The sequence below is a fragment of the Staurois parvus genome, unplaced genomic scaffold, assembly GCF_062004578.1.
Source record: "Staurois parvus isolate SC_StPar_1 unplaced genomic scaffold, SC_StPar_1.0 ptg000134l, whole genome shotgun sequence".
Taxonomy (NCBI): domain Eukaryota; kingdom Metazoa; phylum Chordata; class Amphibia; order Anura; family Ranidae; genus Staurois; species Staurois parvus.
In genome coordinates, this window is record NW_028317930.1 from 1,512,961 (window position 1) to 1,657,139 (window position 144,179).

Below are 144,179 nucleotides of genomic sequence, written 5' to 3' on the forward strand. Positions count from 1 at the left end.
ATGGAGCTCCAGTTACCCAGGAATGATCAGGCGACACTCTCTGGTTGCAGTTGGAATTCACTCTGAGACCAGGTCCAACCCCAGGCTCTTGTTTTATTAAAGCACATACACGCCCCCACACACGAGGGTCAGGTCAATCCCCTCCCACAGAACAATGCAATGGGGAGTGTCTATACACAGAATGTACATCCTGATTGGAGCATAGCCTTTCCTTTTATCTATACTGGAAACCAGTTCTCCCCTCCCCCTTTGCCATGGTGAGCTCTCTGTGGAGAGCAGGCTTCCCATCCTATTAGCTCCTAGCAGTATGTACATTCCTCGTACAAGTATCCCCTAGATTAAACAGTGTCAGTCTGTATCTGAATGGGCCTGATACGATCTTTATTAAAACACATCCATCCAGATACAGTTCAGGTCGGTAATGGCTTGTAAGATATACATGAGCCTACACACGGAGTTTGCACTGCTTGGCGCCTTGCGGTACGAAGTCCATGTGGTACTATGCTGCTGATATGTGGATACAGGCCCATGGCCTACCGCCGGCGGCATTCGCATCGAATGCCGTGGTGGTATACACGCCGGTCTATAAGCGCAGATCTGCCGTCTCGTCCATTACCGAGCTGAGTACTGTAATACATACATTGTAAATGCGCATGGCCCAATTGCAGCCTTCAGAGCTTTAATTAAGCCACACGAGAGACATATGAATAACACTAATATATGACACATTTAAAGTTCAACCTGTAAATACAAAATTTCCATGACATTCCCTCCTGTTTTATCATATTCTCCTCGTGTCCCTTCTTGATCTTCTTCAGCTTGATGGGTTTAGTCTTAAAACCTCAAAGAGTTGGTCTTAGACCAGAGTTCCTGTAGTTGTCCCTGAGAATAAAGCTCCACGGGGTACCTGAAACAACAAGACCTGACGCAGACTCAACGCAAACAGGCTTGATTGAAGCGATGATCCTCAAGAAAGTTGGAACCTTCACTACAGGAAGGCTCTTGCAAAAACTACAAACAGACTTGTGGTATGAATAAGGCTTGTGATCCCACGGTGGTCCGGGGAGATCCAGCAGCAGAATCTCAAATTGCCCCTGTAGATGGGGCCACACAAGGCTGGTCTCGACCCAGACGGTTTTCCAAAACGCAGACACAAACAATGATGAGGCTTGAAGCTTGCTTGGAGGTCTTGGAGAACATGGTCTTCAGGGAGATAAATTAGAGGGAAGCCAGGACGTAACCTGCAGAGAAGGTGGTTGGTTGGTGAGGTCTTCCTCCGATCAGTGGTTGGAGTGGGATCCCAGGAGCGGGCATGGAGATGTGGTCGTCTGCCCGAGCTTGGTTTACACGGTCGATGAGGCAACAGGAACATCTCACCGCGGCATATAAGAGGCAGAGGAAAAAAAGAAGCATCAGGACATACACTCCCACTTCCTTCAACCAAGATCCGATGGAGAACAGGAAATCGTCCAATCCTCCCAAACCCTTGAACGGATTCCAACCCTCACTAGCTATAGCTCTAGCTTTTCCCTGTAGTTCACTAACTTTGTCCATATTGGCCTGGACCTTGTCATCGGTATCTTCTATCCAAGTACAACAATCCTCTCCGATGAACTCACAGAACCCCCCTTTGGTGGCTAAAAGGTAATCAAGGGCCATCTTCTCCTGAAGCACTAAAATTCCCATCTGCCGTTGTTCTTGGGCAATTTCTCTGACAGCCTCTACGGTCTCGTTAAAAATACTATCCATGATGACAGAAAAATTGTTCAGGCGCTTCATAAGTTCTATTCCCCAACCTGTCCATGAGGGGAACCAAGCCCATGCCTGGTCGCCTTCAGAGAACAGCTCCCTGCGAACTCTCCCTGCCATCCTTACCTTCTTGTGGACCATCAACTCTTCATGATCCATCACTACATAGGATGCGGGGACTAGCTTTATGAGGGCACACAAACCTTTTGTGTTCTGGGGAAATGTTCTATAGGCTGCCGAACCACACAGAAAATAGTATGGACCTGCCAGAGCAGAGCAGGAGGAGTTCCTCGTTTGGCCTCTGGCACTGAGCAACAGTTGCACAGACTGGGGGATTGCTCCCTCAGTCTGCACATCACATCCGTCCTTCCAACAAACATGGTCTGGTCGGTCAGTGTGATTACTCAGAAGGGAAGTCTGGTTAGTCAGATTGACAGTTATACCTCCCTCACAGGTGGTAGTCCCAACAAACTTGTTACCTGTGCCAAAGCTGATGTTAAAGCACACCTGAGGGCTGCCTAGCTGTCCAGTTACCCATAATGGGCTGGTGAGGGCCCTACAGGAGCTAGAGCTAATATTGGTGCTGAAACTGATGTTACCTGCTAAAAATGTGTCATTAAGTTCTACAGACAAATGTCTACATGGGGGCTGAGCAGGGGTCCCTTGCTTTTTCATGCCGACGCGGATGTCATATAGGGCATGAACAGCGGCCATTGCGGACATGTGATGACTGGGTGGGGGCTTAGAGCATACCCAACAGTTGGTTTTGTTGGCGGTTCTGGCTAGTCGCAGATGCATTTTAAATGAAAGGTTGGGGTATCTGCCGTCTTTTCCTCCGTTCACACACATGTAAGACATACAAATAACAAGAATAAGGAAAATGACACCCCTCATTCTCTGGTGTAGCTGAAAAGCTTCTTGCAGTGGCTTGCGTGCACCCAGTTGTCTCATCCCTCGAGCTTGAGTGAAGTAGGTGTCGTCAGCTGGACTTGGTATGGTCCGGTAAATCGTGGCTCGAGTCCGGTTCTTTGATGTTTCTTTAGGACGACCCAATCATCTGGCTCAATAGAAAGAACACCTGTTATTGCATTTGGATCGGGGAGCGATTCGCTAACCCGATGGTGTATCTTCTGCAGCTCCCCTGGCAGAGATTGCACATAACCTGTAAGCTGTGAATGCAAAGACGACAACTGTTGAGGAAAGTACAACCCTGTTTTGGGAGGTCCCCCAAACAACACCTCATAGGGTGACAGCCCATGTGGTTGCCGAGGGGCATTCCGGATGGAATAGAGGGCAATGGGGAGACACTCAGGCCAAGGTTTTTGGGTATCGGCCAGGATTTTGGAGATCCTGTTTTTAAGGATTCCGTTGAGACGTTCAACCTTACCGCTACTCTCGGGGTGATACGGGGTGTGTAGCCCTTGGTTAATGTGAAGGGCTTTACATACCTCTGCAAAGATCTGTCCAGTGAAGTGTGACCCCCCTATCGGACTCGATGGTTTCAAGTAGACCCCAGCGGCACACAACCTCAGACAGGATTTTCTTCGCTGTGGTACTAGCGTTGGCACACGTAAGGGGCCACGCAACTCCCATGCCCTGGCCAGTGCCCACAGCTCAGCTTCCTGAGCCAACATATGTGCGTTCAAAGAGCCCTTTTCCACAACTAGTGTGTGGCTTACCGTCTTGGGTGTAGTACCTGGACCCATCGACAAAAAGATTTTTCGCTTCCAGTAGTGGCGCTTCCTTCACCGGGCTGATCGCCGCTGACTCCAGTTCCATCATAGAAATGCAGTCGTGTCCTTTGGTAGAAAGGTTAGTAGTGGACAAAGAAGACATGTTAGCAGAAGAGGTGTTAGTATCGTTAGTCGGGTTGCAAAATTCAGCACTGTCGTTGCTGTCCCCCCCCCCTTCTCATCTTCCAACACAGGAAGAAGAGAAGCTGGGTTAAAAATAGTGCATCGTTTGATGGTGAGGTTAGTAGGGGTTAGGAGGGCTTTCCTCTGAGAGGGGTATCTTGCCTTGGATGTCCTGTTTTTGCAAGACCATTCTTGCTGCACTGGTGTCGGTGAGGCAAGGGAGGGGATGTTTTAATTCCTCTAGAAAAGATGGACCTGGGCCGACACCGATTTGTCAACTTCCTATGAGAATTCATAGGAGTTACTTACCATGGTGGTGACAGGGGCGGAGGACTCATCAGGAATGAACTGCCACCGACCTTTAGGTAATTGGGGACAGCTCCTCCTCATGTGCCCCATTTGGTGGCATTGAAAACACCTGGGAGGGGGCCTATCCTTCCTGTGACCCAGATCCCTTGGTTTTTCGTGTGGGGTCTGGGACATAAGAACTTTGGCCTTGTCCTGTTTTCTCCTATCCATTTCCCTCTCTATTGCCGCAAGAGTGGAAAGGATAGCAGGGATAGACATCTCATTATATTCGGGTCGGGCCAGAACCAGCCTTTCCTGAATTTTAGTATCGATGCCTTCCAAAAATTTGGCCCGCAACAGTCACCTTTACCCCTTCAGTTGGAGCATCAGGTCCAACTTCCAGATCCGCATCTAGTGCCGTCTGCTTGAGACGGCGCCAGAAGCAGGCGCTTTCCTCATTAGGACCCTGGGTGAGCTTCATCATGTCCGTAGTAGAGGTAGCACCATACATTTCTGGAAGCTTTGCCTTTAGCTGTGCACAAAACTATTTGCCCCCTGAAGTCATCTCCTCATGAGTGATTATAGAGCACCCTGCAATCACTGCACTGGCCGCTTCCATGCCCACCTTTGCCCGCAGGATCTGCGCACAATCTGACCCGCTCATACCATAGCTGAACTGGTTTTGTCCAAACATTCGAGCAAATCCTCTCGGATTGACTCGATAGTCCGGGAGCTCAGCCAGAATAGTGTGGAACTCTGCAGGGGTGAAGGGGACATGCCAAACTACCCGTTCCACTAAAGTCCGCTCCCCCTGTGCATTGAGAGGACCTTCAAATTGCTGCACCCTGACTGGATAGGCCTCGGTCCGGGAAGAGTGCAAGGGCTGGCCCAGCTTCATCGGTGGGCTTAGATTAACCACCTCACTTACTGCACCTTCAGGTTTGAGGTCCCTCAGATCAGGGTATAGCTTTGGGGCAGGGGTCTGATCAGTGGCTCGTAGCGCTTTGATGCAATCCGCCCTGTTTCTTAACCGGGTGTCTATTCCCCTTGATTCGCAGATAGTCTGCAAATCGGTTGTTGAGAAGACTTCGTAGTTGGAAACAGAAGGAGCTGGGGTGAAGCAGGGAGAAGGGAGAGGTAGAGGTAGAGGGTGAGGCATAGATATAGAAGACATGAAAGGTATGTCAAGAATGACGTCATTAGCAGGAGAGACAGGTGCAGTTATACTTCTCTCACCCACTGTTGGTTGTTCGGGAACCCCAGCAGACCCTGATCCTGCCTGCCTTAGTAGAGTCAGCCCTGAAAGAGCTTCCTCCACCTTTGACACTGGATCCTCCTGTTTTATTCCCTCTGGAGGCCAGGTATACATCACCTGGTTCTTCCGGACAGACACCAGTTTCTGTATGCCCTGCTTCCCTAATCGGATTGACCTATGAAGCCATAGCTGTGCGATCTCTACTTCTGACGCCTGCATCCGTGGTTCAAATTCAGAGATGAATTTTTCCCACCTCCATGCGTCAAATGTACCTTCCTGGGGAATTTCCCATCTGGTACCCTTCGACCATTTATTCCACCTTTTGAGGGGTTCTGTAGACTTCCCCCACAAACTCACCTTCATCAGTTGTGCAGCTGTCCTCACCCTGAAGAGGGCTGTTTCCCCCTCTCTCTTCATGGACTGACTATTGCCCATCGTGACTAGTCACTGGTATATATCCCAAGTCCGGGTACCCGTTTACCCCCTGGAGCACTCGGTGGGATCCTACCGAGAGGCCTGATTCCACCACTTTCCCAGCACAGCGTAATTTATGTGATACTTATCAATCACCCGAAGCGCATCAAGTGGCGGTCAGACTGAGAGCACACCTCCCACTTCCACAGCGCAATTTATGTGATCCTGACCACCCAAAGTGTTTGTGGTAACCAGGCTAAGCGTTACACTTCCCTGGACCGCCCACTCGCACAGCGCAATTTATGTGGTTCTCATCACCCACTGTGTTTGGCAGGCCACACCGCACAATGATGAAAGTGGCTTTTCTCTCCCTGCACACAGTAGCTAACACAAGTCAAACCAAAAGGAGGGGTTCTTGGATGTTACTTAGGGGGTCACTGGTTGCCCGAAAGCCTGCTAACTGACCTTTAGGAAAATTGTGTAAAGAAAAAAACTTCCCTAATACACACAGAAAACCCCTTTTCAACTTGAAAAACCTTTAAAAAGGACAAAGTGGAGCCTTATGGAAAACACGGGACGTTTCGCAGTAAAACAATTACACAGAGGTGAACCGAAAAACTGCTCCAAAAATAACCCCTGTTGCTAACGCGAAAATCACTCCTACCAGCGCCGCTAAACGATTCACGTTACACACGCGATCTTCGCTGCAACCACCTAAAAGCGTTTACACAAAAACTCTGCTGGACGCGAAACACGCAACGCAGCAGCTTTAAAACAAACCCGCTTTACAATAAGGAACTACTTTTAACAAGAAAAACATTATCACTATACAAGAAATCTATGTGCAAAAACCCAGACTTCACCACGCTCACTAAATGTGGAACACGTGGGGGAGAAACTCGCTTAACACACTTTAAATTGGCTGGCAATACGCAAATTTAAAGCTAAAAGCAAACAACTTTTGGAATAAAAACACAAAATGGGTCAAATGCATATAGAAAACTGCATGCACATTGCATAGAGATTACTGCACATGTGGTAGTCAACAAAATGGCCACCAGAGAAAGCACATGGCAGTCAGTAAAATGGCCACCATCAGAGAAAGCACATGGCAGACACTAGAATGGACACCACCAGAGAAAACACATGGCAGACACTAGCCTCAAAATTGCCTCTAACCTCTTACATAAAACAGACTTTTGGACAAAACATACTCTGGACAATTACACAACAATATACAGTACACATACAACACAATTTGGCACAATCACAGAACAGACATAGAAAAACCAACATATTACACTAACATGCGCGTGTAACAGAAAGGACCCACTGCTGCATGCTTGCTGGGAGCAGTAGTACCGACAAAACACTGCACAGACTATATACACACAAAGGTCTTACAACAGTTAACAATTAACCTAAACCTTTCAGCATTGTAATAATTACCTCATGTGGAGGGGGTTAGAGCAATTACCACAGTACCTACAACCCGCAAATACTTACCTAAACTATGCAAAGACTTTTACCCACTAAAACATATACCCGTTTAATGTTTGGTTGAAAGATTTTTAAACTTGACCAAATCCAGCCAACTAAACCCACCCCTCTGCTGCTCTCAGCAGAGAAAAACCCTTGTCTTTCACCCACAAATCAAGATTTTAGAACAACTAGGTCCTTGCTAAGCGGAATTCACGTTAGCTAACAGAGAGCGAAATTAGCCACACGAACGAGCAAAAAGCGTTCCTCTTAACGGTAGAGAGACCTGAAATGTGCCGGCATACTTTTTGCTAGTTCATGATAGCTCATTCCCCCCTCGTACTCGGTTAGCTATTGAAGAATTCGCGTTAGGATCAAACTGTCTTGGAAATTCGCTTTGAACTAATTTTTCCTTACCGTGAGTACTCGCAGTTGGATGCGCAGAAATCCCCCATAAAGCTGTGCGAATCTCGCTTACCGCGACTGCAGCTTAGCTCCATGATTCCTGCGCCTCCAACTGGGTTAGCTATCTTGAGATGTGGGGAAATGGAGCTCCAGTTACCCAGGAATGATCAGGCGACACTCTCTGGTTGCAGTTGGAATTCACTCTGAGACCAGGTCCAACCCCAGGCTCTTGTTTTATTAAAGCACATACACGCCCCCACACACGAGGGTCAGGTCAATCCCCTCCCACAGAACAATGCAATGGGGAGTGTCTATACACAGAATGTACATCCTGATTGGAGCATAGCCTTTCCTTTTATCTATACTGGAAACCAGTTCTCCCCTCCCCCTTTGCCATGGTGAGCTCTCTGTGGAGAGCAGGCTTCCCATCCTATTAGCTCCTAGCAGTATGTACATTCCTCGTACAAGCATCCCCTAGATTAAACAGTGTCAGTCTGTATCTGAATGGGCCCGATACGATCTTTATTAAAACACATCCATCCAGATACACTTCAGGTCGGTAATGGCTTGTAAGATTTACATGAGCCTACACACGGAGTTCGCACTGCTTGGCGCCTTGCGGTACAAAGTCCATGTGGTACTATGCTGCTGATATAAATAAAAATTATAAACTTTTCTCTTTATCTAACAGTCAAACATCACAATCAAAAATTAAACCAACAAATGTCCAAAACAAATAAACCCCACAGGTGTAAACAATTGTCCAAAACCGTCTTTTTTTCTTTCTTTTCTTCCAACAACAAGTCTCTTTCTCAATACCCGCAAATCCTGATGGCAATATACCTCAAAAAACAAAAACTTAACATAGTGTCATACCTTAAATAATAAATACACACGTGCCACTAAATGTGCAACATGCAAAAAAAAAAAAAAATATATATATATGTGTGTTCACTCTGTGTACTAATATCTACACACAAGCAAATATTCCTTTGTGTACCAAAAATATACAAGTGAAAACACTCACACAACGTGTCTATTACACAAACTGTGAAAAAACAACATGTAACAATGCAGGAGTGTATCACCACACTCTATATTCATCAGTGAACACCTTTAAACCCAAACCAACACTCTCCAACTCGTGTACTGATGGATAATTACCCTATAAGAAAAATGACAGGGCATAACACAAATCCGGGTTGACTTCTTGTCATTAGGGTCACATCCAGCCTCAGGGTTTATCTTCCATTTTCCTCATAAGAAAATCAGCCATTACAATAGTGAATCCAAAGATTTGAACTGTTTTATTTCGGATTTTTAATTTTAATATATATTTTATTAATATTTTAGATGTAATATTTTAGATTTAATTTGTTATTATATTTATCTTATAGGAAATTATTATAAAAAAAAAGTATTGAGCGGAGTTTGTATGGATTCACGAATAACATGTGGATATATGGAGGTAATATAATATAAGATTATAATTTTATAATTATGATGATAATGTAATGATGGGAATGATGATGTGTATTTGAGATTTTTTGATTGATTTTAAATTTATTTTAGAGTATTATTAGAGATTTAAAAAGAAATTATTATGCGTTAAGATATGTGTCTGGATGTATGGGTAAAGATGGTAGAGGTATATTTATTTTTGATGATGTATTTAAATATTGGTAGTATAATTACATTGGGATTTGATAGAAAATATGAGAGATTTAAGGTAATTAATCAGTATAGGGGTTGTTCTATTTATTGACTAGTAGAGGGAGTATTGTGTATTCGTTAGGGGGATGTTATATATGGATATGTATATAAACACAGGGAGATATATACACTGAATTTTAATGACATTTATAGGAATGTTTTAGACTGGAAGGTAGGGAAAATATATGAGTAAGGAGTATATATATGTATATCTGTATAGTATGCTAAGATGTAGTTATTTGTATGCTGATATTTTAAATTTTATTTTATATATATGGGATATTGTATAGTATGCTTTGTATTGTGGATGATAATACAGAGGTACAGGATTTGGATGAGATTGATAAACGGCTATGAGATGAAGTAAGGTGCAATGTGGACAGGTATGGGCGGCGTTTTCCAGCTTCCAAGATGGCGGTTTTGAAGTGCCTTCAGTGTAGGAAGGGCGGTATATAAGGAGTCGATGCATAGACGTCCTTACCCTTCTGAAAAAGTCATAGGAAGTGACGAAACGCGTCAGGAACACGTGACGTCAGACGCATCGACGTTGACCGGAAGTGCGATCGCGGCCATCTTGGAAGTGGGAACATGTGGCCAGTGTTCCCTAACTTGCCTACACTTGTATTCCTGTGAGGAGGAGCTGCTTCATCCAAATTTATATGTAAGTTGCTATAATAAAGGATGTTATCTTTGGATTCACTATTGTAATGGCTGATTTTCTTATGAGGAAAATGGAAGATAAACCCTGAGACTGGATGTGACCCTAATGACAAGAAGTCAACCCGGATTTGTGTTATGCCCTGTCATTTTTCTTATAGGGTAATTATCCATCAGTACACGAGTTGGAGAGTGTTGGTTTGGGTTTAAAGGTGTTCACTGATGAATATAGAGTGTGGTGATACACTCCTGCATTGTTATATGTTGTTTTTTCACAGTTTGTGTAATAGACACGTTGTGTGAGTGTTTTCACTTGTATATTTTTGGTACACAAAGGAATATTTGCTTGTGTGTAGATATTAGTACACAGAGTGAACACATATATATATATATATATATATATATATTTTTTTTTTTTTTGCATGTTGCACATTTAGTGGCACGTGTGTATTTATTATTTAAGGTATGACACTATGTTAAGTTTTTGTTTTTTGAGGTATATTGCCATCAGGATTTGCGGGTATTGAGAAAGAGACTTGTTGTTGGAAGAAAAGAAAGAAAAAAAGACGGTTTTGGACAATTGTTTACACCTGTGGGGTTTATTTGTTTTGGACATTTGTTGGTTTAATTTTTGATTGTGATGTTTGACTGTTAGATAAAGAGAAAAGTTTATAATTTTTATTTGTTCAGCCTTCAAGGGTGGAGGTGGATTACTTTTCTGGGATATTACACGGGATTTTGTGCTGTGTATTTTAATATATGTGTATCAATACCAGGGGGTATTTGTAGGGTCAGCACTTGTTTTTGGGGTTGATTACTATTATTATAATAATTGTAAAAATTAATATTTTGGTTTTTCGGTGTAGATCACATTATGGAGGTTTTTAATTTTTTGGATAATAGAAAGATTAACGTAGAAGAAATATTTTCAACAACTAATATTGAAAAAAATGATAATTTGGAATTTTTGATGAAAAAAGCGAAATATAGTATGGAGAAAAAAAATACAATTATGGTGGGATATCCTGACTTTTGAAAAATATTTGGCAGAGGGTATTATCCCAAGGAGGTTGAGATGGGACCTGGGACCTAATGATGGTTTAAATGAAGATGAGGATTCCATAAAGGAATGGATGGGTTTTTTCCATAAATGTGAAAATCAGTTGTTAAATTTATTATTGGATAGGAAAAGAAGAAAGTTGGCAATGGTAGAGTCAAAAATATCGGATATAAAAATGAAGGTGGAAGTTTTTAAAGATAAAAAAGAGTATAATGAGTTATTGAAAGTGGTACATGAACATTTGAATAAGAAAGATTTGGAAATTAAGAGAAAGAAGCAGAAAAAATTCAACAGAGATATGGAGGATTATAGGAATAATAAGATTTACAAATGGCAAGAGATTGTAGCTAATAATTGTCAGTCTAATGAGTCATCACCAGTGAGATCATTGAGTGAAGAGGGGAGAGGGGATCAGGTGATGCAGAAGTCTGTTCCCCCTAATATGTTGAAAAAGGCGCCTGTCTTTCAGAAAAAACCGGGGCAGTCAAGAACACCCCAAAGGAATAATGGAAATGGATATGGGAAAGTCCATAGTCCATCATCTCAGACATATAATGTTCCAGTTTACAATAGATTTCAGCCATTAGAAGGCTGGAAAAATAATCATGGAAATGGATATTCGAATAACCCTAGAGGAAACAGAGGGAGAGGAGGTTTTCAAAGGAATTTTTTCAGAGGAATTATAGAGGTCGCCCCCCAGGTCCACAGCAAATGGTTCCATACTATCCATATCAATGGGAAAGGGAACCAAGGGAGCCATCCCCTTACAGGAGAGATTGGGAGGGCAGACCAGTCCCAAGAATAGAGGAAGGGGGAGGAATCCCGTATCAGAGAATAGAAAATCTTACACAAGAGATGGGAAACGAAAACAAAAGGAAAAGGCAGGAAACATAGGGGAAGGTATTTATAATATCAGTTCCAAGGTTTTAACAGATAATGAAATTAAGGTTCTTGACAAAGGTTTGAAGTTCGCCCCTTAAGGTAATTTGAATAAATTTGATGCCTATATTGACATTCATAAATATATTAGAAAACTTAATATCAAGAAATATTTTACATCCCTACCAGGACCCACTACCCTGACAAATATAAATAGTGGATCAACTTTTGTTCACAGTAATCTCAAGAACAAGTCCACATTTAATCCGGTCAATTCGAAGAACCAAAATATAGAGGTTTTTAAGCAAATGGTGATTGAGGACCTCCATGGACTAGAAATATCTAAGGTTAAGGAAGAAAAATTGATTTTTCAGGGCTTGAATGCTGTGAAAAAAGAAAAGAATGTAGTAATTAGACCGGCAGATAAGGGGGGAGGGGTGGTGGTGATGGATAGAAAACAATATGAAGAAGAGATGGAACGTATTTTGAGTGATTCAGACACATATGTTAAGATTTTAAAAAATCCGATTTTTTTTATATAAAAAACAGTTAAAAAAATTAGTAAATCAAGCTAAAGAGAATAAAATTTTAAATGAGAAAGAAGTGTTATATTTAATTCCTTCACATTGTAGAACCCCGTTTATTTATTTTTTACCTAAGATACACAAAAGCTTGACGAAACCCCCGGGAAGGCCAATTATAAATGGCATTGGGTCTATACATTCAAGAATTGGGGAATATGCAGATTTTTATCTACAACAAATTGTGAAGGGAATGCCGTCGTATTTAAAGGACAGTCGTGATGTGATAGATCTATTGGAGGGAATGGAGATCTCACAGAATACCCTTTTTGTGACAATAGATATCAATTCCCTTTACACTAATATTAGACACCAAGATGGGATTGAGGCTGTCAAATGGGGTCTGAAGAAATTTTCAGACTTGCATTTGAAACAGAGGAAGTTCATTATTCAATTGCTCGAATTTAGTATGAGCAAGAACTTTTTTTGGTATAAAGGGGAATTTTATGAACAGAGAAGGGGTGTGGCGATGGGCGCCAAGTTTGCCCCGAGTGTGGCAAATATCCTTTTAGCCAAATGGGAAGATAAGGACATTTTTGGTAAGCAATGGGAAGGCCTGAGAATCTGGAGAAGATATATTGATGATATTTTAATTATTTGGGAGGGTACTGAAGAGAATTTACAGATTTTTTTAGATTTCATTAAAAATAATGAATATGGGCTTGGACTTACATGCAATATTGATAAGGTATCGGCCAATTTTTTAGACTTGAATATTTTTAAATATGAAAACAGAATTTGTTTTAAAACTTTTTTTAAAGAAACTGACAGGAATAGATTTATTCCTACTACGAGCTGTCATCATCCCCAATGGATTCGTGGAATCCCTATCGGACAATTTACAAGAATAATGAGGAACTGTTCCAAATTAGAGGACTATATTATACAATCGGAATTGATAAAGCAAAGATTCATAATGAAAGGTTACAACCCAATGGAGTTAGAGAAAGCTAGATTTAAAGTCAATAAAAATTATATAGGGGAAACTAAGATAAAGGCTAAAATTAAGACGAAAGAGGATAAAAATAGAGCTGAATTTGCCTTTATTTCAAAATTTAACTGTCAGTATAAAGAAGTAGAGGGTATTTTTAAAAGATATTGGCCTATTCTGAAAAAAGATCAAACACTGAGTAATGTGTTACCGACGCAACCCCAGTTTGTTTACAGAAAAAGTGCTAATCTTAGAACCCTACTAGTTAAGGGGGTTATTTCACCCCCTAAAAAAAATACAAGGATGTTTGACCTACAGGGGTTTTATCCTTGTAAAAAATGCAAAATGTGTAGAGTGACAGGTATTAAGGAGAGAAAAATCTTGAGTTGTAAATCGGTTCACACAGGAGAAGAATTCAATCTAAAAAAATTTATCACATGTAACACAAAGTATGTAACGTATGTGTTAGAATGTCCTTGTCCATTACAATATGTAGGAAGAACTAAAAGAAATTTAGGTACCAGATTAAAAGAACATGTGGTCAATATAATTAAAGGAAAAAAGGACCATAATGTATCACGACATTTTAAGGAATTTCATAACTCTGACCCTAGGGGAATAAAGTTTTGTGGTATAGATACGGTGGACTCCCATTGGAGGGGAAGTAATAGGGTAAAAGGCATTTCCCAAAATGAAACCTATTGGATTTTTAAATTAAATACTTTGAAGCCTAATGGTTTAAATATTGAATTGGATTTGAACTGTTTTATTTCGGATTTTTAATTTTAATATATATTTTATTAATATTTTAGATGTAATATTTTAGATTTAATTTGTTATTATATTTATCTTATAGGAAATTATTATAAAAAATTCTTTAAGTATTGAGAGGAGTTTGTATGGATTCATGAATAACATGTGGATATATGGAGGTAATATAACATAAGATTATAATTTTATAATTATGATGATAATGTAATGATGGGAATGATGATGTGTATTTGAGATTTTTTGATTTTTTTAATTTATTTTAGAGTATTATTAGAGATTTAAAAAGAAATTATTATGCGTTAAGATATGTGTCTGGATGTATGGGTAAAGATGGTAGAGGTATATACATTTTTGATGATGTATTTAAATATTGGTAGTATAATTACATTGGGATTTGATAGAAAATATGAGAGATTTAAGGTAATTAATCAGTATAGGGGTTGTTCTATTTATTGACCAGTAGAGGGAGTATTGTGTATCCGTTAGGGGGATGTTATATATGGATATACACATAGGGAGATACAGTTGCAAGAAAAAGTATGTGAACCCCTTGGGATTACATGGAGTTTTGCATGAATTGGGCATAAAATGTGCTCTGAACGTCATCTAAGTCACAACAATAGAACACAGTCTGCTGAACATAATACTACACAAACATTAGATGTTGCCATGGTTTAACTGCACATAACATGTAAACATTCACAGTGCAGGGAGGAAAAAGTATGTGAGGCCCTAGCTTAATGACTTCTCCCAGAGCTAATTGGAGCCAGGAGTGAGCCAACCTTGACTCCAATCAGTGTGATGATATTGGATGTGTTGCTGACAGCTGTCCTGCCCTTAAAAAACACACACCTGTTTTGGGTTTACTGGTTTCAAGAAGCACTGTCTGATGTGAACCAAGCCTTGCAGAAAAGAGCTCTCAGAAGACCTACGATCAAAAATTGTTGACTTGCATGAAGCTGGAAAGGGTTACAAAAGTATCTCCAAAAGCCTTGATGTTCATGTGTCCACGGTAAGACAGACTGTCTACAAATGGAGAAAGTTTAGCACTGTTGCTACTCTCGCTAGGCACGGTCGTCCTGTAAAAATGACTGCAAGATCACAGCGCAGAATGCTGCATGAGGTAAAGAAGAATCCCAGAGTGTCAGCTAAAGACCTACAGAAATCTCTGGCACATGCTAACATTTTTGTTGACACATCTACAATACGGAAAACATTAAACAAGAATGGAGCACATGGGAGGACACCAAAGAGGAAGGCATTGCTGTCCAAAAAGAATATTGCAGCACGTTTTAAGTTTGCAAAAGAGCACCTGGATGTTCCACAGCACTACTGGCAAAATATACTGTGGACAGATGAAACAAAGATTGAGTTGTTTGGGAAGAACACACAACACTATGTGTGGAGAAAAAAAGGCACAGCACACCAACATCAAAACCTCATCCCCACTGTAAAACATGGCGGAGGGAGCATCATGGTTTGGGGCTGCTTTGCTGCCTCAGGGCCTGGACGGATTGTTGTCATTGATGGGAAAATGAATTCCAGAGTTTATCAAGACATTTTGCAGGAAAACAAACGACCATCTGTCCGCCAACTGAAGCTCCGCAGAGGATGGGTGATGCAACAGGACAATGAAACAAAGCATACAAGTAATTTAACAAAACAATGGCTGCAACAGCACAGAATACGCCCAGTCAGAGTCCTGACCTCAACCTGATTGAAATGCTGTGGCATGACCTTAAGAGAGCGATTCACACCAGACATCCCAAGAATATTGCTACACTAAAACAGTTTTGTGAAGAGGAGTGGTCCAAAATGACTCCAGATCGTTGTGCAGGTCTGATCTGCAACTACAGGAAACGTTTGGTTGAGGTTATTGCTGCCAAAGGAGGGTCAACCAGTTATTAAGTCCAGAGGTTCACATACTTTTTCCTCCCTGCACTGTGAATGTTTACATGTTGTGTGCAATTAAACCATGGCAACATCTAATGTTTGTGTAGTATTATGTTCAGCAGACTGTGTTCTTCTATTGTTGTGACTTAGATGACGTTCAGAGCACATTTTATGCCCAATTCATGCAAAACTCCACGTAATCCCAAGGGGTTCACATACTTTTTCTTGCAACTGTATATACACTGAATTTTAATGACATTTATAGGAATGTTTTAGACTGGAAGGTAGAGAAAATATATGAGTAAGGAGTATATATAAGTATATCTGTATAGTATGCTAAGATGTAGTTATTTGTATGCTGATATTTTAAATTTTATTTTATATATATGGGATATTGTATAGTATGCTTTGTATTGTGGATGATAATACAGAGGTACAGGATTTGGATGAGACTGATAACCGGCTATGAGATGAAGGTGCAATGTGGACAGGTATGGGCGGCGTTTTCCAGCTTCCAAGATGGCGGTTTTGAAGTGCCTTCAGTGTAGGAAGGGCGGTATATAAGGAGTCGATGCATAGACGTCCTTACCCTTCTGAAAAAGTCATAGGAAGTGACGAAACTCGTCGGGGACACGTGACGTCAGACACATCGACGTTGACCGGAAGTGCGATCGCGGCCATCTTGGAAGTGGGAACATGTGGCCAGTGTTCCCTAACTTGCCTACACTTGTATTCCTGTGAGGAGGAGCTGCTTCATCCAAATTTATATGTAAGTTGCTATAATAAAGGATGTTATCTTTGGATTCACTATTGTAATGGCTGATTTTCTTATGAGGAAAATGGAAGATAAACCCTGAGACTGGATGTGACCCTAATGACAAGAAGTCAACCCGGATTTGTGTTATGCCCTGTCATTTTTCTTATAGGGTAATTATCCATCAGTACACGAGTTGGAGAGTGTTGGTTTGGGTTTAAAGGTGTTCACTGATGAATATAGAGTGTGGTGATACACTCCTGCATTGTTATATGTTGTTTTTTCACAGTTTGTGTAATAGACACGTTGTGTGAGTGTTTTCACTTGTATATTTTTGGTACACAAAGGAATATTTGCTTGTGTGTAGATATTAGTACACAGAGTGAACACATATATATATATATATATTTTATTTTTTTGCATGTTGCACATTTAGTGGCACGTGTGTATTTATTATTTAAGGTATGACACTATGTTAAGTTTTTGTTTTTTGAGGTATATTGCCATCAGGATTTGCGGGTATTGAGAAAGAGACTTGTTGGAAGAAAAGAAAGAAAAAAAGACGGTTTTGGACAATTGTTTACACCTGTGGGGTTTATTTGTTTTGGACATTTGTTGGTTTAATTTTTGATTGTGATGTTTGACTGTTAGATAAAGAGAAAAGTTTATAATTTTTATATAAGAGAGAGGGGGAAGAAGGGGGAGAGAGAGAGAAAGGGAAGAGATAGAGGGAAGAGAGAAAGGGGAAACAGAGAGAGAGGTAGAGGGGGAAGAGAGAGAGGGAGAGAAAGAGGGAAGAGGGGGAGGGGGAAGAGAGAGAGAATGAAGAGAGAGATGGGAGTATAGAGAGAGAAAAAAGAGAGAGGGGGGTAGAGAGAGGGAAAAGAGAGAGAGGGGGAAGAGAGAGTGAGGAGAGGGGGGGGAGAGAAGAGAGAAATAGGGAGGGGGAAGAGAGGGAGGGAGAGAAAGAGGGAAGAGGGGGAGGAGAGAGAGGGAGAGGGGGAAGGGAGAGAGAATGAAGAGAGAGATGGAGGTATAGAGAGAGAAGGAAGACAGAGGGGGGAAATAGAGAGAGGGAAAAGAGAGAGAGGGGGAAGAGAGAGTGAGGAGAGAGGGGGAGAGAGAGGCGGGGAGAGAGAGAGAGGTGGAAAAGAGAGGGGATAGAAGAGAGGGGGGGAGAGGGAGGGAGAGAGAGAGGCAGAGAGAAGGAGAGAGAGCTAGAGGGAAGAGAGAAGAGAGAGAGGACAAAAAGGGAGGGAAGAGAGAGGGAGAGGGAGGAGAGAGAGGGAGGAGGAGGAGAGAGAGAGGGGGAGAGACAGAAAGGAGAGAGGGAAGAGAGGGGGGAGAGAGGGGGAAGAGAGAGAGGGAAGAGAGGAAAGAGAGAGAGAGGGATAAAAAGAGGGAAGCGAGAGGGGGAGAGAGAGCAAAAGAAGAGATAGGGAAGAGAGAAAGGGGGGAGGAAAGAGAGGGAGAGAGGGGGGAACAGAGAGAGAGGAAAAAGAAAGAGGGGGTATATAGAGAGAAGGAAGAGAAAGAGGGGAGGAAAGAAGGGGAATAGAGAGAGGGAAGAGAGAGAGGGCGAGAAAGAGGGAGGAGAAGGAGGGGAGAGAGGAGAGAGGAGAGAGAGGGGGGAGGAGGGAAGAGAGAAAGGGGAAACAGAGAGAGAGGGAGTGAGGGAAGATGGGGGGAGAGAGAGGGGGGAGAAAGAGGGAAGAGATAGAGGGAGATAAAGAGGGAAGAGAAAGGGAGAGAGAGAGGGAAAAGAGAGAGGGAAGAGAGGAGGGAGAGAGAGAGGACGGGAGAGAGGAAGACAGAGAGGGGAAGAGAGAGGGGGAAAAGAGAGGGAGAAAGAGAGAGAGGGAGCGAGGGAAGAGGGGGGGAGAAGGAAAAGAGGGGGGGGGGCAGAGCAAAGGGAGAGAGGGGGGAAGAGAGAGAGAATGAAGAGCGAGAGATGGGGTATAGAGAGAGAAGGAAGAGAGAGATTGAGATGGAGGAAGAGAGAAGGGAAATAGAGAGAGGGAGGATAGAGAGGAGGAAGAGAGAGATAGGGGAAAGAGAGAGGGAAAGAGAGGGGGGGTGAGGGAGAAGGAAGGAAGAGAGAGAGAGAGAGAGAGAGGGGGGGAGAAATAGGGAGTGAGGGGGAAGAGATAGGCAGGGAGAGAGGGGGAGAGAGAGAAGAGAGAGAGGGAAGAGAGTGAGAAGGAGAGAGGGGGGGAAGAGAGAGAGAGGGGGAGAGGGAGAAGGAAGAGAGAGGGGGGGAGAAATAGGGAGAGAGTGAGGGGGAAGAGAGAGGTGGGGAGAGAGGGGAGGGAAAAGAGAGGGGGAAGAGAGAGGGGGAAGAGAGAGAGAGTGGAAGAGAGAGAAGAGAGAGGGGGAAGAGAGTGATACGGAGAGAGGGGGGAAGAGAGAGAGAGAGGGAAAGAGAGGGGGATGAGAGAAGGACAGAGAGGGAAGAGAGAGAGGAGAGAGGGGAAGATGGAACAGAGAGAGAAAGAAAGAGAAGAGAGAGAGGGAAGAGAAGGGGAGAGAGGAAGAGAGAGAGGGGGGTAGAGGAAGAAGGAGAGAGGAGGGAGAGGGAAGAGAGAGATAGGGGAGAGAGGGGGAAGATAGAGGGAAAAGAGAGGGAAGGGGGGAGAGGGAAGAGAGAGAGAGGTGAGAGAGAGAGTAGAGAGAGGGGGGAGAAGAAAGAGAGAGAGGATAAGAGAGAGGGGGTAAGAGAGAGGGGGAAGAGAGAGAGAGAGAGCGAGAGAAGAGAAAGGGGAAAGAGAGAGGGAGAGAGAGAGGGAGAGAGAGGGGGGAGAGGAAAGAGAGAAAGGGGAAAGAGGGAACATGGGGGGGAAGAAGAGAGAGATGGAGAGAAAGAGGGAAGAGAGGGAAGAGAGGGAAGAGAGAGAGAGTAGGGGCGAAGAGAAAGAGAGGGAGAGGGGGGAGAGGGAATAGAGTGAATGGGGTATAGAGAGAAAAGGAAGAGAGAGAGGGGGAAGAGAGGGGGGGGAGAGAGGGGGAAAGAGGGAGGAGGGAAGAGAGAGAGGGAGAGCGAGAAAGGAGAGGGGGGGAAGAAAAAGGAGAGGGGAAAGAGGAGAGGGGGGGAAGAGAGAGATGGGGAAGGGAGAGAGAGGGGTTGGGAGAGGGGGAAAAGAGAGAGGGTGGAGAGAGAAGGAGAGAGAGGGAGAGGGAAGAGAGAGGGGAGGGAGGGAAAAGAGAGGGAAGAGAGAGGAGGAGGGAGAGAGAGGGAAGAGTCTGACAGGCGTCACTTTGAGTGGGGGGCCTGTGGAACACAGCTCACTTTAGAGAGGTGGGGAGAAGACCCCTGTCCCAGCTCATGTCCTTCTTGTGTGTAAGTCACCCTGTGATTGTTAGGGGTGGCGGGTGAAATGTCCTGCTATTGTGTAGACATGTATAGGTGGGGGTTGTTCATTGTTCACTGCCATGTGGTTGTCCCATTGTTCCATTGTGTCTTGCTTGGGAGAAAACTATTATGGGATGTATGTGTTTGTGTATTAGCTTGGTGGGGGGGTGTCTGCTGTGTGTCTCCTTACTAAATGTATTGCCCCGCCCTGTGTATATATCTTGTATCTGTGGTAAAATAAAGCAGTCTATTTCCTAGTTTCCTTCCAAGACTGGTGTGTCTTGTCTTGTTTGGTCAGCAGTGGTGTCCGTGGATCTGTGTTTGGACAGGGAAGCGGGAGGCTAACGGAAATACCCTAGTGCAGTCGGGGTCTGGTTCCATTACATTGGTGGCAAGCGGAGGGATTATGCTTCCAAACTGTGAACACATCCAAACCACCACCGGGATTCAAGATCAGGAAAGGAGACGTCAGTCACCCCAGTGGAGATATGGACCTGGCATCAGAGTTCCTATGGCTGCTGCGGACCGTTCTTGCAACATACTCCAGGACTGTGTCTACAGAGGAGTACCTGGAGCTCAGGCAGCGGATTTGAGAGGTGCTTTGGAGAGGAGCCCTCCAGGATGCTGGTATGAACAAGGGCAAGTGCTATCCAACCCCTGGGGAATAGGCCAGGGACCATCAGAAGTTATGGATGCCATTCCTGGGAGAACGACCCCAGGAGCAATCGGTGACTGAGCTGGACAGGCTGGTCCAGCTGGAGATAAAGCTGGACAACCGATATCGGGCTCTGCAATGGTACGCAGAACAGGAATATTTAGGGGTGACAACAGAATGCTCTCCTGAGGGATATGACTTTGGTGGCCCTGGATTGCTGTGGAAGAGCCTGTCATGGAAATTTCGTATTGTTGGTTGAACTTTAAATGTGTCATATATGATTGTTATTCATATGTCTCTCGTGTGGCTTAATTAAAGCTCTGAAGGCTGCAATTGGGCCATGCGCATGTACAATGTATGTATTACAGTACTCAGCTCGGTAATGGATGAGATGGCAGATCTGCGCTTATAGACCGGCGTGTATACCACCACGGCATTCGATGCGAATGCCGCTGGCGGTAGGCCGCGGGCCTGTATCCACATATCAGCAGCATAGTACAACATGGACTCCGTGCCGCAAGGCGCCAAGCAGTATGAACTCCGCATGTAGGCTTATGCATATCTTACAAGCCATTACCAACCTGAAACTGTATCTGGATGGATGTGTTTTAATAAAGATCGTATCGGGCCCATCCAGATACAGACACTGTTTAACCTAGGGAATGCTTGTACAGAGAATTTACAGACCACTAGGAGCTAGGACAGGAAATATGCTCTCCATAGGGGGCTCATGGGGGGAAGGGGAGGAAGTCTGCTGACCTCAGAGGGCTCATGGGGGAGGACCAGTGATAGATAAAAGGAAAGGCTATGCTCCAATCGGAATGTACATCCTGTGTATAGGCACTCCCCATTGTTCTGTGGGAGGGGATTGACCTTATTCATGTGGGGGGCGTGTATGTGTTTGTAATAAAACCAGAGGGTGAGAATGAAAACTTCCTCTATGTGAATTCCAACAGCAACCTGAGAGTGTCGTGTGATTATTCCAGGTAACGGAGCTCCAATTCCCCACATCTCAACAGAGCTAACCCAGTTGGGGGCGCAGGAATCTTGGGGCTAAGCTGCAGTCGTGGTAAGCGAGATTCGCACAGCTTTATGGGGGATTTCTGCGCATCCAACTGCGAGTACTCACGGTAAGGAGAAATTCGTTAAAGCGAATTTCCAAGACAAGCCTTACAGATCTTTTTGTGTTTGACAATAAAGGAGAACCTACCCTTGAGGACCTGCGAGAAGACAGAGAGGCTATGTCCGGTCTCAGAGCTTGAACCAGATATGGAATACCTGCTGATGAAAGAACAGGATCTGGAAAGCGCATACAGACAACTGCTAAAACATGTTAAGCAGCATGCCCAAGAATCAGCAGTGGAAATTACAGAGACTGGGGATTTGATTGACTTTTCTGCTGAGGACGAACCAGCCGGAGAGCCTCCAGGAGAAGAGCTGGCAACCGGGCCAAACATTGCTGAGCTCTACCCTGTACCAACAACAGCTTCAGTCTCCCTGAGAGAAGAGGCAGCTGGCCTTTCTCCTACACCACTGACAGGCACATGGGATTTCTTGCCAGCAACAGCTATGGAGGTGAAAGAAACTTCTCCAGCTAAAGCGCTGACAACCGGACAGAGGGTCCAGGACCTCTGCCGCACACCTGTGGTAGTTTCAGAGGCCCAGGTGGAGAAAGGAGAGGAGGTTGTTGTCCTCCCTCCCCCACAGTCAGCCAGAGTGGAGGAAAATGTCTTCCCTCCCAAGCCAGGATTTGTGCACCAAGGTGACAGTGACAGAGGAATTCCATCCCAGCAGCAGATCCACAGTCTGGGAGTGGAGGAAGCCAGCCTCCCTCCCCTACGGTTAGCCGGAGCAAATGTGGGGTCCCCAGCAGAAGTGCTGGCAACAGGACAGAGCGTCGCTGGCTGCAGAGCAACTACAGTCACCACCTGGATACCCCAGGGATGCTGGGCAGTCGGCCCAGATCCCCCACAGCATGATGGAGTTGGCCCAGCCACCCTGTCTTGTCTTGGAAATTCGCTTTTAACAAATTTCTCCTTACCGTGAGTACTTGTAGTTGGATGCGCAGCAATCCCCCATAAAGCTGTGCGAATTTCGCTTACCACGACTGCAGCTAAACTCCATGATTCCTGCAACTCCAACTGGGTTAGCTATCCCGAGATGTGGGGAAATGGAGCTCCAGTTACCTAGGAATGATCACACAACACTCTCAGGTTGCTGTTGGAATTCACATAGAGAAAGTTTTCATTCTCAGCCTCTGGTTTTATTACAAACACCCCCACGCAGGGGGGGGGGGGGTGTCAGGTCAATCCCCTCCCACAGAACAATGCAGTGGGGAGTGTCTATACACAGAATGTACATCCTGATTGGAGCATAGCCTTTCCTTTTATCTATACTGGAAACCAGTTCTCCCCTCCCCCTTTCCCATGGTGAGCTCTCTGTGGAGAGCAGGCTTCCCATCATTTACATGCTATTAGCTCCTACTAGTATGTCCATTCTCTGTACAAGCATCCCCTAGATTAAACAGTGTCAGTCTGTATCTGAATGGGCCCGATACGATCTTTATTAAAACAAATCCATCCAGATACAGTTCAGGTCGGTAATGGCTTGTAAGCTATACATGAGCCTACACACGGAGTTCGCACTGCTTGGCGCCTTGCGGTACGAAGTCCATGTGGTACTATGCTGCTGATATGTGGATACAGGCCCGTGGCCTACCGCCGGCGGCATTCGCATCGAATGCCGTGGTGGTATACACGCCGGTCTATAAGCACAGATCTTCCATCTCATCCATTACCAAGCTGAGTACTGTATTACATACATCGCAAAATGCGCATGGCCCAATTGCAGCCTTCAGAGCTTTAATTAAGCCACACGAGAGACATATGAATAACACTAATATATGACACATTTAAAGTTCAACCTGTAAATACAAAATTTCCATGACAGTCTTCTCTCCAGCGGCTGAGAGGACTTCAGGGAGAAAGACCAGCCCTTACTTCTCCCCAGCGGCGGGTATGTTCTACGAGAGAGGCAGAGGTTGGCTGGGTAAGTAATGCTATGTTTGGGACAATTTGTTTGGGGTACTGTGTGCGTGCTGGCATTGGGGGACTGGAAGTACAACTGTCTTGGAAATTCGCTTTAACGAATTTCTCCTTACCGTGAGTACTCGCAGTTGGATGCGCAGAAATCCCCCATAAAGCTGTGCGAATCTCGCTTACCACAACTGCAGCTAAACTACACGATTCCTGCCCATCCAACTGGGTTAGCTTCTGTTGAAATGTGGGAAATTGGAGCTCCGTTACCCTAGAATGATCAGGTGACACTCTCAGGATGATGTTTGAATTCACATAGCGACTGGCTTCAGACTCAGCCCCCCGGTTTTATTACAAGCACATACACGCCCCCCACATGAATAAGGTTAATCCCCTCCCACAGAACAATGCAATGGGGAGTGCCTAGACACAGGATGTACATTCCGATTGGAGCATAGCTTTTCCTATTATCTATCACTGGTCCTCCCCCATGAGCCCTCTGAGGTCAGCAGACTTCCTCCCCTTCCTCCCCTGAGCCTTCTGAGGTCAGCAGACTTCCTCCCCTTCCCCCCATGAGCCCTCTATGGAGAGCATATTTCCTCCCCTTCTCCTAGCAGTATGTTCATTCTCTGTACAAGCATCCCTTAGAAACACCAGTCTGTACCTGGATGGGCCCGATATGATCTATATTAAAACACATCCATCCAGATACAGTTCAGGTCAGTAATGGGTTGTATGATATGCATAAGCCTACACGCGGAGTTCACACCGCTTGGCGCCTTGCGTTATGAAGTCCATGTGGTACTATGCTGCTGATATGTGGATACAGGCCCGCGGCCTACCGCCGACGGCATTCGCATCGAATGCCGTGGTGGTATACACGCCGGTCTATAAGCGCAGATCTGCCATCTCATCCATTACCGAGCTGAGTACTGTAATACATACATTGTACATGCGCATGGCCCAATTGCAGCCTTCAGAGCTTTAATTAAGCCACACGAGAGACATATGAATAACACAAATATATGACACATTTAAAGTTCAACCAACAATACAAAATTTCCATGACATTCCCTCCTGTTTTATCATATTCTCCTCGTGTCCCTTCTTGATCTTTTTCAGCTTGATGGGTGTAGTCTCAAAACCTCAAAGAGTTGGTCTTAGACCAGAGTTCCTGTAGTTGTCCCTGAGAATAAAGCTCCACGGGGTACCTGAAACAACAAGACCTGACGCAGACTCGATGCAAACAGGCTTGATTGAAGCAATGATCCACAAGAGCGTTGGAACCTTTACTACAGGAAGACTCTTGCAAAAACCACAAACAGACTTGTGGTATGAATAAGGCTTGTGATCCCATGGTGGTCTGGGGAGATCCAGCAGCAGATTCTCAAATTGCCCCTGCAGACGGGGCCACACAAGGCTGGTCTCGTCCCAGACAGTTTTCTAAATCACAGACACAAACCATGATGAGGCTTGAAGCTTGCTTGGAGATCTTGGAGAATGTGGTCTTCAGGCAGATAAATTAGAGGGAAGCCAGGACGTAATCTGCAGAGAAGGTGGCTGGTTGGTGAGGTCTTCCTCCGATCAGTGGTTGGAGTGGGATCCCAGGAGCGGGTATGGAGATGTGGTCGTCTGCCCGAGCTTGGCTTACACGGTCGATGAGGCAACAGGAACATCTCACCGCGGCATATAAGAGGCAGAGGAAAAAGAGAAGCATCAGGATATACACTCCCACTTCCTTCAACCAAGATCCGATGGAGAACAGGAAATCTCCCAATCCTCCTAAACCCTTGAACGGATTCCAACCCTCACTAGCTATAGCTCTAGCTTTTCCCTGTAGTTCACTAGCTTTGTCCATATGGGCCTGGACCTTGTCATCGGTGTCTTCTATCCAAGTACAACAATCCTCTCCGATAAACTCACAGAACCCCCCTTTGGTGGCTAAAAGTTAATCAAGGGCCATCTTCTCCTGAAGCACTAAAATTCCCATCTGCCGTTGTTCTTGGGCAATTTCTCTGACAGCCTCTACGGTCTCGTTAAACATACTATCCACGATGACAGAAAAATTGTTCAGGCGCTTCATAAGTTCTATTCCCCAACCTGTCCATGAGGGGAACCAAGCCCATGCCTGGTCGCCCTCAGAGAACAGTTCCCTGCGAACTCTCCCTGCCATCCTTACCTTCTTGTGGACCATCAACTCTTCATGATCCATCACTACATAGGATGCGGGGACTAGCTTTATGAGGGCACACAAACCTTTCGCGTTCTGGGGAAATGTTCTATAGGCTGCCGAACCACACAGAAAATAATATGGACCTGTCAGAGCAGAGCAGGAGGAGTTCCTCGTTCGGCCTCTGGCACTGAGCAACAGTTGCACAGACTGGGGGATTGCTCCCTCAGTCTGCACATCACATCCGTCCTTCCAACAAATGTGGTCTGGTCGGTCAGTGTGGTTACTCAGAAGGGAAGTCTGGTTAGTCAGATTGACAGTTATACCTCCTCACAGGTGGTAGTCCCAACAAACTTGTTACCTGTGCCAAAGCTGATGTTAAAGCACACCTGAGGGCTGCCTAGCTGTCCAGTTACCCATAATGGACTGGTGAGGGCCCTACAGGGGCTAGAGCTAATATTGGTGCTAAAACTGATGTTACCTGCTAAAAATGTGTCATTAAGTTCTACCGACAAATGTCTACGTGGGGGCTGACCAGGGGTCCCTTGCTTTTTCATGCCGATGCGGATGTCATATAGGGCATGAACAGCGGCCATTGCGGACATGTGATGACTGGGTGGGGGCTTAGAGCATACCCAACAGTTGGTTTTGTTGGCGGTTCTGGCTAAACGCAGATGCATTTTAAATAAAAGGTTGGGGTATCTGCCGTCTTTTCCTCCGTTCACACACATGTAAGACATACAAACAAAAAGATAAAGGAAAATGACACCCCTCATTCTCTGGTGTAGCTGAAAAGCTTCTTGCAGTGGCTTGCGTGCACCCAGTTGTCTCATCCCTCAAGTTTGAGTGAGGTAGGTGTCGTCAGCTGGACTTGGTATGGTCCGGTGAACCGTGGCTCGAGTCCGGTTCTTTGATGTTTCTTTAGGACGACCCAATCACCTGGCTCAATAGAAAGAACACCTGTTATTGCATTTGGATCCGGGAGCGATTTTCAAACCCGGTGGTGTATCTTCTGCAGCTCCCGTTGCAGAGATTGCACGTAACCTGTAAGCTGTGAATGCAAAGACGACAACTGTTGAGGAAAGTACAACCCTGTTTTGGGAGGTCCCCCAAACAACACCTCGTAGGGTGACAGCCCATGTGGTTGCCGAGGGGCATTCCGGATGGAATAGAGGGCAATGGGGGGACACTCAGGCCAAGGTTTTTGGATATCGGCCATGATGTTGGAGATCCTGTTTTTAAGGATTCCGTTAAGACGTTCAACCTTACCGCTACTCTCGGGGTGATACGGGTTGTGTCGCCGCTGACTCCAGTTCCACCAAAGAAATGCAGTCGAGTCCTTTGGAAGAAAGGTTAGTAGTGGACAAAGAAGACATGTTAGCAGAAGAGGTGTTAGTATTGTTAGTCGTGTTGCAAAATTCAGCACTGTCGTTGCTGTCCTCCCCCCCCTTCTCATCTTCCGACACAGGAAGAAGAGAAGCTGGGTTAAGAATAGTGCATCGTTTGATAGTGAGGTTAGTAGGGGTTAGGAGGGCTTTCCCCTGAGAGGGGTACCTTGCCTTGGATGTCCTGTTTTCGCAAAACGGTTCTTGCTGCACTGGTGTTGGTGAGGCAAGGGAGGGGATATTTTAATTCCTCTAGAAAAAGATGGACCTGGGCCGACAACGATTTGTCAACTTCCTATGAGGATTCATAGGAGTTACTTACCATGGTGGTCACAGGGGCGGAGGACTCATCAGGAATGAACTGCCACCGACCTTTAGGTAATTGGGGACAGCTCCTCCTCATGTGCCCCGTTTGGTGGCACTGGAAGCACCTGGGTGGGGGCCTATCCTTCCTGTGACCCAGATCCCTTGGTTTTTCGTGTGGGGTCTGGGACATAAGAACTTTGGCCTTGTCCTGTTTTCTTCTATCCATTTCCCTCTCTATTGCCGCAAGAGTGGAAAGGATAGCAGGGATAGACATCTCATTATATTCGGATCGGGCCAGAACCAGCCTTTCCCGAATTTTGATATTGATGCCTTCCAAAAATTTGGCCCGCAACAGAATGTGCGTTGCGGTCACCTTTACCCCTTCAGTTGGAGCATCAGGTCCAACTTCCAGATCCGCATCCAGTGCCGTCTGCTTGAGACGGCGCCAGAAGCAGGCGCTTTCCTCATTAGGACCCTGGGTGAGCTTCATCATGTCCGTAGCAGAGGTAGCACCATACATTTCTGGAAGCTTTGCCTTTAGCTGTGCACAAAACTCTTTGCCCCCTGAAGTCATCTCCTCATGAGTGGTTATAGAGCACCCTGCAATCACTGCACTGGCCACTTCCATGCCCACCTTTGCCCGCAGGATCTGCGCACAATCTGACCCGCTCATACCATAGCTGAACTGGTTTTGTCCAATCATTCGAGCAAATCCTCTCGGATTGACTCGATAGTCCGGGAGCTCAGCCAGAATAGTGCGGATCTCTGCCGGGGTGAAGGGGACATGCCAAACTACCCGTTCCCCTAAAGTCCGTTCCCCCTGTGCATTGGGATGACCTTCAAATTGCTGCACCCTGATAGGCCTTGGTCCGGGAAGAGTGCAAGGGCTGGCACAGCTTCATCGGTGGGCTTAGATTAACCACCTTGCTTACTGCACCTTCAAGTTTGAGGTCCCTCAGATCAGGGTATAGCTGGGAGGCAGGGGTCTGATCAGTGGCTCTTAGCGCTTTGATGCAATCCGCCCTGTTTCTTAACCAGGTGTCTATTCCCCTTGATTCACAGATAGTCTGCAAATCGGTTGTTGAGAAGACTTCGTAGTTGGAAACAGAAGGAGCTGGGGTGAAGCAGGGAGAAGGGAGAGGTAGAGGTAGAGGCTGAGGCATAGATACAGAAGACACGGAAGGTACGTCAAGAGTGACGTCACTAGCAGAAGAGACAGGTGCAGTTATACTTATCTCAGCCACTGTTGGTTGTTCGTGAACCCCAGCAGACCCTGATCCTGCCTGCCTTAGTAGAGTCAGCCCTGAAAGAGCTTCCTCCACCTCTGACACCGGATCCTCCTGTTTTATTCCCTCTGGAGGCCAGGTATACATCACCTGGTTCTTCCGGACAGACACCAGTTTATGTATGCCCTGCTTCCCTAATTGGATTGACCTGTGAAGCCATAGCTGTGCGATCTCTAGTTCTGATGCCTGCATCCATGGTTCAAATTCAGAGATGAATTTTTCCCACCTCCATGCGTCAAATGTACCTTTCTGGGGAATTTCCCATCTGGTACCCTTCGACCATTTATTCCACCTTTTGAGGGGTTCTGTAGACTTCCCCCCCAAACTCACCTTCATCAGTTGTGCAGCTGTCCTTACCCTGAAGAGGGCTGGTTCCCCCCTCTCTCTTCATGGACTGACTACTGCCCATCGTGACTAGTCACTGGTATATATCCCGCGTCCGGGTACCTGTTTACCCCCTGGAGCACTCGGTGGGATCCTACCGAGAGGCCTGATTCCACCACTTTCCCAGCACAGCGTAATTTATGTGATACTTATCGATCACCCGAAGCGCATCAAGTGGCGGTCAGACTGAGAGCACACCTCCCACTCCCACAGCGCAATTTATGTGATCCTGACCACCCGAAGTGTTTGTGGTAACCAGGCTAAGCGTTACACTTCCCTGGACCGCCCACTCGCACAGCGCAATTTATGTGATTCTCATCACCCACTGTGTTTGGCAGGCCACACCGCACAAATGATGAAAGTGGCTTTTCTTTCCCTGCACACAGTAGCTAACACAAGTCAAAACAAAAAGAGGGGTTCTTGGATGTTACTTAGGGGTCACTGGTTGGCCGGAAACCTGCTAACTGACCTTTAGGAAAAATTGTGTAAAGAAAAAAAACTTCTCTAATACACAGAAAAAAAACCCTTTTCAACTAGAAAAACCGTTAAAAAAAAAAGGACAAAGTGGAACCTTATGGAAAACACGGGACGTTTCTCAGTAAAACAATTACACAGAGGTAAACCGAAAAACTGCACCAAAAATAACCTTGTTGCTGATGCAAAAATCACTCCTACCAGCGCCACTAAACGATCCACGTTACACACGCAATCTTCGCTGCAACCACCTAAAACCATTTACACAAAAAGTCTGCTGGACGCGAAACACGTGACGCAGCAGCTTAAAACAAACCGGCTTTACAATAAGGAACTACTTTTAACAAGAAAAACACAAGAAAAATATAATCACTATACAAAAAATCTATGTGCAAAAACCCAAACTTCACCACGCTCACTAAATGTGGAACACTTGAGGGAAAAACTCGCTTAACACACTTTAAATTGGCCGGCAATACGCAAATTCAAAGCATATAAGCTGCATACACATTGCATAGAGATCATTGCAACTCAAAGCAAAACTTGGAAAAAGGAATGGTGGAGAAGCCACATGGCAGTCACAACTGGTTGCCAAACAAAGGAGCACATGTGGTTAGTCAAGAAAATGGCCCCCCACAGAGAAGCACATGGCAGTCAAGAAAATGGCCCCCCACAGAGAAGCACATGGCAGTCAAGAAAATGGCTCCCCACAGAGAAGCACATGGCAGTCAAGAAAATGGCCCCCACAGAGAAGCACATGACAGACATTAGCCTCAAAATTGCCTCTAACCTCTTACATAAAACAGACTTTTGGACAGAACATACACTGGACAATTACACAGCAATATACAGCACACATACAACACAATTTGGTATAATCACAGAACAGACATAAAACACCAACATATCACACTAACATGCACATGTAACAGAAAGGACCCCCTGCTGCATGCTTGCTGGGAGCAGTAGTACCGACAAAACACTGCACAGACTACATACACACAAAGATCTTACAACAGTTAACAATTAACCTAAACCTTTCAGCACTGTAATAATTACCTCACGTGGAGGGGGGTAGAGCAATTACCACAGTACCTACAACCCGCAAATACTTACCTAACACTATGCTACAACTTTTACCCGCTAAAACATATACCCGTTTAATTTTTGGTTGGAAGATTTTTAAACTTGACCAAATCCAGCCAACCAAACCCACCCCTCTGCTGCTCTCAGCAGAGAAAAAACCCTCGTCTTTCACTCACAAATCAAGATTTTAGGACAAAACTAGGTCCTTGCTAAGCGGAAATCATGTTAGCTAACAGAGAGCGAAATCAGCCACACGAACACGCAAAAAGCGATCCTCTTAAAGGCAGAGAGACCTGAAATGTGCCGGCATACTTTTTGCTAGTTCATGATGTCTCATTCCCCCCTCGTACTCGGTTAGCTATACCAGAATTCGCGTTAGTATCCACTGGCTCGCCAAACTGTCTTGGAAATTCGCTTTAACGAATTTCTCCTTACCGTGAGTACTCGCAGTTGGATGCGCAGAAATCCCCCATAAAGCTGTGCGAATCTCGCTTACCACGACTGCAGCTAAACTACACGATTCATGCCCATCCAACTGGGTTAGCTTCTGTTGAAATGTGAGGAATTGGAGCTCCGTTACCCTAGAATGATCAGGCGACACTCTCAGGATGATGTTTGAATTCACATAGCGACTGGCTTCAGACTCAGCCCCCGGTTTTATTACAAGCACATACACGCCCCCCACATGAATAAGGTTAATCCCCTCCCATAGAACAATGCAATGGGGAGTGCCTATACACAGGATGTACATTCCGATTGGAGCTTAGCCTTTCCTATTATCTATCACTGGTCCTCCCCCATGAGCCCTCTGAGGTCAGCAGACTTCCTCCCCTTCCTCCCCTGAGCCTTCTGAGGTCAGCAGACTTCTTCCCCTTCCCCCCATGAGCCCTCTATGGAGAGCATATTTCCTCCCCTTCTCCTAGCAGTATGTTCATTCTCTGTACAAGCATCCCCTAGAAACACCAGTCTGTACCTGGATGGGCCCGATACGATCTTTATTAAAACACATCCATCCAGATACAGTTCAGGTCGGTAATGGGTTGTAAGATATGCATAAGCCTACACGCGGAGTTCACACCGCTTGGCGCCTTGCGTTATGAAGTCCATGTGGTACTATGCTGCTGATATGTGGATACAGGCCCGCGGCCTACCACTGACGGCATTCGCATCGAATGCCGTGGTGGTATACACGCCGGTCTATAAGCGCAGATCTGCCATCTCATCCATTACCGAGCTTTCAGAGCTTTAATTAAGCCACAGGAGAGACATATGAATAACACAAATATATGACACATTTAATGTTCAACCAACAATACAAAATTTCCATGACACACCCGTCAGGGGCTTACTCCTGTGTTAGTCTCCTGCTGAAAGAGGAGATATGTGACAGGAGTCACTTTTGGTGGGGGCCCATGGAACACAGCTCACTTTAGAGAGGTGGGGAGACCCCTGTTTCACCTCCCCATATCCCTCTTATGTGTAAGTCACCCTGTGCCTGTTAGGGGTGCAGGGTGAAATGTCCTGCTATTGTGTAGACATGTATAGGTGGGGGTTGTTCATTGTTCACTGCCATGTGGTTGTCCCATTATTCTATTGTGTGTCTTGCTTGGGAGCAAACTATTATAGGATGTATGTGTTTGTGTATTGGCTTGGTGGGGGGGAGTCTGCTGTGTCTCTTGTTACTAAATATATTGCCTTGCCCTGTGTATATATCTTGTATCTGTGTTAAAATAAAGCAGTCTATTTCCTAGTTTCCTTCCAAGACTGGTGTGTCTTGTCTTGTTTGGTAAGCGGTGGTGTCCGTGGATCTGTGTTCAGACAGGGAAGTAATGGAAATACCCTAGTGCAGTCGGGCTCTGGTTCTGTTACAGAGAAAGAGGGAAGAGAGAGAGTGGGAGAGAGGAGGGAGAGGGAAGAGAGAGAGGAGGAGAGGGAAGAAAGAGAGGGAGAGAGAAAGAGAGGAAGAGAGATAGGGGGAAGAGAGGGGGGAGAGAGGGAAGAGAGCAAGGAGAGAGCGAGGGGGTGTAATGGAACTGGACCTCGACTGCACTAGGGTATTTCCATTAGACTCCCACTTCCCTTTGCAAACACAGATACACGGACACCACCGCTGTCCATACAAGACGAGACAGCACCAGACTTGTCTTAAAACAGCAAGTGGACTGCTTTATTTTAACATAGATACAAGATATATACACAAGACGGGGAAATACACCCAGTAACAGGAAACACATCAGCGGGACGTCCCATCAGGGGGAAGGGCTGCCGGAAACACCCCCCCACCAAGCCAGTACAAACACATATATCTCATAATAGTTTGCAATAGAACAATGGGATACACCACATGGCAGTAGACAATACACAAACCCATACATCCCATAATAGTTTGCTCCCAAGCAAGACACACAATAGAACAATGGGACAACACGTGGCATTAAACAATGAACCACCCCCACACCCCACCTATACATGTCTACTCAATAGCAGGACATTTCACCCTGTGCCCCTAACAGGCACAGGGTGTGTGGCGGAACCGTTCCACCTGGGCTTCCTTGTGAGGAGCGATGCGTCTCAGGCAATGGTCCCCTTTTCTGGCAAGTCTTCCAGCGCTCTGCCAAGGCAGGTATTAGAGCTCAAAATCAATCCTTCCCAGATATCCCAAACCACGAGTCGAAACTTTGTGAAATGAATGAACCTTTATTGAACACAACTCAGTATATACAGCTTCACCCCCACCAGTCTGACACCGGGTTTTCCCCACCCATAACAAAACCCTACAACACAACAATACAGTATGAACTCTATAGAAGTAAAAGACTACAAGTTCAAATTACCCTAAACAAACAGTGTAGAATGCCTGTCTACATAACAACTGCTAAACATATACAGCTTTACAAAGGGGAGAAAACTGAAACAGAAAGGACAAAATGTTATCACAAAGGGACGGTTTGTCACAAGGCTCCCCCGTTTCGTAACACCCTCCAGACCCAGTGAGACCTTTAAACGGGTCCGATTGGGGCTGGTCGGTTCAGAGGGTTACTTCTCCAACTCGGCTTGCCGGGACAACCCATCGTATTGGCGTTTTGCTTCCCCGGTCGGTACTGGATGGTAAAGTTATAGGGTTGGAGGGCCAAGCTCCACTGCAGCAGACAACCATTGTCCCCAGTGACCCGGTTTAGCCATACCAGGGGGTTGTGATAGGTGAGTACGGTGAAGAAGCACCAGTACAGGTAGGGCTGCAATTTCTTGAGGGCCCATACCAAGGCAAGACACTCTTTCTCCACAGCAGCGTAGGCCACCTCCCGGGGTAACAACTTTCTACTTAGGTAGGCCACTGGATGGTCGTTCCCGTTGTCCCTGATTTGGCTCAGAACAGCACCCAATCCAAAGGTGGAGGCATCTGTGTGGACGCAAAACCGTTTGGAAGGGTCAGGGGCAGCCAAAACGGGAGCATGGATCAGATCATGTTTGAGCTTTTGGAAAGCCGTTTCACACTCTGGGGACCACACAACCTGTCGGCGCAGATTCTTCCGGGTCAGATCCGTTAGGGGTTTAGCAATGGCGCTGTAGTTGGGGATGAATTTACGGTAGTACCCTGCAGTGTCTAGGAAGGCAAGGACCTGGGTCTTGGTTCGGGGAGTGGGCCAATTTGCTACCGCTTCCACCTTTGCCTGTGCCAGTCGTTGCTTCCCACATCCTACCCGATGTCCTAAATATTGGACCTCGGACACCCCAACATGGCATTTGTCAGGTTGGATGGTCAGCCCTGCTTGCCCGATGCGATCAAGCACTTCCCTGAGGTGTCAGAGGTGATCCTCCCAACTATCACTGTAAATAGCTACAGTTGTGTTCAAAATAACAGCAGTCAGACATCACTAACCTGATCAATCACTGTTTTTGGTAGAAATTATATTTCTACATGGCAAATAATTTACTAGCAGGTGTAGTAGAGTAATATAAATCCAACAGACCCAACAGTCATGACATGCATGCTGCTGATTCTGTGTAATTGAATCACTAATTGAAAGGGGCATTGTGACGGGAGTGACTTTTGGGGTTGGGGGGACCTCTGTATCATCCTCCCAAATTCTTATGTTTAAGTGACCCTGTGCCTGTTAGGGTACAGGGTGTGTATGTGAATGTCTATTGTGTATTGGTGTGTTGTCCTTTTGTTCTCGGCTACATGGCTGTCTATTGTCCTTTTACCATGTGCTGCCCCATTGTTCTGTGTCTTGGTTGGATGGGGAGGGGTGATGATGTGTTTCCTGTTCCTGGTTGTGTTTCCCTGCCCTGTGTATATAACTTGTGTGTGTAAAATAAAGCAGTTGACCTCCTGTTTTAAGAAGAGTCGGGTGCTGTCTATTTCCTGAGGGATTTCAAGGGCGTGGTCCGTGGATTTGTGTTCGGACAGGGAAACTGCGGTATAACGGAATATACCCAAGTGTGGTCTGGGATCCGGTTCCGTTACAGGCATGTTCAAAATAATAGCAGTGTGTTCTATTAGTGAGGTCATTCATTCTTTGAAAAACAGGTGGCAATTATTGCCCTTATTTAAGGAAAGAAGGCAGCAAATGTTGTAGCAAGCGTACACATTTAGGTGGACGCGATTCAACCATTTTGGCTTCAACCTCTATCTTGGCAAAGGGGTTAACCATCCTGACAAACATATTTCCCCCTCCTTCTGCCCCTTCCCTCTCTGAGAGGCACAGTGACATTTGGCCAGTCTGTGTGTGTGTGTTAGTGTCACAGGAGGCCAGAGCCCAGCAGGGGACTAGGAGCTATAAAGTCCCCAAGGGAGCCGAAACCTTGCTGTCCAAAGAACCTGTAAAATGTAACACCTCGTATAAGATAAGGCAAGCTTGCCCTGGAGTTCAAAGAACATTCCAAGGAAACATGACCAGATAACCTTTGTTAAAATCCATTTTTCCCTTATGTCTCATATCTTGGAATATGAGAAACCTACATAAACACCACACATATCGTCAGATTGGCCACGAGAAGACGAACAGTTTGGTAGGTCACTCGCCTTGTCACGAATACAAAGGAAAGCAGAAAAGTAGATCTCGTGAACCGTTCAGTGTATAATTTCATAATTCATATCTAATCAATCCTCAGACGTGTCTGCATAATAATCTACCCGCGGGTGGAATGTCACTTGTGCAGATGGAAAGTTATGGGCCAAAATATGAGTTAGGAGAGATTTTGGCTCTAGTTTAGGTCCACGCCCAGACGATCCCTCCCTACACGGGGTATTGGTCCTTGACTTCAGAGACACCCCCTGCTTGGGAACTACAAAAATGGTCTGTCAGGCCTAAAAAAGTGAAGTTGAAGACATCTCACATTTTAACATCAGTACCACCTGGGGAGACCCGTGCCCTTTCTCTTTGAAACTTGATCTGCTAACCCAGGACTTTGGCAAGTACCTTAACCCTTTAACCTCCTTTCTATTATCTCTTTGCTGTGCTATTGTTCTCTGTATATTTATATATATACCTTAGTTACATCTTTTTCTGTAAATATTTTTATTACACCCGTTTGACCTTTTAGTAATAAATCTTTCCTTGTGAAAGTGTTGAACTGTTTCTATAGCTCTGTATTGCAATTTACGAATTCCTGCCCCTAAAGAGAATGCTACTGTGTTTGTTTAACCCTCTGTATAACCGTGTTATACAGACAATTACCTCAACCATTATAGTGTTATAACTGATATCGCAGAGTTTCCTCTTTCTCTGTACAAAAAGGAGGTGGTGGCATTGTGAAGGGTTATTTTCGTAATTAACCTGACCCAGTAACAATCGCTCAGGCTGCCGGTACATCGATTGTGGTCCAATTAGCTGGACATCGTAGGGCAGGGTGCAGCATTGTTACGCACGTGATCGCGATTTTAGATTGGCTAGTCCTTCGGTCATGAGTTTGGTGAGAAGGGCTGGGGTCTGACACCGTGTCCATCACATATATTAGTGACAGCGATCGTGGGATCATCACATATTGGTGGCAGCGATCCTGCGTTCATGATAGTTGTACATGCTGGCTTCAGTGCATTTCTCTCTGAAATTCTGAGGAAAATGGGTCGTTCCAGACATTGTTCAGAAGAACAGCGTACCTTGATTAAAAAGTTGATTGGAGAGGGGAAAGGATATAAAGAAGTGCAGAAAATGATAGGCTGCTCAGCTAAAATGATCGCAAATGCTTTAAAATGGCAACCAAAACCTGAAAGAAAGAAAAAAAACGACCATTCGAATGGATAGAAGAATAGCCAAAATGGCAAGGACTCAACCAACAATCAGCTCCAGGAAGATCAAAGAAGGTCTAAAGTTACCTGTGAGTACTGTTACAATTAGAAGACGCCTATGTGAAGCCAAGCTATCTGCAAGAAGCCCCCGCAAAGTCCCACTGTTGAAAAAAAGACGTGCTGAAGAGGTTACAATTTGCCAAAGAGCACATTGACTGGCCTAAAGAGAAATGGCGCAACATTTTGTGGACTGATGAAAGTAAGATTGTTCTTTTTGGGTCTAGTGGCAGGAGACAGTTTGTCAGACAACCCCCAAACACTGAATTCAAGCCAAAGTACACTGTGGAGACAGTGAAGCATGGTTGCGCAAGCATCATGATATGGGGATATTTCTCATACTACGGTGTTGGGCCTATTTATCGCATACCAGGGATCATGGATATAATATATTAATATATATAGGGATCATGGATACGTTTCAATACATCAGAATACTTGAAGAGGTCATGCTGCCTTATGCTGAAGAGGAAATGCCCTTGAGACGACCCCAAACACACCAGTAAACGTGCAACATCTTGGTTCCAGAACAACAAGATTGACGTTATGGAGTGGCCAGCCCGATCCCCGGATCTTAATCCAATAGAAAACTTGTGGGGTGACATCAAAAATGCAGTTTCTGAGGCAAAACCAAGAAATAGAGAACTGTGGAATGTAGTCCAATCATCCTGGGCTGCAACACAGATGTACAGCAGTTCTCAGAAATAACTAAATATTAATTAAGTGATTCAAAGGAAAGCAAAATCTTCAAACATTTTTCAGTTTATATAGTGAATGTTTGAGTTTGTAAAGAATACAAACACTGATTTTTTTTGAACAGTCTAATATTCACTTTTCTTCAATTTGTTTAGAGGAACAACACAAATTTGATATATTTTTCTTCATGTTTTGATTTGGAATAGAATGTGTAGTGTTCCCAATGCATTTGTGTGTATGGAAATAAAAGCTATGAGAAGGATTTTGAGCTTTATTCACTTTTTTCAAAACACTGCTTTTATTTTGATCACAACTGTATATCGTCTAGATAGGCGCAGGAGAAGTCCTGCTTATCTACCATTCTCTGAAAGGTAGCTGGGGCGTTTTCCATCCCAAACGGCATGACCCTGGACTGGTACAAGCTGAACGGGGTGATGAATGCTGACTTTGGTACCATGTCCGCATCCAGCAGAATCTGCCAGTACCCCTTGCAGAGATCGATAGTGGTAAGAAAATTACCTCTGGCCATCCAGTTCAGCAGCTCGTCTATCCGGGGCATGGGGTATGCATCGGTCACGGTCCGGTCATTGAGCCTGCGGTAGTCCACACAGAACCGGACGGTTCCATATATATATTCCATATAGTGGCCCCCTAGTCCAGATGAACCCTTGTAGTAGGAATCCGGTAGACATGGTCATCTGCTACACATATGGCAACAGACCGCCCAGTCTTGGCCCAGTCAGGTACCAGTTGGGGTTGGACTAGGGTGAGTGTGGCCCCAGTGTCCCATAATCCTTGGGCCCGACGGCCATTAACATGGACAACCTGTTGGTGATGTCGGCGATTTTCTGGGGTGGAAGCCTGGAGAGGGTTAGCCTCGTGAAAGACCCCGATGTCCTCATCCTCAGTTGTAAAATTCCTCCATGAAGAGGCGGTGTCACTGGGGTGGTCCTGTAGGGAGTAAGCAGAGGCTCGGCCATAGGGAGTGGTGGGTCAGTTGGAAGTGCCCCGAGGGGGTTGGCTGGTCTGGGGCCTTGGTGGATTCCGGGGGCAATGAATGTGGATATGCCCTGTTTGGTTGCAGCCAAAACAGCGTGGGCCAGACCGCTTTGGGTCAGAAGATGTGGGTGGTCTGAGGCATTCTCGGGTGACCGGAGTGGGCACCACTGGTTGTGGACGAGGTGCAGGGGGAATGGCGGGCTCAGTTAGCCTCCTGTTGTCCAGGTACTCATCAGCCCAGCGACTAGCGTCGGCTAAGATTAGGGAGTTGCTGTCCCGGACCCAATGTCTAACATCCCCTGGAGGTCCATTCTCAAACTGCTGCTCATCCTCAGTTGTAAAATTCCTCCATGAAGAGGCGGTGTCACTGGGGTGGTCCTGTAGGGAGTAAGCAGAGGCTCGGCCATAGGGAGTGGTGGGTCAGTTGGAAGTGCCCCGAGGGGGTTGGCTGGTCTGGGGCCTTGGTGGATTCCGGGGGCAATGAATGTGGATATGCCCTGTTTGGTTGCAGCCAAAACAGCGTGGGCCAGACCGCTTTGGGTCAGAAGATGTGGGTGGTCTGAGGCATTCTCGGGTGACCGGAGTGGGCACCACTGGTTGTGGACGAGGTGCAGGGGGAATGGCGGGCTCAGTTAGCCTCCTGTTGTCCAGGTACTCATCAGCCCAGCGACTAGCGTCGGCTAAGATTAGGGAGTTGCTGTCCCGGACCCAATGTCTAACATCCCCTGGAGGTCCATTCTCAAACTGCTGCAGTAACAGCAGTTGCAACAGTTCCTCCAGCTTGGTGATCTGACACCCTCAGACCCAGCTGCGGGCAGCGTGTTGTAACTGATGTCCCCATTCAATGAAGGTGTCCTGGGGTATCTTCTTGAGTACCCGGAACTTTAAGCGGTACACCTCTGGAGTGAGAGCATAGCGTGCCAGCAAGTGTTCCTTAACATAATCATAATCCAAGCAGTAGCTGTCGGGTACAGCCCTGAATGCATCTGCAGCTGGCTTCTGGAGGTCCCATACATTCATCTGGCTAAGCAGGGACATCTCCATGAAAAAGATGGGGTCCCGGTTGGTGGTTTGGACTTTCTCCGCAATGAGGAAAGATCCCACCGCTGCCAACCAGTTGTGGCGGAACCGTTCCACCTGGGCTTCCTTGCCAGGAGCGATGCGTCTCAGCCAATGGTCTCCTTTTCCAGCGAGTCTTCCAGCGCTCTGCCAAGGCAGGTATTAGTGCTCAAAAACAATCCTTCCCTGATATCCCAAACCATGAGTCGAAACTTTGTGTAGGGTGAAATGAATGAATCTTTATTGAACACAACTCCAGTATATACCGTTTCACCCCCACCCCCACCAGACAGTCTGGCACTGGGTTTTCCCCACCCACAACAAAACCCTACAACACAACAATACAGTATGAACTCTATAGAAGTGAAAGACTACAAGTTCAAATTACTCTAAACAAACAGTGTAGAATGTCTGTCTACATAACAGCTGCTAAACATATACAGCTTTACAAAGGGGAGAAAACTGAAACAGAAAGGGCAAAATGTTATCACAAAGGGACAGTTAGTCAAAGGGTGACTTACACATAATTAGAGATGAGCGAATCGAACTTGGCGAAGTGGAATTCGTTTCGAATATTAGGAATAGGAATTAGCAGACTTCGGATGCGCGAATCGAAATTTTTCCAAAAATGGCGGCGACATGTGCGGCGACGGAGCGGGGATCTCTGGGAAGGCGCGCAGACAAGGCGCGCTGACCCATAATGCATTCATTCATGACATGTGATCGCATTAGCCAATCAGCAGCCAGCCAGCCAGCACTGTGTAATGGTGGAGCTATAAATTGCGGCCATCTTACAATTCTCCATTTGCCTCTGGTCATTCAAGAGAGACAGATCTCTCTGTATTAGGGACACAGAATCGTTACTTAGGGACACAGAACCGTTACTTAGGGACACAGAACCGTTACTTAGGGACACACAATCGTTACTTAGGGACACAGAACCGTTACTTAGGGACACAGAACCGTTACTTAGGGACACAGAACCGTTATTTAGGGACACACAATCGTTACTTAGGGACACAGAACCGTTACTTAGGGACACAGAACCATTACTTAGGGACACAGAATTGTTACTCAGGGACAGACACAGAATTGTTACTCAGGGACAGACACAGAATTGTTACTCAGGGACAGACACAGAATTGTTACTGAGGGACACAGAATTGTTACTGAGGGACACAGAATTGTTACTGAGGGACACAGAATTGTTACTCAGGGACAGACACAGAATTGTTACTCAGGGACAGACACAGAATTGTTACTCAGGGACAGACACAGAATTGTTACTCAGGGAAAGACACAGAATTGTTACTGAGGGAAACAGAATTGTTACTGAGGGACACAGAATTGTTACTGAGGGACAGACACAGAATTGTTACTCAGGGACAGACACAGAATTGTTACTCAGGGACAGACACAGAATTGTTACTCAGGGACAGACACAGAATTGTTACTGAGGGACAGACACAGAATTGTTACTGAGGGACACAGAATTGTTACTGAGGGACACAGAATTGTTACTCAGGGACACAGAATTGTTACGCAGGGACAGACACAGAATTGTTACTCAGGGACAGACACAGAATTGTTACTCAGGGACAGACACAGAATTGTTACTGAGGGACACAGAATTGTTACTGAGGGACACAGAATTGTTACTGAGGGACACAGAATTGTTACTCAGGGACACAGAATTGTTACTCAGGGACAGACACAGAATTGTTACTGAGGGACACAGAATTGTTACTGAGGGACACAGAATTGTTACTCAGGGACAGACACAGAATTTTTACTGAGGGACACAGAATTGTTACTGAGGGACACAGAATCGTTACTCAGGGACACAGAATCGTTACTCAGGGACACAGAATTGTTACTCAGGGACACAGAATTGTTAATGAGGGACACAGAATTGTTACTGAGGGACACAGAATTGTTACTGAGGGACACAGAATTGTTACTCAGGGACAGACACAGAATTGTTACTGAGGGACATAGAATTGTTACTGAGGGACACAGAATTGTTACTCAGGGACAGACACAGAATTGTTACTGAGGGACACAGAATTGTTACTGAGGGACACAGAATTGTTACTCGGGGACAGAACAGAATTGTTACTGAGGGACACAGAATTGTTACTGAGGGACACAGAATCGTTACTCAGGGACACAGAATTGTTACTCAGGGACACAGAATTGTTAATGAGGGACACAGAATTGTTACTGAGGGACACAGAAGTGTTACTGAGGGACACAGAATTGTTACTCAGGGACACAGAATTGTTACTCAGGGACAGACACAGAATTGTTAATGAGGGACAGACACAGAATTGTTACTGAGGGACACAGAATTGTTACTGAGGGACACAGAATTGTTACTGAGGGACACAGAATTGTTACTCAGGGACACAGAATTGTTACTCAGGGACACAGAATTGTTACTCAGGGACAGACACAGAATTGTTACTGAGGGACACAGAATTGTTACTGAGGGACACAGAATTGTTACTGAGGGACACAGAATTGTTACTCAGGGACAGACACAGAATTGTTACTGAGGGACACAGAATTGTTACTGAGGGACACAGAATCGTTACTCAGGGACACAGAATTGTTACTCAGGGACACAGAATTGTTACTCAGGGACAGACACAGAATTGTTACTGAGGGACACAGAATTGTTACTGAGGGACACAGAATTGTTACTCAGGGACAGACACAGAATTGTTACTGAGGGACACAGAATTGTTACTGAGGGACACAGAATTGTTACTGAGGGACACAGAATTGTTACTCAGGGACACAGAATTGTTACTCAGGGACAGACACAGAATTGTTACTGAGGGACACAGAATTGTTACTGAGGGACACAGAATTGTTACTCAGGGACAGACACAGAATTGTTACTGAGGGACACAGAATTGTTACTGAGGGACACAGAATTGTTACTGAGGGACACAGAATTGTTACTCAGGGACACAGAATTGTTACTGAGGGACACAGAATTGTTACTCAGGGACACAGAATTGTTACTCAGGGAAAGACACAGAATTGTTACTGAGGGACACAGAATTGTTACTGAGGGACACAGAATTGTTACTCAGGGACAGACACAGAATTGTTACTGAGGGACACAGAATTGTTACTGAGGGACACAGAATTGTTACTCAGGGACACAGAATTGTTACTCGGGGACACAGAATTGTTACTCAGGGACAGACACAGAATTGTTACTGAGGGACACAGAATTGTTACTGGGGGACACAGAATTGTTACTGAGGGACACAGAATTGTTACTCAGGGACACAGAATTGTTACTCAGGGACAGACACAGAATTGTTACTGAGGGCCACAGAATTGTTACTCAGGGACAGACACAGAATTGTTACTGAGGGACACAGAATTGTTACTGAGGGACACAGAATTGTTACTGAGGGACACAGAATTGTTACTCAGGGACAGACACAGAATTGTTACTGAGGGACACAGAATTGTTACTGAGGGACACAGAATTGTTACTGAGGGACACAGAATTGTCACTCAGGGACAGACACAGAATTGTTACTGAGGGACACAGAATTGTTACTGAGGGACACAGAATTGTTACTGAGGGACACAGAATTGTTACTCGGGGACAGACACAGAATTGTTACTGAGGGACACAGAATTGTTACTGAGGGACACAGAATCGTTACTCAGGGACACAGAATTGTTACTCAGGGACACAGAACTGTTAATGAGGGACACAGAATTGTTACTGAGGGACACAGAATTGTTACTCAGGGACACAGAATTGTTACTCAGGGACAGACACAGAATTGTTACTGTGGGACAGACACAGAATTGTTACTGAGGGACACAGAATTGTTACTGAGGGACACAGAATTGTTACTGAGGGACACAGAATTGTTACTCAGGGACAGACACAGAATTGTTACTGAGGGACACAGAATTGTTACTGAGGGACACAGAATTGTTACTGAGGGACACAGAATTGTTACTCAGGGACAGACACAGAATTGTTACTGAGGGACACAGAATTGTTACTGAGGGACACAGAATCGTTACTCAGGCACACAGAATTGTTACTCAGGGACACAGAATTGTTACTCAGGGACAGACACAGAATTGTTACTGAGGGACACAGAATTGTTACTGAGGGACACAGAATTGTTACTCAGGGACAGACACAGAATTGTTACTGAGGGACACAGAATTGTTACTGAGGGACACAGAATTGTTACTCAGGGACACAGAATTGTTACTCAGGGACAGACACAGAATTGTTACTGAGGGACACAGAATTGTTACTGAGGGACACAGAATTGTTACTCAGGGACAGACACAGAATTGTTACTGAGGGACACAGAATTGTTACTGAGGGACACAGAATTGTTACTGAGGGACACAGAATTGTTACTCAGGGACAGACACAGAATTGTTACTGAGGGACACAGAATTGTTACTGAGGGACACAGAATTGTTACTCAGGGACAGACACAGAATTGTTACTCAGGGACACAGAATTGTTACTCGGGGACACAGAATTGTTACTCAGGGACAGACACAGAATTGTTACTGAGGGACACAGAATTGTTACTGGGGGACACAGAATTGTTACTGAGGGACACAGAATTGTTACTCAGGGACACAGAATTGTTACTCAGGGACAGACACAGAATTGTTACTGAGGGACACAGAATTGTTACTCAGGGACAGACACAGAATTGTTACTGAGGGACACAGAATTGTTACTCAGGGACAGACACAGAATTGTTACTGAGGGACACAGAATTGTTACTGAGGGACACAGAATTGTTACTCAGGGACAGACACAGAATTGTTACTGAGGGACACAGAATTGTTACTGAGGGACACAGAATTGTTACTGAGGGACACAGAATTGTTACTCAGGGACAGACACAGAATTGTTACTGAGGGACACAGAATTGTTACTCAGGGACAGACACAGAATTGTTACTGAGAGACACAGAATTGTTACTGAGGGACACAGAACTGTTACTGAGGGACACAGAATTGTTACTCAGGGACACAGAATTGTTACTGAGGGACACAGAATTGTTACTGAGGGACATAGAATTGTTACTCAGGGACACAGAATTGTTACTCAGGGACAGACACAGAATTGTTACTGAGGGACACAGAATTGTTACTCAGGGACACAGAATCGTTGAATTAAAGAGTATGTCAGACAACATGCAGAGGAGTGGCAGAGGAGGCAATGTTTTAGGAGCGAGCAGACGTGGCAGCAGAGGAAGGGGTCGAGGCAGCACTAGTCGCAGCCAGAGACCAGTGCTCCCGGTGTCATCCAGCGGTCATGTCTCCACCGACAACCCTGCCATCATCGATTGGTTGGCTCGGTCGTCTTCCTCTTCCCAGGTCACCTCTGACACCTACAGCCAACGGTCGGTGGGTACGTCAGACACAACCGTTAGTTGGCATGGCCCGGGAGCAAGCCCACTGAAATCACGTGTCCTCTACCTGCCCCTGTCCTTTAGTGTTCCCTCACCAAGCGAAGTATCGCATGCTGTGGGCTCAGCCCCACTGTACAGTGAGGAAGAGCTAACAGAGGGCGGTCAGGAACAGGGGGAGACATCCGCCTCTTCAGCAGCCAGGCGAAGAAGTACTGGCGAGGAGAGTGGCTCGGTAGCCGGTCTAGAGACAGGTCTGTCTCCTGACCCACACGCAGCCGAGGGGGCTAGTAGTGAGGCGGAGACCCTAATTGATGATGATGAGGCTGATCGCACTTGGCAGCCTCGTCATCATCAGGCTATTGCTTCCGCATCATCAGGAGAAGAGGGTGCCAGCTTGGCAGCGAGCAAAACAGTCAGTGGGTTGCCCAGGAGGCAGCAGGGTCGCAGCAGTGTCAGTGGAGGCAAACGGCCACGGAGTAGAGCACCAGCTCCACTGCAGCCTACCACCACGGCCAGTAGTGGTGCCGGTGTGCACGGAGGAAGTAGCAGTCAGCCAGTGAGGAGTAGCGGGGGCAAAGTTTCCTACTCGGCGGTGTGGCAATTTTTCGTCAAGCCGCCCGAGGAAGTAAACGTAGCCGTATGTCGACTATGTGGCCAGAAAGTCAAGCGTGGCCAGGGGGCCCATGTTGGGACTACAGCGTTGCGGCAGCATATGCAGCATCGCCATTTGGTGGCCTGGGAAAACCGTGATAAAGATACGGCGGTTCTGCCTGCCCCAGCCCCCGCTCCATCACCCGCTCCGTAACTTGCTCCGTCACCCGACGTCAATCGCCCTCTATCAGCCAGTCAAGGCTCCAACACCTCTGCTGAGGGGAGTTGTCGCTCGTTGGCATCTTCCGCTCGTTCAGATGCTCCTTCTCCTGCTACTCCTCTTCACGGATTCCGTCAGCAGTCTTTCTTGGAATCCGTTTCCAAGAGACAACAGTTTGCGAGCACGCACCCGACGGTGCAGAAGCTGAACGTCCTCCTGTCCAAGTTGCTGGTGCTGCAGTCCCTCCCTTTCCACGTGGTGGACTCAGCACCTTTCCGAGAAATGATGGCTTGTGCCGCGCCGCGGTGGAGAGTGCCAAGCCGGCATTTCTACGCCAAAAAGGCAGTGCCAGCCCTGCATTCACATGTAGAAGAGATGGTGGGCCAGTCTTTGAGCATGTCGGTCTCTGCCAAAGTGCACGGCAGCGCCGACGTGTGGAGCTGTAACTACGGTCAGGGACAGTACATGTCATTTACGGCCCACTGGGTGAACGTGGTGCCGGCACAGCCGCACCAGCAACTTGGACAGGTCACGCCGCTTTTGCCTCCACGTTTGCACGTCCTTGGTCCGGCAAAGATGTCCGCCTCTACCACCTCTTCTTCCGCCGTGTCCTCAGCCGCCACCCCCGTGCCAAGTCCCATTACCCGACCGACATATCACATGTGCAGGGCGCAACGGTGTCACGCTGTGCTGCACCTGGTATGCCTTGGCGAACGTAGTCACACAGGGGAGGAACTTCTGAGTGTAATGAACAGAGAAATCGACAGATGGCTGTCTCCGCGCAAACTGAAAATCGGAACCATGTTGACCGACAACGGAAAGAACATGGTGTCTGCTCTGCGTCAAGGAAGGTTGTGCCATGCGCCATGCATGGCTCACGTGTTCAATCTGGTTGTCAAGCGGTTCCTAAAATCCACCATCCCACTGCAAGACATCCTTAAAATGTCACATAAACTTTGCATGCATTTCAGCCATTCCTACACCGCAAAGCACACCCTCCTTGAGCTGCAGCGGCAGAACGGAATTCCACAGCATCGCCTGATCTGCGACGTTGCAACAAGGTGGAATTCAACCCTACACATGTTAGACCGCCTTTACGAACAGCGAAAGGCCATCACCGATTTCCTGATGTTACAAGCGGATAAAGGTACTCCCCTGTGTAACTTCGATGTCAGCCATTGGCAGCTCATGCGTGACACCTGCCGCTTGCTCAGGCCCTTTGAGGAGGCCACGCTATTCGTGAGTCGGCAGGACTATGGGATGAACAACGTCATTCCTCTGTTGCACGTCCTGGAACAAATGCTGTTAACAATGGCTGGTCAGGGTGCGGTAGACGTGGCGCACAGATCTCAACGCCACATGACCCCTGTGGGGGCAGGACAGGAAGAAGAGGAGGAGGTAGAGGAGGACATTGGTGCTCAGGAATTATTGAGTGAAATGGGTGGTTTTTCCACTCAGCGGACAGGAGTGGAGGAGCAGGAGCATCTGGTAGAGGAGGAGGAGGAGGAGACAGAGGACCCAGACGCACCGTGGCAGTATGCTGTGGAGATGGAGGCAGGGAGTCCCTCGCATTCCTTGGCACAAATGGCCCATAGCATGCTCAGTTGCTTGCGTAGCGACAGCCGAATAATAACCATCAGACAGAGGGATGACTTTTGGCTGTCCACCTTGTTGGACCCTCGCTACCGTTCAAAAATGGTGGCCTTTTTCACACCTGCTGAGAGGGAGGCCAAAATAAAGTACTATAAAAACCACCTATGTAGTCAGTTGGTCTCTGCCTTTCTGCGCCAACGTCCATCCTCAGACACTGTGGGCCCTGTGTGCTCGCGTTCCGCTGCCATGGCAGCAGGGGAGGGGTGGGGTGGTAGGAGCAGTGGCAGCTCCACCAGCAGCGGCTGCCTCAGTCTGCAGTCGATGATGAGTAGCTTTCTTCACCAGCGCAGTGAGGAAACTACTAACCAGCCGCAGCAGCAGCAGCATCAGGTGGACCTGGAGCAGGACCTCAAACAACAGGCTTGGGCCTACTTGGACAGCACCCTGCCAACCGAGGTAGACAATCCCCTTGACTACTGGGCAACGAAACTTGACCTTTGGCCCCAACTAGCTGAATTTGCCCTTGAAAGGCTGTCATGCCCGGCCAGTAGCGTGGCATCGGAGCGCGTGTTTAGTGCGGCAGGAGGTATTGTAACTCCGCGGAGGACACGACTGTCCACCCAAAGTGTGGAGAGACTCACGTTTGTGAAAATGAATCAGGCGTGGATTAGTCTGGATTTCAAACCACCAGTTCCTGACACAACTGACTAAATCCGCCATGAATCATGCCCCAAACATGTGCCACTTTCAGGTCTCCTCACACTGCTGGTGGGTTCCATTTTGTCATAGGGTGCTGGCAGATTACGGACCTCCCATTGCTGCTGCCAGGCCCGTAATCTGCCATGGGCCCCTGTACCGCCTCCTCATGCTGCTGCCAGGTCCAGAGTGTGTCATGGGTCCCTGTACGGCCTCCCATTGCTGCTGTCTCCATCGCCACACTCTGCCATGTGCCACTTTCAGGTCTCCTCACACTGCTGGTGGGTTCCATTTTGTCATAGGGTGCTGGCAGATTACGGGCCTCCCATTGCTGCTGCCAGGCCCGTAATCTGCCATGGGCCCCCGTACCGCCTCCTCATGCTGCTGCCAGGTCCAGAGTGTCTCATGGGTCCCTGTACGGCCTCCCATTGCTGCTGTCTCCATCGCCACACTCTGCCATGTGCCACTTTCAGGTCTCCTCACACTGCTGATGGGTTCCATTTTGTCATAGGGTGCTGTATGGCCTCCCATTGCTGCTGCCAGGCCCGTAATCTGCCATGGGCCCCCGTACCGACTCCTCATGCTGCTGCCAGGCCCGTAATCTGTCATGGGCCCCTGTACCACCTCCTCATGCTGCTGCCAGGTCCAGAGTGTGTCATGGGTCCCTGTACGGCCTCCCATTGCTGCTGTCTCCATCGCCACACTCTGCCATGTGCCACTTTCAGGTCTCCTCACACTGCTGGTGGGTTCCATTTTTGTCATAGGGTGCTGTATGGCCTCCCATTGCTGCTGCCTCCACCGCCACACTGTGGCTCCACACTCTGGTTTTGGCCCCGTGACTGCCCAAATGAGTGAAGTGTGCGGTGATTCTAAGATCGACGGCACTCATCTGCATGTCATACTGACTGACAGTATTATTTCTCTTCCCCAGCAGACTCCAAGGGAATTTAAATTAAAGGTACAGTGTTCTGTACTAATATAAAGGCTCTCTGAAGCCTAGAAACACCCTTTTATAAGTTAAATTCGCAGCGAATATATTCGCCTCGAATCGAATTTATTCCTCGAATTCGCCGAATCGAATTTTTGAATACTTCGCTCATCTCTACACATAATAGGGATATGGAGAGCTGAGACAGGGGTCTCCCCACCTCTCCAAAGGGGGCTGTGTTCCGTGCTCCCCCCCATCCAAAGTGACTCCCGTCATAAGGAGAGGGGGATAGAGAGGGAAGAGAGAGAGAAGAGAGAGAGGGGAGAGAGAGAGGGGGCAGAGAGGGAAAAGGGTTAGAGGGAGAGAGGTGGGGAGGGAGAGAGAGGGGGGAATATAGAGAGAAGCAAGAGAGAGGAGGACAAGAGAGGGGGAAAGAGAGAAAGAGAGAGAGAGAGAGTGAGAGAGAGAGGAAGAGAGAGGGGGAAGAGAGAGAGGGAAGACAGAGAAAAGATAGAAAGAGGGGAGAGAGGGAAGAGAAAGGGAGGGAAGTGAGGGGGAAAGGGAGAGAAAAGGGAGAGAGGGAAGAGAGAGAGAGAGGGAGGGGGAAGAGAGAGAGAGAGACGGATGAGAGGGGGGGGGATGGAAGAGAGGGGGGAGAGAGAAGATAGAAAGGAGAGAGAGAGAGAGAAGAGTGAGGGAGAGAGAGGGGAGAGGGGGATAGAGAGGGAAGAGAGAGTGATAGGGAATAGAGAGAGAGGGAGGAGAGGGGGAGAGAGTGAAAAGAGTTAGAGGGAGAAAGGTGGGCAGAGAGAAAGAGGGGGGAGGGGGGAATAGAGAGAGAAGGAAGAGAGAGAGGGGGAAGAGAGGGAAGAGAGAGATAGAGAGATTGAGAGGGGGAAGAGAGAGAGAGGGGGGAAGAGAGAGAGGGGGGAAGTGTCAGGGCAGGGCTGTGGAACGGACAGGTAGGCCTAGTGGCAGGGTAACGCACTGGCTGACGACAACCACCACCAACAGACTGAAGTCCCTCAGGGCGCGGAGTCTAAGTCCCAGGCTGCCCTTCACCAGGGCCCCTGATGGTGGGGATGGACTTGACGCAACCAGGGACCAGGTCGCGGCCCCCGAGACACCCCAGCTGCGGTAATGGCCGCCGCCAATGGCGTGTAGCTGGTGAGAATGACAATAGCGTAGTCAGACAAGCCGGGTCAATAACAACGGGACAAAACAGTACAGAACAGTAGACAGAGAATCACAGGTCACGGGCCGGGTTCAGCAACGGAAGGTCAGATCAAAGGGAAACACAGAGAATGGTCTTAGTCACAAGCCGAGTCAGAATACCAGAAGAGTCACGAGCGTATACACAGAGCTGTAGCAAGACAAAGACACAAGACACAAGTGCAAAGAGCATGTGCAGATCCCAGGCTTATATGTACTCAGCCACACCCCTCTGGGGGATGGACCTCAGAGACCTGAAGGCATAAAAGATTCCCATCATGCTCAGCAGAAATCCAAGATGGATGCTAGCACATGGAGTAACATAACCTCTGGGAAAAGGTAGGACCTTGACAGTACCTCCTCCTCAAGGGCCCCTCCCCCTCCGCGGCTCAACAAAAGGTTTCTGAGGAAAGCGGGTATGAAACGCGCGGAGGAGGGCAGGAGCATGGACATCCTCGGAAGGAACCCAGGAACGCTCCTCGGGACCATAACCACGCCAATGAACCAGGAACTGTAATCGGCCGCGCACCAATCGAGAGTCCAGGATCCGGCTCACCTCATACTCCTCATGACCGTCAACCCGAATGGGACGGGGCCGAGGCAGAGAGGTAGTAAAGCGATTGCAGATCAGAGGTTTCAACAGTGATACATGAAAGATATTGGAGATCCGCATCCCAGGTGGAAGGGCAAGGGCATAGGCCACCGGATTCACCTTGCGGAGAATGCGAAAAGGACCGACAAAACGGGGAGCTAGTTTGGGTGTGGGCACCCGAAGATTGAGGTTACGAGTAGACAACCACACCCGATCGCCGACCTGGTAAGAAGGAGCGGGCAACCGTCTGCGATCAGCCTGGAACTTCTGACGCTGAGCCGAGTCCCTCAAAGCCCTCTGGATCTGCCCCCATGAAGAACGTAGGGCAGCAAGATGGTTCTCCACAGCCGGAATGTCCTGTGGTGAGAACCTCTCAGGTAATACCGCGGGTTGGTACCCATAGTTGGCCATGAAGGGGGACATCCCGGAGGAGGAGTTGACCGCTGAGTTCCTGGCAAACTCTGCCCAAGGCAGGAGATCGACCCAATCGTCCTGATGGTCCGAGATATAACACCGAAGGAATTGTTCTAAGGCCTGATTGGAACGCTCCGCAGCCCCATTGGACTGCGGGTGGTAGGCTGAAGAAAAGGAGAGAGTAATGCCCAACTGGGAGCAGAAGGCGCGCCAGAATCTGGACACGAACTGACTCCCGCGGTCCGAGACAATCACCTTGGGCAACCCATGCAGGCGAAAAATCTCCCTGGAAAAGACCGTGGCCAGTTCTTGCGCTGTTGGTAATTTCCTGAGTGGAATACAATGGCACATTTTGGAAAAACGATCGACGACCATGAGGATGACCGTATGGCCCCGAGACACAGGGAGGTCTACAATAAAGTCCATGCCCAGGTGTGACCAAGGACGCTCCCCATTGGGAATGGGTTGCAGAAGACCCATTGGAAGATGCCGTGGAGATTTATTCTGGGCACAGATCGAACATGCCGCTACATAAGAGGCGATGTCGGCACGGAGAGTTGGCCACCAGAACAACCGAGAGACGACCCAAGACAACTGGTTTCTCCCCGGATGCCCGGCAGTTTTGGAGTTATGGTAGGTACGCAGCAGACGGGTGCGCAACCCCTCGGGTACAAAACATCTACCCTCCGGTCTCTCGGGAGGAGCGTCAGTTTGAGCCGCCAAAATCTGCTCCCCAAGGGGAGAAGTCAGACTGGTACGAATGGCAGCCAGGATATGATCTGGAGGTATGACCGAGGTTGGCTCAGAGTCCTCCCTGGACAACTCAGAGTATTGCCGCGATAATGCATCAGCCCTGACATTCTTGGAACCAGGCAAATAGGAGACCACATAGTTGAACCGCGACAAGAACAAGGCCCATCTGGCCTGACGGGGTGTCAATCTTTTGGCCTCCGAAAGGTAAGTCAGGTTCTTATGATCGGTAAGAATGAGGACCGGAACTGCGGAGCCCTCGAGCAGGTGCCTCCATTCCTTGAAAGCCAGAATGATTGCCAACAACTCCCTATCTCCAATCTGGTAGTTGCACTCTGCAGAGGAAAGCTTCCTGGAGTAGAACCCACAGGGAAGTAGGGGTCCATCGGGCGACCGACGTTGAGACAGGAGAGCGCCTACTCCCGTCTCGGATGCATCAACCTCAAGGACGAAGGGCAATCCAGGATTGGGATGAGACAGTATCGGAGCCGAAGTGAAGGCGGATTTCAGAGCCTCAAAAGCTACGATGGCCTCGGATGGCCACTCGTGAGGATTGCTGCCCTTCTTGGTTAGGTCTGAGAGAGGTTTTGCCAGCGTGGAGAAGTTCCTGATGAACTTCCGATAGTAGTTGGCAAAACCCAAAAAGCGCTGAATGGGCCGAAGACCATTGGGACGAGGCCACTGCAGAACTGCCGAAACCTTCTGAGGGTCCATGGAGAATCCCTCCGCAGAAATGATGTAGCCTAAAAAGGCAACTTGGGATCGATGGAATTCGCACTTCTCAAGTTTACAAAAAAGTTCGTTCTCACGTAATCGTTGCAGCACCTGCTTGACATCCTGGATATGGGACTCCATGGAGGCAGAGTAAACCAGGATGTCATCCAAGTAAACTACCACGCACTGCTGCAACAAGTCACGAAGGACATCATTTATGAATTCCTGAAACACTGCGGGCGCGTTACACAACCCGAAGGGCATCACCAGGTATTCGTAGTGCCCGGTTCTGGTGTTAAACGCGGTCTTCCACTCATCCCCCTGTTTGATCCGTACGAGGTTGTACGCCGCCCTAAGGTCAAGTTTGGTAAAGACTGTTGCCCCCTTAAGGCGGTCGAACAACTCAGTAATCAAGGGAATCAGGTATGCATTCTTAGTGGTGATTCGATTGAGACCATTATAATCGATGCAAGGCCTCAATTCACCACCCTCCTTCTTTACAAAGAAAAAGCCCGCTCCTGCTGGGGAAGTAGACTTACGAATGTGCCCCCGGGAAAGTGCATCCGCAACGTACTCCTCCGTGGCCTTATTCTCCGCAACCGAGAGAGGATACACCCTGCCACGCGGAGGAGTGGCACCGGGTTGCAAGGATATGGCGCAGTCGTAAGGACGATGAGCAGGTAAGGCACCAGCGCGTACCTTATCAAACACGTCCTGGTACTCCCCATAATCAGTGGGCAACGCAGAGTCTGAGGAGGCACACAACAACTTAACCGGCCCACGGATGCACCCGGCCCCACACTGTGGAGACCACGAGAGAATCTCGGCAGTTTGCCAATTGAAGGTTGGATTGTGCATCTGGAGCCAGGGATACCCCAAAACCACCGAATAGTGCGGAGAAGAAATCACCTGGAAACAGGCCAACTCCCTGTGAACAGCCCCAATAGCTACTTCAACTGGCATAGTCTCGTGGGTAACTTGCGGTGGTTGCAGGGGCCTGCCATCTATCGCCTCGAGAACCAATGGGGTAACTCGAGCCTGCAGGGGAATGGAGTGCTGGGCAGCAAACGAGCTGTCCATAAACAACCCGCCGGCCCCAGAATCTACCAACGCCTGGGCCGTCACCGAGCCCTCCGCCCAAGAGAGGACAACGGTGATCAGTGGCTTATCTCTGCGGAACGCCGGGGACGAGGAGACTCCACCCAAGATCTGTCCCCGACAGGATCTCAGGTGCGAGCGTTTCCCGGACGGACCGGACAGGACTGCCGTAAGTGCCCACCAAGACCACAGTACAGGCAGCGACCCTCCCGACGCCGAGCGGCCCGCTCTCCCTCGGAAAGGCGAGCAAACCCCAGCTGCATGGGCTCACCACCAGACAATCTATCCCCAGGAGGCGTGGGAGGAGAGGGAGGAATGGGTGGGATAGAAAACGCAGGTGCCAGTCGATTGGAAGGCCTCCGCAGGCGTTCCTTGAGTGAAGGCCTCTCCCTGAGCCTGGTATCAATCAGGATCAGGAAGGAAATTAGTGCTTCCAGCTCCACAGGCAATTCCTTGGCTGCTATCTCGTCCTTCAATGCATCAGAAAGACCCTGAGAAAACGCAGCCACCAGAGCCTCATTGTTCCAACCCACCTCTGCTGCCAGGGTACGAAACTCTATGGCGTACTCGGCCACGGTCCGTGAACCCTGATGCATAGACATGAGCAGCTTGGCAGCCGAGGCGGAGCGAGCCGGTACATCGAATACCCTACGGAAGGCATCGACAAAACCGGAAAACTCGTGAATCACTGGGTCATTCCTCTCCCATAAGGGATTCGCCCAGGCCAAGGCCTTGTCTGAGAGTAGTGAGATGAGGAAACCCACCTTTGACCTCTCAGTCGGAAAAGCGTAGGGGATTAATTCAAAGTAAATCCCCACCTGGTTAAGGAACCCACGACACTGACTCGGCTCACCCCCAAAGCGCTGTGGAAGAGGGGCTGAACCGGTCATACCTCTGGACACCGCGGGTGCCGCATCAGCCGCGGCGGTAGGCACAGCAAGCGGAACAGCAGCGGGAGCGACCACCGGCCTAATAACACCAGGAGTAAGGTGCGCGGTGCGTGCCAGCAGAGTTTGCAACGCCTGAGCGAACTGATCCAACAGGAGATCCTGTTGATCCAGTCTGGCGACCAACATTGGAAGTGAAGGCGTACCTGCACCGTCAGGATTCATGGCACTTGTGTAATGTCAGGGCAGGGCTGTGGAACAGACAGGTAGGCCTAGTGGCAGGGTAACGCACTGGCTGACGACAACCACCACCAACAGACTGAAGTCCCTCAGGGCGCGGAGTCTAAGTCCCAGGCTGCCCTTCACCAGGGCCCCTGATGGTGGGGATGGACTTGACGCAACCAGGGACCAGGTCGCGGCCCCCGAGACACCCCAGCTGCGGTAATGGCCGCCGCCAATGGCGTGTAGCTGGTGAGAATGACAATAGCGTAGTCAGACAAGCCGGGTCAATAACAACGGGACAAAACAGTACAGAACAGTAGACAGAGAATCACAGGTCACGGGCCGGGTTCAGCAACGGAAGGTCAGATCAAAGGGAAACACAGAGAATGGTCTTAGTCACAAGCCGAGTCAGAATACCAGAAGAGTCACGAGCGTATACACAGAGCTGTAGCAAGACAAAGACACAAGACACAAGTGCAAAGAGCATGTGCAGATCCCAGGCTTATATGTACTCAGCCACACCCCTCTGGGGGATGGACCTCAGAGACCTGAAGGCATAAAAGATTCCCATCATGCTCAGCAGAAATCCAAGATGGATGCTAGCACATGGAGTAACATAACCTCTGGGAAAAGGTAGGACCTTGACAGGAAGAGAGAGAGAAGCAAGAGAGAGGAGGACGAGAGAGGAGGACAAGAGAGGGGGAAAGAGAGGGAAGAGAGAAAGAGAGAGAGAGGAAGAGAGAGGGTGAAGAGAGAGAGAGAGGGAAGACAGAAAAAAGATAGAAAGAGAGGAGAGAGGGAAGAGAAAGAGAGGGAAGTAAGGGGGAAATGGAGAGAAAGGGGAGAGAGAGAGAAGAGAGAGGGGGGAGAGAGAGAGGGGGAGAAGAGAGAGGGGGGAAGAGAGAGAGGGGGGGGAGATGGACGAGAGGGGAGAGAGAGAGAGGGAAGATAGAAAGAAGAGAGAGAAGATAGAAAGGAGAGAGAGAGAGAAGAGTGAGGGAGAGAGGGAGGGGGTAGAGAGAGAAGGAAGAGAGAGAGGGGTAAGAGAGGATGAGAGAGGGGGGAAGAGAGAGAGAGATTGAGAGGGGGGAAGAGAGAGAGGGGGAAGAGAGGGGGGAGGGAGGGGGGGAGAAAGAGAGAGAGGGGGAAGGGAGAGAGAAGAAGAGGGGGGGGAGAGAGGAAGGAGGGGGAGAGAAGAGAGTGAAAAGAGTTAGAGGGAAAAAGGTGGGCAGAGAGAAAGAGGGGGGAGAGGGGGGAATAGAGAGAGAAGGAAGAGAGAGAGGGGTAAGAGAGGATGAGAGAGGGGGGAAGAGAGAGAGAGATTGAGAGGGGGGAAGAGAGAGAGGGGGAAGAGAGGGGGGAGGGAGGGGGGGAGAAAGAGAGAGAGGGGGAAGGGAGAGAGAAGAAGAGGGGGGGGGGGAGAGAGGAAGGAGAGAGAGAGAAGAGAGGGAAGAGAGAGAGAGGGGGGGAGAGATAGAGAGGGGAAGAGATAGAGAGGGAAGAGAGAGAGGGGGAAAGGGAGAGGGAGGAAAGAAGGAGGAGAGAGCGAGAGGGAAGAGAGAGAGAGAGATGGAGAGAGAAAGAGGGAGAGAGAGGGGAGGGAGATGGAGAGAAAGAGGGAGGAGAGAGAGGGAAGAGGGAGAGAGGGAAGAGAGAGGGGGGGGAGATGAGAGAGAGAGGGGTGGGGAGGGGGAGAGAGAGGGAGAGACAGGGAAGAGAGAGGGAATGGAAGAGAGAGAGGAGAAGAGAGAGGGTGGAATAGAGGGGGGAGAGAGAGGGGAAGAGAGAGGGAAGAGAGAAAGGAGAAAGAGAGAGGGGGAGCGAGGAAAGAGACAGTGGGAGAGAGAGAAGGGGAAGAGAGGGAGAAAGAGAGAGGGAGAGGGGGATAGAGAGGGAAGAGAGATAGGGAAGAGAGAGAGGGAGGAGAGAGGGGAGAGAGAGGGGGAGAGAGGGAAGAGAGAGAGGGGGTGTAACGGAACCGGACCTCGACTGCACTAGGGTATTTCCATTAGCCTCCCGCTTCCCTGTCCTAACACAGATCCACAGACACCACCGCTGGCCATACAAGAGGAGACAGCACCAGACTTGGAAGGAAACCAGGAGATATATTGTTTTATTTTAACATAGATACAAGACATATACACATTCAAGGGAACAACCCACCTCCCTGCATATGGACTCAGGGCGGGGCAAACCAAATCTAGCAGCCAGAGACACATCAGCAGACAACCCCATCAGGGGGAAGGGCTGCCGGAAACACCCCCCACCAAGCCAATACACATATACACATACATCCCATAATAGTTTGCTCCCAAGCAAGGCACACAATAGAACAATAGGATGCACCACATGGCAGTAAAAGATGACCAACCCCCACCTATACATGTCTACACAATATCAGGACATTCCACCCTGTGCACCTAAGAGGCACAGGGTGACTTACACATAATAGGGATATGGGGAGCTGAGACAGGGGTCCCCCCATCCCCAAAAGTCACTCCAGTCACATATCTCCCCTTTCGGCAGGAGACTAACACAGGAGTAAACCCCTGACGGGTGGACTCTGAAGTTAGTCTGTACTTCCAGTCCCCCAATGCTAGCACCCACACATTACTCCAAACAAATGTTCCCACACAAAGCATTACTCACCCAGCGAACCTCTGCCTCTCTCGTAGAACATACCCGCCGCTGGGGAGAAGTATGGACCGGTCCTTCTCTCTGAAGTTCTCTCAGCCGCTGGAGAGAAGACAGGGTGGCTGGGCCGAATCCATCATGCTATGGGGGATCTGGGCCGACTGCCCAGCATCCCTGGGGTATCCAGGTGGTGACTGTAGTTGCTAGGCAGAGGCCAGCGGCACTCTGTCCTGTTGCCAGCACTTCTGCTGGGAACCCCACATCTGCTCCGGATAACCGTGGAGAAGGGAGATCGGCTTCCTCCACTCCCAGACTGTGGATCTGCTGCTGGGATGGCATTCCTCTGTCACTGTCCCCCTGGTGCACAGATCCTAACTTGGGAGGGAAGACAGTTTCCTCCACTCTGGCTGACTGTGGGGGAGGGAGGACAACAACCTCCTCTCTCTTCTCCCCTTGGGCCTCTGAAATGACTACAGGTGTGGAGCAGAGGACAACAACGCCATGCTCTGATGCCAGCTCTTCTGCTGGAGGCTCACCGGCTGGTTCCTCCTCAGCAGAAAAGTCAATCAAATCCCAAATCTCTGGAACTGGTGTCTGGGGATAGGGGTTCACCATCTCCTGTCCGTAGAACTCAGAAGAGGTTACCAGTGCTGGGCAGAGTTCAGTAATGTTTGGCCCTGTTGCCAGCTCTTCTGCTGGAGGCTCAGCAGGTTGTTTTTCCTCAGCAGAGAAGTCTATCAAATCCCCAGTCTCTGGAATTTCCACTGCTGATTCTTGGGCATGCTGCTGAACATGTTCTAGCAGTTGCCTGTATGCACTTTCCAGATGCTGTTCTTTCCTCAGCAGATATTCCAGATCTGGTTCAAGCTCTGAGACCCCTGTGAGACCAAACATAGCCTCTCTGTCTTCTCACAGGTCCTCAAGGGTAGGTTCTCCTTCATTGCCAAACACAAAAAGATCTGTAAGGCTCTCCCACAGCAATCCAGGGCCACCAAAGTCATATCCCTCCAGAGAGCACTCTGTTGAGACCCCTAAATATTTCTGCTTTGCGTAACATTGCAGAGCCCGATATCTGTTGTCCAGCTCTATATCCAGCTGGATCAGTCTGTCCAACTCAGTCACCCATTGCTCCTGGAGTTGCTCTCCCAGAAATGGCATCCGTAACTTCCGATGATCCCTGGCCCATTCCCCTGGGGTTGGATAGCACTTGCCCTTGTACATACAAGCAACCTGAAGGGTTCCACTCCATAGTAGCACCCGAATCTGCTGCCTGAGCTCCAGGTACTCATCCGCAGACACAGTCCTGGGGTATTTTTCAAGAACGATCTGCATATGGACACAGGGCGGGGCAAACCAAATCTAGCAACCAGAGACACATCAGTACTAGGGTATTTCCATTAGCCTCCCGCTTCCCTGTCCTAACACAGATCCACAGACACCACCGCTGGCCATACAAGAGGAGACAGCACCAGACTTGGAAGGAAACCAGGAGATATATTGTTTTATTTTAACATAGATACAAGACATATACACATTCAAGGGAACAACCCACCTCCCTGCATATGGACTCAGGGCGGGGAAAACCAAATCTAGCAGCCAGAGACACATCAGCAGACAACCCCATCAGGGGGAAGGGCTGCCAGAAACACACCCCCACCAAGCCAATACACATAGACACATACATCCCATAATAGTTTGCTCCCAAGCAAGACACACGATAGAACAATGGCATGCACCACATGGCAGTAAAAGATGACCAACCCCCACCTATACATGTCTACACAATATCAGGACATTCCACCCTGCCACCCAGGACATTCCACCTTTTACTGCCATGTGGTGCATGTGACTTACACATAATAGGGATATGCGGAGCTGGGACAGGGATCTCCCCCACCCCCCAAAGTCACTCCCATCACAGGGGAGAGAGAGAGGGTAGAGAGAGAGGGCGAATAGAGAGAGAAGGAAGAGAGAGGAGGATGAGAGAGGGGGAGAGAGGGAAGAGAGAAAGAGGGAAGAGAGAGAGGGAGGAGAGAAAAGGGAGGAGAGAGGGAAGATAGAGAAAAGATAGAGCAAGGGGAGAGAGGGAAGTGAAAGAGAGGGGAATGAGGGGAAAGGGAGAGAGAGGGGAGAGAGAGAAGGGAGAAGAGAGAGAGAGATGGAAGAGAGGGGGGCAAAAGAGAGGGGAAAGAGAGAGAGGGAAGAGAGTGAGAGAGGGAAGAGAGAAAGGGAGAGAGAAAGAGAGGAAGAGAGAGAGGGAAAGAAAGGGGAAGGAGAGATAGAGAGAGGGGGGGGGGTAGAGAGGGAAGAGAGAGATAGGGAAGAGAGAAAGAGAGAGGGGGAGAGAGAGAAAAAAGAGTTAGAGGGAGAGAGAAGAGAGAGAGGAGGGAATAGAGAGAGAAAGAAGAGAGAGGGGGAAGAGAGAGGAGGACAAGAGAGGGAGGAGAGATAGGAGAGAGAGAGGGAAGAGAGATGGAAGAGAGGGTGGAGGGAGAGAGAGGGAAGGGAGAAAGAGGGAAGAGAGAGGGAAGAGAGGGTGGAGGGAGAGAGGGGGAAGGGAGAAAGAGGGAAGAGAGAGGGGGGAAGAAAGATGGAGAAGAGAGAGGGGGGAAGAGAGAGAGGGAGAAGAGAGAGGGGAGGGAAGAGAGAGAGAGAGAGAGAAAAGAAAGAAACGGGAAGAAAGAGAGAGGGGAGAGGGAGATGGGGGAAGAGAGAGAGGAGGGAAGAGAGAGAGAAAAGAGAGAAGGAAGAGAGAGAAGGAAGAGAGGTGAGGGAGAGAGAGGGTGGAGGGAATAGAGGGGGGGAGAGAGGGGGTGGGGGAGAAGAGAGGGAGGGAGGAGAGAGAGGGAAGAGAGAGAGGATAGAGAGGGGGAAGAAAGAGAGAAAGGGAAGCGAGAGAGAGAGAGAGAGAGAGAGGGGGGGGTAAGAGAGAGAGGGAGGGGGAACAGAGAGAGAGAGGGAGGAGAGAGAGAGGTAAGAGAAAGAAAGGGAAGGGGGGAGAGAGAGAAAAGAGAGAAAGATGGGTGAACGGAGACAAGTGGAAGAGAGAGGGGGACAAGAGAGATGGGGACGAGAGAGGGGGAGAGAGAGGGAGAGAGAGAGAGAGAGGGGGTGAGAGAGAGATGGGGGAGAGGGGAGATAAAGGGAAGAGAGAGAAATGGAGGAGAGAGAGGGGGGAGAGAGAGGGAAGATAGAGAAAGAGGGTAGAGAGGGAAGAAAGAGAGAAAGGGAAGAGAGAGAGGGGGGCGAGGGGAGAGAGAGAGGGGGAGAGAAGAGAGAGGGGGAAAAGAGAGAAGGGAGAGAGCGAGAGAGAGGCGAGGGAGAGAGAGAGGGGGGGGAGAAAAAAGAGTTAGAGGGAGAGAGAGTGGGAAGAAAGAAGGGGGAATAGAGAGAGAAAGAAGAGGGGGGGGAGAGAGGAGGAAAAGAGAGGAGAGGGAGAGAGGGGGGAAAGAGAGAGAAGAGGGGTGGAGGGAAAGAGAGGAGAGGGAGAACGAGGGGAGAGGGGGGGAGAAAGAGAGGGAGAAGAGAGAGAGGAGGGAAGAGAGAGGGGGAAGAGAGAGGGGGGGAGAGAGAGGGGAGGGAAGAGAGAGAGAGAAAGGTAAGAAAGAGAGAGGGGAGGGAGAGAAGGGGGAGGGGGAAGAGAGAGGAGGGAAGAGAGAGAGAGAAGGAAAGAGAGAAGGAAGAGAGGTGAGAGAGAGATAGGGGGGAGAGGGAGAAAAGGGAAGAGAGAGAGAGGGGGGGGGAGATGAAAGATAGAGGGAGGATAGAGAGAGGGAAGAAAGATAGAAAGGGGAGAGAGAGAGAGAGAGGGGGGGAGATAGATAGGGGAGAAAGAGATAAAGGGAAGTGAGAGGGAGGAGAGTGTGAGAGAGGGAAGAGAGGATAGAGAGAGGGAAGAGAGGGGGGGAGCGAGGGAAGAGAGAGAGAGGGGGAAGAGAGAGAGGGAGAGAGGAAGGGGGGGAGAGAGGGAAGAGAGGGAGGAGAGAGAGAGGGAGAGAGGTAAGAGAGGGAATTGAGGGGGGAGAGAGGAAAAAGAGAGAGATGGGGGAAGAGAGACAGATGGAAGAGAGAGGGGGACAAGAGAGAGGGGGAAGAGAGAGAGGGAGAGAGAGAGAGGTGAGAGAGGGGGGGGGGAAAGGAAGAGAGAGAGAGAGATATGGAGGAGGGAGAGAGGGAAGAGGGAGAGCGAAGAAAGAGAGAGAGAGAGAGAGAGGATAGAGAGGGAGAAGAAAGAGAGAAAGGGAAGAGAGGGGGAGAGAGAGGGAAAAGAGAGGGGAGAGAGAGGGGGGGGGTGAGGGAAGAGAGAGGGAGGAGAATGAGAGAGGAAAAGAGAGGGGGGAAGAGAGAGAGGGAGAGATGGAAGAGAGAGGGGGACAAGAGAGAGGGAGGAAGAAAGAGGGGGAAGAGAGAGAGAGAGAGGAAAAGAGAGGGGGGAAGAGAGGGAAGAGAGAAAGGGAAGAGAGAGAGAAGTGAGGGGGAGAGAGGGAGAGAAAGAAAGGGAAGAAAGAGAGAAAGGGATTAGAGAGAGAGGGAGGAGAGAGTGTGTGACAGGAGTGACTTTTGGGGGTGGGGGACCCCTGTCTCAGCTTCCCATTATGTGTAAGTCACCCTGTGCCTGTTAGGGGTATAGGGTGAAATGTTCTAATATTGGTGTGGGGGTTGTTCATTGTTCTCTGCCATGCGGCTGCATCCCATTGTTCTAGCAAACTATTATGGGATGTAATGTTTGTGTATTGGTGTGGGGGTTGTTCATTGTTTAATGCCAAGTGGTTGTCCCATTGTTCTACTATATGTCTTGCTTGAGAGCAAACTTTTATGGGATGTATGGGTTTGTGTATTGTCTATTGCCAGGTGGTGTATCCCATTGTTCTATTGTGTGTCTTGCTTGAGATGGGATGTAATGTTTCTGGCAGCCCTTCCCCCTGATGGGACAGCCTGCTGATGTGTTTCCTGTTACTGAGTGTATTTCTCCGCACTGTGTATATATCTTGTATCTATGTTAAAATAAAGCAGTCCATTTCCTGTTTTAATACGAGTCTGGTATGTCTCGTCCTGTTTGGTCAGCGATGGTGTCTGTGGTCGGTGTTCGGACAGGGAAGCTGGAGTCTAACGGAAATAAGTGCAGTTGGGGTTCGGTCCCATTACATTGGTGGCAAGCGGTGGGATTGTGCTTCCAAGCTGTGAACATGTCCAAACCACCACCGGGATTCAAGATCAGGAAAGGAGATGTCGGTCACCCCAGTGGAGATATGGACCTGGCATCAGAGAGAGAGAGAGAGAGAGAGAGAGTGTGTCACGTACCTGATAGGAGACTGAAGTGACAAGGTCGGCCTCACTTGTGTCATTAGCCCTGCCCCACTGTAAGTGGAACAGAGGGTGTCTAGGGACCAGGGGGACAAGAGAGCCAGTAGATGTTTGCAGCTCTTGTGGTTGGTGACCCTGGAAGACTGATGAACCTCCAATTCAGGCACAGTAGTAATATGCAGAGCTGGTATGGTAGATTGCCAGGTGTGCACCAGAGCAAGGCAGGAAGCTGGGATGGGAGACAGGAGCAGTGTCAAAGGAATAGCAAGGGTCATCAATGGGCGGACAGCGAGGTACCAAATCAGAAGCAAGCCAAAGTCAGGAGCAGAGCCGAAGTCAGGAAACAGTATCAAGTAGGAGAGTAATCAGAGTCGGGTCAGCAACAAGGAAATCACACAGGAAATGAGCAGGGAACGGGGAACAGCTGAAGACCAGTCAGCACTCAGCACAGGCAGGGGCACCTTTTAAATAGTCCGTCTGGCGCCAATCTAAGCTGTGCGTGGGCACGTGCGTGATCGCGCATTTCTGTGTGCATGTGCACATCTATTCGCCAGCCGTCTCACGGGAATTCCCTTACATTGACCCCCCTTAGGGGCAGCCTCCAGATGCCTACTAAAGCTTGTTTTTCAGGATGAAGATGAAGGTAAGCCTTCACTAACTGTGGAGCATGGACATTAGCAGATGGTTCCCAGGAATTATCCTCTGGACCGTAGCCTTTCCATTTGATGAGGAACTGGGTCTGACCACCCCTCTTTCTACAATCCAGGTTAGCCTCCACCTTGTATTCTTCATTACCTTCAACCAGCAGTGGAGCAGGAGTCTCCGGATCTCGATTTGGAAATACACTTTACTGGTTTTAACAGGGAGATATGGAATACAGGATGAATCTTCATATTCTTTGGTAGTATTAATTCAAAAGCCACTGGTTAATTTTTCTCTTAATTGTAAATGGTCCCAGTTACATTGGACCAAGCTTCTTTGAAGGACAGTTCAATTTTAGGTTTGTGGTAGATAACCAGACTTTATCTCCTGGTTTCAGATTTAGGTTGCCCCTTATTTTTCTGTCAAAAACATTTTTGTTACTTGCTTGAGCCTCTAAAATAGTTTTTTGTAGTATTTGGCCATTCCTACAGAGGAAATCCATACTTTCTTGTACTGCCGGGACAGCGGGTTCCACCAGTAATTCAGGAAGGAAGGAAGGGTGATATCCATAGTTGGAGTAAAAAGGGGACTGCTTGGTAGCAGAGTGGATGGAGTTGCTGTATGAAAATTCAGCTAATGGAAGGAGACACACCCAGTCATCCTGTGAATAAGATGAGAAACATTGTAGGTATTGTTCCAGAGTCTGATTTGTCCTCTCCATTTGTCCATTTGTTTGCGGATGATACGCAGAAGAGAAGCGAAGTTCGATCTCTAGTGCCTCACACAGAGCTTTCCAGAACTTAGAAGTGAACTGTACTCCCCGATCGGACACGATATTGATAGGAACACCATGTAATCTTATTATTTCTCTGATAAAAGCAGAAGCAGTCTCAGCGGCAGAAGGAGTCCCTTTCAAGGGAATGAAGTGAGCCATCTTTGACAGACGATCAATCACAACAAAAATAGTGGTGAACCCTTCAGATGGGGGAAGCTCTACAATAAAATCCAGAGAAATCATACTACATGGCTTTTCGGGTACTTGCAGAGATTCCAACAGGCCCCAGGTTTTGGCTTTATTAGACTTGTTTCGGAGACATACTGAGCAAGATCTAATATAGTTCTTACAATCCTTCATTAAGTTTGGCCACCAGAAGGAACGGGAGACCAAATTTGAGGTCTTGTGGATCCCGAAGTGACCCGCTAAAGGATGATCATGACATCTTTTAAGGATGAGAGTTCTGAGTTGTTCTGGTATGTAAATTTGTTCCTTGTGAAGGTACAGACCGTCTCTTAGCTGAAGATTAGAGATGAGCGAATCGAAGTATCCGAAGTGGAATTCGAGTCGAATATCGGAAAAATTTCGATTCGTGCCGAATCCGAAAAACAGCCTAATTCGGACGCGCGAATCGAAATTTTTCCGAAAATGGCGGCTGACATGTGCGGCGACGGAGCGGGGATGTCGGGGAAGGCGCGCAGACAAGGCGCGCTGCCCCATAATGCATTCCTCAACGACATGTGATCGCATCAGCCAATCAGCAGCCAGCCAGCCAGCACTGTGTAATGGTCGAGGTATATATAGCGGCCATTTTGGAAATCTTCATTTGCCTGCAGTCATTGAACAGAGGCAGACCGCTCTGTACTAGGGACAGGGACAGAGTTAGGGCCACAGAAACGAGAATTGGGGACAGAGAGAAGTTACTTAGGGATAGAGAACCATTACTCAGGGACACAGTCTTGTTAATGAGGGCCACAGAATCGTTATTTAGGGACAAAGAAACGCTAGTTAGGGCCACAGAATTCATACTCAGGGACAGACAGAATTTTCACTCAGTGCCAGAGAATTGTTACTTAGGGCCACAGAAACGTTATTAGGGCCACAGAATTTTTACTCAGGGACAGACAGAATTGTTACTGAGTGCCAGAGAATTGTTACTCAGGGACAGACAGAATTGTTACTGAGTGCCAGAGAATTCTTACTCAGGGCCACAGAATTCATTCTCAGGGACAGACAGAATTGTTACTCAGGGACAGACAGAATTGTTACTGAGTGCCAGAGAATTGTTACTCAGGGACAGACAGAATTGTTACTGAGTGCCAGAGAATTGTTACTCAGGGACAGACAGAATTGTTACTGAGTGCCAGAGAATTGTTACTCAGGGACAGACAGAATTGTTACTGAGTGCCAGAGAATTGTTACTCGCACAGACACAAAATTGTTATTGCACAGACACAGAATTGTTACTCGCACAGACAGAATTGTTACTCAGGGCCACAGAATTCATACTCAGGGACAGACAGAATTGTTACTGAGTGCCAGAGAATTGTTACTCAGGGACAGACAGAATTGTTACTGAGTGCCAGAGAATTGTTACTCAGGGACAGACAGAATTGTTACTGAGTGCCAGAGAATTGTTACTCAGGGACAGACAGAATTGTTACTGAGTGCCAGAGAATTGTTACTCGCACAGACACAAAATTGTTACTTGCACAGACACAGAATTGTTACTCGCACAGACACAGAATTGTTACTCAGGGCCACAGAATTCATACTCAGGGACAGACAGAATTGTTACTGAGTGCCAGAGAATTGTTACTCAGGGACAGACAGAATTGTTACTGAGTGCCAGAGAATTGTTACTCAGGGACAGACAGAATTGTTACTGAGTGCCAGAGAATTGTTACTCGCACAGACACAAAATTGTTACTCAGGGCCACAGAATTCATACTCAGGGACAGACAGAATTGTTACTGAGTGCCAGAGAATTGTTACTCAGGGACAGACAGAATTGTTACTGAGTGCCAGAGAATTGTTACTCAGGGACAGACAGAATTGTTACTGAGTGCCAGAGAATTGTTACTCGCACAGACACAAAATTGTTACTTGCACAGACACAGAATTGTTACTCGCACAGACAGAATTGTTACTCAGGGCCACAGAATTCATACTCAGGGACAGACAGAATTGTTACTGAGTGCCAGAGAATTGTTACTCAGGGACAGACAGAATTGTTACTGAGTGCCAGAGAATTGTTACTCAGGGACAGACAGAATTGTTACTGAGTGCCAGAGAATTGTTACTCAGGGACAGACAGAATTGTTACTGAGTGCCAGAGAATTGTTACTCGCACAGACACAAAATTGTTACTTGCACAGACACAGAATTGTTACTCGCACAGACACAGAATTGTTACTCAGGGCCACAGAATTCATACTCAGGGACAGACAGAATTGTTACTGAGTGCCAGAGAATTGTTACTCAGGGACAGACAGAATTGTTACTGAGTGCCAGAGAATTGTTACTCAGGGACAGACAGAATTGTTACTGAGTGCCAGAGAATTGTTACTCGCACAGACACAAAATTGTTACTTGCACAGACACAGAATTGTTACTCGCACAGACACAGAATTATTACTCAGGGCCACAGAATTCATACTCAGGGACAGACAGAATTGTTACTGAGTGCCAGAGAATTGTTACTCAGGGACAGACAGAATTGTTACTGAGTGCCAGAGAATTGTTACTCAGGGACAGACAGAATTGTTACTGAGTGCCAGAGAATTGTTACTCGCACAGACACAAAATTGTTACTTGCACAGACACAGAATTGTTACTCGCACAGACACAGAATTGTTACTGAGTGCCAGAGAATTGTTACTCAGGGACAGACAGAATTGTTACTGAGTGCCAGAGAATTGTTACTCAGGGACAGACAGAATTGTTACTGAGTGCCAGAGAATTGTTACTCAGGGACAGACAGAATTGTTACTGAGTGCCAGAGAATTGTTACTCGCACAGACACAAAATTGTTACTTGCACAGACACAGAATTGTTACTCGCACAGACACAGAATTGTTACTCAGGGCCACAGAATTCATACTCAGGGACAGACAGAATTGTTACTGAGTGCCAGAGAATTGTTACTCAGGGACAGACAGAATTGTTACTGAGTGCCAGAGAATTGTTACTCAGGGACAGACAGAATTGTTACTGAGTGCCAGAGAATTGTTACTCGCACAGACACAAAATTGTTACTTGCACAGACACAGAATTGTTACTCGCACAGACACAGAATTGTTACTCAGGGCCACAGAATTCATACTCAGGGACAGACAGAATTGTTACTGAGTGCCAGAGAATTGTTACTTAGGGACAGACAGAATTGTTACTGAGTGCCAGAGAATTGTTACTCAGGGACAGACAGAATTGTTACTGAGTGCCAGAGAATTGTTACTCGCACAGACACAAAATTGTTACTTGCACAGACACAGAATTGTTACTCGCACAGACACAGAATTGTTACTCAGGGCCACAGAATTCATACTCAGGGACAGACAGAATTGTTACTGAGTGCCAGAGAATTGTTACTCAGGGACAGACAGAATTGTTACTGAGTGCCAGAGAATTGTTACTCAGGGACAGACAGAATTGTTACTGAGTGCCAGAGAATTGTTACTCAGGGACAGACAGAATTGTTACTGAGTGCCAGAGAATTGTTACTCGCACAGACACAAAATTGTTACTTGCACAGACACAGAATTGTTACTCGCACAGACACAGAATTGTTACTCAGGGCCACAGAATTCATACTCAGGGACAGACAGAATTGTTACTGAGTGCCAGAGAATTGTTACTCAGGGACAGACAGAATTGTTACTGAGTGCCAGAGAATTGTTACTCAGGGACAGACAGAATTGTTACTGAGTGCCAGAGAATTGTTACTCGCACAGACACAAAATTGTTACTTGCACAGACACAGAATTGTTACTCGCACAGACACAGAATTGTTACTGAGTGCCAGAGAATTGTTACTCAGGGACAGACAGAATTGTTACTGAGTGCCAGAGAATTGTTACTCAGGGACAGACAGAATTGTTACTGAGTGCCAGAGAATTGTTACTCAGGGACAGACAGAATTGTTACTGAGTGCCAGAGAATTGTTACTCGCACAGACATAAAATTGTTACTTGCACAGACACAGAATTGTTACTCGCACAGACACAGAATTGTTACTCAGGGCCACAGAATTCATACTCAGGGACAGACAGAATTGTTACTGAGTGCCAGAGAATTGTTACTCAGGGACAGACAGAATTGTTACTGAGTGCCAGAGAATTGTTACTCGCACAGACACAAAATTGTTACTTGCACAGACACAGAATTGTTACTCGCACAGACACAGAATTGTTACTCAGGGCCACAGAATTCATACTCAGGGACAGACAGAATTGTTACTGAGTGCCAGAGAATTGTTACTCAGGGACAGACAGAATTGTTACTGAGTGCCAGAGAATTGTTACTCAGGGACAGACAGAATTGTTACTGAGTGCCAGAGAATTGTTACTCGCACAGACACAAAATTGTTACTTGCACAGACACAGAATTGTTACTCGCACAGACACAGAATTGTTACTCGCACAGACACAGAATTGTTACTCAGGGCCACAGAATTCATACTCAGGGACAGACAGAATTGTTACTGAGTGCCAGAGAATTGTTACTCAGGGACAGACAGAATTGTTACTGAGTGCCAGAGAATTGTTACTCAGGGACAGACAGAATTGTTACTGAGTGCCAGAGAATTGTTACTCGCACAGACACAAAATTGTTACTTGCACAGACACAGAATTGTTACTCGCACAGACACAGAATTGTTACTGAGTGCCAGAGAATTGTTACTCAGGGACAGACAGAATTGTTACTGAGTGCCAGAGAATTGTTACTCAGGGACAGACAGAATTGTTACTGAGTGCCAGAGAATTGTTACTCAGGGACAGACAGAATTGTTACTGAGTGCCAGAGAATTGTTACTCGCACAGACATAAAATTGTTACTTGCACAGACACAGAATTGTTACTCGCACAGACACAGAATTGTTACTCAGGGCCACAGAATTCATACTCAGGGACAGACAGAATTGTTACTGAGTGCCAGAGAATTGTTACTCAGGGACAGACAGAATTGTTACTGAGTGCCAGAGAATTGTTACTCAGGGACAGACAGAATTGTTACTGAGTGCCAGAGAATTGTTACTCGCACAGACACAAAATTGTTACTTGCACAGACACAGAATTGTTACTCGCACAGACACAGAATTGTTACTCGCACAGACACAGAATTGTTACTCAGGGCCACAGAATTCATACTCAGGGACAGACAGAATTGTTACTGAGTGCCAGAGAATTGTTACTCAGGGACAGACAGAATTGTTACTGAGTGCCAGAGAATTGTTACTCAGGGACAGACAGAATTGTTACTGAGTGCCAGAGAATTGTTACTCGCACAGACACAAAATTGTTACTTGCACAGACACAGAATTGTTACTCGCACAGACACAGAATTGTTACTCGCACAGACACAGAATTGTTACTCAGGGCCACAGAATTCATACTCAGGGACAGACAGAATTGTTACTGAGTGCCAGAGAATTGTTACTCAGGGACACCTAATCGTTGAATTAAATAGTATGTCAGACAACATGCAGAGGAGTGGCAGAGGAGGCAATGTTTTAGGAGCGAGCAGACGTGGCAGCAGAGGAAGGGGTCGAGGCAGCAGTATTCGCAGCCAGAGGCCAGTGCTCCCGGTGTCATCCAGCGGTCGTGTCTCCACCGACAACCCTGCCGTCATTGATTGGTTGGCTCGGTCGTCTTCCTCTTCCCAGGTCACCTCTGACACCTACAGCCAACGGTCGGTGGGTACGTCAGACACAACCGTTAGTTGGCATGGCCCGGGAGCAAGCCCACTGAAATCACGTGTCCTCTACCTGCCCCTGTCCTTTGCTGTTCCCTCACCAAGCGAAGTATCGCATGCTGTGGGCTCAGCCCCACTGTACAGTGAGGAAGAGCTAACAGAGGGCGGTCAGGAACGGGGGGAGACATCGGCCTTTTCAGCAGCCAAGCGAACAAGTACTGGCGAGGAGAGTGGCTCGGTAGCCGGTCTAGAGACAGGTCTGTCTCCTGACCCAGACGCAGCCGAGGGGGCTAGTAGTGAGGCGGAGACCCTACTTGATGATGAGGAGGTTGATCGCACTTGGCAGCCTCGTCGTCATCAGGCAATTTCTTCCGCATCATCAGGAGAAGAGGGTGGCAGCTTGGCAGCGAGCAAAACAGTCGGTGGGTTGCCCAGGAGACAGCAGCAGGGTCGCATCAGTGTCAGTGGAGCCAAACGTCCACGGAGTAGAGCACCAGCTCCACTGCAGCCTACCACCACGGCCAGTAGTGGTGCCGGTGCGCACGGAGGAAGTAGCAGTCAGCCAGTGAAGAGTAGCGGGGGCAAAGTTTCCTACTCGGTGGTGTGGCAATTTTTCCTCAAGCCGCCCGAGGAAGTAAACGTAGCCGTATGTCGACTATGTGGCCAGAAATGCAAGCGTGGCCAGGGGGCCCATGTTGGGACTACAGCGTTGCGTCAGCATATGCAGCGTCACCATTCGGTGGCCTGGGAAAACCGTGATAAACATACGGCGGTTCTGCCTGCCCCAGCCCCCGCTCCATCACCCGCTCCGTTACTTGCTCCGTCACCCGACGTCGTCAATCGCCCTCTATCAGCCAGTCAAGGCTCCAACACCTCTGCTGAGGGGAGTTGTCGCTCGTTGGCATCTTCCGCTCGTTCAGATGCTCCTTCTCCTGCTACTCCTCTTCTCGGATTCCGTCAACAGTCTTTCTTGGAATCCGTATCCAAGAGACAACAGTTTGCGAGCACGCACCCGACGGTGCAAAAGCTGAACGTCCTCCTGTCCAAGTTGCTGGTGCTGCAGTCCCTCCCTTTCCAACTGGTGGACTCAGCACCTTTCCGAGAAATGATGGCTTGTGCCGCGCCGCGGTGGAGAGTGCCAAGCCGTCATTTCTTTGCCCAAAAGGCAGTGCCAGCCCTGCATTCACATGTAGAAGAGATGGTGGGCCAGTCTTTGAGCATGTCGGTCTCTGCCAAAGTGCACGGCAGCGCCGACGTGTGGAGCTGTAACTACGGTCAGGGACAGTACATGTCATTTACGGCCCACTGGGTGAACGTGGTGCCGGCACAGCCGCACCAGCAACTTGGACAGGTCACGACGCTTTTGCCTCCACGTTTGCACGTCCTTGGTCCAGCAAGCATGTCCGCCTCTACCACCTCTTTTTCCGCCGTGTCCTCAGCCGCCACCCCCGTGCCAAGTCCCATTACCCGACCGGCATATCACATGTGCAGGGCGCAACGGTGTCACGCTGTGCTGCACCTGGTATGCCTTGGCGAACGTAGTCACACAGGGGAGGAACTGCTGAGTGTAATGAACAGAGAAATCGACAGATGGCTGTCTCCGCGCAAACTAAAAATCGGAACCATGTTGACTGACAACGGAAAGAACATGGTGTCTGCTCTGCGTCAAGGAAGGTTGTGCCATGCGCCATGCATGGCTCACGTGTTCAATCTGGTTGTCAAGCGGTTCCTAAAATCCACCATCCCACTGCAAGACATCCTTAAAATGTCACGTAAACTGTGCATGCATTTCAGCCATTCCTACACCGCAAAGAACACCCTCATTGAGCTGCAGCGGCAGAACGGAATTCCACAGCATCGCCTGATCTGCGACGTTGCAACAAGGTGGAATTCAACCCTACACATGTTAGACCGCCTTTACGAGCAGCGAAAGGCCATCACCGATTTCCTGATGTTACAAGCGGATAAAGGTACTCCCCTGTGTAACTTAGATGTCAGCCATTGGCAGCTCATGCGTGACACCTGCCGCTTGCTCAGGCCCTTTGAGGAGGCCACGCTATTCGTGAGTCGGCAGGACTATGGGATGAACGACGTCATTCCTCTGTTGCACGTCCTGGAACAAATGCTGTTAACAATGGCTGGTCAGGGTGCGGTAGACGTGGCGCACAGATCTCAACGCCACATGACCCCTGTGGGGGCAGGACAGGAAGAAGAGGAGGAGGTAGAGGAGGACATTTGTGCTCAGGAATTATTGAGTGAAATGGGTGGTTTTTCCACTCAGCGGACAGGAGTGGAGGAGCAGGAGCATCTGGTAGAGGAGGAGGAGGAGGAGACAGAGGACCCAGACGCACCGTGGCAGTATGCTGTGGAGATGGAGGCAGGGAGTCCCTCGCATTCCTTGGCACAAATGGCCCATAGCATGCTCGGTTGCTTGCGTAGCGACAGCCGAATAATAACCATCAGACAGAGGGATGACTTTTGGCTGTCCACCTTGTTGGACCCTCGCTACCGGTCCAAAATGGTGGCCTTTTTCACACCTGCTGAGAGGGAGGCCAAAATTACGTACTATAAAAACCACCTATGTAGTCAGTTGGTCTCTGCCTTTGTGCGCCAACGTCCATCCTCAGACACTGTGGGCCCTGTGCGCTCGCGTTCCGCTGGCATGGCAGCAGGGGAGGGGTGGGGTGGTAGGAGCAGTGGCAGCTCCACCAGCAGCGGCTGCCTCAGTCTGCAGTCGATGATGAGTAGCTTTCTTCACCAGCGCAGTGAGGAAACTACTAACCAGCCGCAGCAGCAGCAGCAGCATCAGGTGGACCTGGAGCAGGAGCTCAAACAACAGGCTTGGGCCTACTTGGACAGCACCCTGCCAACCGAGGTAGACAATCCCCTTGACTACTGGGCAACGAAACTTGACCTTTGGCCCCAACTAGCTGAATTTGCCCTTGAAAGGCTGTCATGCCCGGCCAGTAGCGTGGCATCGGAGCGCGTGTTTAGTGCGGCAGGAGGTATTGTAACTCCACGGAGGACACGACTGTCCACCCAAAGTGTGGAGAGACTCACGTTTGTGAAAATGAATCAGGCGTGGATTAGTCTGGATTTCAAACCACCAGTTCCTGACACAACTGACTAAATCCGCCATGAATCATGCCTCAAACATGTGCCACTTTCAGGTCTCCTCACACTGCTGGTGTGTTTAATTTTTTGACATAGGGTGCTGGCAGATTACGGGCCTCCTATAGCTGCTGCCAGGCCCCTAATCTGCCATAGGCCCCTATATACCGCCTCCTCATGCTGCTGCTAGGTCCAGAGTCTCTCATGGGTCCCTGTACGGCCTCCCATTGCTGCTGTCTCCATCGCCACACTCTGCTGCCATGTGCCACTTTCAGGTCTCTTCACACTGCTGGTGTGTTTAATTTTTTGACATAGGGTGCAGGCAGATTACGGGCCTCACATAGCTGCTGCCAGGCCCCTAATCTGCCATGGGCCCCTATATACCGCCTCCTCATGCTGCTGCCAAGTCCAGAGTCTCTCATGGGTCCCTGTACGGCCTCCCATTGCTGCTGTCTCCATCGCCACACTCTGCTGCCATGTGCCACTTTCAGGTCTCTTCACACTGCTGGTGTGTTAAATTTTTTGACATAGGGTGCAGGCAGATTACGGGCCTCACATAGCTGCTGCCAGGCCCCTAATCTGCCATGGGCCCCTATAAACCGCCTCCTCATGCTGCTGCCAAGTCTAGAGTCTCTCATGGGTCCCTGTACGGCCTCCCATTGCTGCTGTCTCCATCGCCACACTCTGCTGCCATGTGCCACTTTCAGGTCTCTTCACACTGCTGGTGTGTTAAATTTTTTGACATAGGGTGCAGGCAGATTACGGGCCTCACATAGCTGCTGCCAGGCCCCTAATCTGCCATGGGCCCCTATATACCGCCTCCTCATGCTGCTGCCAAGTCTAGAGTCTCTCATGGGTCCCTGTACGGCCTCCCATTGCTGCTGTCTCCATCGCCACACTCTGCTGCCATGTGCCACTTTCAGGTCTCTTCACACTGCTGGTGTGTTTAATTTTTTGACATAGGGTGCAGGCAGATTACGGGCCTCACATAGCTGCTGCCAGGCCCCTAATCTGCCATGGGCCCCTATATACCGCCTCCTCATGCTGCTGCCAAGTCCAGAGTCTCTCATGGGTCCCTGTACGGCCTCCCATTGCTGCTGTCTCCATCGCCACACTCTGCTGCCATGTGCCACTTTCAGGTCTCTTCACACTGCTGGTGTGTTTAACTTTTTGACATAGGGTGCAGGCAGATTACGGGCCTCACATAGCTGCTGCCAGGCCCCTAATCTGCCATGGGCCCCTATATACCGCCTCCTCATGCTGCTGCCAAGTCTAGAGTCTCTCATGGGTCCCTGTACGGCCTCCCATTGCTGCTGTCTCCATCGCCACACTCTGCTGCCATGTGCCACTTTCAGGTCTCTTCACACTGCTGGTGTGTTTAATTTTTTGACATAGGGTGCTGCAAGATAACGGGCCTCACATAGCTGCTGCCAGGCCCCTAATCTGCCATGGGCCCCTATATACCGCCTCCTCATGCTGCTGCCAAGTCCAGAGTCTCTCATGGGTCCCTGTACGGCCTCCCATTGCTGCTGTCTCCATCGCCACACTCTGCTGCCATGTGCCACTTTCAGGTCTCTTCACACTGCTGGTGTGTTTAATTTTTTGACATAGGGTGCAGGCAGATTACGGGCCTCACATAGCTGCTGCCAGGCCCCTAATCTGCCATGGGCCCCTATATACCGCCTCCTCATGCTGCTGCCAAGTCTAGAGTCTCTCATGGGTCCCTGTACGGCCTCCCATTGCTGCTGTCTCCATCGCCACACTCTGCTGCCATGTGCCACTTTCAGGTCTCTTCACACTGCTGGTGTGTTAAATTTTTTGACATAGGGTGCAGGCAGATTACGGGCCTCACATAGCTGCTGCCAGGCCCCTAATCTGCCATGGGCCCCTATATACCGCCTCCTCATGCTGCTGCCAAGTCCAGAGTCTCTCATGGGTCCCTGTACGGCCTCCCATTGCTGCTGTCTCCATCGCCACACTCTGCTGCCATGTGCCACTTTCAGGTCTCTTCACACTGCTGGTGTGTTAAATTTTTTGACATAGGGTGCAGGCAGATTACGGGCCTCACATAGCTGCTGCCAGGCCCCTAATCTGCCATGGGCCCCTATATACCGCCTCCTCATGCTGCTGCCAAGTCTAGAGTCTGTCATGGGTCCCTGTACGGCCTCCCATTGTTGCTGTCTCCATCGCCATACTCTGCCATGTGCCACTTTCAGGTCTCTTCACACTGCTGGTGTGTTTAATTTTTTGACATAGGGTGCAGGCAGATTACGGGCCTCACATAGCTGCTGCCAGGCCCCTAATCTGCCATGGGCCCCTATATACCGCCTCCTCATGCTGCTGCCAAGTCCAGAGTCTCTCATGGGTCCCTGTACGGCCTCCCATTGTTGCTGTCTCCATCGCCACACTCTGCTGCCATGTGCCACTTTCAGGTCTCTTCACACTGCTGGTGTGTTAAATTTTTTGACATAGGGTGCAGGCAGATTACGGGCCTCACATAGCTGCTGCCAGGCCCCTAATCTGCCATGGGCCCCTATATACCGCCTCCTCATGCTGCTGCCAAGTCCAGAGTCTCTCATGGGTCCCTGTACGGCCTCCCATTGCTGCTGTCTCCATCGCCACACTCTGCTGCCATGTGCCACTTTCAGGTCTCTTCACACTGCTGGTGTGTTAAATTTTTTGACATAGGGTGCAGGCAGATTACGGGCCTCACATAGCTGCTGCCAGGCCCCTAATCTGCCATGGGCCCCTATATACCGCCTCCTCATGCTGCTGCCAAGTCCAGAGTCTCTCATGGGTCCCTGTACGGCCTCCCATTGCTGCTGTCTCCATCGCCACACTCTGCTGCCATGTGCCACTTTCAAGTCTCTTCACACTGCTGGTGTGTTAAATTTTTTGACATAGGGTGCAGGCAGATTACGGGCCTCACATAGCTGCTGCCAGGCCCCTAATCTGCCATGGGCCCCTATATACCGCCTCCTCATGCTGCTGCCAAGTCTAGAGTCTCTCATGGGTCCCTGTACGGCCTCCCATTGCTGCTGTCTCCATCGCCACACTCTGCTGCCATGTGCCACTTTCAGGTCTCTTCACACTGCTGGTGTGTTTAATTTTTTGACATAGGGTGCAGGCAGATTACGGGCCTCACATAGCTGCTGCCAGGCCCCTAATCTGCCATGGGCCCCTATATACCGCCTCCTCATGCTGCTGCCAAGTCCAGAGTCTCTCATGGGTCCCTGTACGGCCTCCCATTGCTGCTGTCTCCATCGCCACACTCTGCTGCCATGTGCCACTTTCAGGTCTCTTCACACTGCTGGTGTGTTTAATTTTTTGACATAGGGTGCAGGCAGATTACGGGCCTCACATAGCTGCTGCCAGGCCCCTAATCTGCCATGGGCCCCTATATACCGCCTCCTCATGCTGCTGCCAAGTCCAGAGTCTCTCATGGGTCCCTGTACGGCCTCCCATTGCTGCTGTCTCCATCGCCACACTCTGCTGCCATGTGCCACTTTCAGGTCTCTTCACACTGCTGGTGTGTTTAATTTTTTGACATAGGGTGCAGGCAGATTACGGGCCTCACATAGCTGCTGCCAGGCCCCTAATCTGCCATGGGCCCCTATATACCGCCTCCTCATGCTGCTGCCAAGTCTAGAGTCTCTCATGGGTCCCTGTACGGCCTCCCATTGCTGCTGTCTCCATCGCCACACTCTGCTGCCATGTGCCACTTTCAGGTCTCTTCACACTGCTGGTGTGTTTAATTTTTTGACATAGGGTGCTGCAAGATAACGGGCCTCACATAGCTGCTGCCAGGCCCCTAATCTGCCATGGGCCCCTATATACCGCCTCCTCATGCTGCTGCCAAGTCCAGAGTCTCTCATGGGTCCCTGTACGGCCTCCCATTGCTGCTGTCTCCATCGCCACACTCTGCTGCCATGTGCCACTTTCAGGTCTCTTCACACTGCTGGTGTGTTAAATTTTTTGACATAGGGTGCAGGCAGATTACGGGCCTCACATAGCTGCTGCCAGGCCCCTAATCTGCCATGGGCCCCTATATACCGCCTCCTCATGCTGCTGCCAAGTCTAGAGTCTGTCATGGGTCCCTGTACGGCCTCCCATTGCTGCTGTCTCCATCGCCACACTCTGCCATGTGCCACTTTCAGGTCTCTTCACACTGCTGGTGTGTTTAATTTTTTGACATAGGGTGCAGGCAGATTACGGGCCTCACATAGCTGCTGCCAGGCCCCTAATCTGCCATGGGCCCCTATATACCGCCTCCTCATGCTGCTGCCAAGTCCAGAGTCTCTCATGGGTCCCTGTACGGCCTCCCATTGCTGCTGTCTCCATCGCCACACTCTGCTGCCATGTGCCACTTTCAGGTCTCTTCACACTGCTGGTGTGTTTAATTTTTTGACATAGGGTGCAGGCAGATTACGGGCCTCACATAGCTGCTGCCAGGCCCCTAATCTGCCATGGGCCCCTATATACCGCCTCCTCATGCTGCTGCCAAGTCTAGAGTCTCTCATGGGTCCCTGTACGGCCTCCCATTGCTGCTGTCTCCATCGCCACACTCTGCTGCCATGTGCCACTTTCAGGTCTCTTCACACTGCTGGTGTGTTTAATTTTTTGACATAGGGTGCAGGCAGATTACGGGCCTCACATAGCTGCTGCCAGGCCCCTAATCTGCCATGGGCCCCTATATACCGCCTCCTCATGCTGCTGCCAAGTCCAGAGTCTCTCATGGGTCCCTGTACGGCCTCCCATTGCTGCTGTCTCCATCGCCACACTCTGCTGCCATGTGCCACTTTCAGGTCTCTTCACACTGCTGGTGTGTTTAATTTTTTGACATAGGGTGCAGGCAGATTACGGGCCTCACATAGCTGCTGCCAGGCCCCTAATCTGCCATGGGCCCCTATATACCGCCTCCTCATGCTGCTGCCAAGTCCAGAGTCTCTCATGGGTCCCTGTACGGCCTCCCATTGCTGCTGTCTCCATCGCCACACTCTGCTGCCATGTGCCACTTTCAGGTCTCTTCACACTGCTGGTGTGTTAAATTTTTTGACATAGGGTGCAGGCAGATTACGGGCCTCACATAGCTGCTGCCAGGCCCCTAATCTGCCATGGGCCCCTATATACCGCCTCCTCATGCTGCTGCCAAGTCTAGAGTCTGTCATGGGTCCCTGTACGGCCTCCCATTGCTGCTGTCTCCATCGCCACACTCTGCCATGTGCCACTTTCAGGTCTCTTCACACTGCTGGTGTGTTTAATTTTTTGACATAGGGTGCAGGCAGATTACGGGCCTCACATAGCTGCTGCCAGGCCCCTAATCTGCCATGGGCCCCTATATACCGCCTCCTCATGCTGCTGCCAAGTCCAGAGTCTCTCATGGGTCCCTGTACGGCCTCCCATTGTTGCTGTCTCCATCGCCACACTCTGCTGCCATGTGCCACTTTCAGGTCTCTTCACACTGCTGGTGTGTTAAATTTTTTGACATAGGGTGCAGGCAGATTACGGGCCTCACATAGCTGCTGCCAGGCCCCTAATCTGCCATGGGCCCCTATATACCGCCTCCTCATGCTGCTGCCAAGTCCAGAGTCTCTCATGGGTCCCTGTACGGCCTCCCATTGCTGCTGTCTCCATCGCCACACTCTGCTGCCATGTGCCACTTTCAGGTCTCTTCACACTGCTGGTGTGTTAAATTTTTTGACATAGGGTGCAGGCAGATTACGGGCCTCACATAGCTGCTGCCAGGCCCCTAATCTGCCATGGGCCCCTATATACCGCCTCCTCATGCTGCTGCCAAGTCCAGAGTCTCTCATGGGTCCCTGTACGGCCTCCCATTGCTGCTGTCTCCATCGCCACACTCTGCTGCCATGTGCCACTTTCAGGTCTCTTCACACTGCTGGTGTGTTTAATTTTTTGACATAGGGTGCAGGCAGATTACGGGCCTCACATAGCTGCTGCCAGGCCCCTAATCTGCCATGGGCCCCTATATACCGCCTCCTCATGCTGCTGCCAAGTCTAGAGTCTCTCATGGGTCCCTGTACGGCCTCCCATTGCTGCTGTCTCCATCGCCACACTCTGCTGCCATGTGCCACTTTCAGGTCTCTTCACACTGCTGGTGTGTTTAATTTTTTGACATAGGGTGCAGGCAGATTACGGGCCTCACATAGCTGCTGCCAGGCCCCTAATCTGCCATGGGCCCCTATATACCGCCTCCTCATGCTGCTGCCAAGTCCAGAGTCTCTCATGGGTCCCTGTACGGCCTCCCATTGCTGCTGTCTCCATCGCCACACTCTGCTGCCATGTGCCACTTTCAGGTCTCTTCACACTGCTGGTGTGTTAAATTTTTTGACATAGGGTGCAGGCAGATTACGGGCCTCACATAGCTGCTGCCAGGCCCCTAATCTGCCATGGGCCCCTATATACCGCCTCCTCATGCTGCTGCCAAGTCCAGAGTCTCTCATGGGTCCCTGTACGGCCTCCCATTGCTGCTGTCTCCATCGCCACACTCTGCTGCCATGTGCCACTTTCAGGTCTCTTCACACTGCTGGTGTGTTTAATTTTTTGACATAGGGTGCAGGCAGATTACGGGCCTCACATAGCTGCTGCCAGGCCCCTAATCTGCCATGGGCCCCTATATACCGCCTCCTCATGCTGCTGCCAAGTCTAGAGTCTCTCATGGGTCCCTGTACGGCCTCCCATTGCTGCTGTCTCCATCGCCACACTCTGCTGCCATGTGCCACTTTCAGGTCTCTTCACACTGCTGGTGTGTTTAATTTTTTGACATAGGGTGCTGCAAGATAACGGGCCTCACATAGCTGCTGCCAGGCCCCTAATCTGCCATGGGCCCCTATATACCGCCTCCTCATGCTGCTGCCAAGTCCAGAGTCTCTCATGGGTCCCTGTACGGCCTCCCATTGCTGCTGTCTCCATCGCCACACTCTGCCATGTGCCACTTTCAGGTCTCTTCACACTGCTGGTGTGTTTAATTTTTTGACATAGGGTGCAGGCAGATTACGGGCCTCACATAGCTGCTGCCAGGCCCCTAATCTGCCATGGGCCCCTATATACCGCCTCCTCATGCTGCTGCCAAGTCCAGAGTCTCTCATGGGTCCCTGTACGGCCTCCCATTGTTGCTGTCTCCATCGCCACACTCTGCTGCCATGTGCCACTTTCAGGTCTCTTCACACTGCTGGTGTGTTTAATTTTTTGACATAGGGTGCAGGCAGATTACGGGCCTCACATAGCTGCTGCCAGGCCCCTAATCTGCCATGGGCCCCTATATACCGCCTCCTCATGCTGCTGCCAAGTCCAGAGTCTCTCATGGGTCCCTGTACGGTCTCCCATTGCTGCTGTCTCCATCGCCACACTCTGCTGCCATGTGCCACTTTCAGGTCTCTTCACACTGCTGGTGTGTTAAATTTTTTGACATAGGGTGCAGGCAGATTACGGGCCTCACATAGCTGCTGCCAGGCCCCTAATCTGCCATGGGCCCCTATAAACCGCCTCCTCATGCTGCTGCCAAGTCTAGAGTCTCTCATGGGTCCCTGTACGGCCTCCCATTGCTGCTGTCTCCATCGCCACACTCTGCTGCCATGTGCCACTTTCAGGTCTCTTCACACTGCTGGTGTGTTTAATTTTTTGACATAGGGTGCTGCAAGATAACGGGCCTCACATAGCTGCTGCCAGGCCCCTAATCTGCCATGGGCCCCTATATACCGCCTCCTCATGCTGCTGCCAAGTCCAGAGTCTCTCATGGGTCCCTGTACGGCCTCCCATTGCTGCTGTCTCCATCGCCACACTCTGCTGCCATGTGCCACTTTCAGGTCTCTTCACACTGCTGGTGTGTTAAATTTTTTGACATAGGGTGCAGGCAGATTACGGGCCTCACATAGCTGCTGCCAGGCCCCTAATCTGCCATGGGCCCCTATAAACCGCCTCCTCATGCTGCTGCCAAGTCTAGAGTCTGTCATGGGTCCCTGTACGGCCTCCCATTGCTGCTGTCTCCATCGCCACACTCTGCCATGTGCCACTTTCAGGTCTCTTCACACTGCTGGTGTGTTTAATTTTTTGACATAGGGTGCAGGCAGATTACGGGCCTCACATAGCTGCTGCCAGGCCCCTAATCTGCCATGGGCCCCTATATACCGCCTCCTCATGCTGCTGCCAAGTCCAGAGTCTCTCATGGGTCCCTGTACGGCCTCCCATTGCTGCTGTCTCCATCGCCACACTCTGCTGCCATGTGCCACTTTCAGGTCTCTTCACACTGCTGGTGTGTTTAATTTTTTGACATAGGGTGCAGGCAGATTACGGGCCTCACATAGCTGCTGCCAGGCCCCTAATCTGCCATGGGCCCCTATATACCGCCTCCTCATGCTGCTGCCAAGTCTAGAGTCTCTCATGGGTCCCTGTACGGCCTCCCATTGCTGCTGTCTCCATCGCCACACTCTGCTGCCATGTGCCACTTTCAGGTCTCTTCACACTGCTGGTGTGTTTAATTTTTTGACATAGGGTGCAGGCAGATTACGGGCCTCACATAGCTGCTGCCAGGCCCCTAATCTGCCATGGGCCCCTATATACCGCCTCCTCATGCTGCTGCCAAGTCCAGAGTCTCTCATGGGTCCCTGTACGGCCTCCCATTGCTGCTGTCTCCATCGCCACACTCTGCTGCCATGTGCCACTTTCAGGTCTCTTCACACTGCTGGTGTGTTTAATTTTTTGACATAGGGTGCAGGCAGATTACGGGCCTCACATAGCTGCTGCCAGGCCCCTAATCTGCCATGGGCCCCTATATACCGCCTCCTCATGCTGCTGCCAAGTCCAGAGTCTCTCATGGGTCCCTGTACGGCCTCCCATTGCTGCTGTCTCCATCGCCACACTCTGCTGCCATGTGCCACTTTCAGGTCTCTTCACACTGCTGGTGTGTTAAATTTTTTGACATAGGGTGCAGGCAGATTACGGGCCTCACATAGCTGCTGCCAGGCCCCTAATCTGCCATGGGCCCCTATATACCGCCTCCTCATGCTGCTGCCAAGTCCAGAGTCTCTCATGGGTCCCTGTACGGCCTCCCATTGCTGCTGTCTCCATCGCCACACTCTGCTGCCATGTGCCACTTTCAGGTCTCTTCACACTGCTGGTGTGTTTAATTTTTTGACATAGGGTGCAGGCAGATTACGGGCCTCACATAGCTGCTGCCAGGCCCCTAATCTGCCATGGGCCCCTATATACCGCCTCCTCATGCTGCTGCCAAGTCTAGAGTCTCTCATGGGTCCCTGTACGGCCTCCCATTGCTGCTGTCTCCATCGCCACACTCTGCTGCCATGTGCCACTTTCAGGTCTCTTCACACTGCTGGTGTGTTTAATTTTTTGACATAGGGTGCTGCAAGATAACGGGCCTCACATAGCTGCTGCCAGGCCCCTAATCTGCCATGGGCCCCTATATACCGCCTCCTCATGCTGCTGCCAAGTCCAGAGTCTCTCATGGGTCCCTGTACGGCCTCCCATTGCTGCTGTCTCCATCGCCACACTCTGCCATGTGCCACTTTCAGGTCTCTTCACACTGCTGGTGTGTTTAATTTTTTGACATAGGGTGCAGGCAGATTACGGGCCTCACATAGCTGCTGCCAGGCCCCTAATCTGCCATGGGCCCCTATATACCGCCTCCTCATGCTGCTGCCAAGTCCAGAGTCTCTCATGGGTCCCTGTACGGCCTCCCATTGTTGCTGTCTCCATCGCCACACTCTGCTGCCATGTGCCACTTTCAGGTCTCTTCACACTGCTGGTGTGTTTAATTTTTTGACATAGGGTGCAGGCAGATTACGGGCCTCACATAGCTGCTGCCAGGCCCCTAATCTGCCATGGGCCCCTATATACCGCCTCCTCATGCTGCTGCCAAGTCCAGAGTCTCTCATGGGTCCCTGTACGGTCTCCCATTGCTGCTGTCTCCATCGCCACACTCTGCTGCCATGTGCCACTTTCAGGTCTCTTCACACTGCTGGTGTGTTAAATTTTTTGACATAGGGTGCAGGCAGATTACGGGCCTCACATAGCTGCTGCCAGGCCCCTAATCTGCCATGGGCCCCTATAAACCGCCTCCTCATGCTGCTGCCAAGTCTAGAGTCTCTCATGGGTCCCTGTACGGCCTCCCATTGCTGCTGTCTCCATCGCCACACTCTGCTGCCATGTGCCACTTTCAGGTCTCTTCACACTGCTGGTGTGTTTAATTTTTTGACATAGGGTGCTGCAAGATAACGGGCCTCACATAGCTGCTGCCAGGCCCCTAATCTGCCATGGGCCCCTATATACCGCCTCCTCATGCTGCTGCCAAGTCCAGAGTCTCTCATGGGTCCCTGTACGGCCTCCCATTGCTGCTGTCTCCATCGCCACACTCTGCTGCCATGTGCCACTTTCAGGTCTCTTCACACTGCTGGTGTGTTAAATTTTTTGACATAGGGTGCAGGCAGATTACGGGCCTCACATAGCTGCTGCCAGGCCCCTAATCTGCCATGGGCCCCTATAAACCGCCTCCTCATGCTGCTGCCAAGTCTAGAGTCTGTCATGGGTCCCTGTACGGCCTCCCATTGCTGCTGTCTCCATCGCCACACTCTGCCATGTGCCACTTTCAGGTCTCTTCACACTGCTGGTGTGTTTAATTTTTTGACATAGGGTGCAGGCAGATTACGGGCCTCACATAGCTGCTGCCAGGCCCCTAATCTGCCATGGGCCCCTATATACCGCCTCCTCATGCTGCTGCCAAGTCCAGAGTCTCTCATGGGTCCCTGTACGGCCTCCCATTGCTGCTGTCTCCATCGCCACACTCTGCTGCCATGTGCCACTTTCAGGTCTCTTCACACTGCTGGTGTGTTTAATTTTTTGACATAGGGTGCAGGCAGATTACGGGCCTCACATAGCTGCTGCCAGGCCCCTAATCTGCCATGGGCCCCTATATACCGCCTCCTCATGCTGCTGCCAAGTCTAGAGTCTCTCATGGGTCCCTGTACGGCCTCCCATTGCTGCTGTCTCCATCGCCACACTCTGCTGCCATGTGCCACTTTCAGGTCTCTTCACACTGCTGGTGTGTTTAATTTTTTGACATAGGGTGCAGGCAGATTACGGGCCTCACATAGCTGCTGCCAGGCCCCTAATCTGCCATGGGCCCCTATATACCGCCTCCTCATGCTGCTGCCAAGTCCAGAGTCTCTCATGGGTCCCTGTACGGCCTCCCATTGCTGCTGTCTCCATCGCCACACTCTGCTGCCATGTGCCACTTTCAGGTCTCTTCACACTGCTGGTGTGTTTAATTTTTTGACATAGGGTGCAGGCAGATTACGGGCCTCACATAGCTGCTGCCAGGCCCCTAATCTGCCATGGGCCCCTATATACCGCCTCCTCATGCTGCTGCCAAGTCCAGAGTCTCTCATGGGTCCCTGTACGGCCTCCCATTGCTGCTGTCTCCATCGCCACACTCTGCTGCCATGTGCCACTTTCAGGTCTCTTCACACTGCTGGTGTGTTAAATTTTTTGACATAGGGTGCTGGCAGATTACGGGCCTCCCATTGCTGCTGCCAGACATGTAATCTGCCATGGGCCCCCGTACCGACTCCTCATGCTGTGACGTTGCAACAAGGTGTAATTCAACCCTACATATGTTAGACCGCCTTTACGAACAGCTAAAGGCCATCACAGATTTCCTGATGTTAAAAGCGGATAAAGGTACTCCCTGTGTAACTTAGATGTCAGCCATTGTCAGCTCATGTGTGACACCTGCGCTTGCTCAGGCCCTTTGAGGAGGCCACGCTATTCGTGAGTCGGCAGGACTATGGGATGAATGAGGTCAAATCGGCCATGGGCCCCCGTACCGCCTGTTCACGCTGATGCTGGTCCCACAGTGTGACCTGGGTCCCTGTACGGCCTCCCATTGCTTCCACTCTGCCATGTACCTCTTTGAAATCTCCTCACACTCCTGCGGTTGTCCATTTTGTCATAGGTTGCTGGCAGATTAGCGGCCTTCCATAGGTGCCGCCAGGCCCCATATCGACCATGGGCCCCCGTACCTCCTGGTCACGCTGCTGCTGAGCCCACAGTGTGACCTGGGTCCCTGTACGGCCTCCCATTGCTTCCACTCTGCCATGTGCCACTTTGAAATCTCCTCACACTCCTGCGGTTGTCCATTTTGTCATAGGTTGCTGGCAGATTACAGGCCTTCCATAGGTGCCACCAAGCCCCATATCGGCCATGGGCCCCCGTACCGCCTGGTCACGCTGCTGCTGGGCCCACAGTGTGACCTGGGTCCCTGTACCGCCTCCCATTGCTCCCACTCTGCCATGTGCCACTTTCAGGTCTCCTCACGCTCCTGCTGGTTTCCATTTTGTCATAGGTTGCTGTATGGCCTCCCATTGCTGCTGCCTCCCCCGCCACACTGTGGCTCCAAACACTGGTTTTGGCCCCGTGACTGGCCAAAGGAGTGAAGTGTGCAGTGATTCTAAGATCGACGGCACTCATCTGCATGTCATACTGACAGACAGTATTATTTCTCTTCCCCAGCAGACTCCAAGGGCATTTAAATTAAAGGTACAGTGTTCTGCACTAATATTAAGTCTCTCTGAAGCCTAGAAACACCCTTTTTTAAGTTAAATTCACAGCGAATTTATTCGACTCGAATCGAATATTGTCCACGAATTCGCCGAATCAGTCGAATCGAATTTTTCATTTCTTCGCTCATCTCTACTGAAGATGCATCTCCACGGGGGTTGGATGATCAACAACCACTTCTCTTATTTGTGCCACAAGGTCTGTTTGCAGGAGTAAAAAGTTCTTAGCTGGCAGAATCATGTCAGGTTCGGATGATACAATTGGGTCATGAAACATATGTGAGAGTGCATCAGGCTTATCGTTCCTTGATCCTTGACGGTATGTCAAGTGAAACACAAAGCGGGAGAGGAACAGTGCCCATTTTGGCTGTCGTGGCCTTAGGCGTTTTGCAGTTCTCAAGTACTCTAGGTTCTTGTGATCCGTAAAAATGAGGATAGGATGGGAAGCTCCCTCCAGCAAGTAGCACCATTCCTCAAGGGCTGCCTTGATAGCTAACAGCTCCCTGTCAACCACATCATAATTACTTTTGGAGGAGCTTAACTTTCTAGAGAAGAAAGCAACAGGGTGAAGGAGGGATTTGAGTCCCTGTTGTTGTGACAATATAGCTCCAACAGCATTTTCAGAAGCGTCTACTTCAAGGACAAAGGCTAAGGCAGGATCTGGGTGCTTCAGGATAGGAGCAGAGGTGAACAAGGTTTTTAATTGTTCAAAGGCTGCTTGAGCCTCAGGAGTCCACTTGAAAGTAACATGTTGCCTGGTTAACTGTGTTACTGGTGCAATGATACCTGAAAGTTCTCAATGAATTTTCTGTAAAAATTGGCAAATCCCAGAAAATGTTGTACTGCTTTCCTGCCTCTTGGAACGGGCCATTCTAATATGGAGGTCACCTTCTGGGGATCCATAGCAATGCCAGCGGGAGTGATCAAAAGTCCAAGGAACTGAATAGTCTGTTTATCGAACTCACACTTTTCAGCTTTGGCATAGAGGTGATGTTGGCGTAATCTATCCAGAATCTTCTTTACATGATCCCGATATCGTTCAATTGAGCTGGAAAAGACTAGGATGTCATCCAAGTAAATGATAATAAGTAAATCAAGATAGTCCCGAAATATATAGTTCACAAAGTGTTGGAATGTTGCTGGGGCATTACAGAGGCCAAATGGCATCACCAGGTATTCGAAATGCCCAAAGCGTGTTCGAAAGGCTGTCTTCCATTCATCCCTTTCACAAATTCTGACTAAATTGTAAGCGCTTCTCAGATCCAGCTTTGAAAAGACATATGCCCCTCATAGCCTTTGGAACAATTTGGGAATCAGGGGAAGAGGATAACGGTTCTTGGCTGTTATTTTATTCAGACACATGGTCTGAGGGTATGATCCTTCTTCTCGACCAAGAAGATGCCAGCTCCCGCTAGTGATGTAGAGGGCCAAATAAACCCTTTTTCCAAGCTTTCATCTATATAACTCCTGTCATGGAAATTTTGTATTATTGGTCGAACTTTAAATGTGTCATATATTCGTGTTATTCATATGTCTCTCGTGTGGCTTAATTAAAGCTCTGAAGGCTGCAATTGGGCCATGCGCATGTACAATGTATGTATTACAGTACTCAGCTTGGTAATGGATGAGATGGCAGATCTGCGCTTATAGACCGGCGTGTATACCACCACGGCATTCCATGCGAATGCTGCTGTCAGTAGACCGTGGGCCTGTATCCACATATCAGCAGCATGGTACCACGTGGGCTTCATAACGCAATGCGCAAGCGGTGTGAACTCCACATGTAGGCTTATGCATATCTTACAACCCATTACTAATCTGAACTGTATCTTGGATGGATGTGTTTTAATAAAGATCGTATCGGGCCCATCCAGGTACAGACTGGTATTTTTAGGAGATGCTTGTGCAGAGAATTTTACATACCAATAGAAGCTAGTAGGACAGGAAATATGACCTCAGATGGCTCATAGGGGGGAAGGGGAGGAAGTCTGCTGACCTCAGAAGACTCATGGGGGAGGACCAGTGATAGATAATAGCAAAGGCTATGCTCCAATTGGAATGTACATCCTCTGTATAGGCAATCCCCATTGCATTGTTCGGTGGGAGGGGATTGACTTTATTCATGTGGGGGGCATGTGTGTATTTTTAATAAAAACAGAGAGCTGAGCCTGAAGCCGGCCCTTATGTGGATTGCAACCAGCCTTAGAGTGTCGTGTGATCATTCTAGGGTAACGGAGCTCCAATCACCTACATTTCAACAGAACCAAAGTATTTGGATGGGCAGGAATCGTGTAGTTTAGCTGCAGTCGTGGTAAGCGGGATTCGCACAGCTTTATGGGGGATTTCTGCACATCCAACTGCGAGTACTCACGGTAAGGAGAAATTCGTTAAAGCGAATTTCCAAGACAGTTTGGCGAGCCTGGTGGATACTAACGCGTATTCTTGCGTAGCTAACCAAGAACGAGGGGGGGAATGAGCCATCATGAACTAGCAAAAAGTATGCCGGCACATTTCAGGTCTCTCTGCCATTAAGAGGATCGCTTTTTGCGTGATCGTGTGGCTGATTTCGCTCTCTGTTAGCTAACAAGAAATACCGCTTAACAAGGACCTAATTTTTTGTCCTAAACTCTTGATTTGTGGGTGAAAGACGAGGGTTTGTCTCTGCGGAGAGCAGCAGAGGGGTGGGTTTGGTTGGCTGGATTTGGCCAAGTTTAAAAATCTTCCAACCAAAAATTAAACGGGTATATGTTTTAGTGGGTAAAAGTTGTTGCATAGTGTTAGGTAAGTATTTGTGGGCTGTAGGTACTGTGGTAATTGCTTTACCCCCTCCACGTGAGGTAATTATTACAGTGCTGAAAGGTTTAGGTTAATTGTTAACTGTTGTAAGATCTGTGTATGTGGTCTGTACAATGTTTTGTGGTACTACTGCTCCCAGCAAGCATGCAGCAGGGGGTCCTTTCTGTTACATGTGCATGTTAGTGTGATATGTTGGTGTTTTATGTCCGTTCTGTGATTGTGCCCAAATTGTGTTGTATGTGTGCTTCATATTGTTGTGTAATTGTCCAGTGTATGTTCTGTCTAAAAGTCTGTTTTATGTAAGAGGCAATTTTGAGGCTAGAGTCTGCCGTGTGCTTCCCTGTGGGGGGCCATTCTAGTGTTACCATGTGCTTCCCTGTGGGGGGTCATTCTAGTATCTGCCATGTGCTTCCCTGTGGGGGGTCATTTTCTTGACTACCATATGTGCAGTAATCTCTATGCAATGTGCATGAAGTTTCCTATATGCATTTGACCCATTTTGTGTTTTTAATCCAAATTTTTTACAGTTTCATTTGTTTGCTTTTAGCTTTAAATTTGCGTATTGCCAGCCAATTTAAAGTGTGTTAAGCGAGTTTTCCCTTCACGTGTTCCACATTTAATGAGCGCAGTGAAGTCTGGGTTTTTGCACATAGATTTCTTGTATAGTGATTGTTTTTCTTGTGTTTTTCCTGTTAAAAGTAGTTCCTTATTGTAAAGCGGGTTTGTTTTAAGCTGCTGTGTCACGTGTTTCACGTCCAGCAGACTTTTTGTGTAAACGGTTTTAGGTGGTTGCAGTGAAGATTGCGTGTGTAGCGCGGATCGTTTAGCGGTGCTGATAGGAGTGATTTTTGCGTCAGCAACAAGGTTACTTTTGGCGCAGTTTTTCGGTTTACCTCTGTGTAATTGTTTTACTGTGAAACGTCCCGTGTTTTTCATAAGGATCCACTTTGTCCTTTTTAACAGTTTTTCAGGTTGAAAAGGGTTTTTCTGTGTGTATTAGGAAAGTTTTTTTTTTTCTTTACACAAATTTCCTAAAGGTCAGTTAGCAGGTTTCTGGCCAACCAGTGACCCCGAAGTAACATCCAAGAACCCCTCTTTTTGTTTTGACTTGTGTTAGCTACTGTGTGCAGGGAGAGAAAAGCCACTTTCATCATTGTGCGGTGTGGCCTGCCAAACACAGTGGGTGATGAGAGCCACATAAATTACGCTGTGTGAGTGGGCGGTCCAGGGAAGTAGAACACTTAGCCTGGTTACCACAAACACTTCGGGTGGTCCGGATCACATAAATTGCGCTGTGGGAGTGGGAGGTGTGCTCTCAGTCTGACCGCCACTTGATGCGCTTCGGGTGATCGATAAGTATCACATAAATTACGCTGTGCTGGGAAAGTGGTGGAATCAGGCCTCTCGGTAGGATCCCACCGAGTGCTCCAGGGGGTAAACAGGTACCCGGACGCGGGATATATACCAGTGACTAGTCACGATGGGCAGTAGTCAGTCCATGAAGAGAGAGGGGGAAACAGCCCTTTTCAGGGTAAGGACAGCTGCACAACTGATGAAGGTGAGTTTGGGGGGGAAGTCTACAGAACCCCTCAAAAGGTGGAATAAATGGTCGAAGGGTACCAGATGGGAAATTCCCCGGGAAGGTACATTTGACGCATGGAGGTGGGAAAAATTCATCTCTGAATTTGAACCACGGATGCAGGCGTCAGAACTAGAGATCGCACAGCTATGGCTTCACAGGTCAATCCAATTAGGGAAGCAGGGCATACATAAACTGGTGTCTGTCCGGAAGAACCAGGTGATGTATACCTGGCCTCCAGAGGGAATAAAACAGGAAGATCCGGTGTCAGAGGTGGAGGAAGCTCTTTCAGGGCTGACTCTACTAAGGCAGGCAGGATCAGGGTCTGCTGGGGTTCCCCAACAACCAACAGTGGCTGAGATAAGTATAACTGCACCTGTCTCTTCTGTTAGTGACATCACTCTTGATGTACCTTCTGTGTCTTCTGTATCTATGCCTCAGCCTCTGCCTCTACCTCTCCCTTCTCCCTGCTTCACCCCAGCTCCTTCTGTTTCCAACTATGAAGCCTTCTCAACAACCGATTTGCAGACTATCTGTGAATCAAGGGGAATAGACACCCGGTTAAGAAACAGGGCAGATTGCATCAAAGCGCTACGAACCACTGATCAGACCCCTGCCCCCCAGCTATACCCTGATCTGAGGGACCTCAAACCTGAAGGTGCAGTAAGCGAGGTGGTTAATCTAAGCCCACCGATGATGCTGGGTCAGCCCTTGCACTCTTCCCGGACCGAGGCCTATCCAGTCAGGGTGCAGCAATTTGAAGGTCCTCCCAATGCACAGGGGGAACGGACTTTAGGGGAACGGGTAGTTTGGCATGTCCCCTTCACCCCGGCAGAGATCCGCACTATTCTGGCTGAGCTCCCGGACTATCGAGTCAATCCGAGAGGATTTGCTCGAATGTTTGGACAAAACCAGTTCAGCTATGGTATGAGTGGGTCAGATTGTGCACAGATCCTACGGGCAAAGGTGGGCATGGAAGTGGCCAGTACAGTGATTGCAGGGTGCTCTATAACCACGCATGAGGAGATGACTTCAGGGGGCAAAGAGTTCTGTACACAGCTAAAGGCAAAGCTTCCAGAAATGTATGGTGCTACCTCTACTACGGACATGATGAAGCTCACCCAGGGTCCTAATGAGGAAAGCGCCTGCTTCTGGCGCCGTCTCAAGCAGACGGCACTGGATGCGGATCTGGAAGTTGGACCTGATGCTCCAACTGAAGGGGTAAAGGTTACCGCGACGCACATTCTGTTGCGGGCCAAATTTTTGGAAGGCATCGATACTAAAATTCGGGAAAGGCTGGTTCTGGCCCGACCCGAATATAATGAGATGTCTATCCCTGCTATCCTTTCCACTCTTGCGGCAATAGAGAGGGAAATGGATAGAAGAAAACAAGACAAGGCCAAAGTTCTTATGTCCCAGACCCCACACGAAAAACCAAGGGATCTGGGTCACAGGAAGGATAGGCCCCCACCCAGGTGCTTCCAGTGCCACCAAACGGGGCACATGAGGAGGAGCTGTGCCCAATTACCTAAAGGTCGGTGGCAGTTCATTCCTGATGAGCCCTCCGCCCCTATGACCACCATGGTAAGTAACTCCTATGAATTCTCATAGGAAGTTGACAAATCGGTGTCGGCCCAGATCCATCTTTTTCTAGAGGAATTAAAATATCCCCTCCCTTGCCTCACCGACACCAGTGCAGCAAGAACGGTCCTGCGAAAACAGGACATCCAAGGCAAGGTACCCCTTTCAGGGGAAAGCCCTCCTAACCCCTACTAACCTCACTATCAAACGATGCACTATTCTTAACCCAGCTTCTCTTCTTCCTGTGTCGGAAGATGAGAAGGGGGGGGAGGACAGCAATGACAGTGCTGAATTTTGCAACACGACTAACAATACTAACACCTCTTCTGCTAACATGTCTTCTTTGTCCACTATTAACCTCTCTTCCAAAGGACACGACTGCATTTCTTTGGTGGAACTGGAGTCAGCGGCGACACACCCCATATCACCCCGAGAGTAGCGGTAAGGTTGAACGTCTTCCGATACCCAAAAACCTTGGCCTGAGTGTCTCCCCATTGCCCCCTATTCCATCTGGAATGCCCCTCGGCAACCACATGGGCTGTCACCCTACGAGGTGTTGTTTGGGGGACCTCCCAAAACAGGGTTGTACTTTCCTCAACAGTTGTCGTCTTTGCATTCACAGCTTACAGGTTATGTGCAATCTCTGCAACGGGAGCTGCAGAAGATACACCATCGGGTTCGCGAATCGCTCCCCGATCCAAATACAATAACAGGTGTTCTTTCTATTGAGCCAGGTGATTGGGTCGTCCTAAAGAAACATCAAAGAACTGGACTCGAGCCACGGTTCACCGGACCATACCAAGTCCAGCTGACGACACCTACCTCACTCAAACTCGAGGGACGAGACAACTGGGTGCACGCAAGCCACTGCAAGAAGCTTTTCAGCTACACCAGAGAATGAGGGGTGTCATTTTCCTTTTTCTTTTTGTTTGTATGTCATACATGTGTGTGAACGGTGAAAAAGATGGCAGATACCCCAACCTTTTATTTAAAATGCACCTGCGTTTAGCCAGAACCGCCAACAAAACCAACTGTTGGGTATGCTCTAAGCCCCCACCCAGTCATCACATGTCCGCAATGGCCGCGGTTCATGCCCTATATGACATCCGCGTCGGCATGAAAAAGCAAGGGACCCCTGGTCAGCCCCCATGTAGACATTTATCGGTAGAACTTAATGACACATTTTTAGCAGGTAACATCAGTTTCAGCACCAATATTAGCTCTAGCTCCTGTAGGACCCTCGTCAGTCCATTATGGGTAACTGGACAGCTAGGCAGCCCTCAGGTGTGCTTTAACATCAGCTTTGGCACAGGTAACAAGTTTGTTGGGACTACCACCTGTGAGGGAGGTATAACCGTCAATCTGACTAACCAGACTTCCCTTCTGAGTAACCACACTGACCGACCAGACCACGTTTGTTGGAAGGACGGATGTGATGTGCAGACTGAGGGAGCAATCCCCCAGTCTGTGCAACTGTTGCTCAGTGCCAGAGGCAGAACGAGGAACTCCTCCTGTTCTGCTCTGACAGGTCCATACTATTTTCTGTGTGGTTCGGCAGCCTATAGAACATTTCCCCAGAACGCGAAAGGTTCGTGTGCCCTCATAAAGCTAGTCCCCGCATCCTATGTAGTGATGGACCATGAAGAGTTGATGGTCCACAAGAAGGTAAGGATGGCAGGGAGAGTTCGCAGGGAACTGTTCTCTGAGGGCGACCAGGCATGGGCTTGGTTCCCCTCATGGACAGGATGGGGAATAGAACTTATGAAGCGCCTGAACAATTTTTCTGTCATCGTGGATAGTATGTTTAACGAGACCGTAGAGGCTGTCAGAGAAATTGCCCAAGAACAACGGCAGATGGGAATTTTAGTGCTTCAGGAGAAGATGGCCCTTGATTATCTTTTAGCCGCCAAAGGGGGGTTCTGTGAGTTCATCGGAGAGGATTGTTGTACTTGGATAGAAGACACCGATGACAAGGTCCAGGCCCATATGGACAAAGTTAGTGAACTACAGGGAAAAGCTAGAGCTATAGCTAGTGAGGGTTGGAATCCGTTCAAGGGTTTGGGAGGATTGGGAGATTTCCTGTTCTCCATCGGATCTTGGTTGAAGGAAGTGGGAGTGTATATCCTGATGCTTCTCTTTTTCATCTGCCTTTTATACGCCGCGGTGAGATGTTCCTGTTGCCTCATCGACCGTGTAAACCAAGCTCGGGCAGACGACCACATCTCCATGCCCGCTCCTGGGATCCCACTCCAACCACTGATCGGAGGAAGACCTCACCAACCATCCACCTTCTCTACAGATTACGTCCTGGCTTCCCTCTAATTTATCTCTCTGAAGACCACATTCTCCAAGACCTTCAAGCAAGCTTCAAGCCTCATCATGGTTTGTGTCTGCGATTTGGAAAACCGTCTGGGTCGAGACCAGCCTTGTGTGGCCCCGTCTGCAGGGGCAATTTGAGAATCTATTGCTGGATCTCCCCAGACCACCGTGGGATCACAAGCTTTATTCATACCACAAGTCTGTTTGTGGTTTTTGCAAGAGCCTTCCTGTAGTGAAGGTTCCAACGCTCTTGAGGATCATCGCTTCAATCAAGCCTGTTTGCGTCGAGTCTGCGTCGGGTCTTGTTGTTTCAGGTACCCCGTGGAGCTTTATTCTCAGGGACAACTACAGGAACTCTTTGAAGTTTGAGACTACACCCATCAAGCTGAAGAAGATCAAGAAGGGACACGAGGAGAATATGATAAAACAGGAGGGAATGTCATGGAAATTTTGTATTATTGGTCGAACTTTAAATGTGTCATATATTCGTGTTATTCATATGTCTCTCGTGTGGCTTAATTAAAGCTCTGAAGGCTGCAATTGGGCCATGCGCATGTACAATGTATGTATTACAGTACTCAGCTTGGTAATGGATGAGATGGCAGATCTGCGCTTATAGACCGGCGTGTATACCACCACGGCATTCCATGCGAATGCTGCTGTCAGTAGACCGTGGGCCTGTATCCACATATCAGCAGCATGGTACCACGTGGGCTTCATAACGCAATGCGCAAGCGGTGTGAACTCCACATGTAGGCTTATGCATATCTTACAACCCATTACTAATCTGAACTGTATCTTGGATGGATGTGTTTTAATAAAGATCGTATCGGGCCCATCCAGGTACAGACTGGTATTTTTAGGAGATGCTTGTGCAGAGAATTTTACATACCAATAGAAGCTAGTAGGACAGGAAATATGACCTCAGATGGCTCATAGGGGGGAAGGGGAGGAAGTCTGCTGACCTCAGAAGACTCATGGGGGAGGACCAGTGATAGATAATAGCAAAGGCTATGCTCCAATTGGAATGTACATCCTCTGTATAGGCAATCCCCATTGCATTGTTCGGTGGGAGGGGATTGACTTTATTCATGTGGGGGGCATGTGTGTATTTTTAATAAAAACAGAGAGCTGAGCCTGAAGCCGGCCCTTATGTGGATTGCAACCAGCCTTAGAGTGTCGTGTGATCATTCTAGGGTAACGGAGCTCCAATCACCTACATTTCAACAGAACCAAAGTATTTGGATGGGCAGGAATCGTGTAGTTTAGCTGCAGTCGTGGTAAGCGGGATTCGCACAGCTTTATGGGGGATTTCTGCACCTCCAACTGCGAGTACTCACGGTAAGGAGAAATTCGTTAAAGCGAATTTCCAAGACACTCCGGAGGACCTCTAATTCTAATTATGAGAGGGGGTAAATTCACCCAAAAGGAATTTCAGCACCGGGCAGAAGTTCAATAGGACAATCATAAGTGCAGTGCGGTGGAAGAGCATTGGCACTTTTCTTGTTGAATACATCCAAGTAATCATGGTAAGCGACAGAACCGAGTTTCATCATCTCAGAATCAGGATGGATACTAAGAAGAGGAGTCACTGTGCATGGTTCCTTTGGAATGCATGGGTTCTGACAATATTCGGAAGGGAAAAGGATCTCCCCCGAAAACCAATTGATGGATGGGTTGTGCGCTCTTAGCCAGGGCATGCCGAGGATGACCGGAAATATTGGTGAAGTTATGACATCCAGAAATTCCTGATGTCCCGAGGAGGAGTGGCAGAAAATTGCCATACTCTCTTGTGTCACAGGACCAGAACTGATACCAGAGCCATTAGACAGATGGACCGAAAGTCTTTGTGTCTTAGTATGGAGGGGGATTATTTTGGTTAGCGAAGGTTGAATCCATGAAGCAGCTACAGGCACCAGAGTCTATAATTGCTAGAACAGTAATAGTTCTTTCAGCAAGTTGTAAGTGAAGGTGGAAGGAGAGGTACGTTTCACTTGTTCCTTGGGGGTGCATCATATGGAACCAGCTAGGAGAAGACTTATGAGGTCTCACTGGACACGTCAGTACATAGTGACCTGCATTACCACAGTAGAGACAGAGGTTGGAGTTTTGTCATCGAAGATGTTCAACAGAGGATAACGGTGGTCTCCAGAAGCTCCTTCTAGGAGAATTATGATGCCTTCTTTTACTGGGGAGTATGTCTGATGTGACAGCAGTGGTTGAGGGAACAGGAGTCTCCATCTCTGAGCATATCAAGACACCCCTGTTAGTTTTTTCATCCCGCCTTTCCCGGATCCGTCAGTCAATGTGAATGGAAAGGTTTATCAGGTCCTCTAGCCTGGTTGGTACCCCAACTTGGGCAAGCTCATCTTTCAGGGTGTTAGAGAGGCCAAGGCGAAACTGATAGCGGAGAGCAGATTCATTCCATTGAGTGTCAGAACTCCATATACGGAACTCGGTGACATATTCCTCTATAGGCCTTGGGCCCTGCTGTAGCTTGCTAAGCATAGATTCTGCAGTCTGACGATGGAAAGGATCAGCGTAAAGTTGTGATATCGCTAAGAAAAAAGAGTCCATTGAAGTCAGAGCCGGATCATGTTGCTCACGAAGGCGGTGTGCCCAGGATTGGGGTTCATTCTGAAGGAGAGAAATAATGAATCCCACTTTGGTGCTTTGTGATGCAAAGGTTCTTGGGAGCAGAGAAAAATATAGCTCACAGGAGTTACGAAAGATTCGGAACTTCCTGCGGTCTCCCGTGAAAAACTCAGTTATTGGCACCCGGGGTTCTGGTAGAGGAGAAGTTCCATGAATCATACTGAGTTCTGTCTGAGTAGTTATATCTGAGACTGCAGAGGGACCCATGGCTGTGGAGACATTAGACTTGGTTGGTAGTTGGTTCTGCAGATACTCAAAGTTTCTTTGCAAACTCTGCACCAAGTAAGACAAGGCAGAGATTGATTGACAGATGTCCCCCATTGCAGAGGCCTCCCTTTCAGACTCCATCATTGGCTGACTGGCACTGTCACGTACCTGATAGGAGACTGAAATGATGAGATTGGCCTCTCTTGTGTCACTAGCCCTGACCCCACTGGAAGTGGAACAGAGGGTGTCTAGAGACAAGGGGGACAAGAGCGCCAGTAGATGTTGTTTGCAGCTCTTGTGGTTGGTGACCTTGGAAGACTGATGAATCTCCGATTCAGGCACAGTAGTAATATGCAGAGCTGGTATGGTAGATCGCCAGGTGTGCACAAGAGCAGGGCAGGCAGGAAGTTGGGATGGGAGACAGGAGCAGTGTCAAGGGAAAAGCAAGGGTCATCAACGAGTGGACAGCGAAGTACCAAATCAGAAGCAAGCCAAAGTCAGGAGCAGAGCCAAAGTCAGGAACCAGAATCAAGTAGGAGAGTAATCAGAGTCGGGTCAGGAACAAGGAAATCACACAGGAAATGAGCAGGAAACGGGGAACAGCTGAAGACTAGTCAGCACTCAGCACAGGCAGGGGCACCTTTTAAATAGTCCGTCTGGCGCCAATCTAAGCTGTGCGTGGGCACGTGCGTGATCGCGCATTTCTGTGTGCATGCGCACATCTATTCGCCAGCCGTCTCACGGGAATTCCCTTACATTGACCCCCCTTAGGGGCAGCCTCCAGATGCCTACTAAAGCTTGTTTTTCAGGATGAAGATGAAGGTAAGCCTTCATTAACTGTGGAGCATGGACATTAGCGGATGGTTCCCAGGAATTATCCTCTGGACCGTAGCCTTTCCATTTGATGAGGAACTGGGTCTGACCACCCCTCTTTCTACAATCCAGGTTAGCCTCCACCTTGTATTCTTCATTACCTTCAACCAGCAGTGGAGCAGGAGTCTCCGGATCTCGATTTGGAAATACAATTTGGAGTCAGGTCAGGAACAAACCGGGTCAGCAACAAGGAAATCACACAGGAAACAAGCAGGAAACGGGGAACAGCTGAAGACCAGTCAGCACTCAGCAAAGGCAGAGGCACCTTTTAAATAGGCCGTCTGGTGCCAATCTTCGCTGTGCATGTGTATGTGCGCATGTGTGTGCACGATCGCGCATTTCTGTGAGCATGCGCATGTCTATTCGCCAGCCGTCTCACGGGAAATCCCTTACAGACAGAGAGAGAGGGGGAGGGGGAAGAGAGAGGGAGAAGAGAGACAGGGAAGAGAGAGAGGGAGGAGGGAGAGAGAGGGGAGAGAGGGAAGAGCGGGGGAGGGAGAGAGAGGGAAGAGAGAGAGGGGGAGAGAGGGGGAAGAGAGAGAGGGGGGAGATAGGGGGAAGGAGAGAGAGGGAAGTGAGAGGGGGCAGAGAGAGGGAGGAGAGAGAGGGAAGAGAGAGGATAGAGAGGGGAGAGAGGGAAGAGAAAGAGAGGGAAGTGAGGGGGGGAGAGAGAGGGGGGAGGGAGAGAGGGAAGAGAGAGGGTAGATAGAGGGGGGCAAGAGAGAAGGGGGAGGGAAGAGAAATAGAGGGAAGTGAGGGGGGGGGGAGAGAGAGGAGAGAGAAGGAAGAGAGAGGGGGGGGGGAAAGAGAGAGAGGTGGAAGAGAGGAGGGAAGAGAGAGAGAGAAGGAAGAGAGAGGGAGGGAGAGAGAAAGAGGGGAGAGAGGGGGAAGAGAGGGGGAGGGAAAGAGAGGGAAGAGAGGCAGAGGGGGGGGGGAGAGAGAGAGGGGTGAGAAAGAGAGGGGGGAAGAGTTAGAGGGGAGGAAGAGAGGGGGAAGAGAGAGGGAGGAGAGAGAGGGAGGAGAGAGAGGGAAGAGAGAGAGGATAGAGAGAGGGGAGAGAGGGAAGAGAAAGATAGGGAAGTGAGGGGGAAGGGAGAGAGAGAGGGAAGAGAGATAGGAGGGAAGAGAGAGGGTAGAGAGAGGGGGGCAAGAGAGAGGGGGGAGGGAGGGAAGAGGAAGAGAGGGAAGTGAGGGGGGGAGAGAGGGAAGAGAGAGAGAGGGGGGAAGAGAGATATATGGAAGAGAGGAGGGAAGAGAGAGAGAAGGAAGACAGAGAGGGAGAGAGAAAGAGAAGGGAGAGAGGGAAGAGAGAGGGGGGGAGGAGAGGGAAGAGTTAGAGGGGGGAAGAGAGGGGGGTAAGGAGAGGGAAGTGAGGGGGAGGGAGAGACGGGGAGAGAGAGAGGAAAGAGAGAGGGACAAGAGAGAGGTGGACAGGAGAGAGGGGGAAGAGAGGCAAGAGAGAGAGGGGGGGGAGAGAGAGGATAGAGAGAGGGGAGAGAGGGAATAGAAAGAGAGGGAAGTGAGCGGGGAGAGAGAGGGAAGAGAGAGAGAGAATGGGGGAGATAGAGAGGGGGAAGAGAGGGAGAGAGAAAGAGAGGAAGAGAGAGAGGGGGGGAAGAAAGGAGGAGAGGGGGAAGAGAGAAAGGAGAGAGTGAGAGAGAGGGAAGGGGGGGGGAGAGAGGGGGGGGAGAGATAGAGAGAGAGGGGTGGAGGGTGGGGAGAGAGTTACGAGAGAGGGGAGAGAGAGGGAAGAGAGGGGGGAAGGAGAGAGAGGGAAGAGAGGGGGGGGAGAGAAAATGGGAAGAGAGAGGTGGACGAGAGAGGGGGGAAGAGAGAGAAAATGGGAAGAGATAGGTGGACGAGAGAGGGGGGAAAAGAGAGAAAATGGGAAGAGAGAGGTGGACGAGAGAGAGGGGGAAGAGAGGGAAGAGAGAGAGTGCGAGAGAGAGAGAGGGGAGAGAGGGGAAGAGAGAGAGGGGAGAGGGGAGAGAGGGAAGAGAGATGGAAGTGAGGGGGGAGGGAGAGAGGGTAGAGAGAGAGGGAAGAGAGGGGGCAAGAGGGGGGAGAGAGAAGAGTGAGGGAGAGAGAGAGGGAAGAGAGAGAGGAGGGAAGAGAGAGGGGGAAGAGAGGGAAGAGAAAGAGAGAGTGGGAGAGAGAGAGGGAAGAGAAAGAGAGGGAAGTGAGGGGGAGGGAGAGAGGGAAGAGAGAGAGAGGGGGAGAGAGATGGAAGAGAGAGGGGGGAGGGAGAGAGATGGAAGAGAGAGGGGGGGGGAGAGAGGGAAGAGAAAGAGAGGGGGAAGAGAGAGGGAGGAGAGAGAGGGAAGAAAGAGGGAAGAGAAAGAGAAGGAAGTTAGGGGGGAGGGAGAGAGAGGGGAGAGGGAAGAGAGAGGAGGGAGGAGAGAGGGTCTGGTGCCAATCTTCGCTGTGCGTGTGTACGTGCGCATGTGTGTGCACAATCGCGCATTTCTGTGAGCATGCGCATGTCTATTCGCCAGCCGTCTCACGGGAAATCCCTTACAGAGAGAGAGGGGGAGGGGGAAGAGAGAGGGGAGGGAAGAGAGAGAGAGGGATGAGAGAGAGGGAGAAGAGAGACAGGGAAGAGAGAGAGGGAGGAGGAAGAGGGGAGAGAGGGAAGAGAGGGGGAGGGAGAGAGAGGGAAGAGAGAGGGGGGAAGAGAGGGGGAAGGAGAGAGGGGGGAGAGAGAGGGGGAAGATAAAGAGAGGGGGAATAGAGAGGGGTGAGAGAGAGGGGGAAGAGAAAGAGAGGGGGAAGAGAGAGGGGGAAGAGAGAGAGGGAGGAGAGAGGGAAGAGAGAGGACAGAGAGAGGGGAGAGAGGGAAGAGAAAGAGGGAAGTGAGGGGAGGGAGAGAGAGGGGAGAGAGAGGGAAGAGAGATAGGAGGGAAGAGAGAGGGTAGATAGAGGGGGCAAGAGAGAGGGGGGAGAGAAAGAGGGAAGTGAGGGGGGGAGAGAGAGGAGAAAGAGGGAAGAGAGAGAGTGGGGGAGAGGTGAAGAGAGGAGGGAAGAGAGAGAGAAGGAAGAGAGAGAGGGAGAGAGAAATAGAGGGGGGAAGAGAGGGGAGAGAGAGGGGGAAGAGGGGGAGGGAGAAAGAGTGAGGGGAAGAGAGAGAGGGGGAAGAAAGGGGGGAAGAGAGAGGGAAGAGATAGAGGGAGGAGAGAGAGAGGATAGAGAGAGGGGAGAGAGGGAAGAGAAAGAGAGGGAAGTGAGTGGGAGGGAGAGGGGAGAGAGGAAAAGAGAACAAGGGGGTAACATAGAGAGAGAGAGAGAAGAGAGAGGGGGTGAGAGAGGGAGAAGAGAGGGAAGAGAGAGGGGGAAGAGAGAGAGAGAGGGAGGGAGGACAGAGAGGGAGGAGGAAGAGAGGATAGAGAGGGAAGAGAAAGAGAGGGAAGTGAGGGGGAGGGAGAGAGAGGGAAGTGAGGGGAGGGAGAGAGAGGGTAGAGAGAGGGGTACAGAAAGCGAAAAGAGAGGGGGGTGAGATAGAGGAAAGAGAGAGAGGGAAGAGAGAGGGAGAGAGAGGGGGGAAGAGAGAAAGGAGAGAGAGGGGGGAGAGAGGATAGAAGGGAGAGAGGGGAGAGAAAGAGAGGGAAGTGAGGGGGGAGTGAGAGAGAGGGTAGAAAGAGAGGGAAGAGGGGGGCGCTCGTGAGCAGCAACCAGGATGGCTGCTTTGTAAATTAACTCCTCGGCCGCCGGACACATCGGCCGATTTTCACTCCTCAGGGGGGGTCCCCCTGTTTCCTCCCTGGCCCCCTGTCTCTCTGGTGCCCTGATGGGCAAAAAAACGCCGGCCACCCGTGCCTCCAGCTCCCGGCAGGCTGCTCCGGAGTTTGCGGCCTACACGTCGGAGATCGCGGCTGAAGCCGTGGCCTCGATTTTGGGGCCGGCCGCCGCGGACTTCTAGGACCCCGGCCGCGGGTTCGCGGCTCCCGCCCGGGACCTCGGATGGAGCCCCAGCCACGATTTTGGGTCCCCCGCTGTCACCATCCATAGGTGGGCCGGACCCTGGCAGTGTAGAGGACCTGGCACCAGAGCCATCCCTGCAGTCTCCCATCCCATCTCTGCGGGATTCTGAGCTCCTGCGCCGATTCCAATGTATGCTGCAGTCTGAGTTGTCCTCCACTACCTCCAAGCTGGCCGACAGGAGATTCGCGAGTTGGGCAACCTGACGAACGACCTCGAAGATAAGATGGACGCTGCGGCCACGGTCATGGAAAATCACGAACAGGATTTGTGCGACCTCAAGAAAGAATTGGCGGACGCGCTGCTACGGCTTGAGGATTTCGAAAATCGTTCCCGCCGTGGCAATCTGCGGTTAAGGGGTATCCCGGAAACGGTCGTGGATCTTACTTCCACTGCTACAGCTCTGTTTCAGGAGCTGACACCTGCTATTCCCATAGACCGGCTTGAATTTGACCGCATACATCGTGCGTTGGGCCCCAGGCGACCGGATGGGCCCCCGAGGGACATTATCATCAAGTTTACGTATTACCGCACTAAGAAAACTATCCTCTTGGCGGCCAGAAACAACCCTGAACTCAGCTTCCAGGGGCATCGCTACCAGCTCTTTGCGGACCTCTCTCAGACCACTCTTCAGAAGCGTCGCCAATTGAAGCCCTTCACTTCGGTCCTGGTGAAACACAGTATCAAATACGCTTGGGGCTTCCCGTTTCGCCTCACCTTCACCTACCAGGGCCGCAGTCATTCTGTGGCTACGCCGGAGGAGGCCCATTCTCTCCTGGAATCTTTACACCTTCTTTCGCCTGAGGCTGCGGATCGGAGCCCAGCTCATTCATCTGGATCCCTGGCAAGGTCGCTTCTTCCAAGCCGCATCTGGGAGCGGTCATCCAATAGGAAGAGGGCCCTCCCTCAGACCCCTTCGCGATCAAGTCCTTCCTGTTCTTCTCCGGGCTGAAGATGTGTCTTGGACTTCCCATGTATCATCTCACCGATGGACTTCCTTGACGGGACCGTGAGTTTGGCCCTTAGGGCTCCCCCAGTTTGTCAGCATTACGGGTTGGGACTGCTCCAGTGTGCCCCTTTGGGTTCCTTCTCTGGTTGGGGGGGTATCCTCATGGACTCGAGAATTATGACTTTCTGCTGTCGCAGCCTATTTTGGGCCTGGGTGCTGGTATTCCGGTTTTTGTTGGTAGCACGGAGTGAGGGCTCCCTCTGGTTTTGGGGTGGGAGGTTGATCTGGTAGGCCCGGTTGGGTGGGAGGGGGTTAGCCCCATGGTTCTCTGGGTTGCTATGGGGAGGTCATCACGGTGGCCTAGCTCCTTTAGTTTTATTGCTTTGGTACCCCGTTCTATTGTGTTTAGTGCCTTATTGCCCTTTTTCCCCCTGGGGGCTTATGTTTCTGATGTTTCCATTTGCAGCCATGTGTCCGGTGGTAGAGCCACCCCTAACTGGTATCCTTCATTTGTAGGATGCACGTCACCATTGGCGTGACACGATTGCACTATTGTATATTCTTTTTGTGTCCTTTTCCTTCTTTCTTTCTTTGTTTTTTTTTCTCCTTTGGTTTTTTTTTGTTTTTGTTTTCTGCAGGGTTCCGGGACGCCACGGTCCGATCGCCATTGGGAGCGGAAATTGCTAGCTGCTTTATGGTTTCTTCTGCTGAGCGTGTTGCCCTGATGTCGCCATGGACTCGCCCCTTTTGAAAATTCATTCGCAAAATGTTCAAGGCTTTAATTCGCCTCAGAAGCGGGCTAAAGTTTTTCATCACCTCAAATCACAACAAATTGACGTGGTATGTTTACAAGAGACCAGGTTTTCTCAGTCCTCCGCCCCGCGTTATCTTTCACCTCACTATCCCACCTTTTACACGGCCTCGGCCCCTGAGAAGCGTCGGGGTGTCCTGATCGCTTTTAAACGCAATCTCCCCTTTGTCTGTGCTAGGAATATAGCGGACCCCACGGGCAGGTATCTGCTTCTGCAAGGCACCCTCTGGGACCAGGAGGTTACTTTTGTCTCTTACTACGCACCTAATCGTTTTCAGGATAAATTCTTTTCACATCTTTGCACCATTGTTTCCCGACACTCCAAGGGTCTTCTTGTTGTTTTGGGGGATTCAAATGTTACTTTGGATTCCGCATTGGATAGGCGCTGCGCACGGGGGGCGGCCCCTTCTCATGACTTGGTGCTGGAGGAACGTATGCGCTCTCTCCTGCGGACAGCGGGGCTGGCGGACGTCTGGAGGGAGCTTCACCCAACGGAACGCGACTTTACATTCTATTCCAGTCCTCATGATAGTTTTTGTAGAATTGATCATATATTTATGCAGGTTCAGCAGCTTCCCTTGGTCAGGCGGATAACTATTCCCTCCTCGCCTTGGTCGGATCACGATCCCTTGGTACTTCTCCTTGCCCTCTCTGGGTCAGAACGGCGCCCTTTTCATTGGCGCATCAATGATTCTTTATTGACCACTCAGGCTACCTGCCAACAAATAGAATTTTTTTTTACGAACATACTTCATGGAACACGCGGGATCGGTCTCCTCGGCAGTGCCCCTATGGGAGGCGCATAAGGCCACGGTGCGGGGTCATGTTATACAGCTGGCGGCGGTCCGGAAGCGGGAGCGGGAGCGCCAGCGCCGACTTTTAGAGCTTCATTCTCTCCTGGCCTCTGCGGATGCGCGTTGGAAGTCATCTCCATCTGCGGCCCGTAAACGCGCTCGGGACGCTCTGGCGGCAGAGTTGGACCTACTTGCCTCTTCAGAGGCGGAACGGGCCCTGCGTTGGACCAAACACAAATTTTATTCCTGTGCTAACAATCCAGGCCCGATGCTGGCCAGGAAACTCAACTCTGTGGGGAAACCCCATAAACCGATTCGACTGCGACTTCCTACAGGTGGCTGTACTTCTAATCCCCAGCAGATTGTTTCCCGTTTCTCAGACTTCCTTTCACGCCTCTACGCTAAACCAGATCCCTTCCCCGTGGCTCAAGCAGAGGCATTCTTTCAAGATCTCCGACTTCCTGGGTTATCCGAGGCAGCACAGGTGGCACTCAACGCCGGTGTCACTGTACCAGAAGTGCTCCAAGCTATCAAATCTTTACGGTCCACCGCGGCCTTAGGTCCCGACGGCTTTTCCGGCCTTTATTATAAGAAATTCTCAGCCTTGTTGGCGCCCTTTTTGGCTGAGTATTTTAATGCGTTACGACAGGGCTCCTCGCCCTCCCCAGATGCGCTTAGAGCGCATATCGCCATGATTTCTAAGACGACCGATGATGTACAGGAACCGCAAGCCTTCCGGCCTATTTCTCTTCTTAATGAAGACCTGAAGATATTGGGCAAGATCCTTAGTTTCCGCATTAATAAATATTTGCGTAGCCTGGTCCACAGGGACCAGGTAGGGTTCTTCCCCGGGAGGCAGGCGGTTGATAACGTTCGTAAGGTGGTCCATCTTATACATTTTCTGCAACGGCGGAAAATCCCGGGATTCTTACTGTCTTTAGACATATATAAAGCCTTTGATTCTCTATCCTGGGAATATCTGCGGTTTGTGCTGTCTCGTTGGGGTTTTGGGGATTCTATTCTTTCTTGGATTCGGGCCTTGTATTCTTCTCCTTCGGCCTCTGTCAAATACGCTGGGTATTTTTCAGATCCCTTTCCTATTGGGCGAGGGACGAGACAGGGTTGCCCCCTGTCCCCAGCGCTCTTTGTCCTGGCGCTTGAGCCGCTGGTTTTGGCGCTTCGGACCGATTGTAATGTATCGGGGGTTCCTTATGCGGGACAGTAATTCAAACTGAACCTTTTTGCGGATGATGCCCTCCTGACTCTTACTAACCCCCTGACGACGCTTCCTAATTTGCAACTGGTTCTTGAGCGCTTCTCCTTGATTTCGGGTCTCCGTATCAACTTGGATAAGACTGTCGCCCTCAATATTACTTTGGCTTCAGATTTGGTTTCGCGCCTACAATCCCACTTCCCTTACAAATGGGCTTCCTCTTCTCTTGAATACTTAGGCATTCGCTTGACCCCCACTTATGACTCCTTGTTTGCTGCGAATTATTATCCATTGCTTAGCTCTCTATCCTCTCTTATGCATTTTTGGCAATTTCCGCACCTGTCTTGGAAAGGACGGGTTCATTCGGTGAAAATGACCATCTTGCCGAAATTGTTGTATTATTTTCGCACACTCCCGGTGCGGGTTCCCCCTCATTTTCTTTGGTTGCTTCAGGCAAAGTTAATGCGTTTTATCTGGCCGATAAGCACCCCAGAGTATCCAAAAGTATGCTTTTTGCCCATAGACTTCAGGGTGGTCTTGGGGTGCCTAATGTGACTAAGTATTATCAAGCGAGCCAGATTGCCCCACTGTCTATGTTGCACGCCTCTTCCGACGTCCCCCTCTGGGTCCTGTTGGAACTACCTAATTGTGCCCCTATCGCACTGTCAACCCTTCTATGGCTTCCCCCTGCCCTGCGCCCTATGGCACTGAGTCCGATGTTACTTCATGGCCTACAAGTTTTGGACTCGGTATGTTACTCTGGGGGTCTGATGTCACCTTTTCTGCCTTTGCTCCCAATTATTAACAACCCTCTTTTCCCTCCGGGTTTGGATCACCCAGGGGCGTTTTCTTGGTGGGTGACTAATGGTTTTTCGCAGGTGCGACACTTTTTGATTTTTCGGTCCTTTCCCACCTGGGACTCTCTTCGGGAATCCCGGAATATCCCCCCGGCGGAATTTTTCCGATATCTTCAATTGCGACACTGGCTGCTCTCGCTGCGGGGTACTTCTGCGTTCCCGTACCAGAAATCTGCCTTTAAACAGCTCTGCCAACTGCGTCCGGGCGCTCCAGGCCTTATATCCCTTCTTTATGCAGCTCTGAACAGACGCTCGTCGCATACTTCTCTTTCATATGTTGTTCAGTGGGAGCGCGACCTGGGAGTGGCTGTGGATCCGGAGGACTGGAATAAGGCCTGGTCACTCATAGCTAAATGCTCATTTAATACGACCACACTGGAGGCAGCCTATAAGGTATTGTTTCGTTGGTACTGGGTTCCAGCTCGGTTGGCCCGGGCTAACCCTGCCTGCAGTGATCAATGTTTTCGGGGTTGTGGTCATCGTGGTGATGTATTACATATCTGGTGGTCATGCCCGAGACTGTTTCGTTTTTGGTCTCGTGTATTTGGCCTCCTTTTCACCTTGTTCCATCTCTCCATACGCCGGGATGCTCGGTATGCCTTGATTCATTGCCCCATACCGGGCCTCTTAGCTCACCAGCAAAAGTTGGCTTCCTATCTGTTTTTATCCCCCACTAGAACAATTGCTCAGGCCTGGAAGAGTCCTTTTGTCCCTCTTCAGGGGGTGCGGGATCGTATGACCACTATGATGCTCAACGAACAGATGTCGAGTATCCGCAACGACTCCCAACGTAAATTTTTGAAAATATGGGAGCCGTGGTTGCAATATGCCCTTCCCTCACTCCCCCCGGCTAGTCTGGGGATGTAATGGCGTTCGGTGTTGGCGTTCTTGAATCCCTGCTCTTTGCCCCCCCCCTTTTTTTTTTTTTTTTTTCTCTTTTCTTTTTTCTCTCTCTCTCTGTTTTTGGTGTGACTGGACAGCTGCATTTAGTTGTTATAATCAGTTACATTAATGTTTTGTAACTTATGTGCCATTGATAGCCCCTGCGTGGGCGTACCTTTTGCCCTGTTGGCATTAGAGCATTGTTTTTCCGTTTTTTTTTTATTTTGTATTTTGTTTATCTGTGCAATTGATAGCCCCTGCGTGGGCGTGTTATATTGCCTCTGTTTATACTGTTTAAAAAATTGAATAAAAACCATTGAAATAGAAAGAGAGGGAAGAGAGAGATGGAAGGGGGGGTGAGAGAGAGAAGGGAAGAGAGAGTAAAGAGAGAGAAGAGTGAGGGAGAGAGAGGGAAGAGAGAGAGATAGGGGGAGAGAGAGAGAGGTACGAGAGAGGGGGGAGGGAAGAGAGAGAGAGGGAGAGGGGAGAGGGGAGAGAGGGAAGAGAGATGGGAGTGAGGGGGGAGGGAGAGAGGGTAGAGAGAGAGGGAAGAGAGAGAGGGGGAAGAGAGAGGGAAGAGAGAGAGAGAAGAGTGAGGGAGGGAGAGAGAGAGAGAGGGAAGAGAGAGAGGGGAGGGGAAAAGAGAGGTTAGAGAGGGGGGAAGAGAGGGAAGAGAAATAGAGAGGGGGAAGAGAGAGAGGGAAGAGAAAGAGGGAAGTCAGGGGGAGGGAGAGAGGGGAAGAGAAAGAGGGGGAGAGAGATGGAAGAGAGAGGGGAGAGAGATGGAAGAGAGAGGGGGGAGAAGGAAAAGAGAGAGGGAGAAAGAATTAGAGGAAGAGAGGGGAGAGGGAAAAGAGAGAGAGAGACGGGGGAGGCAGAGAGAGGGAAGAGGGAGAGGGGGGAAGAGAGATAGAGAGGGGGGAAGAGAGAGTGGAGGAGAAAGAGAGTGGGGGAAGAGAGAGAGGATAGAGAGAGGGGAGAGAGGGAAGAGAAAGAGAGGGAAGTGAGGGGTAGGGAGAGAGAGGGGAAACAGAGATGGAAGAGAGAGGGGGGAGAGATGGAAGAGAGAGAAGGAGAAAGAATTAGAGGAAGAGAGGGGGGAGAGGGAAAAGAGAGACGGGGAGGCAGAGAGAGGGAAGGAGAAAGAGAGTGGGGGAAGAGAGAGAGGATAGAGAGAGGGGAGAGAGGGAAGTGAGGGGTAGGGAGAGAGAGGGGAAACAGAGAGGGAAGAGAGAGGGGGGGAGAGAGAGAGTGGGGAGAGAGAGGGGAGTGAGAGAGAGAGGGGGAAGAGAGGGAAGAGAGAGAGGGGGAAGAGAGAAAAGGAGGGGGAAGAGAGAGGGGGAAGAGAGAAGAGAGAGAGGGAGGAAAGGGGGGAGAGAGAGAGGGGGGAAGAGAGAGGGAGAGGATAGAGAGGGAAGAGAGAGAGAGAGATGGAAGGGGGGGGCGAGAGAGAGGGGGTAAGAGAGAGAGAGAATGAGAGAGAGAAGAGTTAGGGAGAGAGGGGGGTAGAGAGGGAAGAGAGAGATAGGGAGAGAGAGGGAGAGAGAGAGAGAGGGAGAGAGGGGGGGAAGAAAGTGGGATGAGAGTTAGAGGGAGAGATGTAGGGAGAAAGAGAGAGGGAAAGAGAGAGAGAGAGAGGGGGGGAATAGAGAGAGAAGGAAGAGAGAGAGGGTGGAATGGAGAGAAAAGGAAGAGAGGGGGGGGAGAGAAGAGAGAAAGAGGGAATAGAGAGAGGGAGGAGATAGAGAGGGGGGAAATAGAAGAGGAGAGGGGGGAGGGATAGAGAGGGAAGAGAGAGGGGGAAAGAAAGAGGGAAGAGGGGAGGAAGAGAGACAGGGGGAGAGAGGGAAGACAGACAGGGGAGAGAGAAAGAGGGAAGGGAGAGAGGGGGAAGAGAGGGGGAAGAGGGAAGAGAGAGAGAGGGGGAAGAGAGAGAAGGAGAAGAGGAGGAGGGAGAGAGAGGTGAGAGAGGGAAGAGAGAGAGAGGGGGAAGAGGGGGAGGGGGGGAAGAAAGGGGGAAGAGAGAGGGAAGAGATAGAGGGAGGAGAGAGAGAGGATAGAGAGAGGGGAGAGAGGAAGAGAAAGAGAGGGAAGTGAGTGGGAGGGAGAGAGAGGGGAGAGAGAGGAAAAGAGAACAAGGGGGTAACAGAGAGAGAGAGTGGAAGAGAGAGGGGGTGAGAGAGGGAGAAGATAGGGAAGAGAGAGGGGAAGAGAGAGAGAGAGAGGGAGGAAGAGAGGGAAGAGAAAGAGAGGGAAGTGAGGGGGAGGGAGAGAGAGGGAAGTGAGGGGAGGGAGAGAGAGGGTAGAGAGAGGGGTACAGAGAGCAAAAGAGAGGGGGGTGAGATAGATGAAAGAGAGAGAGGGAAGAGAGAGGGAGAGAGAGAGGGGGGGGGGGGAGAGAAAGGAGAGAGGGGGGAGGGAAGAGAGAAAGGAGAGAGGGGGGAGGGAAGAGAGGATAGAGGGGAGAGAGGGAAGAGAAAGAGAGGGAAGTGAGGGGGAGTGAGAGAGGGGGAGAAAGAGAGGGAAGAGAGAGAGATGGAAGGGGGGGTGAGAGAGAGAAGGGAAGAGAGAGTAAAGAGAGAGAGATGGAAGGGGGGGTGAGAGAGAGAAGGGAAGAGAGAGTAAAGAGAGAGAAGAGTGAGGGAGAGAGAGGGAGAGAAAGGGAAGAGAGAGATAGGGGGGAGAGAGGTACGAGAGAGGGGGGAGAGAGGGAAGAGAGGGGATAGAGGTGGGGAGAGAAAGAGAAGGAAAAGAAAGGGGGGATAGAGAGAGAAGGAAGAGAGAGAGAGGAGGAAGAGAGAGAGGAGAAGAGAGACAGAGGGAATGGAGAGAGGGAGAAGATAGAGAGGGGGAGGAGAGAGAGAGAAGAGTGAGGGAGAGAGAAAGGGGAGAGAAAGGGAAGAGAGAGAGAGAGAGGGAGGAGAGAGAGGGAAGAGTGTGACAGGAGTCACTTTGGGTGTGGGGCCCATGGAACAGAGCTCACTTTGGAAAGGTGGGGAGACCCCTGTCTCAGCTCCCCATATCCCTCTTATGTGTAAGTCACCCTGTGCCTGTTAGGGGTACAGGTTGAAATGTTCTAATATTGGGGTGGGAGGGGTGTGCATTGTTCACTGCCATGCGGCTTCATCCCATTGTTCTAGCAAACTATTATGGGATGTAATGTTTGTGTATTGGTGTGGGTTGTCCATTTTTCACTGCCAGGTAGTGCATCCCATTCTTCTATTGTGTGTCTTGCTTGGGAGATGTAATGTTTCCGGCAGCCCTTCCCCCTGATGGGACGGCCTGCTGATGTGTTCCTGTCTGGGTGTGTATTTCCCCGCCCTTTGATATATCCTGTATCTATGTTAAAATAAAGCAGTCTATTTCCTGTCTTTCATACAAGCCTGGTGCTGTCTCGTCTTGTATGGTCAGCAGTGGTGTCTGTGGTGCCTGGGAAGCAGGAGTCTAATGGAAATACCCTAGTGCAGTCGTGGTCCGGTTCCATTACATTGGTGGCAGCAGTGGGATTGTGCTTCCAAGCTGTGAACACGTCCAAACCACCACCGGGATTCAAGATCAGGAAAGGAGATGTCGGTCACCCCACCTGGAGCTCAGGCAGCAGATTTGGGAGGTGCTTTGGAGAGGAGCCCTCCAGGTTGCTGGCATGAACAAGGGCAAGTGTTATCCAACCCCTGGGGAATGGGCCAGGGACCATCGGAAGTTATGGATGCCATTCCTGGGAGAGCGACCCCAGGAGCAATCGGTGACTGAGTTGGACAGGCTGGTCCAGCAGCAGATAGAGCTAGACAACCGATATCAGGCTCTGCAATGGTACACAGAGCAGGAATATTTAGGGGTAACAACAGAATGCTCTCCTGAGGGTTGTGACTTTGGTGGCCCTGGACTGCTGCAGGAGAGCCTTACAGATCATTTTGTGTTTGGCAATGAAGGAGAACCTACACTGGAGGAGTTGCAAGAAGACAGAGAGGCTATGTTCGGTCTCACAGGGGTCTCAGAGCTTAAACCAGATCTGTAATACCTGCTGAAGAAAGAACTGCATCTGGAAAGGGCATACAGGCAACTGCTAAAACATGTTCAGCAGCATGCCCAAGAATCGGCAGTGGAAATTCCAGAGACTGGGGATTTGATAGACTTCTCTGCTGAGGAAAAATAACCTGGTGAGCCTCTAGCAGAAGAGCTGGCAACAGGGCCAAACATTACTGAACTCTGTCCAGCACTGGTAACATCTTCTTGATTCCACGGACAGGAGATGGTGAACCCCTATCCCCAGACACCAGTTCCAGAGACTTGGGATTTGATTAACTTTTCTGCTGAGGAGGAACCAGATGGCACGCCTCCAGCAGAAGAGCTGGCATCAGGGCATGGCGTGGTTGACCTCTGTCAACAACAATCAGCACCGCAGGAGCTACAGGAAGAGGATGCAATCGGCACCTCACAAAGGAAGCTTGAGCTGATGTCCGTCAATGGGACTTCGGTCTCCACTGACACAACCCCAGAAAAGGGTCTGGCATTGGGACAGGTGGATGTCAGCCTTACTTTGCAAACACTGAGACTACAGTTGCCACCTGGATACCCCAGGGATGCTGGGCAGTCGGCCCAGATCCCCCACAGCATGATGGAGCTGGCCCAACCACCCTGTCTTCTCTCCAGCAGCTGAGAGGACTTCAGGGAGAAAGACCAGTCCATACTTCTCCCCAGTGGCGGGTATGTTCTATGAGAGAGGCAGAGGTTGGCTGGGTGAGTAATGCTTTGTGTGGGACAATTTGTTTGGGGTACTGTGTGGGTGCTGGCATTGGGGGACTGGAAGTAAAGACCAACTTCGGAGTCCATCCGTCTGGGATTAACTCCTGTGTTAGTCTCCTGCCGAAAGGGGAGATATGTGACGGGAGTGACTTTGAGTGGGGGCCCATGGAACACAGCTCACTTTGGAGAGGTAGGGAGACCCTTGTCTCAGCTCCCCATATCCCTCTTATGTGTAAGTCACCCTGTGCCTTTTAGGGTACAGGGTGAAATGTTCTAATATTGGGGTGGGGGGGTGTTCATTGTTCACTGCCATGCGGCTGCATCCCATTGTTCTAGCAAACTATTATGGGATGTAATGTTTGTGTATTGGTGTGGGGGTTGTCCATTGTTCGCTGCCAGGTGGTGCATCCCATTCTTCTATTGTGTGTCTTGCTTGGGAGATGTAATGTTTCCGGCAGCCCTTCCCCCTTATGGGACGGCCTGCTGATGTGTTTCCTGTCTGGGTGTGTATTTCCCCCGCCCTGTGATATATCCTGTATCTATGTTAAAACAAAGCAGTCTATTTCCTGTCTTTCATACAAGCCTGGTGCTGTCTCGTCTTGTATGGTCAGCAGTGGTGTCTGTGGTGCCTGGGAAGCAGGAGTCTAACGGAAATACCCTAGTGCAGTCGTGGTCCGGTTCCATTACATTGGTGGCAGCAGTGGGGATTGTGCTTCCAAGCTGTGAACACGTCCAAACCACCACCGGGATTCAAGATCAGGAAAGGAGATGTCGGTCACCCCACCTGGAGCTCAGGCAGCAGATTTGGGAGGTGCTTTGGAGAGGAGCCCTCCAGGTTGCTGGCATGAACAAGGGCAAGTGTTATCCAACCCCTGGGGAATGGGCCAGGGACCATCGGAAGTTATGGATGCCATTCCTGGGAGAGCGACCCCAGGAGCAATCGGTGACTGAGTTGGACAGGCTGGTCCAGCAGCAGATAGAGCTAGACAACCGATATCAGGCTCTGCAATGGTACACAGAGCAGGAATATTTAGGGGTAACAACAGAATGCTCTCCTGAGGGTTGTGACTTTGGTGGCCCTGGACTGCTGCAGGAGAGCCTTACAGATCATTTTGTGTTTGGCAATGAAGGAGAACCTACACTGGAGGAGTTGCAAGAAGACAGAGAGGCTATGTTCGGTCTCACAGGGGTCTCAGAGCTTAAACCAGATCTGTAATACCTGCTGAAGAAAGAACTGCATCTGGAAAGGGCATACAGGCAACTGCTAAAACATGTTCAGCAGCATGCCCAAGAATCGGCAGTGGAAATTCCAGAGACTGGGGATTTGATAGACTTCTCTGCTGAGGAAAAATAACCTGGTGAGCCTCTAGCAGAAGAGCTGGCAACAGGGCCAAACATTACTGAACTCTGTCCAGCACTGGTAACATCTTCTTGATTCCACGGACAGGAGATGGTGAACCCCTATCCCCAGACACCAGTTCCAGAGACTTGGGATTTGATTAACTTTTCTGCTGAGGAGGAACCAGATGGCACGCCTCCAGCAGAAGAGCTGGCATCAGGGCATGGCGTGGTTGACCTCTGTCAACAACAATCAGCACCGCAGGAGCTACAGGAAGAGGATGCAATCGGCACCTCACAAAGGAAGCTTGAGCTGATGTCCGTCAATGGGACTTCGGTCTCCACTGACACAACCCCAGAAAAGGGTCTGGCATTGGGACAGGTGGATGTCAGCCTTACTTTGCAAACACTGAGACTACAGTTGCCACCTGGATACCCCAGGGATGCTGGGCAGTCGGCCCAGATCCCCCACAGCATGATGGAGCTGGCCCAACCACCCTGTCTTCTCTCCAGCAGCTGAGAGGACTTCAGGGAGAAAGACCAGTCCATACTTCTCCCCAGTGGCGGGTATGTTCTATGAGAGAGGCAGAGGTTGGCTGGGTGAGTAATGCTTTGTGTGGGACAATTTGTTTGGGGTACTGTGTGGGTGCTGGCATTGGGGGACTGGAAGTAAAGACCAACTTCGGAGTCCATCCGTCTGGGATTAACTCCTGTGTTAGTCTCCTGCCGAAAGGGGAGATATGTGACGGGAGTGACTTTGAGTGGGGGCCCATGGAACACAGCTCACTTTGGAGAGGTAGGGAGACCCTTGTCTCAGCTCCCCATATCCCTCTTATGTGTAAGTCACCCTGTGCCTTTTAGGGGTACAGGGTGAAATGTTCTAATATTGGGGTGGGGGGGTGTTCATTGTTCACTGCCATGCGGCTGCATCCCATTGTTCTAGCAAACTATTATGGGATGTAATGTTTGTGTATTGGTGTGGGGGTTGTCCATTGTTCGCTGCCAGGTGGTGCATCCCTTTGTTCAATTGTGTTTCTTGCTTGGGAGATGTAATGTTTCTGGCAGCCCTTCCCCCTTATGGGATGGCCTGCTAATGTGTTTCCTGTCTGGGTGTGTATTTCCCCGCCCTGTGTATAGATCTTGTATCTATGTTAAAATAAAGCAGTCTATTTCCTGTCTTTCATACAAGCCTGGTGCTGTCTCATCTTGTATGGTCAGCGGTGGTGTCCGTGGATCTGTGTTCGGACAGGGAGTCTTATGGAAATACCCTAGTGCAGTCGGGGTCCGGTTCCTTTACAAAGAGATAGAAGGAATAGAGAGAGTGGGGGGGAGAGAGAGAGGGAAGAGAGGGGGGAGGGAGAGAGAGGGTGGGGAGAGAGAGGGTGGGAAGAGAGAGGGTGGGAAGAGAGAGGAGGAAAGAGAGAGGATAGAGAGGGGGGAAAGAGGGAAGAGAAAGAGAGGGAAGTGAGCGGGGAGGGAGAGAGAGGGGAGAGGGAGAAGGAAGAGAGAGAGTGGGAAGAGAGAGGGGGCCAAAACAGTGGGGAGAAGAGAGGGAAGAGAGAGGGGGGGGAGAGAGAGAGGGAAGAGAGAGAGGGGAGGAATAGAGAGAGGGGAGAGAGAGGGAGGAGAGAGAGGGAAGAGGGAGAGGGAGGAGAGAGAGGGGGGAGAGAGACGAGTGAGGGAGAGAGAGGGGGAGAGGGAAGAGAGAGATGTAGGAGAAAGGGGGAAGAGAGAGGGAGGGAGGAGAGAGAGAGGGGGAGTGAGGGAGAGATGGGGGAGTGAGGGAGAGATGGGGGAGAGAGGGAGAGAGAGGGAAGAGAGAGATTGGAAAGAGAGAGAGGGGGAGAGGAGAGGAGAGAGGGGAGGGGAGAGAGAGATGGGGGGAGAGAGGGGGGGAGAGAGAGAGAGGGAAGAGATAGAAGGAACAGAGAGAAAGGGGGGAAGAGAAAGAGGGAGAAGAGAGAGAGATCTCTAACATGAGGTGATATGAAGCTGTACACAAGAAGGAGTTACATGTGAGTGGGCAACCTTTATTATATGTGGTTAAATAAAACGGATTACACTATGGTAGCTTTCTTTGTCTATCTATGATCCAGGGAGAATATTACTATACTACATGGAGGCTTGGAATAAGGAGCATTCATTTCCTTGAGGGGAGCCTGTGATGAATCTGCCCTTATCAGGATTGCTGTGATCTTTTGAGCGAGCTGACCCTGTAGGGTCGAGTCTATGAGGTGAGGGGCCACTTAGGTCACTGGAGGATTGAACACGAATTTTACACAGTCACTTGCATGATCATCGAATGGAAGCACTTTCATCAGATTGTATATAGTGTATATATATGCACTGTGTGTGGACTGTATTTTGAGTCTATATTAATTTTTGAGAGCCACTGTGGCATTTTTTGTGAATCACGATTGGAGCATTTATCACTTGCACTTGTTATATTCCCTTAGTGGGAAGTCACGTGTTGCACAATTTTTTGTGTGTTATCCCCTTTTATTTGAGTATTTCTAAGGGGATTGAGTGTGTCACTACACTGTTTATTATTATTTTTAGATATATTGTATATTTATTTAAGCGCTGCACTTTTTTGTATTAATTAGTCACTTCACCTAATAGGTAATAAGGTTAGTGTCAGCAGCTTTTTTAGGGTTAGGGCTCTATTTCAAGCGCAGGAGGATTTTTTCTTTAATTCCACATATACCCATGGCTTGTGTGAGAAACATATAATTTAAATGACAACTTTGTGTAAAAAAAAAAAAGTTTTTGTCATTTTCCAGAAACTTGTGGAAAAAACAAAATCTTCCATGGACTCAATATGCCTCTCAGCAGATAGCCTAGGGTGTCTACTTTCTGAAAAGGGGTCATTTTGGGGGTGTTTGTACTATCCTGGTATTTTAGCACCTCAAGGAATGTGATGGGCAGCCAGAAATAAAAGCGGTGTAAATTCCATTATCTATCCCATAGTTTGTAGATGCTATAACTTTCACACAAAGCAATCAATATACACTTTTGGGGATATTTTAACCAAAAATATGTAGCAGAATACATTTTACATTTTTTTAAAAAATAAAAAGCGCACAGGTGATTGAATACCATCAAAAGAAAGCTCTATTTGTGTGAAAAAAAGGACATAAATTTAATTTATGTACCGTATTGCATGACCACACAATTGTCAGTTAAACTAGTGCAGTGCTGTATAGCAAAAAAATTGTGTAAATTGCAATATAACTCAGCTGTGTACTCTCTCATGTGCTGCTCCTCCATGAGCTCTGACTGCCCCCTCCCCCTTCCGATCACTCAGTTGTGTGCTGTCTCTGCTGTTCCTCTGTGGGATCCGATTCCCCCTTCCCACTTTTCTCAGCTTTGTCTGTGTCGACTTCTGCTGAGCAGGATGGTGGGGAGTGTCCGTGAATTCTCATGCTTACAGAAGTACACAGGAACACAGAAAATGCTCTCTACACAGAACTGTGTTTATTCATAGAGGAAGACATGGTAAACATAGTACCTGTGTTAAATATATTGCAATGCTGCAGGGGAGAGGGAAACAAGACTCCCTTCCTGTAAATCTAAAGTGAAATATCGTAGGTCTGTTTATACCCCAGATATTTCCCTAAAGTCTTCTGTATTGCAAAAAGAAAAAAGTATACATATGTTAAAAAAAAAAAAAGGAGAAAAAAAATATATATTTGTAGAATTGAAAAAAATATAAAACCCGAAACCCCGCACTAGAAATGAGCCTAGGCATGTTCAGACATGAGTCTTAACGCAACTGAGCTATCCAGTCAGGAAGCTGCCACTGCAGACAGCAAATAATAAGCAGCCAAGGCATTCGCGGCCCCACAGCCGCACATATGAAGGGAGCGTGTATACATGAACTTGCAGGGCAAAGAATGCCTCCACTGCTTTCAAGTTTAGAGTTCAGAGGTCAGTAGTGAGGTGGAGTTCAGAGGCCAGTAGTAGGTGAGGTGACATTCAGAGGACAGTAGAAAGTGAGGTGTAGTTCAGAGGTCAGTAGTAGGTGAAGCAGAGTTCAGGGGTTGGTAGTAAGGCGGAGTACAGGGGTAAGTAATAAGTGAGGTGGAGTTCAGGGGTTAGCAGTAAGTGAGGCGGAGTTCAGGGGTTGGCAGTAAGTGAGGCGGAGTCCAAGGGTCTGTAGGAAGCAAGGCTGAGTCCAGGGGTCGGTAGGAAGTGAGACAGAATTCGGGTCAGTAGGAAGTGAGACAGAATTCAGGGGTCAGTAGTAAGTGAGACAGAATTCAGGGGTCAGTAGTAAGTGAGGCAGAGTTCAGGGGTCAGTAGTAAGTGAGGCAGAGTTCAGGGGTCAGTAGTAAGTAAGGCAGAGTTCAGGGGTCAATAGTAAGTGAGGTGGAGTTCAGAGGTCAGTAGTAGGTGGGGTAGCGTTCAGAGGTCAGTAGAAAGTGAGGTGTAGTTCAGAGGTCAGTAGTAGGTGAAGCAGAGTTCAGGGGTTGGTAGTAAGTAAGGCGGAGTACAGGGGTCAGTAGCAAGTGAGGTGGAGTTCAGGGGTCAGTAGTAAGTGAGGCGTAGTTCAGGGGTCGGTAGTAAGTAAGGCAGAGTTCAGGGGTCAGTAGTGAGGCGGAGTTCAGAGGTTGGTAGGAAGTGAGACAGAATTCAGGGGTCAGTAGGAAATGAGACAGAATTCAGGGGTCAGTAGTAAGTGAGGCGGAGTTCAGGGGTCAGTAGTAAGTGAGGCGGAGTTCAGGGGTCAGTAGTAAGTGAGACGGAGTTCAGAGGTCAGTAGTAGGTGGGGTAGTGTTCAGAGGTCAGTAGAAAGTGAGGTGGAGTTCAGAAGTCAGTAGTACGTGAGGCGGAGTTCAGAAGTCAGTAGTACGTGAGGCGGAGTTCAGGGGTCAGTAGTACGTGAGGCGGAGTTCAGGGGTCAGTAGTACGTGATGCAAAGTCCAGGGGTTAGTAGGAAGTGAGGCGGAGTCCAGGGGTCAGTAGGAAATGAGGCGGAGTTCAGAGGTCAGCAGTAGGTGAGCTGGCGTTCAGAGGTCAGTAGAAAGTAAGGCGGAGTTCAGGGGTCAGTGGTACGTGAGGCAGAGTCCAGGGGTCAGTAGTAAGTGAGTGTCAGGGCTCCGGGTATGACCAGAGGTGTGTGGACTGACACAGGGAAACGCAGGCTTCAGATATAGTATAAACAATATAATTTATTTAAGACTAAACAATACATAAACGCAGTGCAAGACTAAACATAAACACAGTACAAACAAACCAAACCAAAACCCCCAACAGATAACAAAAGAACAATACTAAGCGTAGTTGGGCAGGCCGGGTCGGTAGTAAACAGGCAGGCAAGGTACAAAGGAGCAGGCAGAGCGTAGTCAGACGGACCGGGTCAGGAACAATCAGACAGACAAGGTACAAAGGAGTAGACTGGAGAGTGGTCAGGAATAGCAGAGGTCAGGACAGGCGGGGTTCAATCAGAGTCACGTATCAAGCAGGATCAGACAGGAAGCAGACAGGATGCAGGTACAGGGGCTCTTGGGAAACATACACCAAGGCCCTGATCACAGGCCTGGCCATTCCTTATATGCACCTTCTGCAATCAGCCTCAGGTGTTTTGGCTGACTGCAGGAGTGAGCCTCTGGTTGCTGAGAGCACCCGCTGGCCAGTCCTGGTACTGCAACCCACAAGGCAGGTGAGTCCCACCACTATTGGCGAGTCAATTCCTGACAGTGAGGCGAAGTCCAGGAGTCAGCAGGAAGGGAGGCAAAGTCCAGAGTTCAGTAGGAAGCGAGGCGGAGTCCTGGGGTCAGTAGGAAATGAGGTAGAGTCCAGGGGTCAATGGTGAGGTGGAATTCAGGGGTCAGTGGTAAGTGAGGCAGTGTCCAGGGGACGGTAGTAAGTGAGATGGAGTTCAGAGGTCAGTAGTGAGGAGTTCAGGGGTCAGTAGTAAGTGAGACGGAGTTCAGGGGTCAGTGGTAGGTGAGACGGAGTTTAGTGGTCAGTAGTAAGTGAGGTGGAGTCCAGGGGTCAGTAGTGAGGCAGAGTTCAGGGTTAAGTAGTAAGTGAGGAGGAGTTCCGAGGTCAGTAGTGGCACGGAGTTCAGAGGTCAGTAGTAAGTGAAGCAGAGTTCAGAGGTCAGTAGTAGGTGGGGTAGTAGTAAGTGATGCAAGGTTCAGTGGTAAATGGATATCTTTATATGTCATGTACATTAAAAACAGTAAGTTAAAAGAGGAAGACACAGTAAACTGGGATGATTTTGGGATAGAGATCCATTTACTACTGAACCTTGCATCGCTTACAACTACTACCACCCCACCTACTACTAACCTCTGAACTCTGCTTCACTTACTACTGACCCCAAATGAACAAGTGTCAATACAGAAACTTTGAAATTTCAAGTGTGCTCTACCCAGAATGGATAATTGCTCCATCCACAATGATGAATAAGTGGTAGTGCAAATAACTGCTCAAAATTACAAAAAAACCCAGACATGCTCCACCCAAAAGTGACATTTTAATTGTGCTCCATCTACAATAATGAAATCCATTACAGTTTTAAACTTTTTGTATGGACACATGTTAGTTTGCACTTTATATGTCACGTATGTTATGTTTTTGAGCACCTTAATAATATTTTAAATAATTTTTGTGCAGTTTTTAATGATTTTTCATGAACTACCTATATTTTATGAATTATTGAGTATTGATGGGTTGCTTTGCACTTTATTTCTATAGCACATGGGGACTGCATATACAGTTAGGTCCATATATATTTGGACACAATTTTCATACTTTTGGTTCTGTATGCCACCAGAATAAATTAAAACGAAACAATCCAAATGAATTAGAAGTGCAGACTTTAAGCTTTAATTCAAGGGGTTTTATAATATATATATATATATATATATATATATACATATTTTTTTTTTAATACAAAGTTGTCAGTTAAATGATATATTTCTCGCATAAGCCATGGGTATATGTGGAATTACACCCCAAAATACATTCTGCTATTCAGCCTAGCCACATACAGGAGCCTGAAATCCAATGACCACTTTGAAAGCCTGAAGGTGCGTAACTTCCTCATTTCACTTCCTAAAAAACGAGTAACTCTGGTGCACAGGAGTAAAGTAGTGTAAGGGTGAAAAGGATAAAAATTATAAAGTAAAAGATGATAATGTAAATAATAATGAATGTGATAAACCAAATAACCACAAATAATAGCGCAATCCTAAACCAAATCAATAAATAAATAAATATATCCACCACCATATATGTGCAAAATATTCAGTGTTAAATCATATATAGAAAGTCCCCATATAGTCCATTCAGAAAAGTCCATATATCAATGATCCTCAATAAATGAAGTAATGAGATCCTCCTTCACCAATGTGATATCCAGTGCACAGAACACCCCATCAAAATGCACACTCACCATGTGTCATCTCTTTATACCATTATACAACATGATGATGCCTTGTTAGCTCTTAATTGGGCTTTGAGTAAGAGGGAGGATTTACCATATAATCAAAAGAAATTTTTGAGAGACACTCTAGAATTTTGCTTATCACACAATTATTTCTGGTACAATCACAGCTTCTTTTCCCAGAAGAGGGGTGTAGCAATGGGAGCCCGTTTTGCGCCCAGTATAGCAAACCTGTTCATGGCAGAATGGGAGGACAGGTTTGTGTTCAACCATCAACGTGAGCAGGTATTGCTATACAAGAGATTTATTGATGACATGTTCATGATTTGGGCTGGTGATGAAGGAGGATTATTAAGTATTCTGGAGAGTTTGAATAATAATCCCAATAAAATTTAGTTGGATTATCAATATAGTGCTGAATCAGTACATTTCTTGGATCTCACCATTTTTAGGGTTAATGATACATTGCTTACCAAAACGTATTTCAAACCCACAGATAGAAATAGTTATCTGCCAATGGTTAGTGGACATCACCCTCAGTGGTTGAGGAATATACCCAAGATCAAATAATGAGAGTGAGGAGGAATTGTAGTCAGGATGCTGTGTTTCAAGTTCAGGCTGATATTTTGGTAAACAGATTTATGGATAAGGGTTATAAATTAGATAAACGGAAGGATATAGTTGACCAGGTTCAATTAATCCCCAGGGATCAATTGTTGGTTGAGAAACCTAAACTAGCCCCAAATGATAAACATCAGTGGGGGTTTATTTCTAATAACCATTTACAATATAAGGCTGTTGAGGATATTTTTTATAAACACTGGCACATTTTGAGGCTTGACAAAGTATTGGGGAATGTTTCATCCCGCGAAACCAGTCTTCATTTATAGGAAGGCCCCTACTATTGGAGATAAAATAGTCCAGAAAATTCTGGATCCCCCTAAGACTTTGAATATGTTTAAAGATAGAAAAGTTTTTTATTCTTGCAAAAAATGTACTGCGTGTAGTTATTTATTTATTTTGGTTAAACATAAAATAAGGGATTGGTTAAATTTACCTCCAATTCCAATCATAGGGAATTCGATATTTCTTCTTTTTTAACTTGTGACTCCACCCATGTAGTGTATGGTTTGGAATGCCCATGTGGCCTTATTTATATTGGGAGGACCAAGCGACAACTGAAGGATAGGGTGCTTGAACATTTAAGGAATATTAGCAAAGGGTACAAGTACCATAGTGTATCTTTAGAAATATCATAATTGTGATCCAACCAATATAAAATTTTGGCCCATTGAGTCTATTCCCAAAGCTTGGAGGGGATCCAACAGAATTAGGGAGCTTTCAAAATGTGAAACTAAATGGATTTACTTAACCGAAGCTTTATCTCCTAAGGGTTTAAATGTTGAACTGGACTTAAATTGTTTTATCAGTGATGCATGAACTTTTTAGTTTAGTTTATTTTATTTATTTTATTTAGCTTTAATTTATTTTGTTTTTATTTTAGTGTCATTCACATTTATATATATATATATATATATATATATTTTTAAATATATATTTTGTATATTATTAATTATTATGGATTTAAAGTATATTTCTTTGAGTGTATAAACGTCATTTTGTTGATGGCTATTACAATGATATGTGTTGTTATTATCTCATTGTTATATTAGTATTTGCACACAAGATGGTGCTATTGCAATGAGGTAGTCTGGTGTATATATCGGATTATGCTTAAGAAACAACATTACACCTTTAGGTGTTTTATTGATTGGGCCAATTAGGAAGGAGGTGGCTCTATAAGAGTGCACTCCATACACTGCTTACAACTCCCTCAGAAGAAGTCATTGGACGAAACGTGTTAGGGTATGGCTAACTGGGGACGTCACTACGCACGTTGATGCACGTGTCCAGACCATGTGATCGCACTATCGCCATCTTGAGTGCAGGCAGGCTGGATACAGAGCTTGTAGCTCTGAATATTAACAAACGCTGTTTATATATTTGCTCATTGTGAGTGCGGTTTTTAAGGGTTTTTTTTTTACAATAAATTTGCTGGATGATATTGCACTATCACGAGTATTCTTTTTATTCACATGTGCTAATTGGATATGAGAGGATTTCCCTAAGTTGGAACCTGTCTGGTGGAATGCTGGATATAAAATAATATGCTGGTTTATCACCAGCACATGATGAGTGTGCATTTTGATGGGGTGCTCTGTGCACTGGATATCACATTGGTGAAGGAGGATCTCATTACTTCATTTATTGAGGATCATCGATATATGGACTTTTCTGAATGGACTATATGGGGACTTCCTATATATGATTTAACACTGAATATTTTTGCACATATATGGTGGTGGATATATTTAGTTATTTATTTATTGATTTGGTTTAGGATTGCGCTATTATATGTGGTTATTTGGTTTATCACATTCATTATTATTTACAGTGTATTATTATTATTAATAGCAGCACCTAATGTTTTATACCCATTATCTTATTATATTGGCGCGATGATGTTGGTTTAAGAAGTGTTTTTGAGTGCTATACTCATAAAAACACTTTTAGGTGACTAACCTGATTGGTAAAAGATGATAATGGCAATATTGGCATACAAGTACTTAAAACAGTGTATGTAAATGCATCGGTGTACAATAAGTCCTTATAGGAGTCTCTCAGGCAATTTGTTTGGAATCTTTTTAGCACAAAACGACAGCAGCCATCCTCAGAGCAAGCCAGCTCTGTATACAGAGACCGAAGAAAAGAGACAGGAGGTGCCCGTCTGAGTGTAGTAATAACACTGTATTTAATTATTATATTATTATTATTATACAGGATTTATATAGCGGCAACAGTTTGCTCAGCGCTTTACAATATAACGGGAGACCATACAGCAACAATACAGTTCAATACAAGAGGGATAGGAGGGCCCTGCTCCTCGGAGCTTACAATCTATGATAGAGGGGCTAGTGGTACAAAATGTAGTAACTGTGGGGGATGGACTGGTAGGAAGAGTAGAAGATTCCATTATTAGCTGAGAGCAGGATAGGCTTCCCTGAAGAGATAGTGAGCAGAGTAGGTGATAGTCTGATAAATTGGGCTAGAGAGTTCCAGAGGATGGGGAAAGCTCTGGAGAAGTCTTGGAGATGAGCATTGGAGGAGGAGACAAGGGAGCTAGAGAGCAGGAGGTCGTGCAAGGAGCAGAGAGTACGGTTTGGGTGATATTTGGAGACAAGATCAGTGATGCAATTTGGGGCAAAGTTATAAAAGGCTTTATATGTTATTGTTAATGTTTTAAACTTTATCCGTTGGGCAACGGGAAGCCAGTGGAGGGATTGGCAGAGAGGGGTGGCTGATACAGAACGGTTAGTAAGGTGGATGAGTCTGGCAGCAGCATTCATGTTAGACTGAAGAGGATATAGCCTGCGATTAGGTAGGCCAATGAGGAGGGAGTTATAATAGTCAAGGCGAGATATAACAAGGATGTGAATAAGTTGCTTACTGGTTTCCGAGGTTAAGAACGGCCGTATCTTGGAGATGTTGCGGAGGTGAAGTCTACAAGATTTGGACACCGATTGGATTTGGGACTGAAAGGACAGATGGGAGTCTAGGATTTCACCTAGTACCCTGGCATGAGGGGAGGGACTGATGATTGTGTTATTGATCTTGATGGAGAAGTCAGGGAGGGGGCACAGGCTGGAGGGAATACTAAGTTTCCAGTTTTGGAAAGAATGAGTTTGTGGAAGTGGAGTGACATCCATGCCGATATGTCACTTAGTAGGTTAGTAATGCGAGAGGAGACTGAAGGGGTGAGGTGAGGGGTAGAAAGATAGATTTGTGTGTCATCAGCATAGAGATGGTACTTAAAGCCATGGGAGTTTATCAAGTGACCAAGAGAGGAGGTGTAGATGGAGAAGAGTAGGTGTCCAAAGATGGAACCTTGAGGGACCCCTACAGAAAGAGGAAGTGGAGAGGAGGAGGCAGAGTTATAGGTAACGCTGAAGGAGCACTGCGATAGGTAGGAGGAGAACCTGGAGAGAGCAGAGTCTCAGAGGCCAAAAGAGTGGAGTTTTTTTGAGGAGGAGCTGATGGTCAACCGTATCAAAAGTCGCAGAAAGGTCAAGTAGTAAGATATGGAGTAGTGGCCATTGGTTTTAGCAGTTAGTAGATCATTAGTGAGTTTTAGTAGGGCAGTTTCAGTGGAGTGTAGTGAGTGAAAGCCAGACTGTAAAGGGTCAAGAAGGTTGTTGTCAGTTAGGTAGAAGCTCAGGCGATTGTAGACTAAGCGTTCTAGGAGTTTAGAGGTAAATGGCAGCAGGGAAATGGGTCTTAAGTTGTTCATGTTGGTGGGATCCAGGGAGGGCTTTTTAAGTATGAGAGTGATGTTTGCATGCTTTAGAGGGGAGGGGAAGGCATCGTTAGAGAGGGAGAGATTGAAGATGTGAGTGAGGGAGCATAGGATGGAAGAAGAGGGTCACCATAGTAGTTGTGAGGGGACAGGATCCAGGGGGCAGGTAGTGATAAGGGCTTCTGAGAAAGCCTTAGTAACCTCTTTGGTAGTAGCAAGGTCAAAAGAGGAAAGTGTTGAGGGAGGTTTAGTATAAGGTATGCTAAGTGGGATGGATGCCTGTGCAGTGGCGGTGCCCCTACGAATTGCATCAATCTTGTTTTTGAAATGATTTGCAATCTTCTGAGCAGTGAGTGAAGTACTGGGTGGAGGTGGAGGTGGAGAAAGTAGAGAGTTAAAAGTAGAGAAGAGACAACGAGGACTGGATGACAAGCTGTTGATGAGAGTGACAAAGTAGGCTTGTTTGGCAGCATGGAGGGAGGAATTATATGTTAAGAAAGCAGATTTATATAGGGTGAATGCTTGGTGAGATTTGGTTTTACGCCACAAATCCTTCCAGCGCACGACTATGTCGTTTAAGATTTCTGGTGTTGTCAGTCTGCCAAGGTTGTAATGGTCGGGGCCTGATGCTTCGTGTTGTTAGAGGAGCAAGTGAGTCTAATGTGGATGAAAGCGAACTGTTGTAGACAGAAGTGGCCATGTCAGGACAGGACAGGGGAGAGATTCTGTCATAGAGTTGGTCAGTTGCAGAGTGGAAAGGAGCAGGGTTCAAATTGTGAAGGTTTCTGCGTGTAATTGTTTGCTGCTTGGAGGGATAAGTGTTTGAAGACAAGGACACTGTGAAGGTGATGAGATTGTGATCAGAGAGAGGAAAGGGGTTGTTTGTGAGGTTGTAGGGAGTGCAAATATGGGAGAAAACAAGGTCTAATGTATTCCCATCAGAGTGAGTGGAGTGTGTGAGTATTTAATAGCAAAGGATTAAAAACACTCACAAAGGAAGTAATAAAATAAGCTCATCTGTGTATATGAGAGATAACCGTTCCTCAAAACATCCTGCAGGTGCCACCGGAGGTTGGTGCAATAGCAGCTGGGCTGATGGAGATGATGAGAGACACTGTGGTGGTCAATCCCACAGAGTGGTGGTGTTGTAGAGCCAATCCAACAGAGTTTGTGCAGGAAGGAGCCTAGTAATCAGCTTTTAACACACCGGCAGGATGTGACATCACAGAAAGTGGCAGAGGATCAGTGGGGAGGAAGAGCACAGACATGGGAAAGTCAGGCTATGCGCTCGGAGCCTCTAGCTCCTTCTATTGGCCTGGTGGACCTTGGGGAAGTAGCTTAAATAGAGGACACTTTCAGGCGTGGAACAACAGTGCTCAGCGGAGAGTTATAGACACAGTAACATGGAAAAAATGCATATCAATGTGGAACATGATCTCAAAGCACAAAGCTATAAAAAAATATATAAAATATATAATGATAATAAAAAGAGCACTGAACCATAAAACAGAAAATTATGAAGGCTATACTGTATATGTGTATAACGGTGTACACATACTGTTATTAGCAATGATAATAAAAATGGTAATGAATGTAAAATTGCACATTCAGTAGTGTCAATAACATGGAAAAAAAGGTGTAAAGAAACAGGATAATGAATGCAGGGGCACTGAAAAGAGAGGGGGGGGAGAAAAGTCATCTGACTATGTACGCATGTCAGTATATGCATGTATGGAAGATGTGTTGCTAGGATTAGGGTTTTATCGGAGGAATGGACAGATGATTATAATATAGTGTGCATCTCGATCTCCTCATTAAGCCCTCCTGGGGCTAGGGTGTCATATATTCTTTTTTGAGAAATCTGGGGTCTATCAGACTCTAGATATCTGCTCTGCCCTTACATTATATAATCAAACCAAGATCAGTGTGATCAGATGCTTTCCAAGTTTACAAATGGTGCTGTTTATATCCTGTGAAACTAAAGTGATGAAATGCTCATAGCTTCTGATTTCTTAGACTATAGAGATGCTTGGCACCATTCTGGTCGCCAATAAGCTCTATGGTCAGCTGGCAGAAACACCGGCTGCATTCTCAGGTTCCCCCGATGGCACCGGACTGCCCGAGAAGGCTGTGGAAGGCAGCAGGGGAGGGGGGGCATAATCTCCCGCTGCTTGTAAAAGCAATCCTGCAGCTAATTAGCCACTAGGATTGCTTTTACATGAAAGCCAATTGCCTGTTGAAAAAACAATATCAGGATGATGCCTGCAGCTGTTCTTTTTTTTTTATATGCAGCCTCTGGGCTGAATGAAAAAAAGAGAAGAAATCTCTGCCAGAAAAAGTGTGTGGTATGCCCACCATTAGAATATACCGCTCTGCATCCACCCACTTCTAATGGTGGGCACACATTAGGTTGCACGGTGCCACATGCGCCAGTTCCAAGATTGTACAAATGTCTAAATAGTGGCACACTTGAATGAAAATTGTCCACGTATACGTGGTACCCCATATGTAAAATGGATGACACCAAGTCCCAAACTATCTTGCCACTACTCCCCATGTAGTCTGGGCATCTAAGGGGCTCCACATGACTATCTTTTCCCTCGTAAATCCGAAACTTATATGTATAGCCTGTTGCCCTCTCACAAGTCTTCTACATCTTGACCCCATATCTGGCACTCTTGCTGGGGAGAAGTTGTTTGAATGCAAGGTTGCCAGAAAAATTAATGAAAGACTCATCAATGCAGATCTTTTGCTGGGGAGTATAGACATCTAAAAAATTTTGGTTAAGGTGGTTTATGAGAGGCTGAATTTTGTGGAGCCAGACAAATTGCAGGTCACCCCCAGGATGACTGAGTGTATTGTTGAAATGCATAAAACACATTATACTCTCATATCTATGCCTGGCCATGGCAGCAGAGAAAATGGGCATATGATGAATCAGGTCTGTGGACCAATAGAACCACAATTAATTTTTTTTAGTAATGCCCATGTTGAGAGTTAGGCCCAAAAAAGATAAAATTCGGAAACCGTAATGGTCTTCCATGCGAATGGTCTGTGCAAAGTTTGAATTTTGGTTGGTGGCGATAAATTGTTGTGCATATAAATTGCTTTGATCCACAATCAATGCATACAGATATTCCGTGAAAAACAGCTCCAAAAAATCAAGGGGAGTAGTTAAATTTGCTGTTTCCACCTGAATTCCGGGTTGGGCAGTGAATGGGGGAAGTATGGGTGCTGCAGAATTTGAAGGTTGCCGATAGGGATTTGCAAGCACATCCGGAAGGATACTAGGGGCTCTACGGGCCTGTGTGCGAATTCTTGGTGGTTGCAGGACAATACTTGTGCTCGCCACCGTACCAGCTTGTACTACACTTATGGGACTCACCACGTCACCAAGTCATACTGCAGTGCTGGTATGTGAAAGACCAGGATGTACTAGGCCACTGGTGCTCTTCAGTTCACCAAAAGGTAGCGCGGCACTAGTACTAGCACTCTGCTGCATATGAGAGTCATCAAAATTTACCGACAAGTGCTAACAGAGATCAGGCCTGATTCTGCGAACACTGCAGTTTTGTGTGCAATGTATCAAGTGACAGTGACCTACTGACACTGCACTGGCTGGGGAGAAGAGGGGGGTAAGCATAGGGGCTAAAGGCAGGTGCTGGCAGGTGCCGGGGCTGATCCCGCTAATGCTGCATTTTTGGGGACGCTATACTAATGTGAACGCTGGTATAGTGCTGATCTGTTCAAAGATATTGATCCGTTCAGACACTATACTAGCAATGGAGGTTTATTGTGTATGAGCGTGTTCCTGTGATGACTGGTGTACTGGCGGGCAATCTTGAAGGGGCATGAAAACCATGAGAGCTTGAATCTTGTATATATATATATATGTATATAAGTGCTCAAGATGGCGACCGGAGCGGCCGCATGATCGCCAGCTCCAGCACCCCCCGCTGAATCCGCCGCCATCTGGGCGGTAGCGGGCTCCGGAGCATCCACCGGAGGTCCTCCCAACACCCAGAATGGGTGTTGGGTGCATCGTCCCTCTGGCAGAGCTCCGACGGCTCGCAGCCTACCACGGCCCCTGAAGCCACGGTCTTCCCTGCCGGCCGCGGTGCACCATGGAGGACCGAGATGCCTCTGCTCCAGAGAGGATGCAACCTCCGCTCCAGAGGGGACGCAACCACCCCCCCCACCCCTGCCGGTACCTACAGCCGCCGCTCCGGAGGTCAGGCCATCTGTCATCACCCAGGAGGAGTACTGGGCGCTCCATCCCTTGCGGCCTATTGAGGCCTGCAAAGCCACGGTCCTTCCTGATGCCTGAACCAAGACGCCTCCCTGACACGCGACGCCTAAACCAAGACGCCGCCGCCCATGCCAGAGAGGGGAGCTACTACCACCACCTCCCCTACCGGCATCTACAGCCACCACAGAGAGAGGGGAAGCAACATTCACCCCCACCGGTACCTACAGAGTGCAGGAAGCCACCTCCACTGGCACAGGGGGGGAGAGCCCCTGCCTCCTGCTCCCTCCTATCCTGCCTCCTGTACCGTTAGGAGAAGCCACCGCCACCTGCACCGAGAGGGTAAGCCACCACCACCAGAACTGCTTCTTTGCTCCCCACCGTGTACCACACAGCTGCCCCCTGTGCCACTGCCACCGCACAGCCCCGAGCCCTGTCCAATCCAGAGGAGGCGAGCCTGCCACGCTGCCTATTGCACTCACAGACACCGGGCCTTACAACACCTACGGACGCCGGGCCCTACAACACCTACGGACACCAGACCCTACCGCTCCCACAGACGCCGGGCCCCATAGCACCAAAGGAGCTGGCCCACAGCATCTACAAGCACCGGCCCACAACACCCACAGAAGCCAGGCTCTACAGTACCTACCAACGCCTAGCCCACTGCACCTACAAACGTCGGCCTACACCACCTCCAGATGCCGGGTCCCACAGCACCTCCAGACGCTGGGCCTTACAGCACCTCCAGACGCTGGGCCTTACAGCACCTCCAGACGCCGTGCCCTACAACACCCCCAGATGCTGTGCCCTACAGCTCCTCCAGACGCTGAGCCACAGCACCTACAGACACTGAGCCACAGCACCTACAGACACCGGGCCACAGCACCCACAGACTGCTGCAACTAGCCAGCAGCTGACCCAGCTGCCCACCACTCTCACTCTCCTCCCACAGATGAACACAGATGGACACCGCCACGGTGTGAAAGACTCTCCGCATCAATACGCCCTGATGTGAAATCTTTCATCTCCCTCAATTGACCAGCACTCCGCTCACCCTAATATGTCACCTGCACTCCTCCTCCTCGTACTCCTCTCCTCTATTCCCAAAATCTCTTCCCTCTACCCCCCTACTCCCCCAAAACAGCTATACATTGCTCCCTCACTACTTCCATCTCCCCACTATGGCTCTCACCACCTCCTCCTGTTACTCCACTCTCCCACCAACCCACACGCCACCACTAACAGACCCACATGCGCCTGCACATCCCGCCCCCATGCCACCTTCCTCACCTTTCTTCTCCTAACCCTGGCCCCTCATCACCTCACTCCCCCACTAGACACCCTCCTACTCCCACTAGCAGCCGCAACCCCCTCAACCTTATACCGGTCCCCCTCCTCCCCGCATCCACCCCTCCACTCTCGGTTGCACTCCTGAACGCTCGATCGGTTTGCAACAAGCTCACCGCCATCCATGACCTCTGTCTTCCACTCCCTCAACCTCCTAGCTGTCACCGAAACCTGGATCCAAGCTACTGACTCCATCTCTCCTGCGGCACTCTCCTATGGAGGCCTCGCCTGGACCCACTCACCAAGACCGAGCAGTCATAGAGGTGGTGGGGTCGGCATGCTCCTATCACCGCTGAGCACCTTCCAGGTCCTCCCAAACCCCCCCTCTCTATCCTTCTCCTCCTTCGAGGCCCACTGCTTCCGACTCTTCTCTCCCACCCCTCTGAGGATTGCAGTAATCTATCGGCCTCCTGGACCCGTATCCCGCTTCCTCGACGACTTTTCCCCCTGGCTACCCTTCTTCCTCTCCTCTGAGCTACCCACCATCATCCTTGGTGACTTCAATATCCCTATCAACGTCAACAACCCGGCTACATCCCAACTCCTCCACTTGACCTCTTCTTTCGCACTCACACAGTGCACACAGTCCTCCACCCACACCGACAGGAACACCCTGGATCTCGTTTTCTCTCATCTCTGCACCCTCCACAACTTCACTGACACCCCCTTCCCTCTCTCTGGCCACAACCTCATTACATTCTCCGTCTCCCCATCCTCTAACTCCCCCCCAAAACATCAAATCATCACCAGCCGCAACCTCTGCAACCTGAACCCGGCCCCTCTCCACTTGACAGCTGACCATCTGTACAACAGTATCCTTCCACTGTGTCATGGAAATTTTGTTTTTCAGGTAGAACTTTAAATGTGTCATATATTAGTGTTATTCATATGTCTCTCGTGTGGCTTAATTAAAGCTCTGAAGGCTGCAACTAGGCCATGCGGATTTACAATGTATATATTACAGTACTCAGCTCGGTAATGGATGAGATAACAGATCTGCGCTTATAGACTGGCGTGTATGCCACCACGGCATTCGATGCGAATGCCGCCGGCGGTAGGCCGTGGGCCTGTATTCACATATCAGCAGAATAGTGCCACATGGACTTCGTATGGCCAGGCGTCGGGCAGTGCGAACTCCGCGTGTAGGCTCATGTATATCTTACAAGCCACTACCGACCTGAACTGTATCTGGATGGATGTGTTTTAATAAAGATCGTATCGGGCCCATTCAGATACAGACTGGCACTGTTTAATCTAAGGGATGCTTGTACAGAGAGTGAACATACTACTAGGAGCTGATAGCATGTAAAGAGAGCTTATGGGGGAGGGGAGGACTGGTTTAACTGGTTTTCAGTATAGATAAGAGGAAATGCTACACTCCAAACAGGTTGTACATTTTCATGTATGGACACCCCCTATACATTGCTCTGTGGGAGGGGATTGACCGGACCCCCGTGTGGGGGGGCGTGTGTGTGCTTTTAATAAAACAAGAGTCTGGGGTTAGAGCCAGAGACAGAGTGAATTCAACCTCCAACCTGAGAGTATCATCTGATTATTCCTGGGTCACAGGAGCACCATTTTTCCCCACATCTCAAAAGAGCTACTCACGGTAAGGAGAAATTTGTTGAAAGCAAATTTCCAAGACATTTGGCGAGCCAGTGGATTCTAACGCGAATTCTGCAATAGCTAACCGAGTACGAGGGGGGAATGAGCTATCATGAACTAGCAAAAGGTATGTCGGCACATTTCAGGTCTCTTTACCGTTAAGAGGATTGCTTTTTGCACGTTTGTGTGGCTAATTTCGCTCTCTGTTAGTTAACGTGAATTCCGCTTAGAAAGGACCTAGTTCTCCTAAAATTTTGATTTGTGGGTGAAAGACTAGGGTTTTTCTCTGCAAAAAACAGCAGAGCGGTGGGTTTGATTGGCTGGACTTGGTCAAGTTTAAAAATCTTTCAACCAAAATTAAACGGGTATACAGTGTGGATCGAAAGTTTGGGCACCCCAGCTAAAAATTTGTATTAATGTGCATAAAGAAGCCAAGAAAAGATGGAAAAATCTCCAAAAGGCATCAAATTACAGATTAGACATTCTTATAATATGTCAACAAAAGTTAGATTTTATTTCCATCATTTACACTTTCTAAATAACAGAAAACAAAAAAATGGCGTCTGCAAAAGTTTGGGCACCCTGCAGAGTTAATATCTTGTACTGCCCCCTTTGGCAAGTATCACAGCTTGTAAACGCTTTTTGTAGCCAGCCAAGAGTCTTTCAATTCTTGTTTGAGGTATCTTTGCCCATTCTTCCTTACAAAAGTCTTCCAGTTCTTTGAGATTTCTGGGCTGTCTGTCACGCACGGCTCTTTTAAGGTCTATCCATAGATTTTCAATTATGTTGAGGTCAGGAGATTGTGAAGGCCATGGCAAAACCTTCAGTTTACGCCTCTTGATGTAATCCCCCGTGGATTTCGAGGTGTGTTTAGGATCATTATCCATTTGTAGAAGCCATCCTCTCTTTAACTTCAGCTTTTTCACAGATGGCATCAAGTTACCATCCAAAATTTGCTGAAATTTTATTGAATCCATTTTTTCTTCTACTCGTGAGATGTTCCCTGTGCCACTGGCTGCAACACAACCCCAAAGCATGATTGATCCAACCCCATGCTTAACAGTTGGACAGAGGTTCTTTTCATTAAATTTTGTGCCCCTTCTTCTCCAAACGTACCTTTTCTCATTCCGGCCAAAAAGTTCCATTTTAACCTCATCGGTCCACAGAACTTGTTTCCAAAATGCATCAGGCTTGTCTATATGTTCATTTGCAAAGTTCAAACGATGATTTTTGTGGTGAGGACGTAGAAGAGGTTTTCTTCTGATGACTCTTCCATGAAGACCATATTTGTACAAGTATCTCTTTATAGTGGAATAGTGTACCACAGCTCCAGTGTCTGCCAGATCTTTCTGGAGGGATCGTGCAGTCAAACGTGGGTTTTCAATTGTTTTTCTCACAATCCTGCGAGCTGTTCTGTCTGATATTTTTCTTGGTCTTCCAGATGTTGCTTTAACTTCCACTGTTCCTGATGACTGCCATTTCTTAATTACATTCCGAACAGAGGATACTGACATCTGAAAACGCTTTGCTATCTTCTTATAGCCGTCTCCAGCTTTGTGAGCGTCAACTATTTTCAGTTTCAGTTTTCTAGACAACTGCTTAGAAGAACCCATGGTGCTGATTGTTGGGGCAAGGTCAGATGAGTCTGGGCATTTAAAACCTTTGAGATTGACATCACCTGGTCTTCCCAGACGATGATTGAGAACAATCCATGACACTGGCAGGTCCTCAGCTTTGCAAAGGGGGCAGTGCATGCTATAAATTCTGCAGGGTGCCAAAACTTTTGCAGACGCCATTTTTTTGTTTTCTGTTATTTTGAAAGTGTAAATGATGGAAATAAAATCTAAATTTTGTTGCCATATTATAAGAATGTCTAATCTGTAATTTGATGCCTTTTGGAGATTTTTCCATCTTTCCTTGGCTTCTTTATGCACATTAATACAAATTTTTAGCTGGGGTGCCCAAACTTTCGATCCCCACTGTATGTTTTAGCGGGTAAAAGTTTTTGCATAGTTTAGGTAAGTATTTGCGGGTTGTAAGTACTGTGGTAATTGCTTTACCTCCCTCCAGGTGAGGTAATTATTACAGTACTGAAAGGTTTAGATTAATCGTTAACTGTTGTAAGACCTTTGTGTGTATATAGTCTGTGCAGTGTTTTGTCGGCACTACTGCTCCCAGCAAGCATGCAGCAGTGGGTCTTTTCTGTTACATGCGCATCTTAGTGTGATATGTTGGTTTTTCCATGTCCGTTCTGTGATTGTGCCAAATTTGTGTTGTATGTGTACTGTATATTGTTGTGTAATTGTACAGTGTATGTTTTGTCCAAAAGTCTGTTTTATGTAAGAGGTTAGAAGCAATTCTGAGACTAGTGTCACATGTGCTTCTTTGTTGGCGGCCATTTTGTTGACTGCTCCACATGTCCCTTTGTTTGGCAACCATTTTGTTGACTGCCATGTGGTTTCTCCGCGATTTTGGTTTTTGATCACTCGGGAACGCTGTTTTGCGAGTTTTCGCTTTGAGTTTCAATGATCTCTATGCAATGTGTATGCAGTTTTCTATATGCATTTGACCCATATTGTAATTTTAATTCAAATTTTTACAGTTTAAGTTGTTTGCTTTTAGCTTTAAATGTGCGTATTGTCAGCCAATTTAAAGTGTGTTAGGCGAGTTTTCCCCTCACGTGTTCCACATTTAGTGAGCGCGGTGAAGTTTGGGTTTTTGCGCATAGATTTCTTGTATAGTGATTGTGTTTCTCTTGTTAAAAGTAGTTCCTTTTGTAAAGCGGGTTTGTTTTAAGTTGCTGCGTCGCGTGTTCCGCGTCCAGCAGACTTTTTGTATAAACGGTTTTAGGCGGTTGCAGCGAAGATCGCGTGTAGCGCGGATCATTTGGCGGCGCTGGTAGGAGCGATTTTCACGTCGGCAACTAGGGTTATTTTTGGTGCAGTTTCTCGGTTTACCTCTGTGTAATTGTTTTACTGCTAAACGTCCCGAGTTTTTCATAAGGCTCCAATTTGTCCTTTTTAACGGTTTTTCAGGTTGAAAAGGGGTTTTTCTGTGTGTATTAGGAAAGTTTTTTCTTTACACGATTTTCCTAAAGGTCAGTTAGCAGGTTCCCAGGCAACCAGTGACCCCTAAGTAACAAGCAAAGAACCCCTCCTTTTGTTTTGACTTGCGTTAGCTACTGTGTGCAGGGAGAGAAAAGCCACTTTCATCATTGTGCGGTGTGGCCTGCCAAACACAGTGGGTGATGAGAACCACATAAATTACGCTGTGTGAGTGGGCGGTCCAGGGAAGTGTAACGCTTTGCCTGGTTACCACAAACACTTCGGGTGGTCAGGATCACATAAATTGCGCTGTGGGAGTGGGAGGTGTACTCAGTCTGACCGCCACTTGATGCGCTTCGGGTGATCGATAAGAATCACATAAATTACGCTGTGCTGGGAAAGTGGTGGAATCAGGCCTCTCGGTAGGATCCCACTGAGTGCTCCAAGGGGTAAACAGGTACCCGGACGCGGGATATATACCAGTGACTAGTCACGATGGGCAGTAGTCAGTCCATGAAGAGAGAGGGGGAACCAGCCCTCTTCAGGGTGAGGACAGCTGCACAGCTGATGAAGGTGAGTTTGGGGGCGAAGTCTACAAAAAAACCCTTCAAAAGATGGAATAAATGGTCGAAGGGTACCAGATGGGAAATTCCCCGGGAAGGTACATTTGACGCATGGAGGTGGGAAAAATTCATCTCTGAATTTGAACCACGGATGCAGGTGTCAGAACTAGAGATCGCACAGCTATGGCTTCACAGGTCAATCCAATTAGGGAAGCAGGGCATACATAAACTGGTGTCTGTCCAGAAGAATCAGGTGATGTATACCTGGCCTCCAGAGTGAATAAGACAGGAGGATCCAGTGTCAGAGGTGGAGGAAGCTCTTTCAGGGCTGACTCTACTAAGGCAGGCAGGATCAGGGTCTGCTGGGGTTCCCAAACAACCAACAGTGACTGAGATAAGTATAACTGCACCTGTCTCTTCTGCTAGTGACGTCACTCTTGACGTACCTTCCGTGTCTTCTGTATTTTTGCCTCAGCCTCTACCTCTACCTCTCCCTTCTCCCTGCTTCACCCCAGCTCCTTCTGTTTCCAACTACGAAGTCTTCTCAACAGCTGATTTGCAGACTATCTGCGAATCAAGGGGTATAGACACCCGGTTAAGAAACAGGGCGGATTGCATCAAAGCGCTACGAGCCACTCATCAGAACCCTGCCCCCCAGCTATACCCTGGTCTGAGGGACCTCAAACCTGAAGGTGCAGTAAGCGAGGTGGTTAATTTAAGCCCACCGATGAAGCCGGGCCAGCCCTTGCACTCTTCTCGGACCGAGGCCTATCCAGTCAGGGTGCAGCAATTTGAAGGTCCTCCCAATGCACAGGGGGAGCGGATTTTAGGGGAACGGGTAGTTTGGCATGTCCCCTTCACCCCGGCAGAGATCCGCACTATTCTGGCTGAGCTCCCGGACTATTGGGTCAATCCGAGAGGATTTGCTCGAATGTTTGGACAAAACCAGTTCAGCTATGGTATGAGCGGGTCAGATTGTGCACAGATCCTGCGGGCAAAGGTGGGCATGGAAGCGGCCAGTGCAGTGATTGCAGGGTGCTCTATAACCACTCATGAGGAGATGACTTCAGGGGGCAAAGAGTTTTGTGCACAGCTAAAGGCAAAGCTTCCAGAAATGTATGGTGCTACCTCTATTACAGACATGATGAAGCTCACCCAGGGTCCTAATGAGGAAAGCGCCTGCTTCTGGCGCCGTCTCAAGCAGACGGCACTGGATGCGGATCTGGAAGTTGGACCTGATGCTCCAACTGAAGGGGTAAAGGTGACCGCGACGCACATTCTGTTGCGGGCCAAATTTTTGGAAGGCATCAATATCAAAATTCGGGAAAGGCTGGTTCTGGCCCGACCCAAATATAATGAGATGTCTATCCCTGTTATCCTTTCCACTCTTGCGGCAATAGAGAGGGAAATGGATAGGAGAAAACAGGACAAGGCCAAAGTTCTTATGTCCCAGACCCCACACGAAAAACCAAGGGATCTGGGTCACAGGAAGGATAGGCCCCCTCCCAGGTGTTTTCAGTGCCACCAAACGGGGCACATGAGGAGGAGCTGTCCCCAATTACCTAAAGGTCGGTGGCAGTTCATTCCTGATGAGTCCTCCGCCCCGTCACCACCATGGTAAGTAACTCCTATGAATCCTCATAGGAAGTTGGCAAATCGGTGTCGGCCCAAATCCATCTTTTCTAGAGGAATTAAAATATCCCCTCCCTTGCCTCACCGACACCAGTGCAGCAAGAACGGTCCTGCGAAAACAGGACATCCAAGGCAAGGTACCCCTCTCAGGGGAAAGACCAAATACAAGGTAGCCCTCATAACCCCTACTAACCTCACTATCAAACGATGCGCTATTCTTAACCCAGCTTCTCTTCTTCCTGTGTTGGAAGACAAGAAGGGGGGGGGGGGACAGCAACGACAGTGCTAAATCTTGCAACCCGACTAACGATACTAACACCTCTTCTGCTAACATGTCTTCTTTTTCCACTACTAACCTCTCTTCCAAAGGACACGACTGCATTTCTTTGATGGAACTGGAGTCAGCGGCGATCAGCCTGGTGAAGGAAGTGTCACTACCGGAAGCGAAAAATCTTTTTGTCGATGGGTCCAGGTACTACACCCAAGACGGTAAGCCACACACTGGTTGTGGAAAAGGGCTCTTTGAACGCACATATGTCAGCTCAGGAAGCTGAGCTGTGGGCACTGGCCAGGGCATGTGGGTTGCATGGCCCGTTACGTGTGCCAATGCTAGTACCACGGAGAAGAAAATCCTGTCTGAGGTTGTGTGTCGCTGGGGTCTACCTGAAACCATCGAGTTCGATAGGGGGTCACACTTCACTGGACATATCTTTGCAGAGGTATGTAAAGCCCTTCACATCAACCAAGGGCTACACACCCCGTATCAACCCGAGAGTAGCGGTAAGGTTGAACGTCTCAACGGAATCTTTAAAAACAGGATCTCCAAAATCATGGCCGATACACAAAAACCTTGGCCTGAGTGTCTCCCCATTGCCCTCCATTCCATCCGGAATGCCCCTCGGCAACCACATGGCTGTCACCCTATGAGGTGTTGTTTGGGGGACCTCCCAAAACAGTGTTGTACTTTCCTCAACAGTTGTCGTCTTTGCATTCACAGCTTACAGGTTACGTGCAATCTCTGCAACGGGAGCTGCAGAAGATACACCATCGGGTTCGCGAATCGCTCCCGGATCCAAATGCAATAACGGGTATTCTTTCTATTGAGCCAGGTGATTGGGTCGTCCTAAAGAAACATCAAAGAACCGGACTCGAGCCACGGTTCACCGGACCATACCAAGTCCAGCTGACGACACCTACCACACTCAAGCTCGAGGGACGAGACAACTGGGTGCACGCAAGCCACTACAAGAAGCTTTTCAGCTACACCAGAGAATGAGGGGTGTCATTTTCCTTTTTCTTTTTGTTTGTATGTCTTACATGTGTGTGAACGGAGGAAAAGACGGCAGATACCCCAAACTTTCATTTAAAATGCATCTGCGTTTAGCCAGAACCGCCAACAAAACCAACTGTTGGGTATGCTCTAAGCCCCCACCCGGTCATCACATGTCCGCAATGGCCGCTGTTCATGCCCTATATGACAACCGTGTCGGCATGAAAAAGCAAGGGACCCCTGGTCAGCCCCCATGTAGACATTTGTCTGTAGAACTTAATGACACATTTTTAGCAGGTAATATCAGTTTTAGTACCAATATTAGCTCTAGCTCCTGTAGGGCCCTCATCAGTCCATTATGGGTAACTGGGCAGCTAGGCAGCCCTCAGGTGTGCTTTAACATCAGCTTTGGCACAGGTAACAAGTACCACCTGTGAGGGAGGTATAACTGTCAATCTGACTAACCAGACTTCCCTTCTGAGTAACCACACTGATTGACCAGACCACGTTTGTTGAAAGGACGGATGTGATGTGCAGACTGAGGGAGCAATCCCCCAGTCTGTGCAACTGTTGCTCAGTGCCAGAGGCCAAACGAAGAACTCCTCCTGCTCTGCTCTGACAGGTCCGTACTATTTTCTGTGTGGTTCAGCAGCCTATAGAACATTTCCCCAGAACGCGAAAGGTTCGTGTGCCCTCATAAAGCTAGTCCCCGCATCCTATGTAGTGATGGATCATGAAGAGTTGATGGTCCACAAGAAGGTAGGGATGGCAGGGAGAGTTCACAGGGAACTGTTCTCTGAGGGCGACCAGGCATGGGCTTGGTTCCCCTCATGGACAGGTTGGGGAATAGAACTTATGAAGCGCCTGAACAATTTTTCTGTCATCGTGGATAGTATGTTTAACGAAACCGTAGAGGCTGTCAGAGAAATTGCCCAAGAACAACGGCAGATGGGAATTTTAGTGCTTCAGGAGAAGATGGCCCTTGATTAACTTTTAGCCACCAAAGGGGGGTTCTGTGAGTTTATCGGAGAGGATTGTTGTACTTGGATAGAAGACACCGATGACAAGGTCCAGGCCCATATGGACAAAGCTAGTGAACTACAGGGAAAAGCTAGAGCTATAGCTAGTGAGGGTTGGAATCCGTTCAAGGGTTTGGGAGGATTGGGAGATTTCCTGTTCTCCATCGGATCTTGGTTGAAGGAAGTGGGAGTGTATGTCCTGATGCTTCTCTTTTTCCTCTGCCTCCTATATGCCGCGGTGAGATGTTCCTGTTGCCTCATCAACCGTGTAAGCCAAGCTCGGGCAGATGACCACATCTCCATGCCCGCTCCTGGGATCCCACTCCAACCACTGATCGGAGGAAGACCTCACCAACCAGCCACCTTCTCTGCAGGTTACGTCCTGGCTTCCCTCTAAATTTATCTCCCTGAAGACCATGTTCTCCAAGACCTCCAAGCAAGCTTCAAGCCTCATCGTTGTTTGTGTCTGCGTTTTGGAAAACCGTCTGGGTCGAGACCAGCCTTGTATGGCCCTGTCTGCAGGGGCAATTTGAGAATCTGCTGCTGGATCTCCCCGGACCACCGTGGGATCACAAGCCTTATTTATACCACAAGTGTTTGTTGTTTTTGCAAGAGCCTTCCTGTAGTGAAGGTTCCAACGCTCTTGAGGATCATCGCTTCAATCAAGCCTGTTTGCGTCGAGTCTGCGTCGGGTCTTTTTGTTTCAGGTACCCCGTGGAGCTTTATTCTCAGGGACAACTACAGGAACTCTGGTCTAAGACCAACTCTTTAAGGTTTTGAGACTACACCCATCAAGCTGAAGAAGATCAAGAAGGGACACGAGGAGAATATGATAAAACAGGAGGGAATGTCATGGAAATTTTGTATTACAGGTTGAACTTTAAATGTGTCATATATTAGTGTTATTCATATGTCTCTCGTGTGGCTTAATTAAAGCTCTGAAGGCTGCAATTAGGCCATGCTCATTTACAATGTATATATTACAGTACTCAGCTCGGTAATGGATGAGATGGCAGATCTGCGTTTATAGACTGGCGTGTATGCCACCACGGCATTCGAAGCGAATGCCGCCAGCGGTAGGCCGCGGGCCTGTATCCACATATCAGCATCATAGTACCACATGGACTTTGTATGGCCAGGCGCCGGGCAGTGCACACTCCGCATGTAGGCTCATGTATATCTCTGCAAGCCACTACCGACCTGAACTGTATCTGGATGGATGTGTTTTAATAAAGATCGTATCGGGCCCATTCAGATACAGACTGGCACTGTTTAATCTAGGGGATGCTTGTACAGAGAGTGAACATACTACTAGGAGCTGATAGCATGTAAAGGATGGGAACCTTGCTCTCCACAGAGAGCTTATGGGGGAGGGGAGGACTGGTTTAACTGGTTTTCAGTATAGATAAGAGGAAATGCTACACTCCAAACAGGATGTACATTCTCATGTATGGACACCCCCTATACATTGTTCTGTGGGAGGGGATTGACCGGACCCCCCGTGTGGGGGGGCGTGTGTGTGCTTTTAATAAAACAAGAGTCTGGGGTTAGAGCCAGAGACAGAGTGAATTCAACCTCCAACCTGAGAGTATCATCTGATTATTCCTGGGTCACGGGAGCTCCATTTTTCCCCACATCTCAAAAGAGCTACTCACGGTAAGGAGAAATTAGTTGAAAGCGAATTTCCAAGACAACTGTCATGCCTTGACCTGGCCACTACTGCGTACAACAACTCGCTGTCAGCTGCCCTAGACTCCTTAGCATCCCTAACCACATGTGGCATTAGACCCCGACTGCTTCAACCCTGGCAGAACGACCACACTAAAAATCTCAAACGAAATCGCTGGAGCGATTATGGCGCAAAACCAGATCCCCTCGAGCGTTCACCCTCTACAAATCTCACCTACACCTCCTCCCTCCACACCGCCAAGCAAGCCTACTTCGTAACCCTCATTAACACCATCTCCTCCTGTCCTCACCGGCTCTTCTCCACTTTCGACTCCCTACTCTCTCCCCCCACCCCCATCCAGTACCTCACTCACCGCCCACGAGATTGCCAATCACTTCCAAAACAAGATTGACGCAATCCATAAGGACATTGCCAATACTTAATCTACCTCCCCACTTAGCCTCCCTCCCACAATTACCCCATCAACTCTCCCCTCCTCTGACCTCGCAAACGGCCTGCCCCCCACCCCACCTAACATCCCACACACTATAACCTCCCCAACACTCCGCTCCTTCAGCCCTGCTACCACTGAGGAGGTCACTAAGGTCTTCTCAGAAGCCCTCCTCACCACTTGCCCCCTTGACCCTGTCCCCACACAACTCCTCCGGTCACCCTCCTCCTCCATCCTACACTCCCTCACCCACATCTTCAATCTCTCCCTCTCTACTGGCATATTCCTCTCCCCCCTAAAGCATGCGCACATCACCCCCATAGTCAAAAAACCCTCCCTGGACCCCACCGACCTGAACAACCTTAGACCCATCTCCCTGCTGCCATTCACATCCAAGCTCCTTGAGCGCTTAGTCTACAATTGCCTAAGCTCGCACCCCACTGACAACAACCTCCTCGATCCTCTACAGTCTGGCTTCCATCCCCTACACTCCACCGAAACCGCCCTACTCAAAATCACTAATGACCTGCTAACTGCCAAAGCTAATGGCCACTACTCAGTCCTCCTACTCCTCGACACAGTTGACCACCCCCTCCTCCTTAATAAACTACACTCCTTTGGCATCAGAGACTCTGCTCTCTCCTGGCTTTCCTCCTATCTATCCAAACGCTCCTTCAGCATTACCTATAACGCTACCACCTCTCCCTCTATCCCCCTCTCTGTTGGGGTCCCCCAAGGTTCTGTCCTAGGGACCCTTCTTTTCTCCATCTACACCTCCTCCTTCAGCAAACTGATACACTCCCACGGCTTCAACTATCACCTCTATGCCGATGACACGCAAATTTACCTCTCCACCACTCACCTCACCCCTTCAGTCTCCACCCGTATCACCCACCTACTGAACGACATATCAGACAGGATGTCGCTCCATTTCCTCAAACTGAACCTTTCCAAAACCGAGCTCCTAGTTTTCCCCCCAGCCCACGCCCCCCCACATCCTCTCCATCACAACCAACAACGCCACCATCAATCCCACCCCGCAAGCCAAAGTCCTAGGTGTCACCCTAGACGCAAACCTGTCCTTCCAACCCTATGTCCAATCGCTGGCAAATTCATGCAGGCTCCACCTCCTCAACATCTTCAAGATACGTACGTTCCTAACCCCAGACACTACTAAACAACTTGTTCACTCCCTTATTATCTCACGCCTGGACTACTGCAACTCCCTTCTCACCGGCCTACCCCAACACAGGCTATCCCCGCTTCAGTCTAGCCTGAACTCAGCGGCCAGACTCATCCACCTTACCAACCGCTCCACTTCTGCCACCCCCCTCTGTCATGCCCTCCACTGGCTTCCATTTGCCCAACACATTAAATTCAAACTACTAACATTGAAATACAAAGCCATTCATAACGCTGCCCCAAACTACCTCACCGACCTGATACCCAAATACCACCCAACCCAAACTCTTCGCTCTTCACAAGACCTCCTACTTTCTAGCTCCCTGGTCTCCTCCTCCCATGCCCCACTGCCCCCACCCTCTGGAACTCTCTACCCCAGTCCATCAGACTGTCACCTATCCTCCTCACCTTCAGGCGCACCCTGAAAACCCATCTCTTCAGGGAAGCCTACCTCACCCTCACCTAACAGCCGATCTCCTCCACTCCTCCTACCACTCCATCCCCCATAGCCACTTCCTCTTGTACCACTATCCCCTCCCTCCTAGATTGTAAGCTCGAAAGAGCAGGGCCCTCGAACCCCTCGTGTATTGTTTTGTTACTGTATTGTCTCATGTACTGTCCCCCACTATAATGTACAGCTCTGAGCA

The 144,179-nt window shown here is 48.8% G+C and overlaps 1 protein-coding gene across 1 annotated transcript; it reads left to right on the forward strand.

Annotated features, from left to right (window-relative positions):
* Positions 1 to 14,121: 14,121 nt before the first annotated feature.
* Positions 14,122 to 95,619, forward strand: LOC149466026 (uncharacterized). The gene is made up of 2 exons (XM_089673067.1): positions 14,122 to 14,199; positions 92,867 to 95,619. Exon 2 carries the CDS (start codon positions 93,030 to 93,032, stop codon positions 94,452 to 94,454), a length of 1,425 nt encoding a protein of 474 aa, XP_089529193.1. The 5' UTR covers positions 14,122 to 14,199; positions 92,867 to 93,029; the 3' UTR covers positions 94,455 to 95,619.
* The last annotated feature ends 48,560 nt before the right edge of the window (positions 95,620 to 144,179 follow it).

Excerpts from the sequence above, each read along its gene's own strand:
- LOC149466026 (XM_089673067.1), top strand. The coding sequence starts at position 93,030 with ATGAGGGGTGTCATTTTCCTTTTTCTTTTTGTTTGTATGTCATACATG.